This window comes from Cynocephalus volans, chromosome 12 (assembly GCF_027409185.1).
Source record: "Cynocephalus volans isolate mCynVol1 chromosome 12, mCynVol1.pri, whole genome shotgun sequence".
NCBI lineage: Eukaryota > Metazoa > Chordata > Mammalia > Dermoptera > Cynocephalidae > Cynocephalus > Cynocephalus volans.
In genome coordinates, this window is record NC_084471.1 from 55419717 (window position 1) to 55563895 (window position 144179).

General features: G+C 36.3%; 1 protein-coding gene across 2 annotated transcripts; it reads right to left on the reverse strand.

The window, feature by feature from the left end:
• Positions 1-7740: 7740 nt before the first annotated feature.
• LEMD3 (LEM domain containing 3) lies at positions 7741-82754 on the reverse strand. Of its 2 annotated transcripts, XM_063076016.1 has the most exons (14): positions 81242-82754; positions 72854-72874; positions 46271-46308; positions 42502-42568; positions 39903-39970; positions 17034-17113; positions 16801-16946; positions 15839-15940; positions 15625-15727; positions 14450-14628; positions 11959-12040; positions 10323-10428; positions 10126-10204; positions 7741-9894 (listed from the first exon to the last, which is right to left on the reverse strand). In XM_063076016.1, the coding sequence occupies exons 1-14, from the start codon at positions 82752-82754 to the stop codon at positions 9731-9733; spliced, it is 2748 nt and encodes a 915-aa protein (XP_062932086.1). In that variant the 3' UTR covers positions 7741-9730. The 2 variants fall into 2 exon arrangements, with proteins under 2 accessions (XP_062932086.1, XP_062932087.1); XM_063076017.1 differs by lacking the exon at positions 72854-72874.
• Positions 82755-144179: the final 61425 nt, after the last annotated feature.

Below are 144179 nucleotides of genomic sequence, written 5' to 3' on the forward strand. Positions count from 1 at the left end.
AATGGATAAATTCCTAGACACATAGAACTTAACAAAGACTGAACATGAAGAAATAGAAAATGTGTGCAGAGCAATAATGAGTAAGGAGATCGAATCAGTAATAAAAAGTCTCCCATCAAAGAAAAGCCAAGGAGCAGATGGCTTCACTCCTGAATTCTACAAACCATTTAAAAAAGAATACCAATCCTTTTCAAACTCTTCTAAAAAAACTGAAGAGGAGGTAAAACTCCCAAAGTCCTCTTAGAAGGCCACCGTTATCCTGATGACACTATCCCAAGGACACTATAAGAAAATTACAGTTTAGTATCCCTGATGTACATAGATGCAAAAATCCTCAACAAAACACTGACAAACTGAACTCAACAGCACATTAAAATAACCGTTCACCATGACCAAGTGGGATTTATCCCGGGGATGCAAGAATAGTTCAACATACACAAATCAATATATGTGATACACTACATTAGCAGAATGAAGGACAAAAATCATGATCATCTTAATAGATGCAGAAAAAGCATTGGACAAAATTCAACATCCTTTCATGAGAAAAACTGTACAAATTAGGTAAAGAAGGAATGTACTTCAATACTATAAAGATCATATATGACAACACAGCTAAGAGTATATACTCAGTGCTGGTAAATGTTTAACAACCAGCCCTTACGGAAAACAAGGAACCCTAGTTTGTAGTTTTTTCATGTCCGAGATGTAAATACTCCCAATATGATCAATTGCAAGCTCTGATATGACATCTGTGTTTAACATCTAGCTTGCAAAATTTCTAAAAACTTTACAGTCAGCTCTCACAAAAGGGTGTAAGTCAGCTCTAGCAAACCACTCGTCTGGCCCCACATCTTTGAGGGAGAAGGCACTGGAGGAAGAACTGGGTATCTCTGAAACTTGCTTTCTTAGCCCATCAAGTTTTCCTCAACTGATAAAAACTGCCTGTCTACAGCATATGCTATTCTCATTTATTTTCATTTAGTCTTGCAGGCAATTTCTCCCCACTTGAGTCAATAGGATGGTTATCAGCTTTAGTTTCAGGCATTACGACTTTTCATCTTTTTCTGAGTTTCTACAGGTATTTTAGAAAGAGGGTGGTAGACACTAAATCATGAATTGTTAGCCAGACACAAAATCTTGACCTGGAAATAATGCAATAATCGTTATATAATTTTTAAAGCCCTCATAACACTACAGATACTCCCTGTTTAATTTACATTATTCCCTAGGTATAGAGGCTCAGTTAGTGAATGTTAATCCTAGTATGAAGAAACCAAAGTTCTTTTTCCAAAATGATTGGAGACTTCTATTTTCTGTCAAGATGAAGGAGCAGGGATCAGATCTATCCTGTTTGAAATACCCAAAAAACTGGACGAAATATATGAAACAGTGGTTTCACTAGAGCTCAGACAACAAAGAACAGTGATCCCTGAGAAACAAAGCAAACGGGGTGAAATCTATGATTTTCCCAGCTTATTGTCTTGACAGAGTTTCCAGGCCATGAAGCAGGAAGGAAAAAACCCAAGCAGAGTCCAGGGTACTGAGTTCAGGAAACAGAATGGAGAGATTGGGAAGATCAAGGCAGCTCGAGTTCACAGGACAGAATACCAGAGATGAGAAAGCTGCAGAAAGAGAACACCAGAGATCTACAGAGGGTTCCTCTCAAGTTTGCTACAGGGCAACTGATCAACAGATGTGTGAAGAAACAACCAATGGAAAGAACTAATCAAAAGGATTAGAGGTAAGAGTGACTACTGGTTACATTCCAGGAAGTGTGTTTTCACAGCTGAAATAAATCATTTCCAGCAGATCTTCTCTATAAAAAAAAGTTAAGTCCTTTAGGTATAAGTAAAATATTACTGGGTAGAATGTGGATCTGAACAAAGAAATGAAGAGCACTGGAAATGGTAACTATATGAGTAAATACAGGAATTTTACATTATTGAAGTCTGTTTAAAAGATAATTGGGTAAACAAAAATAAAACAATGTGTATAAACTTTATAACATACATACAAATAAATAAATGAAACAATAGAACAAAGAACAAATGGGACAAATAGAAAACAAATAGCAAGATGATAGCCTTAAACCTAACCAAACCAATTATCACATTAAATGTGAATGGTGTATATACCCCAACTAAAAGGCAAAAACTTAGAGATTATCAGACCGGGGGGGGAGGGGGAAGACCAAATTAAATACTGCCTACAAGAAATTTTAAATATACTTTAAATATTAAGACACAAATAGGTTAAATATAAATATGGTACATGTACTATATTTTTTCAGCCTTTTATTTTTTAACCCCTACTTCTATCTTTAACCTTATTTGTGTCTTTCAAAAGAAAGCTGGAGTGGCTAAATTAATATCAAACAAAGTAGAATTCAGAGCAAAGAATTTTACCAGGGATAGAGATTATTTCCATAATGATGAAAGGGTCAAAACATCAAGAGAACATAACAGCCCTACGTGTCTATATTCCTATCAACAGAGCTTCAAAATACATGAAGCAAAACTGTCAGAACTGCAAAAATAGATAAATCCCCATTTATAGAGATTTCAAAACCCCTCTCAGTAATTAACAAGTAGATAGAAAATTATTAAAGACACAGAAGACTTCAACAACACTATCAACCAATATATATCTATAGGACAGCCCACCCGCTAACAGTAGAAAACACATTTCTTCAAGTACACATATATAATTTTTACCAAGAAAGATCATGTTGTGTACCAGGTCTCAAACTTAAATGGATTCAAATCAAACAACGGACTCTAATGAAATAAAATTAGAAATCAAAAGCAGAAAGTTATCTGGAAAATCCCCAGTATTGGGAAATTAAATAACACACTCCTACATAACCCATGGGACAAAGAAATCCAAAGGGAAATCAGGAAGTATTTTGAAGTGAATGCAAATGAAAACACATCAGAGCTATATTTACAGGATTCTGCTAAAGAAGTATTTAAGGAGAAATGAGATTCTCGGAAATTATACTGAACTCTCTAGAATCAAAATATAAACTTACTTTAGATCCAGAGTAACAGGAAAAAAAAGTGTTTTATGAATTGATCCAATAGACACATATACTAAGCACCTAATAAAGCCAGGCACCATTCTGGCCCTAAAAATTGAGTAAACAATTTTTAATTAATACAAATACCCCCGACTCTTATGAGATTCGTATTTAGTAAGGGATACAGACAATAAACACATAAATGAGATACTTTCAGATGTAATAAATTCCATTAAGAAAGTAGAACTTTCAGGAGAACAGAACTATAGTTACTAGAGGTGGGAATGGGAGGGGGGAGGGGAAGGGGGTTAGGAAGAAATTGGGTAATGGACAAAAATAATGGTGTTTTGTAATGAATATGCTAATAATACTGATTTGATCATCACATATTGCACATACTGATAATCAACTCTGTATCCCATAAATATGTATAATCAATTATGTTCTAATAAAAGTAAAAACATATAATTTTTAAAAAGCTGAAATAAGCTTTGTAGGGCAGCAGAAATGGCTAGAGATGAGGCTGGAGATGTAGTCATAACATGTATTGGAGAATTTGGAAACCATCCTAAGGATTCTGATTTTTATCACACAGGTTATTGGAACCCATGGAGGATATAAAACCAAGAAGTAATGTGATCAGATTTAGATTCTTCCTCTTCCTGGCTTATTTTTAGAATAAATCCTGATCGATTCAGGTAATTTAAGCATGCCTCTCATAACCTGGTAGATGAAAGCTAACTCACTTCTCACTTGAATGATCAGAAGTTTAGGGATTAACTTTTTCTGTGCACTCGGTGTACTCTTTCTGTACTAGTCACCTACGCTCTTTTTCCCTACAGTAGATGATTTGGCCTCAATGCCCGCCTCTATTAGGAAGTTTGCTCTATTTACTATCCTTGCTCAACTTCTTGGAGGAATAGAAAGACTAGTGTGGCTGGGAGGAAAGAGGCATGATAGGAGAAATATCCATAAAGGCAGACAGCAATGTCAGTAAATGCAGAATCAAATAAAATTTAGGTGTGTATGATAAAGACAAGCAGTTTAGTTTAGCTGGAGGACAAGTGGCTGGGTGAGGACTGGTATTTGGCTAAAAAGGTATAGGTTGGTCTAGACTGTCAACACGGTAGCTACTGGCTACATGTGACATAGAGCACTTAAACTGTGGCTAGTAAAACGAAGTTTTAATTTGTTTTAAATTTTAAAAAATTAAGTATGTTGGGAAGCATTTAAGTATGTGAATCTGTCTCAATTGTAAATTTTATAAAATCTACATATATAACAAGCATTTCTAATGAAAATGTAACAACTAGATTTATGGGCTGTAAGATGACCAAATGTAGAGCACTTCAGTCACATACGCCAGGGTGTCTCTAGCTTTAAGTGTAATGTATACTCCAGATTTCAAAGCATGAAAAATAGCCCGCTTAATAAAATTTTTGATTAAATGTTGAGACATTCTGTATTAAAATATATTAAAATTAATTTCACCCAGTTTTTACCTTTTTAATGTGGCCATTAGAAAATTTTAAATTACACAAGGCTGACATATTTCTGTTGGACAGCAATGGTCAAGGAAATATAAAAATAAGACTGCCCTTCCAAAGTTGTACTTTCAAATCAACTCAACAAATCACAGCAGGAATGAAGTCGCCAAGAAAAAAAATGGCTTTTAGGCCTATAAGACTTGACCATAATTACACAGGCTATATAATGCAAAGCTTCAAAAAGTTTCTAGTTTTGAATATATGACAAACCATTTAGTTAGCAGTATGAAAGTTGACGAAGGTCATTTTGTATTTATTTCTTCTTTGAGTCATAGGTTTCTAGATCTACCCAACATCTCATTTTTCTACAAATCAAGAAAATTTCTAGTCAATACAGAAGAATCACAGAAAATGCCAGAACATTATATAAACTAATAATTTTATATTTTGGAGGAGATTCTCAAAGACATTCCTCTCTTGCCCCTCCTCCAACTATGTCCTACAACAGAAAAGAGATGTTAGAACAATTACTTTAACTTGCTCAATTCTGTGAAATTTTATCTAACACCATAACTGGCCTCTTGCTGCTTGCCCCTTCCAATAGTCTGTAATTTGGGGAATGTTATCAACATCCAACCAGCTGCCCAAGCCAGAAATGGGATAGTCATATAAGATTTCTACTTCAAACATTCAAAGACCTTTTCAAATCCTATCTTCTAAACTTATTTCAAATTTTCCTCTCTCTCACACTCCATCCTCAACCCCCACCTAAGGGCCACACATCTAAGTATGACAGAATTGGGATTAACCTAAATTTTTCTTTTTTGCATAGTACATTTTTTATTGGTTATCAATATTCAAGAGATACAAAGCTGATTGTCACCACTTGTGCCCAAGATGTGATGGCCAGATCCATACTGGAAGCATGAATTAACCTAAATTTCTATCTCTATATGACTTTGGACTCACTCACTCTGGGTCATCTCACTCACTTTCATGGTTGTAACTCCCAAATTGTACCTCTAGCTCAGATGGTTCTCAAAATATCTTAGAATTGTAAATCTACTCACCTGCTAGAAACACCCACCTAAATCTTCTGTTGGTTTCTCAAACTCAAAAAATATATATATAAAATACCATCTTTCCTCTCCAATTTGTTCCTTACCATCTATTCTCCAAATGTTGGGACTCTAGATTTCTCATAGTAGACAATTAAACATCAATTTCTCTCTCAATATTCAATTAATCAAGTCTTTCCCATTTTATCCTTACTTTTTAAATCCTCTCTATTCTTCATCCCAACAAATCCTCATCATCCATTTATCACCTGAACTCCCTTTAACGGCCAACATCCAAACTTCGTAATGTTACCTACAAAGAATTCCATGATGTGACCATTGCCTACCTTTCCATATACCTCTATTTATTGCTTTAAACTTAGTGATTTGGCCATACAAAACTGCTTGTGTTTATACACGCACTGTGTTGTTTCTCATCAATCTTTGTTCAAGTGCTCCCTATGCCTAGATTGCTCTCTTTCCAATTTCAGGAGCGTGTACAGGTCTTCAAGTCCTCCCATTGGAAGAAAAGGTAAATTCCCTATGCCTAGATTACCCTCTTTCCAATTTCAGGAGCATGTGCAGGTCTTTTCTCCCATGGAAGAAAAGGTAAATCTGGGATTGGCTGGTTAGCTCAGTTGGTTAGAGGGCAGTGTTATAACACCAAGGTCAAGAGTTTGGAACCTCATATCTGCCAGCCACCAAAAACAAAACAAAACCAAAAAAAAGTAAATCTAAGAACACAGACAGGTTCTGCTAGTTTTAAAATCTAAGAATCAGCAAAATGAGTCTATCCTACTGCCCCCTAGAAGAGGTTCTCAAGTGTAGAAACCTACCATCATGATGCATTTCTAGCCATAATGTTCCCTCAATGGGGCTTAAAGGCCAAGAGAATGAACATCCTGGACATTCAGTTTCTCTAAACCACACTTCTGGCTGCTACTCTCACTTCCTAAGTACCTCTTGAGCCCAAAAGAGTGGCTGCCAAAATTCTGCTTTATTTAGCATCTTTTGATGAGCCATCTGGAAGAACTGACTTGCCAAGATAAGTGTAGGAAAAAAAGGGCAAAGAAGCCATGCAGGTCACTAGGACAGGGAGTCAGAACTGCAAGGTAAATCTTACTAAAGGAAAATAAAGGAATTCTGGGCACATGACACATCAAAATGTTGTTCACGTGGAAATCACAAACCATGAATACAAGAAAAATATAAGGAAGTTCAATATCAAGATTTAATATTCACAAGATGTTCAGGAACCTACAAACCAATGAGTATGAGTATGAATTTTGTCATGACACAGGTTCTACACATTTTTTATGAGCTCATCACAGAATAGAAGCTCTCCTGAGAGCTCAAGGGAAAGACTTTTATCATTGTATCTACACTAATTAAGCATGTAAGTGTTAAACTGAATTTAAAAATGGTCAACTGTTACCTCGCCTGCTCTGATGTTCTATTAAGATGCATAAGATGCCTCTCTGTACTATCAGAATTCCCTCTGCCCATTTCTCTCTCACTGTATTTTCTGCATTATCTTTTAATTTATCTGCCCTGTGTTCTTCCTCTAGATTGTGACTACCTCGAAGATTCAGCCATGTGTTTTTCACATTTGTATCCCTAACACATTAACAGTGCCATTTTTTAGCAAGTGATAAGTCTACCTCATGGCTTATCAAGTCTTCTTTTTACTTAATTAAAACATCCAATGCTACTCACAGTAGCTAGCCCATAAACTGTTACTGGTTTATGATGAGAGAGTTTGAGCCAGAATGTGTAAAAGAACTGCCTCTGTTTTTGAGAAAATCTTGCTATGAAAAAGTGTCTAACTAAACTAAATAGTACTTAGCGATGCAGCTGATTTATATTCTTGCCCCACTTTGATTCAAACACTTGAAAGTTGGATGAAGACATTTTCATAAAGAAAATTTAAGATGCTGAGGAATGGATGGTTAAAATTAACTCTAGGACCTTCACCCTTCTTTATAAGCACAAATATATTCACAGATCCCCAAATAAAATAAGATTTAAAATAAAGGCTATTTTCACCAGTAAAAACGACAACAAAACAAATCAAAAAAAGACCACATAAATAAAGACACAGGGCACTTAAAGTTTTTTAAAAGCCAAGACACATTAAAAAAAAACCTAATAAATTTTTAATAGAATTTTTTCCTTTTTTTTTTTTCAACAGGACAAGTAACAGATTACATCAAACTTCAAAACTTCTCAAATATCAAGTTGTTATACACATTCCCATCTGTCTTTGAAGGGAGGGATCTTGGTCGGCTTAACAGTTTCTGATAAAATAAGCTGCATAATAGTATATATTACAATAATAAATGTACAATGTTTACATGAAATATGTTTTAGAAGAAAAAGATGCATCTGCATCAAAAGGTGACCTTTTAAAATGTCACAACTATTTTTTACATTCACTCTTGCAACAGGTTACAAGATGGGGTTACTAAGCTCAGATAAATCACTATGATGCACATAAAATACAGAAAGATTGGTTACTTTATATATTATGTATATTTATATTTTCACACATTAGCATCTGAGAAATAAACTGAGAATTTAAAATTTATTCTCTTCAGATAACGAATCCTTTTTTATTCTTCATAAACATGGTGCCCACAAAAGCACATAGGTAAGGCACAATAGGGCTTTCTGTTACAGAACAGTGTGCATCGTGTTTACTTAACCAGAAAACGTGCATTATCTGTGCAAGTTCATGCTGCAAACCCAACGCATACAATTTAAAAAAAAAGAAATTGAGCTTTGAACAAAATCAAAATTGGTACAATTTCAGCTGTTTCACATATTCAATTGGACTGATAAAGATAGATCAACGGGTTATTTTTAAAAAGCCAATTGTTAGATTACAGGTAAACTTTTCTCAGCAACTATTTTAATTGGAAATCATAAACGGTAATAAAGTAACTTTACTGAAACAAATTAAATACTGAGGCACAGAACAATGGTCACTTGTGTATTTACTATACTGCAATCTTTCATGAACCCAAATTACAAGTATAATTTGTCAAATATGCATTTTGCTACAACAATGTTGCCCTGCTTTTAACTTGACATATAACATGAGCTTTAACATTTCGTTAAATTATAAATAGATTGGGAAAATGACTTATTCCCAATGGTACTATGTCACAGCCCTAATATTTATAATAAATACAGCTTCTCAGAAAATATTTTTCCAATATCTGCCAATTGCTTCGTTATTGCTCACATAAATTTGAATCCATTACAACTGATATCAGAACTTTGACACAAAATCATACTCAGACATTTTTATATAAAACCTATAAAAGATATTTTAAACTTGTACCTAATACTTCCAGGTGTTTGGCTGTTGGATCTATATGATAGTACAGCCATATGTGTATATGTGTGTGTGTGTGTATATATACATATACCTATATATACACATACACAAACATATATACACATACATATATACACACACATTAGGTTATGAATAAAACAGAAAGCTTATTTTACTGCTTTAATGCAGACATCCCCACAAAACAAGACTACTTTCGCCACCACCAGCATTTATACATATATACAAAAGCCAGTTTAAGTACATGTACATCCACTTACACATATATGTAACCACTAAGCCCAAATTAATTTTCCCATATTCCAGCTATAGCAAATAAATCTTTCAGAAGCAACAAAAACCTAAGGTTAAATTGGGAAATTAACAGTTTTATCACATTAGCCTGTAAGGAACTATGCAGGTGACTGTATACAAAAATTCACAACATCAGTTCACAAGAAATTATGGAAATACAAGAAGCCTCTTCACCATGCTTTTGTGTGTTTATCCAAACACTTCTTTGTGCAAAAATACAATCACCATATCTGAAAATGCTTAATAAAGTCAATGTTCCTCATGCAAAACTTTAAATGCACTGGCTGAACTTTGAGCTCCCAAAACTGAATGAAACAATTACTCTACCTATTCAGCATTGCTGCCTCAATGCTAAATCCCTTTGGAAACTTAAGATTTCTGGAACGTTCAGACAGAGTATTCATCAATAAAAATACTACATACAAAAAGCATTTAAAAAGGAAGACAGGAAGCCAAACAGGAATTTTCCTATTGTAAATAACAATCCTAGGAGTGGAAGAAAGTCTTTTCAGGAACCTCCTTGAGAATTGGCTAGGCCAGTCCGAAGACGAAGATGAGACATAGAGTTCATATGTTTATTTGATGGCTTCAGGGGAGTGTTGCAAGTAAGAGCTTGGGGAAAGCGATGGTGATATCTATCTAGTCGTAAATATTTTACTGTAACCAATTTCCCTGTTTAAGATAAAAATAATATTTTAGATCTGTAAAAATGTGTTTAATATCTGCAGAAAATTAAATGTGGTAAGACACATGAACACAAAACACAAATAAAATCACCTAAAATGATTACTTGAAAAATGCTAACCTAAAATTCTTTAATTTAAAATCTAGTATAGTTTAACATTAAACTATACTCAACCATAATTATCTTTTCAAAATGTTTGTAATACTCAAATCTCTTACCATCAAACCAAGAGCCATGCAATGCCTTAAAAGCCTTTCCAGCATATTCTGGAGATAGACATTTAACATACACACAACCCTGTGATATATTTAAAAAAAAAAAAGAAAGAAAGAAAGAAAGGAAAAAAAGAGAAGAAAGTCTTAGTTTAACGGCAATAAATTGAAAACGTGGAATTCAATACTAAAAGTTACTTTACCTCACGTGAATTTTTGTCTACTGCAATGTGAACAATGCCGTCATTATCACTGCATTTTTCTAAAATTGCTTCTTGAATGGCCAAATGCCATTGATCCCCTATTTCCCTAAAAATTAATAACAAACAAAAATCAACAACCATATTCCTACTTAGTAAAAAGTCTTCATTGTCTTTTACAACATATATATCCTACAATCATTAAAATTAGTAGTAATTAAATGCTTATTGACCAGCAGTAGGTGTATTAAAAAATATTAGCAAGCAGAAGTCACAGCCCTTCTCTCACTTTCTAATGAAAGAATGCTGAGAGCTGAGGCAATGGAGTGATTAGCCCACCACAGAAGAACAAATGGGTTGTCATTTGTATATCTAAAATCCTAAGAACTGGCAATGTTTCTTTTTTTCTCTCTAAATAAGCACCTTAAAAAGCACTTTAATTTGTAAAATTGTAAAAGTTGAATATTCTTTTATTTTAATGACATTTTCAAATTCCTAAACTTAAGGAAAACTCTTAGTAAATACTATATTCTGAGCTTCTCTTTTTCAAAATAATGGAAGAGTGATGATACAGGACAAACATTTTGCTCAGTCACCTTACTACGAGAGCTTTAAGACCTCCTGCACATTTGTCTCACTTGTGAGATATAGACAGTTAGGTATGGGGTAAGTGGCTTCACTTTAAATTTAAAATTTTCATCTTAAGAAATAAAATACTAGACTGGCATTGATTAATCCCTAAGGCATGAGGTAAGATTCCCAATAGATGTATTTACCACACTGCTAGTTGTTTCTATCTCTGCAAAACAGAGGGTGGGTGGGTGCGTGTGAGTGTGTGTACTGACAGTGTTTCCCCACATTTCCAATTTTGTAGTTACTTATTTGGAATCTCTTCACATCAATAATTTTTTAAATAAATAAGTTATTAGATGGGACTTTCAGACATAATGCAATTTCCACTGTCATGATTTTTTTTTTTTAAGGTAAAAACCAGGATTTGATCTGTTATATCACTGGACCAATAAGCACTGACCTCTAAGAAGGTAATTCTAAAAATTATTACAGCTTATATGTGAAATATTATGGATTCCAAGGCAGTAACTTTTGACTGTGCTCTCTCTGGATGTGTGTGTTGGTGTTAACTACATGTCAGAAAAGTTCCTCAAATGTTAAACTGACGACGAGTACAGACAGTACTTGTAGAGAGGAAGGTGTGTACATCTTTGGAGGGAATTTTTTACAATTAGAGATTGGAAATTTTTAAAAAGCAGATAGTTTTATGTTTATTGCTTACTGAAGCAAAAATGTTCACACTCATGTATGACATGACTTATACATTTAATAAAGGATACTGATTGTCATTAATTTCCCTCAAGCATTTATTTATCTGTTATGAGGATTCATAGTGAATACAAAGATTTACAAAAGTCTTACAAATCTTTATATAACTGTGTCTTTTGGTCAAACCTTTGCTTGGAGTTTAACAAAAGAGAAGAGGAAAACGTAACATTTCTATAGTTAGAAATTCAGAAGGAAAACATATTTTTAGTTATAGACAAAGCATTTTAAGAATATCATGCATTTTTCAGCCAAATATTCCAAATAAAAATGACATGCACCCCTAGGTCATAATACTTACATAACTGGATCAAACATATTTCGAATCTTTAGACATGGTGTCAAACTATTTGGCGGTGAATTTCTTCTATCTAAGTGAAATGCTACAAAAAACAAATTAGTTTTACTATTTGCTATTGTTCCATTTTGTTGAAAGGTACTCAGTTACTCAGTTCATTCAAAAATATTCATTACATGCTTTTACTATGAGCCAGACCCCTATGTTAGATGTCAAAGTGACCAAGACGGATAATTATTGCTCTCAGAGTTTACAGTTTAGTGTGATAGACAGATGATAAACAGTGTCACCCACAAAGTTATAACTGCGATAAGTCCTAAGAAAAAAGAGTACAGAAAACTGTAGAAGTAACTTAACCTAGTCTGGGAGTATCAGATAAGACTTCCCTAAGGAAATGAAATTTATGGTGGGAACTGAAGAATAAATAAAAATCAGCAGGATGAAGAGAGGTGTAAAGGACATTTCAAGCAGTGGTGATAGCTTATACACAGCAGCTGAGGCAAGGAGCTCATTATATTCAGGTAACTAAAAGCCAGCCAATGTGGCTGGAGTGAGAAAAAAGAAAGATAAACCTGAAAAAGGAGATGTGAGATTATTCGGGACCATGCAGGCCACATTAAAGTATTTGGACATTATTATTAAGAGTAATAGAAAACCACTCAAGTATTTTAAGGAGAGGAATAATATGATGGGATTTATTTATTAAAATTACAAATTTAAAAAATATCGTTATGTGGAGAATCACATAGGTGGGAGCAAAAGTGAATGCAAAGAGACCAGTTAAAAGGTTACTATAGTTATCTAAGAGGGAGATGATAGTGATGTGTATAAGATAGGCACCAGTGTAGATGGAAAGTAGATAGAATCAAGGGGTCTTCAAAAAGTTCTAGGACTCATATCATCTCTTAATTTGATATTTCCAGAAATTTTCTGCAGTACCCTGACGGAGAACTGACACAACCTGCTAAAAGACTGAACAAAGGCGGGTAAAGGAGAGATTAAGGCTGACTCCCAGATTTATGGCATAAACCAACATTTTGGTTTAATTTTTAATTTATAGAATAACCAACTAACTAGACGAGGAACTCAGGAGAGGTGAGTTTGGGAAGAAAAAACATTGAGTTTGTGCACATCTTGAATGCGTGGTACCCATCTCCTACTACAGAAGATAAGTATACAACCAGATACAAAAATCTAAAAACCATAACAGAAGACTTTTAGTTCATCATATAAATTTGAGTTATCAACATATATGGTAAATGAAGTCATAGCATAAGATAATCTAGATGAGAAGAAAAGATGACAATGAGAAACTCCAATACCTAGAGGTCTAGGAAAAGAGAAAAATACAGAAGAGTGAAGAAAAGGTCAGGAGGTAGGAGGAAAACCAAAAGAAAGTGGCATCCCCAAAGCCAAAAGAAGAAAGTTTCAAGGAGGGCTCAATTATCAAACTCTGTTAAGAGGTCGAATAAAATAAGGAATTCTCTGTTTTCAGTGTTACAGGGTCTGTCTGCATGCATCTTTTGTTTGTTTTTGGCAGCTGGCCAGTCCAGGAATCTGAACCCTTGACCTCAGTGTTATGAGCATCACGGTCTCTCAAGTGAGCCAACCAATCAGCCCTGCACGCATCTTTGAAAGGAAATAATTTATTGTTAGTATAATCTTTGGCAATATCAAAGCATCATTTTTATGCTATGATTAAAGAAGCCTATTATTCAAGCTTTTTGAAAGTGAAAATTAATTGGAGGAAAAAAAGGAGTGACAGGATTTTTAAACTGCAACTCCAAAACAATTTACTTACCTTTTCCATAAGTACTATGTTTAGCAAACATTGACAAACATGCTTTTGCAGAAAAAGAATTTACCATTCACAATATTCTGATATTTTGTTTTCTGCTTTCCTGTGTGGTAGAGGTTTGAATGCACATGCAGCCAATATTCTTATTTATATATACCCTATATACTTATATATGCATGTTTTTGAAACTATGCAGGCATTAAAAAAACATGGAAAGATACCCACAAAAGGTACTTGGCAGGGGGGATATGCAGATGGAGGAGTCTTAGAAATAGGAGGAAGGCAAGCAAAAACTGAAAAAAAAGATTAGTGAAAAAGTTATGATTCCAATTATATGTGCAATATATGTGACATATATGTTTATGTTATATATAACAAATTATATGTGTCTTATTTGCATAAAGAAATTAGACAAAAAAAGTGCAGTTAGATCTAGAGTATTAAGGTGCTTTGTTAAGTAAAAAAAGGCAAGATCAAATGGCAAGACAAACCATTTATGCTTGTAGTAGCAAGGACAAGAGTATGGAAGGATACATAAGTTAACACTGATTCCTTTGTAGGATGGAAGTGGAAAGGGAGATCTGCCTTCACATAGTTTCGAATTATATTGTTTCACTTAAACATGGATGATTTTCATTATTTTGAAAAATTAGAAGAAAACTACTTTTTTTTTTTTTTTTGGTTAAAAATACATACCTTGACCTTGCCATACTTTAGAAGGTATTACTAATATTTTGTCACAGGATGCAGAAGGCTGGATCCACCGCCAAACTAGAAAATCTGCACCACCTATTCTTCGTGTTTCCGTGCGAACTCTAGATTCATTAGCGGCAAGAAATTCAACAGCTCTATCCCAGACTTTCTTCATTTTTTTCCTATGAACAAAATGACAAATTTACTATCATCTTGTCATCTTTTTGAAATATTAGTAACTGAAGTAATGGTTGTTAACTCTGGCTATTGTCACTACTCATGGAGTTTGTTCAAAAAAGATTTAGATGCCTGTGCCTCACCTCAGAATCAGAGTTTCAACCTCCACAGTTGGAGCATGAGCAGCTGTATTTTTTTTCCCTCAAAAGCTCCACTGGTGACTACAATGTGTTGTTAGGGTTAAGAATGCTGGTTTAGGATGTGGCATCATCTTTTATTTTCAAAAAGTTATTTTTAGTTTTTATTTTAAAAGCTTCATTAAAACAAAATAAGCATTTAAAAACATTAGTAAAATGCCACTGGCTATGTCTGTCTCTGTTGCTTTATCAAGATGAAATTAAAGGAAATAAGATGGAGACTGATGACAAAGAATCAAGAATGTATACTCAGCCCTGAGTATCCATGAAAGACCGACGCCAGGAACACACCCCCCACACCCCATGCTCAAATCCCGCACATATAAAATGGCATAGTATTTGCATATAACCTATGCACATCCTCCTGTATACTTTAAATAACCTCTAGATTACTTAAAATACCTAATACAATGCCTACACATCACTTCATTCATGTGACTTCAACACAGTACTTGGTACTCAGCAAATTCAAGTTTTGCTTTTTGGAACTTTGTGGAATTTTTTTCCCCCTGAATAATTTCCATCCATGGTTGGTTGAATCCACAGATGCAGAACCCATGGACACAGAGAGAGGACTGATTATATAGAAATGAGAATGATTTAGAAGTCCTGTTATCTATTATGCTACTCAAAATCAGGATAATAGAAGAGAATTTAGAAAGAAAGGAGAGTATAAAGTACAAAAGAAGTCTATACAGTAAAACAGGAATAGCTGAAGAGAGTCACAATTTTCAATACAATTTTCAAGACTGCAGAACACACCTATGTTCTAATTTACTTCCACTTATAATGCTTTGAACACACCTGTCATGAGGCTGTATTAAAGAATCTTGCACATGTGGAATAGGCATGTAAGGCTGTAAATCTTTATTTTCCTGGCAAGCTTCATTATGACTTCGTAAAACATCTGAAAATAAATCAAACAAACTTACAAATGAATCTATCACTTGACATCATACTACAGTTTATCACGCAATGACTATTCTAGAAATAGTTTAGATTTTTACAAATACCATACCTATAATCTTTACCACCATATCATACATCTGCCTTGTTTCTTCCTCCTCTTTTGTCCAGCGATATTTCATGTAACGCAGAACGACACAAACCATCACTACACCTGAAATATTCATATACTTCGTGTTTTCAAAATTGCGGTCAATGGCATTTAATAATATTGCAAAGTTTCTACAGTGATTGTTTTAACTGCCATAATGGAATAATGGAATTAGCCTTAAAACAGAGGGTGGAATTAGTTATGTAATTAAAAATACATAGAAATATTTAATATTAAACATTTTCCACAGTTTCACTTCTCTCTAGAAAAAACACTTCTTTCATTACGTGGAAAACTAAACATTTCAATTCTAACTATTTTTAAAATACAAAATATGTTTCACAAACTTTCTCCTTTGCAGCATTAAACTACTAGAAAAGTGAATCTTAAGAGACTAAACAAACTAAATATTACTTTAAGTAAACTATTTTTAAAGAACTAGCAAAGAAAAAAGGGAAAAAAAGGAATGAATATCTTCTAAATTCCTACTATCAATCATAAAATCTAGTAACCCGAATAAAAATTTTAATTCAAGTAAAGGATATTTTTAAAACTAAAAATAATTTTAATGAGCTTAATTTATAATATCTTGTTATATAAAAAATAAGCTAATTTTTTATATTTTCCATTTTTGTTTTCCAAAGTAGATTTCTATGTATAAACTAAGTATACTTACTTTTTCTGTTTCATTCTAAGGGCAAAGTTTTATTCCTACCTCTCCTTATATTACTATTTACTACGCCCTTAGACTAATACAGACATTATTTTAAAAAACCTCAACTTTATTATATGGATGAAGACTTCCAGATATGATTTATGTGATAACCATCACAGAAGTGAATTCTCAACTCTGGTATTTAGTGAAATACAGACATGAAAATTCTACTCTGCAATGTATTTCCTTTTTCATCTTGTCAACTTACCTAAGCATAACAACAACAACCTGTGGGTTACAGTAATAAAAGCTCGTCGAAAACGACACCAGAAAGACATCTGTGGTCTTGTGGACTGTAAAAACTGCACATCGGATATATTTGTCAATTCTTCCTCAGGGCCATAACCAACACACCTATTTAAAAATAATGAAGGTAGAGTTTAAAGTCAAAATTCACTTCTCACAGTACAAAATGGTCAAAGTAGAAATCAAATCCTTTACCTTATTCCAACATCTTTTCCATTTTCTAAAATCCACTGCAATGAGGTGTTAAATATATCCTCATATTCAGGACCTAAATCCTAACAGGAAAAATAGAAAAAATAACTAACTATTCTTAATAATTCACATTCACTCCACTCTGTGTAAGCTGTTCTGTAAATATACCCTATATAATATTTTTATGTTAACTATGTAACAAACATAATAAAAAATGTATTATTCCTTCCAGAAAAATAAGAGGAGAGAAAGAGGGAGAAAAAAGTCACCATTTTCCCACTACTTTAATGTAGCCACTGTTAATATTTTGCTGTTTTCTTTTTGGTTTTTTTATATTTATGGATTTGGGAAGGTTTTTCTTAATAGTTTGTTTTTTAAGTGTGATGATAAGATTGAATTATCCACCTTTTTTAATGAAACTATTTTCAGATGAACAAATGGCAAACTATTCAGATTTGGAGGTTTTGTAGACCTTTTTTTAACAAGTGAATCCTGTAAGTCCATCAACTTAATAAAAATTGACTGTGTTACCAATGATAAAATTCAAGCGTTAGATGAAAAGCAGAATTTTGAAAAACTTGCATTCATCACTGTGCCTTGACAGCTTCACAGTATTTGAAGACCTTTCCAATGTGATTGCTGTGATATTAACGAACGTGACTTTTTAATATTGGATAATGAAATCTGTCAACAATTGGAAGACCTGCATAACTCAATAAACTAATACTTTTTAAATGACCAATGCATGAGGTTATAAAATCAGGAACAAGTAACAGATCCATTCAAAATGCAAAAGTGACCAAAGGACTTTATGAGACAGAGTACAAAAAGTTCACTAATAGGGTTTCAAATTCCACACTGCAACTAACCTTTAAGAAACTACTACTTGTGGAGGGTTGGTGTAATATCAGAGATAATTTTCATAAAAATACATTACTTACATGTAATTTTAACACATTTATTAAATTTATTACCTTAACGTGTAGTAGGGTTATTATTTTTATTCCAAAAGCTTAAAATTTTTTGTTTTAACTTTTAATATGGCAAATCTGTATTATAAATATGTAATAATTATATGATTTATAATATAGATTTGCCATATTAGAATAACTGTGTAGAATAAACACAGTCATGCACCACTTAACATTTTGGTCAACAAACTCCATTACAATGGTAATTCCGTAAGGTTAAAATGGCTGTACCATATAGCCTGAGTGTCTTGTAGGCTATACCATCTAGGTTGTGTAAGTATATTCTGTGATGTTCACACAACAAAGAAATTGCCTAATGATGCACTGCATTTCTCAGAACATATCCCTGTCATTAAAAGATGCATGACTGTATGTATTTACAACATAAACATGCACTATATATGTATATCTCTCACAAACAAAAGCCACTTAGAAAGTCCTCAGTAACTATAGGAGCTCAAAAAAGCTTAAGAACTGCCATGTATGACTAGGTATGTATTTTTTAAAGCAAAATATTAAAAATAGTATTCATAGTACATACTGTTCTACTTGCTTTTTTTCATGGAACAAAGAAAGTATTATGTCAATCTCAGTACACATGGAAAAACCCCGATTTTTTTCAGAAAATACTGTCTGATTGTATGGTTATTCTACACTTTAATCACCCTGTATTAATAAACATTTAGAGTATATATATTTTTAAAAGCATATTAAATAATACTGTTATAAACATCCTTAAAAATTCTCATTCAACAAATATTTATCGAGGGCTCACTATGTGCCAAATACTATTCTAGGAACTAGAGATACAGTAAACAGTCTGAACAAAACAGTCAAAATTCCTGGAGCTTACAGTCTATTAGAAGGTATGTATTTATGGACTTTCTGAAGTATAAAAAATGAGTTTCTAAAAGCAGAAATAAGAAGTCATTTTTTAAAAGGCTTTTTCAAAAAAAGAATTTTTTAAGAAGTAGCTATTGCATTTTATAAAGAGATTCTTTAACAGCACTGGAAATTACAAGGTTTTCAATAGATCATATTAGGAAGTACAGTTTAGTTACTAATAAACTAATAAGTTATTTTAATATATCAAATTTGCAAATATAATCAAAAGTTTTACAAAGCAAAACTACTCTTGCTAGGCATCATTACTTAATGTGAAACTACTATCAGGACTTTTAAGATGGTGAAGATAACTCTAGGCCATCTGTTTTATTGTTTAAGTGTGATTATTCCTTACAGCATTTATAAACATCAAAAAACCTGCGGACAATGTAAGTATTTAATAATGAAGAAATGGTTTATATATGAGATCATTTTAAAGGGTATTATAAATTCAGAAATGATCATGATAAAAGCTAAACAGCTATCTGCTTAAAAAATAAAACTAAAACATTCAATTTATACATATTTATAATTATAAAAGATATGTATTCATACGAGCAGGAACTAGAAAAGAATGAAAAAAAGTGATTTTTATTTAATATTGCTTTAAAATGCTACGTGACAAAATTATAAAAAAACAATTTCAGGCAATTACTGTTCCAAATGTTATAAATACACTACATGTTGAGCATCCTTATTCAAAATGCTTGGAAACAGAAGTGTCTTGAATTTTGGTTTTTTCCAGGTTCTGAAACATTTTCATATATATAATGAGATATCTTCAGAATGGGACCCAAGTCTAAACACCAAGTTCATTTGTTTCCTATACACCATGTACTCATACACATAACCTGAAGGTAATTTTATACAATATTTTTAATAATTTTGTTCATAAAACTAAGTTTGTGTACACTGAACCATCAGAAAGCAAAGGTGTCACTATCTCAGCCACCCACGTGGACAATTTGAGTTTGTTTGGCATCACCATCATTCCTGACTATTAATTTATATGCTACCAATAAGCAATCATTTTCTTAATACTTATTCACACATAAGTACTTAACAGTAAAAAAAATACGACATACCATTAATACAGTGAAAAAGTCATGTGTTCAGTGTAACTAAGCAGGATGGCAGCATCAACAGAACACCCTTATCAACTGTTAAACAATAGCAACAACAAACAGCAGCAGGCTTTAGATCTACACCTATGTTGCAACATTTGATTAAATGGTTACTGTACACTGTATTTTTTTTTTAGGTGAGAAGAAACATCAGAAGCAGTTGAGGATAGGATAATGGACTGTTAAAAAATTCAGTCCTTGAAAACAGGTATAAGCTTTTACCTATCACAGCAAGTTTACATTTATTCATGCCTGCTGCATTAGCACACCCAGTAGTTATTCCGTCCTTGGCACCCTTCATTCCCATAGGAATTAAGTCTCATCAGCTGTAGTCACTGTCTTTCTGGGGCAATAACACAAAAAAAGTGATGTTTCATCAGCACTATAGACTTGTTCTGGCATCAGATTTTCATCAGCAATGACCTTGGCAAACTCATCAATGAATTTCTCCACTGCTTCATGATGAGCAGCATACTTTCACCACAAATCAGAAATTTAATACTTTGTATTTTCTTAAATTTCTTCAACCAGCCTGTTGAACATTCACCGTTCTCTTCAATTTTCAGTTAATTGTGATAGATCTTTGCTTACTTCATGATCAGCATGCCAGTAAGTGGCATGTTGGTCACTGCAATGCTGACTGATCCACCCTGACAATACAAGACTGAGATCTTCGTTTTTAGCTTTATGCAGTGTTTTTCTATTTTTCATTAACTTCTGTTCCTCACTTTCATCACAGAACTTCAACAGTTTATCTTTCTGTTTTTTCAGGTCACATATGCGGGTCATTCCAACACCATACTCTTCAGTAAAATGTTTCACACACCACTGTCCAGTTTCTCCAACAGCTTGACTTTCAATGGTACAGATAAACATAAATGCTTCCACTTTTTCTTATCACAGTTACCTAGTATATTCAGGCCTTTTTCAATATTTTTAACAATACCTTTACACTACAGAGCAGAGAACAAGCAAAAAAAAAATATTGTGAATAATGCACACAGGTCTTCACCATATGCGGGGGCATTGTGGAGAACCTGTGCTTGATGCATCTAACCCGTATCTGTGATCATTTTATCATCATTTGTGGGCATGCGCAGAAAAGATATGTCACTGCTGAAGGGAGGGTCTTTCTTCCCTTGGGACACTGAATAATCTGCATGTTTTGTACCTACATTTTGACTGCAAGCTGTCACATGAAGTCAGGTGTGAAATTTTCCACTTAAGGCATCATGTTGGTGCTCAAAAACTTTTAGATCTTGAGGCATTTTGAATTTTTGAATCAGGGATAATTCATACTAGAAATCACTTTGTGTACAACCAAAAATCAAACAGAATTCATATTGCCTTTTTCTAAAATTAGAGAAGAAAAAAAAAGCTTTGAACATACAGAGATGAAGGGGCATCCAGAGAACATAGTTCTTGTTACATTGTACAGATCAGGATTAGATAAAACCTAGACATATAGGACTTTTGAAAGAGGAGAAAACATTATTGCATTTATTCTTCTTTGTAATGTAATTCACTAGTATAGTTTTTTATATTCAATTACATCCTTTCAAAGACTTTAACCATCAAAGACATGAAAATTATAAAAATCTTCAAAGACACAGACACTACAGCACCCTTCAAAGACATGGATATTCTAAAAGAAATCAATGAAATATATATGTTGCATTTACTTCTGTTTATATACATGCTTTTCAGCTTATATTACTATAATACGCAGAGTATTAAGACATGCTTTGCATTACTACATTTATTAGTAGACAAGTATATGTCTTTGAAGACTGGGCTATTAATGTTAAGTTTCAGATAATGTAAAAACAAATAAGGGCCGGCCCTGTGGCTCACTCGGGAGAGTGCGGCGCTGGCAGCGCCAAGGCTGCGGGTTCAGATCCTATACAGAGATGGCCAGTGCACTCACTGGCTGAGCATGGTGCAGACGACACTGAGCCGAGGGTTGCGCTCCCCTTACCAATCAAAAAAGAAAAAAAAGAAAAAAAACAAATTCCCAAGTTTAGCAGTTGTAAGTTTTAATAAAAATTTTAGAAGGCTGAAGACATTCTAAATAATGTAACTGTCCTTATTAATTGTCCTTAAAAAATGTACATGATGGTTGAAATTAACAAGGACCTACTACTCTAACAAGCCAAGTACAAGGAAGAACAAAGAGCTTAAAACTTCTAGTTATAAAATAATAAGGGAGATAAAAGTATCTTTTGCTGTTTTTCCCATTTTCTATTTTCCTTTCCCATGTTAATACCACTTGATATCCACTCACTATCTGGAATACAACAGAACAATGAACGTTTATTTTATGGATACAGTGTCAAAAAACAATTGATTATTTAAAACCTCATTAAAGATTTAATAGGGTGCTGAAGTCCTAATTATGACATTACTTCCACAAATATTCTACATAGTATATAGAGCACTACAGTATTATAAAATGGAATGTTGGTAAAATTAAAAATTGAGTATTTTTCTTACTTATGCTAATTAAACAGTTCATAATAATATTGTAGCTTATATAACAACAACGTGATTTTAAGAGTTTAAACTGTTTTGTTATTCACTTTTTGTAGCCACCTAAAAAGCTGTAAAGTAGAGGTATGCCAATTTTTCCTTCTCTTGTAAAGGTCCAGAGGGTAAACATTTAAATTTAAATAAAATACCCAAGAATTAATTAAACCAAGGAGGTGAAAAATCTCTACAAGGAAAACTATAAAACACTGATTAAAGAAATCGAAGAGGACACAAATGGAAAGACATTCCATGTTCATGGATTAGAAGAATTAATATTGTGAAAATGACCATACTACCCAAAGCAATCTACAGATTTAATGCAATCCCTACCAAAATACCAATGACAATCTTGACAGAAATAGAAAAAACAATTCTAACGTTTATATGGAACTGTAAAAGACTCCAAATAACCAAAGCAATCCTGAGCAAAAAGAGCAAAGCTGGAGGCATCACACTACCTGACTTCAAAATACACTACAAAGTTATATTGCAAAACAGCATGGAACTGGTGTAAAAACAGATACACAGTCCAATGGAACAGAAAAGAGAACAACAAATAAAGCCATATAGTTATAGCAAACTGATCTTCAATAAAGGTGCCAGGAGTATTCACTGGAGAAAGGACAGTCTCTTCAATAGATGGTGCTGGGAAAATGGGTAGCTATATGCAGAAGGATGAAACTAGGCTCCTATCCCTCACCATATGCAAAAATGAATTAAAGACTTAAACATAAGACCCGAAACCATGAAACTACTAGAAGAAAACGGGGGGAATGTTTCAGGACATCAAGCTGGGCAAAGACTAGAGGACCTAAAAAGCAGAGAAAAAAAGCAAAAATAGACAAGTGGGATTATACCAAACTTTTTAAAAAAGTTTCTGCACAGCAAAGGAAACAACCAACAGAGTTAAGAGACAACCTGCAGAATGGGAGAAACTATGCATATTTGCAAACTATGCATCTGACAAAGGATTAATATCTAGAATATACAAGTAACTCAAATGACTCAATAGCAAGAAAAGAAATAATCTAATCAAATAATGGGCAAAGGAGTTGGAACAGACATTTCTCAAAAGAAAACATACAAATGACCAACAGGTATATAATAAATGCTCAACATCACTAATCATCAAGGAAATGCAAATCAAAACCACAATGAGATTTCATCTCACTTTAGTCAGAATGACTATTATCAAAAAGACAGACAATAACCAATGCTGGTGAAGATGTGAAGAAAGGGGAATTCATATACACTGTTGTTGGGAATGTAAATTAGTACAACCATTATGAAAAAAACAAGTCTAGAGTGTCCTTAAAAAACCACAAATAGAACTACCAGATGATCTAGCAATCCCACTACGGGGTATATATCCAAAGGAAATCAGTATACTGAAGATTTGCACTCCCATGTTTACTAAAGCACTATTCACAATAGCCAAGATACAGAATCAACCAAAGTGTCCATCAACAGATAAAGAAAACGTGGTGTATATATATACACAATGAAATACTATTCAGCTATAAAAAGAGAATGAAATCCTGCCATTCACAGCAACATGGATAAGCGTGGAAGCTGTTATGTTAAATGAAGTAAGCCAGGAACAGGAAGAGAAATACTGCATGTTCTCACTCTTATATGGAAGCTAAGAAGGTTGATCACATAGAAGTAGAGAGGGAAAGGTGAGGGGGAGGGAGATAGTGAGAGGTTGGTTAATAGATACAAAAGTACAGCTAGACAGGAGGAATAATATCCAGTGTTCTAAACACTGTAGGGTGACTATAATTAACAACTTATTGTATAGTTTCAATTAATTAGGAGAGGATTTTGAATGTTTCTAACACAAAGAAATGATAAACATTTGAGGTAATGGGGAAAAAATCCAGTGGTTTCTAGGGTTTCACGGGAGGAGGGTGGGAAGAAGGAAAGGAGGGATGAAAAGGTGGAGCACAGAGGACTTTTAGGGCAGCAAAATTATACTGTATGACGTAATTCTGAAGACATGATATGCATCAGGCAAAACCCACAGAACTGTGCAAAACAAGGAGGGAACTCTAATGTAAAATTAAGTTAATAATAACACATCAATATTGATTCATAACTGTAACAAATGTACCACACTAATGTAACATGTCAATAATAGGAGAAACTGTATTGTGGGTGGGGGTAGGGTATGGGAACTATCTGTACTTCCTGTTCAATTTTTCTGTAAAACTAAAACTGGTATGAAAATAAAGAAGAAAAAAATCCAAAAATAAATAAATAAACCGCAGCCATACACATTTCTGGTTTTTGTTGTTGTTGTTGTTTGGTTTTTTTTAAAGCAACTTTTAAAAATGTTGTAAAACCACAGCTCACAAGCCATGCAAAGACAGACAGGTTGAGTTTGGCCTATATGTCATAGTTTTCCAACCTATGAGGTAGGGAATTCCAGAATCATAAAACAAACATTTTCAGTAATTAATAATGAAAGTAAGAAGAAACTTTAAGGAGGAAAATTAAGTTTTTAATTTTTAAGGCAAGTCTATTTACTTATATAGGTAACATGTCAGTCAGCATACTACCACTGCTTCATGTAAATCTAAATTCAATGAATGTTTTCTCAAATTTTAAATCTACTTTAACACACTATGTGTATATATAAAGCACACACACACACATATCCATGATCCGCCCCCCTCCAAATGTACCTTATTTTCAAAATAATTGGTGAAAAATGTGTATTTTAAAATCCATTCAGACACTTTGAACTTGGATTAGTTTCAAAGTACAAAAATAATACTGTTTCATCTCATTAAATAAAGCAATAAAACTTTATTAAGGAGGGGAAAAGGCACTAAGGAGAGTCAAGCTAGTATTGAAAACCTAATGAGAATAGTTCAAGAAATGGATAATTTACATGGTAATAATGGCTATGTGGCTTTCCAGGTAGTGAATATTCTGGTTAATTGTGAGAGGATTATACGCTACATAGGAAATGCCACCTTTTAAATAACTAAAATATAACACACAGAAACCACCAGTACATAATATGATTTAAATCTTGTGATTCAGTGAGAAAACGATCTTTCACCTCCAGGAATAATGGAAAAAACCATGGTCTTTAAAATCAAACAGGCCTCAGATCAGACCCTGGCTCCACCACTGACTAGCTGTACAACCTTAAGTGGGGACAAGAGAAAATATGTCATCTAGCAGATGTACCTACTTTGAACACTTCTTCAGCTCCTGACCCTCAACAGTGTCTGTCCCTTGCCTGTTCAACAGTCAGAGCTAGGGCTTATGAACCGAGTTTGTCCATCTAAGAGGCAGAACAGTATAGTGTGAAGATATTCCCAAAATATTTTACCATTTACTTGTACATATTTGTGGGGTACAGTGTGTTGTTTCAATACATGCATATAATGCACAATGATTCACTTAGGGTAGATAGTATTCTTTGTACCGATTAGTCCACCACTTTTCCTCCACCACCTCCCCCCACCCAGTACTTTAGTTCTATTTCTAGTTCCATCACACGTTAGGCTAGATGACCTAGTTATTACACCTTCTAAGCTTTAGTTTCTTTATAAAAAGTGGGTCTGATACCACCTACCTTGCTGGATCATTGTGAAATTAGAGGTAACATACAGAAAACCAAGATAAATTGTACTTGATAAATTATAATTATTATGAAATTTTCCCTTCACTCCACTCTCAGAACACTTATTTTCCCACACAGATACAATTTTATTAACAGTGATTAGCATTCCAAGCTATGCCATAAAAATCTATCCAGTCCCATAATTTGTTACATGTGTAGCTATCTACTTTCCTGTTTTCTTCACAAATCTTAAACATATTCATTGTGTTAAAGGTTAAGGTTTTGAAAGCAATCTAGGAACTTAACTTTTCTATAGAACAATGTGATGAATGGTTATCATTCAACATTCTCACCATTTAACTTAAAAACCAATCATGTATTTTCATGAAAGTATAATGCTATGTATTTCTCAAATGTTCCACCAGAGGGACCTCTTAACTTTTCACAAAACCAATGGATGAAAAAAAGCTCAAGAAAAAAGTGGGAAAGTCAGAAAAAGAGTGTTTAAACTATTTATTAAGTTTATTTTTGTAGGAGCTCTACACATTCTTTGGTACATTTACTCCTGAATCCAAAAACTTAACTATGTTGCTGGTGAAACCATAGTACAATTACCATTAAGTGGAAATGTACAACAGATCTCTCTCTAAAAGCAGAAAGCCTACAATATTCATATTACCATCACTGTTTAATTCCAACTTCGTAGTGAGTTTCTTCCGTACTTATGCCAGAACATTAATATAATAGCCAATTTTGGCTAGATCGTGCTAAAACTGTCATTCCAAATTAGGAAGTAATTTGGCAACATATGTCAAAAGCGTTTTAAAAAGCTCATGTTCTTTGAATAAGTAATTTCCGTTCTGGGATTACTTCCTAAGGAAATATTAGAAAATCAAATACTCTCATACTATAAGCAAAGATTACAGTGTTTTCATAATACTGAAAAACCACAAACCAAAACAATACAATCATATAATAAAATATTATCCAGTGATAAAAGTTTTCAAAAAACTCTTCAATGACAGGAGAAAATGCACATAAGAATTTCCAGGAATAATCATGAATATTTATTATAAGAAATATCTATAATACTTACAATAATACTAATTTTAGGGAAAAAAAATATTTTAAAAGACTAGAGAACAATGGACCAGTGATTATCTTTACATGGTAAATTTGAAACTATGTTTTTTTTCATTTTAACTTCATATGAATCAAATCATGGGCAAGATTTAATTTCATATTTTAAAAAATAAGCATTAAAAATAGTACTTAAAAACTTCTATCTAGACCTTCAAACTACTTTTTAAGAAAAAATGTTTAATGTTGTGTGTGTGTGAGAGTCCAAACTGTATCTATGGTGGTGACAAGCCTTAACAGGTTTCATAGCATTTGAAAACCTGAAAATGGAATTCAAAAAAAAAAAAAAAAAAGTTAACACACATATATAATCTAAATGTATAAGAAAGGTATTAACATTCTACATAAAAAAAACTCCGGTTAACTAATTAAGAAATGGAATTAAATAAATTAATCCAGAATCTTTTGTAAAAAATATACAAAGGAAAATCTACTGAACTAAAAAAACCAAAAATTTGAAACATAAAATAATTCAAGATATGAAAATCATCTAAAGACTGGATATAACAGGCATTTTTCCAACTCCAGCATGGGTAACTTCATCCAGGAACTTCTTTGCGCCTAGTCTTTAGTAGAACTAATCTCTTGCACTCCACTGGTGCCTGGCTTAGACCCTGACTTGTCCCAACTCTAGGTCTATGCCACTTCTTTTTAACTCATCCCATTGCTGACCCAGAGCTGCAATCACATAGTTGGGGGAGAAGAAAGAGAGGAGGTTAATAATCCTTCCACACCTCTGCCTCTTCCTCAGCTCTGCTTAACACTGGTCAGGCCTTATTCTGTTCCCAAACTCTATCCCATTTCTTTAGTCCTTCAAATACAGAACTCAGTAGATTTTAAGAGTCTTGGGGTTCTTCTGAGATGTAAATGAATCTTGCTCCAGGAATTTATGACCAACCATAACACATATCTGTGCCATTACCTAAGAGATTTAACTGGGTAAAAAAGAGAAAGCAGGAAGGCACCACTGGATGGGATCAGATTTTCCTACCGCTAAAAGTAAAAACACGCTCTATTATTTCATAAGGATCAATTTGCTTGCTTTGGATTCTCACATGCTACACCCTTCTTCCTGGAATATTTTATTCTGTGTTCCCATTAGCCTCCTCAATCCAATCCCTTCTTTGCGCCCACCCTGCAATTCTTCCATCTCTTAATACTGAGTCCCATAATCATAACCTTTCTTTAATCAAGATCTTTTTGGATCCTAACTCTTTAGCTACCCAATCTATTAGCTATTATACTACCCATAAATTTGACTGCCAACCATGTTCTTATCTAGGTCAAAATTGAAAAAGGATAAGATAACAAGTTTCACAGACAAACCCTGTAGCATGTTTTTGAGACCTCTCTCTGGAGTGGCACTTAATTAGAAAACACAGAAAAAAAAATATTTCTTGGAAGCTAATATAATCAGCAGGCACTCAGCTACATACATACTTTATATACTCACTCAAGGCTCCCAAACAATGACAGGTTTTAACAGTCCCACTTTCACAAAGAGAAACAGGTTAAGAAAAGTTAAGGGACTATATACCAAGACATCCAGCTTCTTTGTAGCAGTGCCAGAATCTGAATCAAGATATCCATCGTATTACATTTTCTTAGCATCTTTATGGTATCTACATATAAGTCCCTGTATTAGTCCATTTTGTGTTGCTATAACAGAATACCTGAGACCCGGTAATTTATAAAGAAAAGAGGTTTATTTGGCTCACAATTCTGGCACAGCTGCAACAGGTGCGGGTCTCAGGGATGTGTCTACTCATGGCAGAAAGCAGCAGGCAGCCAACAGGTACAAACACGTGATGAGAGGAAGAGAAAGACAGAGGGAAGGTGCCAGGCTCCTACAAACAACCAGTTCTAGCGGGAATTAATAAAGCAAGAACTCACTCACTACCCTCCATCCCCCAGGGAGAGCATTAATCCATTCATGAGGGATCCGCCCCCATAACGCAAACTGCTCTCAACACTGCCACACTGGGGATCAGGATTCCACATGAGTTTTGGGGGGACAACACATCCAAACTCTATCAGTCATGAATTAAGTTAATAAGCCCATATTTTCCTTTGTTGACAAACATCATGAAAGACTGTGAAAAACCTTGCTGAAAGTCTTAGAACATATACCACATACTTAATTTTTAAAAAGGATAGGACTGACAACAGCAAGATGGCAGAATAGGAACTCCCAGACTCTCCTTCCTCCATGGAGACACTGATTCAACAAAAATATATGGACTACTTCCATTTGTAAGAAGTCCAGAAATCAGGGAGGTTTCCAGTCAAGATGGCAGAATAGATAGTCCCTAGCATCACTATCACCCACAAATCAACTAATTTACAACAATTAAAAAGCAACAACATCCAAGCTGGGGTCACTAGAGCTCAGAGGAGGAGAAGGAGGAGAGATCTACAGAGCTCATGAAGGCAGAAGCCATGATGAGAGAAAGGCTCTCTCTGTTGATTGCTCCCACCATTTCAAGCCCAGCCACTTTAAGGCTGGAGCTGGTGAACACATGGAGCAAGACCTGGCAAAAACCACTGCTGTGTACTTCATATGAAGTTGCTTGGAGGCGGCAGGGGAGAAGAGGGCCTTGGCCCCCAGGACAGCAAGACCACTAACAGGGTTCCCGTGGACCCACATAGGAGCAAGGAGCCACAGACAACTAAAAAAGGGAACCACTCAGAAGCTGTTGAGTCATCGCAAGGGACTGGCACGTGGCCCGTCCTATGGGAAGTGTTTGGAGTATGGGCAGTGGGAGAAATGGGCCCACCGGCGTTACACTGGGGCATAGTATGGACAGCTGATCTGCCCTCCTATCAGCACAGGACTACTCAGTGGAGACCAGTCAGGAATATAGTACTGCAGGGGGTGCAATTTGCTGAAAAGACTCAGGCCCAAACCAGAGTTTCCACATAACCCTTGTATGGGACCTCACGAAACACAGAAGTACATACAAGGTCAACCATTAAAACCTGAGCTTCACAAAAAGCCTTCCCCAGGGCATCAGGAGAAATGAAGCAATTTAGCTTATTTCAACTACAGGGCTCAAGTGCTGGTACCCACAGGAAGTTTCACCATTTCAGAAGTAAGCAAAGGACAAGAAAGTAGTTCCAGTGCAGATTTTAAGTGGGGGAAACGGAATAACCCAACACAGAACTAAAAGAAAAAACAAAGTGCCCACAGATCAGAGACAAAGCTTGATAGTAAAGGTCTAACACCACCAAACAACACCTATAAAACCTAGAAGGACCAGAAGCCCCCTGGACTCCCAAGCCACGGATGGGGGAGGACAGAGGGCCTCGGTCATAACCCCTAACATCTGCAACCAGCTCAGCAATGACCACAGAGCCACCACAGAAAGCACCCTGGGCTCCCGAGCAGGAGCGGTAAGGAGGGCCTCAGCCATGCCCTCCGTACATCCACAACCAGCCCAGTGACAACCACCAAGCTGCTGCAGGAAAAACACCAGGCCCCCAAGCCAGAGCAATGGGAGGCCAAGAGCTCCAGCCACACCCCCCTGACATCTGCAACCAGCCAGCAATGACAACCAAGCCACCGCAGGAAGCACACTGGGCCCTCAGGGCAATGGGGGGACTGACAGACTCAGTCACTCCCCCAACATCCACAACCAGCCCAATGATGACCACCAAACTGCTGCAGGAAGTGCCCCAGGGTCCTGAACCAGGGTGGTGGGAACCAAGGGCTTCAGCCACACCACCCTGACATCTACATCCAGCTCACCACTGGAAGCCCCGTGGCCTCCCCTGCCAGAATGATGGGGGCTGGGGGCCCACAGGCCTCAATCATGCTCCCCTTTTCCTCCTCTTCCCACCCTATCTCTCCACCCCCTTCCCTTCTCCTCCTCCCCTGCATCACCTGAACTGCTTGGCAACATCTTAGAATGAGGCATGGAGCTGGGGGAAGCAAAACCTAGCTGCAACTAGAAACGCTGCCAATCAGGGCCCTGACTCATGGAGCCGAGGGAAGCTGAACCCAGCCACAACTAGGCAGGCTGCCGCCATCGCTCTGGGGCCCAGCTGGGGGCCTGAGGTATGGAGCTGGGGTAAGCTAAACCCAGCAGCAACAGGTAAAGAACACACCATAAACACCATTTTCACACAGGTTGCCCTCCATAGCTACCACAATTGCCATGGCTGCTGCAGAAATGGCTAGTCTCTATAGCAGCAGTCACGGCCACCATGCAGATGGCACGCGAGACTCTCAATTGCATTGACACAAGGAGAGACACCAGCGGAGACCAAAAAAAAAGAAAAGAAGTCCTCTCTGTCCACAAAGCACACTTCAGAGTAAAAGAAGCAGCATCTGATTTTATGATAATAAGGGAGGACTTGATATCACACTTGTCTTGGACAGATCATCTAGGCAACAAACCAACAGAGGAACAGTTAACCTATCAGATGGAGAGAACAAATCTATGGTTATCAGAGAAGGGAGAGGGAGGAAAAAGAAGAGGAAGGGGAGAGACTGGATAAGGGGCATAAAGAATAAGCATGGTTTATGATAATGAATATGCTAATACATAAATAAATAAAGGCCACTCCAAGATATTACACTTCATTCAAGCCAAATAGCAACAAACTACACAATGAAATTTGCCTCTGAAGAAAACCACTGTGTATCATTACTTGAACTACATGTATTTAATATTTTTTTTGTTTGTTTTAGTAAATAACCATTTTATATTATTTACAGTATAAAAAGACATAAGAATACAGAAAAAATGACAATCACTCATATTCCTATCATGTAGACTTAACCATTGTTAGTTAACATTTTGACATATTTTTCAAATGTTTTTAAAATATGCCTATACTTTTCAAATCATAAATGTAACAATAAAGTGCCATATTTAATATATATATATATACTGCAAGTAAACCCATAGTGCATGTAAAAAAGAAAAAAAAAGAAAGAAATCCAGAAATCAGTTAAGAGGTTCCTGCACCACAGGTAAGAGCAAAACCAGTTAAATCAAAGCTGGTAGGAAAATTCCTGGCACTCACTTTCCACATACTCCCACCACCCTAAAGAGCAGTGTAATTGGGAGGAAACTCTCAACTCCTGGCTTCTTTCTGAGGAGGAAAAGAGAAAACTAGAACACACATCTAATAGTCAGGGTTTTGTGGCAGCTATAAGAGTGACTGGCTTCTGTCTTGCCTGAATATAACTGCTGACAGGAAACGGAACAAGGCTGGGAGCTGCTGAAAACAAAGACAACATGTTTGAACTACCACACACTATTACTCCTCCCCCCAGCTTAATGTGTAAAGAAAGTGGGAGAAAGCCCCCAACCCCTGGCTTCTCCCTGGGGAGAAAAAGAGTTGGAGCTTACGTACAACATTCTACCTCATGGGGGCTGGGGAATGGAGGAGGCTGCCTGGTTTCTGTCTTACCTGACTCAGAATGCTAACAGGACACAGCATACTCTAGATAACTGTGGGGATACTAAAAACAAAAAAAAGAGCTGGATGGCCTATGGCAGCTCCAGAGAATCTGCAGTACCACAGTCAGACACCAAAGAAAGCAAAAGATTACATGCTCTAAAAAAAATAAACCAGCAAAACCCAACTGGAAATTTACAGGCACAAATCCAGAGAAGGACCCCAGAAACTCTAGCCAATCTTACTGGTGAAGGTCTTTCCCTGTACAAAGTAAATCTGTAGAGACTGAGAGAGGTGGGTGAATGTGTGGATCCTAACACAAAGTAATGAGGCACACAAAGAAACAGGGAAACATCGTCCAATCAAAGAAACAATGTTAACCACAAAAACCTACCCCAGAGCAATGGAAGTGTAAGAATTACCTGACAAAGAACTCAAAAAAACCACCACAGAGATATTCAACAAGATCAGGAAAACAACACATGAACCAAAAGAACTCAAAAAAACCACCACAGAGATATTCAACAAGATCAGGAAAACAACACATGAACCAAAAGAGAAAGAAAATGTTAAAAAGAGCTAGGAACTTTGGAGCCAAAGAAGACAATAACTGAATTGAAAAATTCACTGGAAGGGTTCAAAAGCAGACTTCATCAAGCAGAAGAAAAAATCAGCAAATCCGAAGATTGGTCATTTGATATTATCCAGTCACCAGTCAGAGAGGCAAAAAGAAAAAAGAATGAAGAGTGAAGAAAGTCTAAGGTACTTATGAGACACCATAACACAGAACAATACATGTTATGAAAGTTTCAGAAAGAGAAGAAATGGAGAAATGGGCCAGAAGCTTATTTGAAGATGTAATGGCCCCAAATTCCCCAATCTGAGGAAGAAAATGTGCACTCAATTTCAAAAAGCCCAATGGATCCCACCTAGGATTAATCAAATAAGATCCTATCAAGACACATTATAGTCAAATTTTCAAGTCATAGACAAGAGAGAATTTTGAAAGCAGCAAGAGAAAAGTGACTCATCATGTATAAGGAAGGCCCCCCAAAACTACCAGCAAATTACTTAGCAGAAACCTTGCAAAGCAGAAGGGAGTGCGATGATATATTCAAAGTGCAGAACGAAAAAAACTGCCAACCAAGAAAGAAAAACCATCCCTCAAAAACGAAGGAGAAATACTTTTCCAGATAAAAGCTGAGAGAGTTCATCACAACTAGAACTGCCTTACAAGTTAAAGGAAGTCCTACAAGTTAAATGAAAAAATGCTAGATAGTAACACAAAAGCATATGAAAGTAAAAGCTTCCTGGTAGTAAAGGTAAATATATAGACAAATACATAATACTGCACCACCAAAATGGCTGAGACGTAAATCACGTTTACCTGTGATATACAATTTAAAAGACAAAAGTATAAAAAATAACTATAACTGTAAAATGTTAATGGATACACAATATAAAGATGTAATCTGTGACATCAAAACATAAAAGGGGGTATATAAAAGAGTAGACATTATCTATGCCATTGAAGTTAACATGTTATCAGCTGAAAATATTGTTGTAAATATGAGATGTTTTATGTAAGCTCCCATGGTAACCACAAATTAAATACTATAGAAGATACAAAAAAAGAAAAAGGAATCAAATAACATCATTACAAAAAAGCAAAACACACACACAAAAAACAGCAAGAGGAAAAGAGGAACAAAAAAGCTAGCATACAGAAAAAGAACAATTGACAAAATGGCAATAGTAAGTCCTTTCTGTAGGAACATTGGTCAGAACTTACTCCTCCCTGTGGTCTTTATAACTATGGTTTCAATAGTTAATAATCTTTCTCTTGCACAGGTTACTTAGCAACTGAGGAAGAGAAAGAAACAGAATGCTATGCTAAGATAAGGGGAACAACACAAGCAACCCCAAGGATAAACAACAAGAGGCTACAAGGCACCTGGGAATCTTCCACTTCTGTAGCCTTTCTCTCTTTGGCATAACTCCACTTTGTCTCTAAGTCCCTTTTAAGCTTCAACTCCTCCCCCGCCTCCCAGGTGGTGCAGAAAACACTGTGCAGCAATCAGATCAATACTCCTCCTAATCTCTGTAAATAACTCACCCATTAATAATAATAATAATAATAATAATAATAATAATAATAACAACCACCTCCTTGTAAACCATATGGAGTTGCCTGCTTCATTCTTTGGTCTCAGGATACATTCTCAGTTTGGTGGGCATTATACTGTTAGCTTAAATTCAGATACTTACTTATCAGTAATCACTTTAAATGTAAATGGATTAAACTCCACAATCAAAACACATTAAATGGTTGAAAGAATAAAAAAATAAGTTCCAACTATATTCTGAGAACAATAAACTCACATTAGATTTAAGGACACACATACACAAAAAGTGAAAAAATGGAAAATTATTCTCCATGGAAACAGTAACTAAAAAAAGGGTAGGGAAGGCCATACTTGTATCAGACAAAAATAGACAGTCAAAAACTTTGACATAAGACAAGGACAAACACTATATAACAATAAAAGGGTCAAATTACCTGTAAAATATAACAATTATATATGTACCCCACATCAGAGCACCCAAATATATGAAGCAAACAATGGCAGAACTGAAGGGAGAAAAACTGCAACACAAAAATAGTGCAATATTTCATTACTCCACTTTCAGTAATAGATAGAGCACCCAGATAGAAGGTCAATAAGGAAACAGAGGACTTGAAAAACCTTATTGACCCAACAGACCTAACAGACATATACAGAACATTCCACCCAACAAGAGCAGAATACACATTCTCACCAAGTGCACATGAAGCATTCTCCAGGCTGGATCATGTGTTAGGCCACAAAGCAAATCTTAACACATTCAAGAAGACTGAAATATCAAATATCTTTTTAGAATACAATAAAACTAGAAATCAAGAGTAGAAGGAAAACTAGAAAATTCGCAAATATGTTTAAATTAAAGAACACGCTCCTGAACAACCAAAAGTCAAAGAAATCAAGAGGGAAAACAGAAAATTTCTTGAGACAAATAAAATAAAAAACACAACATAACAAACTTTATGGAATGCAGTAAAAGCAATAGTAAGAAGTAAGTTTACAGTAGTAAAAGTCAACATTAAAAATGAAGAAAGATCTCAAATGAACAAGCTAATTTTAGACCTCAAGGAATTAGAAAAAGAACAAGTTAAGCCCATATTTAGCAGAAGAAAGGAAAAAATAAAGATTATTGTATGAAATAAATGAAATGGAGAGTAGAAAAACAAAAAAACAAAACTAAGAGTTGGTTTTTACCAAAAAAAAAAAAATCAGTGAAATTGACAAACCTCAGCTAGACTAAGGGGAAAAAATCAGATTCTGATTTTATTTATTTTATTAAAAAGTAATTAATGTCAATACTTCTCAAAAGTTTCCAAAAAACTGAAGAGGAGAAAACACTTCTAAATGCATTTTATGAGGCCAGCATTACTTTGTTACCAAAGCCAGACAAAGATACTACAAGAAAACTACAGACAAATATCCCTGATGAATAGAGACACAAAAATCCTTAACAAAATACTAGCAAACCAAATTCAAGGGTACTTCAAAAGGATCATACACCACAACCCTGGACGCGAGAATGGTTCAACATATCAATGTGATTATACCACAATAACAGAACAAAGGATAAAAATCACATGATCATCTCAACGATGTAGAAAAAGTACTTCACAAAATTCAACACACTTTCATAACAAAAACACAACAAACTAGGAATAGAAAAAAATTACTGCAACATAGTAAATAAAAGACACACAGAAAGGCCTCAGCTGACATCATACTTGATGGTGAACAATTGAAAGCTTTTTCTCTAATATCAGGAAGAAGGCAAGGAAGTCCCACCCAAAGCAATTGGGCAAGAAATAAAAGGCATCCAAATAGAAAAGGAAGAAGAAAATTTATCTCTTCACAGATAACATAATCCTTTTCATAGAAAATCCTAAAGATTCCACCAAAAACCTGTTAGAATAAACAAATTCAGCAAAGTTGCAGGATACAAAAATCAGTTGCATTTCTATACACTAACAACAATCTAAAAAGGAAATTAAAAAACAATCCCATTTACAACAGTATCAAAAAGAATAAAATACTTAGCAATAAGTTTAACCAAGAAGGTGGAAGACTTGTACACTGAAAACTACAAAACAATGCTGAAAAAAATGAAAGAGGACACAAAAAAATAGAAACTTATGCTGTGTTCACAAATTGGAAGATTTAATATTGCTAAAATATCTTAACTACCCAATACAGATTCAACACAATCCCTATCAAAATCCCAATGATATTTTTCACAAAAACAGAAAAAAATCCTAAAATTTATAGGGAACCACAAAGGACCCCAAACAGCCAAAACAATCTTGCAAAAGAAGAACAAAGCTGGAGACTTTAAATTTCCTGACTTCAAAACATACAACAAAACTACAATAATCAAAATGGTATGGGACTGGCACAAAGACAAACATATAGACCAACAGAACAGAATGTAGATCCCAGAAATAAACCCACTGATATATAATCAAATGATCTTCAACAAGGGTGCCAAAACTACATAATAAGGAAAGGACACTCTCTTCAATAAATGGTGCTGGGAAAACTGGATTTCCATATGCAAAAGAAATTGAACCCTCATCTTGTGCCATATACAAATATCAACTCAAAATAAACTAAAAATTTAAATTAAGACCTGAAGCTATAAAATTCCTTGAAGAAAATATAGGGAGAGACCTCATGACACTGGTCTTGGAAAACTCAAAAGTTTCTGCACAGCAAAGCAAACAATTGGCATAAGACAACCTACAAACTGAAGAAAATATTTGCAAACCATATATCTGATAAGAGATTAAATATAAATTATATAAGAAACTCCTGCAACTCAATAACAAAACAAAAATCCTGATTAAAAAATGGGCAGAGGATCTGAACAGTATTTCTCCAAGGAAGATATGCAAATGACCAGATGGTACAGTACATGCATATACAGATGTACATGGAATATAAAAATGGTATATGAAAACATGCTCATCATCACTAATCAGGGAAACACAAGTCGAAACTACACTGAGATATCACTTCACACCTGTTAGGGTAGCTATTATCTCAAAAAACCAGAAAATGACAAGTATTGAGTATGTGGAGAAACTGAAACTCTTGTACACTGTTCATGGAAATGTAAAATGGTGCAGCCACTATGGAAAACAGTACGGATAGGTTCCTACAAAAAATTTAAAATAGAATGACCATATAATTCAGCAATCCCACTTCCGGGTATTTATCCAAAAGAATCAAAAGCATTATTCACAGTGGCAAAGAGGCGAAAACAACCTAAAAGTCCATTGACAGATGACTGAATAAAGAAAATGTGTATATACAGTAGACCCTCCATATCTGTGGGTTCCACATCCATGGATTCAACCACTGCAGATGGAAAATATTTTTTAAAAAAAATAAATAACAATACAACAATAATACAAACAAACAATATGGTATAACAACTACCTACATAGCATTTATATCGTATTAGGTATTATAAGTAACCTAGTGATGACTTGAAGTATACGTAGGGATACATGTAGATTACATGCAAATATGCCATTTTATATGAGAGACTTGAGAATCCATGGATTTTGGTTTGGGGTGGGGGCGGGGGGTCCTGGAACCAATCCACTGTGAACACTGAGAAACAATTATACATACAATGGAATATTACTCAATCTTAAAAAAACAGTAATGTCATATGATACAATATGAATAAACCTTGAAGACATTATGCTAGATAAAATAAGCTAGTCACTGAAGAACAAATACTGAATGATTCCACTTATGTAAGGTACAGTAGTACCTCATCTGAGAGGCATATATTCCACGACCCCCAGTAGATGCCCAAAACCATGTATAGTAATGAACCCTATACATACTATGTTTTTTCCTATACATACATACCTATGATAAAGTTTAATTTATAAATTAGACACAGTAAGAGATTAACAAATAATAAAACAATTATAACAATATGCCAGCATCAGTACTCTTGTCCTTTGGGCCATTATTAAGTAACTTGAACACAATCACTACGATACCACAACAGTAGATCTGATAACTGAGATGGCTAACTGACTAAATGGGCAGGTAGCACATACATCATGGACATGCTGGACAAAGGGATGATTCACATCCTGGGAGGGATGGAGCAAGATTTCATCGTGCTACTCAGGAGTGGCACACAATTTAAAACTTATGAGTTGATTATTTCTGAAATATTCCATTTAACATTTTTGGACCACAGTTAACTGCAAGTAAGTGAAACCAAGGACAAGGGGGACTGCTGTATCTAAAGTAGTCCAACTGACAAAAGCAGAAAGTAGAAAGATGGTTGCCAGGGGGTTGGGGGAGGGGAAAATAGGGAGCTGCTGTGCAATGGGTAGAGTTTCAGTCATGCAAGATGAAAAAGTTCTAGAAATCTGCTATACAACAATGCATATATATTTAACAATACTGTACTGTACACTTAAAAATGTGTTAATATAATAGGGTAGATTTCAAGTTATGTGCTTTTTGCCACAATTAAAAAAAAAAAAAAGAGCCAGTGGGGGGATGAAGTTTGCATGACTTGTTCACACTGACACCATGCCAGCCAGCCTCTAGAGATCAACATTTCCATTTCCAAGTACTCACATCTTTATGAAATTATATTTATGGAATGTGACTAACATCAAGCTTTCCAGTATGGCTTTCAAATTCCAATTTTCCCTTTTTATAAACCAGAATGACACTAGTCCATATTTAACCTTCGAGTACCTTTAGGTTTTTCCAAATATTATCTACAGTAGTTTAGAAAATTCATTTGCAAGTTCTCTTAGGACCGTGCAATGAAATTGTTCTGGGGATGCTTAACAGCTTTCTCACATGCTACTCACCTATCTCAATTTCCCTCTTACCAATGTTTTTTGTACTCTTTCCAAATTAATGTGCATTCTCTCCTAGAAAATGTTCTAAAACAAACTAAAACAAAAAATGTTAAGCAATTCCACTTTCTCTTTTCTGCTCACTTACACCAAACAGCAGGTTAACAGTATAACTAAAGTAGTCAAATGCATGGTACTTTTGATACAAGTAGTAACAATTTATCTGCATTTTAGGAATATAGCTATTAAAATTCTAATTTTGCTGCTTACTTTTAAATATGCAGCTGCCTCTTGGACAGAAAGCATTCTTTGAGTAGAACTGCCACATTCATGATCTCCTGGAAAGATTAGCACATTATTAATTTTGAATCAGTATAGAAAAAAACAAATACGATTAATTCAAAATGTTTTACAAATTATGCAACTATAGGTTATGTCAGTATAATCAGTAAAGAAAAATATTACTTACATTTCCTGTAAAAAAAATCCAGTAACTAATATAAACAAACAACTACCCTTAAATAAAACGCAACCTTTAAATGCATTTCAGTCTAGATAGGAACATATCTTCCTCTTATATTCCGAAGAAAATTGTAAGCCAGAGTAGGAACCACGTCACACTGATGCCTACCCATAGATCTTGGCATACAGGAGGCCCACCACAGATATGTATTATTCCCAAAGGGGAAAAAAATCAGCAAATTCATTGTGCTAACTTACACATCCATTCTTATAGCTAATAATTCATGGGTTCAAATAAGTTTGAATTTATTACTGAATTAAAATTATGTCCATTTTCAGAGTATAATTAGGCCTATCTTTAGCAAGGGGTGCGTGTGCCTTAAAAAAATTTTATAATACATCAACAGGGAAATTAGGTAGAAATTTACCTATGATATGGTTTCTACAAAGGGATTTGCTACATACCAAAGTTTGGAAAACTATATTTTTCTTTTCTTGTATTTTTCTGTTTATAAGAAGAGAATTCAAAGCTTCTTCTTTAGGCTATACATAGTTATTAGAGCTAAACTATCCTCATATTGAACTCCAATTCTAAGTTTTTCCTGCCCTATTTCTCTCAAGTAGATTTAAAAAGATACTTAACGTGAAAGTACAATTAAAGCAAAATTCTTGGCAAATTTTTCTATAATAAAAGTAATCATGTTCTCATTTATCAGTTTTATTCATGTAGTCAGATTTTAATGGTAGTAATCAGAGAAAGGGAAGAAATACCTATTAGATGAACAAGTTTTTAAACTTTATAGCGCATCCTCAGAGATTCAGATCTCATAGATCTAGAGCAGAAGTTGGCAAACTACAGACCATGGGCCAAATCTGGTCTTCTGCTGGTTTTTATAAATGAAGTTTTATTGGAATACAGCCAAGCTCACTTGTTTATTTATGGCTGCTTTCATGTTTTAACAGCAGAAGTGAGTAGTTGTGAAAGAGGCAATCTAGCCACAAAGCCTAAAATATTTACTATCTGGCCCTTCACAGAAAAATGCTTGCTGACACCTGCTCTAAAGAAAGGAATCTGTATCTTTAAAAGCACCCCAGATGATATTAATCTAGTGGGCCATGGACCACACTTCATATAACAATGCTGAAAAGATAGTTATAGATGCTTATATTAGCAAGATCAGGAATTTCTAGCTAGAGAATATCTTCTTAACCTTTTCCCGGGTACTAGAGCATATCAAGTAACTGTCATTAGCTTGCAGTATATGAATGACAGTCAATGCAAAGAAGGCTTTTAGCGATATACACAGAATTACAAGCCTAAAAAATAAAAAACTAGCCAGAATAAGGACCCAAAGAAAAAAATAAAGATAAGTGAGAGCATGGGGAACTGTTCAGATCCAAAATACCTCAATTCATCCAGAGAAATTCCACATTTTCCTACTAGGCTTCTATAAATGATCTGGTTTCTACAAAAGAATCTACTACCTAGAAAACTTTGAAAAACTATATCTTTCTTTTTGTGTAAATGCTTATACGAGAACTCAAAGTTTCTTCTTTCAGATATGTAAAATAAGAATAAGTAAAAAAAAAAATTAAAAGGTAATAAACATACAAGCTGCTAATGCAGCTTATAGATGCTAAACTTGATACAAATTCATCTATAATAAATTGTCCTTTTGTTGTTTAAATTATTCTAATTGCAGATGTGTTGATGCCTGAGAGTTCTCAAAGATGTTCTATGTGCAGAATGTGAGAATAATGCAATGAACCAGGAAAGAAAACTTTAGGAGAGTATATTTACTTTCTCTAAGGGAATAATACCTAGACAACCACCAAAAGAAAATCTGCATTTTTATATTTAATCCAAGATTTCAGTTAATTCATTGTTTCTCCAACTGAACTGATATTTAAGCTTTGAGAATTTTTGTTTTTAATACAATAAAAAAATTTGACTTTAAAATTTTATTTTATAATATAAATATCTATTAGATCTAAAACATATGGCAGATAGGAAAAAGGCCTTAATTAAATATATCTATAAAAAACAAAAGACAACCAAGGTCAAGAGTTCAGATCCCCATAATGGCCAGCCATTCCCCCCGCCACAAAAATAATCAAAAACTTCTATCCAGCCCATATAATCATTAGCCAAATAAATCCCTTTTATTTAAAAAAAACAAAAAAAAACTTCTAAAGAAAAATATTCCACAAATACAAAGGGTCTTCAAAAAGTTCATAGAAAGATTTTTCTTATCTTTTAATTCTATTTTTCCATGAACTTCTGAAGTACCCTCACATAACATAATACCAGACTTGGGAAAAACCATTTCTACTGATACAACATGTTACATTAATGCAAATTAATTTTTCAAAACATTTTTTAGACTATGAACGATCAAACAATTACCTGCAAGCTGTGCCAATCGATCATGAAGCTTATATAACGTGCTCATCATAAGATTTTTTTTACTTTCCTAAAATTAAAAGAAGTTATCATGAAATATCCAATTCCAAGAAAAAAATGTGCCAAATAATACTTATTAAAAAATAAAAGTAGTTAATAAGTTTAAATCATAAAAGCTACATAATCTGAAAGATAAATTCATATTTAAACAATAGCCACCCTATTTTAAATAACCTTAATTGAAGTCTAAATTGTCACTCTAATATTTTATTTTCTTGAGGATGATCAAGAAATTGGCACTAAAGTTAGTGCTAAAAAGGTCTCATACACAATAAGCTCCCCCAACCACCAAAGCAATGTTCCCCATCCCCCTCTATACAGTGAATGCTTATATATATATATACTGTTCTTAGGACACTGTTTTCTTCATCAAGGCTGCCCTTCATGTTTTGTTTTAACCTGACTCCGCCACACAAAACTAATGGAAGGTGTACTGGCACTTCAGTTGACACTCATCCTCTCCTAGGCTCCCAAGGTGGCCCTGTACAAATTATATATACACCATTAAAGTGAAACAAACATTCAATGAATATCTACTAGGAGTTAAGATCTGTTCTCTTAGCAATGAGAGAGACCCAGTGAACAGGATGGTTCCTGTTCTCAAGGACAAAAACATATTGTGTTATATTACAGGTGCAAAATATGATGTGAATACAGAAGGGGAAGGTGGAAGGAAGATCCATGAAACAGAATATTTGAGTTGGGTTTCACAGGAAGAAGAGAACTGATCAGCATTCTGGGCAGAAGGAACAGCATAAGCAAAGGCACTGAGGCATGAGAGCATGAGTTATATTTCTTACATAATCAGTAGCCTACTCAGCAAACTAATGGAAAAGTAGTTTGGAATTAACTGCCAGAGAGCCCTTAGATACAAAGGCAAAGAGCTTGACCTCATTCTGAAAATTTAAGAAGAGAGTAAAAGACTTGTGTGTGTCAGGAATATTACCCTGACCAGAACGTACAGGATAGCCTGGAAGCAGAAATAAATGCATGAAAGAAGTCCAGACAGGGAATTATTGCAATGGTACAGTCTAAGCAACCTGCCAAGTAGTCTAAAGCAATGAGACCCCCCAATTTAAAAGCAATCAGAATTAAGAGGGACTGATAAAAACGATGAGGGAGGGTTGGTTAGAAGAGGGGTTAATAACTTATCACAACATCTGAAATAAATCCATGATTAACCAGGGAGCTGTGTCTTTATTATTTCCTTTCTTCCTGAAGTGTCTAATTCATGCAGGATTACCACAAGAATATGAGCAGGAAGCAAATTCTGGCAGGATATAAAAGGCTGGGAAAGTAATATTTATATGTCTAATGACATGCAACCTCATCCATTGGTTTTCATGCTATATGTTCAGGAACAGAAGAGAACAAGTTTGCACACCATGGGTGACATCCTTTCATCAATGCAGCTTTAATCAATGACACTAGGAAAAAGAAAAAAGACTTCCACCATCAGATTCCCTGATTTTATGTCAAATGGTTGATAAAGTGACTTATTCCTTTAGTTGACTACTTGCCTCCCAACACTTGCGCTTTCTTTTTTTTTGCTCAAACTATCTCAACCAGATTCTGAATCAAGCCAGTACTTATCTTCATGTAAGAATAAAAATCCAAACTGCAAAAATTAGACATCAAAAAGTAAGAGTAGAGGCTGAAACCCAGTATTCTGAGAGCTATACAATTGTGATACATTAAACCACAAAATCATTTTTAATAAATACATTCAACACAATAGGATAAGCAGGAGTTCCAATGATAGTGTAGCTTATGGACTTCATACATAAAACAAAGGTGATTCTGATTAAGCTTTAGTATTAAAATATTAAAAATTTTAAGTTTGTTTCTTTTATCTGGAAAAGAATGATTTTGTTTTTGTTTTATAGGTCCTGATCACGCCCACCCCAACTCCACTTTCGAAAACAAAACAAAATCTAAACATTTGGCACCTATCCTCTGTAATTACATCTTTAATGATGATAAGAGACCTGGGAATAAACGTCATCTTTTCATTCATAGATATTAACTCTGGACTAGCTAAGTAGAAGTAGCAGCAAAGCTTAGTCAGATGGAACTGGATCTCATACTGGATAACCTAAATATTGTTACATGCTCATACAAAGAAATTAAGCACCCAAAAAGCTCAATCACAATTTTCAAGATTTTTCCAAAAAAACTTACTCAAAATGACCACTATGAGGGCCTCATGTGCCATCCAAATGACCATCCAAATTATGATCTAAGAAGGTTTTTATGATATATGTTATTAAGCAAACAAATTTTGAGAAAGAAATATAAAGGCTCTGGGTTCAGTTATCTTTAAAACCACTAACACTAACCCAGCAGAAATCTGAAAAGTATGCAAATAATTTTCAAAGTTATTTTCTTACTGATTTATAGTTTTATTACACTATTCTTCCATTCTCACTGCTTTTCAGATTGTCTAACATTTCAGCTTGAAATGAATGTAACTATGGGCTTTCCTTATCAGCCTGCAAACTAGTTAAAGATGTACAAATAAATACAGTTTTAAAGTAAGCTTTCAAGTAATCTTTCACTGAACAAAAATAATTATACCATTTGAATTAGCTACCTTATAACTATAATTAGTACAGTCCAGATTATCATTCGCCAACACGTATTTCCCTCGTTTATCCTTAATTTCTCTCAAGCACATTTTTAACTGTTTGTATCACGTCTTTGATTTAATCATAATGAATTTTAAACACTTAGCATGGTGCCTGGCACAGAGTAAGCACTTAATATAAGTAAACTGCCATTATCTTCATTATCATTATTACAATTACTTAGAGGTTAAGAACTTCAGTTTCCCCCATGGGGAAAATTATACAGAAGAAAATAATCTTGTATTTCCAATGTTCAGTGAGTATACTGTACTAATTTACATTATGATGCTGTAGCAACATTATACTTATTGTTGTAAATGATAAAGTCAACTTTGTTGTAAACAAATATCGTAACGATAGAATACTATTCAATATAATCATCTCAAAGTTCCACTCTAACCATCTAAAATAATAGTCTGTGGATCTGATTACACATTACACATATCCTTCGGTACAACAAATAATGTTTTCTATCCAGGTCCATATAACTGTCAATTCTTCTAATAAAAACATTAACTAAGTGTATATTATACTATAAGCTTAAATATCTTAATCTTTGATGTGCCTGTAACAATGGTACATAAAATATATTTTCATGAAAGTAAAATTTTGGTTAAAATTAATATTACAGTATCCTCTAAAAAGAAAAGCAATCTTAAATAGGTAGCCCAAGGGATACTTTTCCTTTCTCCAACCTTTGTTTTCCTGATGGTTGAATAGGTATGCCAATGTGCAAAAAATCCAGAGTCAAGATGAAGACAAAAAGGACAAAAACTGCAAAGGTATTCAATAATTTAAGACAACAGGCATACTTAAAGTGTACGACCAGATCCACAGATGGCATGCTACTTCCAATTTACTTGGTAGTTGACCTCTACAATAAAGTGATAAACAGTTCAGGTCTTAGGAGAAAATGTGCATCAGATTTACTTATGATATACTTACGAAATAATCAGAATAAGAAAATATATTGTTTCAGATTAAAAGAACCTTAACAATTACTATTTTTTTAGTTGATAGTCATCCTAATACTTTTATCATATAAAACATGACACAAAGTATTAGTATTATGATCTTTTACTTACTTGTATTTTTCCAAATGTTTCATCAAAGGGGCTTTTTACTATCAAGGAAAGAAAAAAAGAGAGAACTGTAAGCATTACTTAAGAATAAGAATCCCCCTTTAAACAAGCCTGCTAAAATGCCAGCATGTACTTTGCTAAAACTGAATGTAAATATGTAAACAAAATCTGAACAAACTAACAATAATACAGGTTGGGGAAGTTATTTTTCTCACATACTATACTTACCATTCTCACTTTGAATTTGTGGTTTCCTACATATTCATTGAGAATAGGTGCTCTGATGTCAAAGGGGCTGAGTTCAAGTCCCAGGTCCTCTACTTATTAGCAATGTTTCCTTGAACTAACATCTACCTAGCCACTATAAGTATAGTTTTTTCTTCTATCCCTCTAAAGAAGGGATAACAATGATACCTGCCTTATGTAGTTGTTGTCAGGATTAAATAAGATGAACCATAAAAAAAGTGTGGAACAGTGTCAAGCACTTAATATGCACTTAATACACACTTCCCATTATTATTACTGTTAATGAGTCTATCATTTGTTTCTACCTTAACTTGGTTTCTCTTCAAAATATAGACTAAAAGCTGTTAACTACTTGAGGAAATCTAAAAGATGATTAAAAACTGAAAAATTCATTTAGAATTTTGACTGTTAATGACTTAAAAAAAAAAAACCCACCTTCCTAACATCTGGAAAAAAGTGGCAAGAAAACAAATATAGATCAAAGAACATAAGAATTAAGACTCAGTATTAAACTTCTCCAAATTTCTAATAAAATATTACTTTATAAGGAAAGGATTCACCATTTTCCATCCATCTTCCCTACACCCCCTCAAAAAAGAAGATACAAACAAGTTTATGAATGAATAAAGCATCTCTCATGTTTATTATTCAGAACCTTCTCCTTATCTCTTTTATCATTACATGCAAAAATATTCAAAGCTTCAGATACCTGAAAAGTTTTATATATTTTATACAGATTATATATCTGCATAATCCAGGTCACAACTAAGACTAACTAACTGATCTTACAAAGTAGTTCAGACTGACCAGGTTTCCTTTCTGAGACGCTTTTCTATTTTTACTTGGGAAAACAGGAAGCCCCATTGGAACCAGGAACTGCCTGATTCTAAGAAAGTTCATAGGAGACCACTTTAACAAGGTACAATAAAAAAGCAAAGAAAATATGTATCTTGTTATCATTAAAAGAGATTTTGCTAATAGTTTTTAGACAACACTTCTCTATACAACAAAAAGGTTTTAATGCTGGGAAAGAAAAATTTCTGAAAGACAGAAAATCATAAGTATTGAAAAGGGAAATAAGGAGAAGAAATAATATAGTTAAAGACTAAAATGCTAAGAATCAGAACATGTGAACGAAAAAGATACTTTTTAAGTAACGTTAACTTTTGGGGAGGGGGGAAGGAGGGCGGCAGAGGGGAGAGGGAGAGATTGAATAACGGGCATAAAGAATAAGTATGATTTGTAACAATATGCTAATAAAAATTTTTTTAAATAAAAAAGTAACATTAACTTTTAATGTAAAATTTGAACAGTTTAAATAAAACTATAATTAGCTCCATATACTAGCAAAAAAATGCCTTGCCAGTCTGCTTACAATAAATTGGCCAAACAATACCAAAAAACAAGCATTTTATTTGCTCTTTATTTGCTCTTTATAAGAACAATTCTTAAAAATATAAACACATGCATTTCTAAAAATAGATGCTAATGTCTACAAAGAAAAGCCATGGTAGCATTACTTTTTTGATTACATACAAAATTACTTTTTGTCAAGAGTACCAAATGGAAAACCAGTACTTACTGTATCTCTACAAAAGCAGAACTGTGAATTGTAGATGTTCTACCACCAGACTGCTCTGATATGAATTCCTCATGTCAGGGACCGTGCATTACTTATGTTTGTATGCCCAGAGCCAAGCACAGTATTGGACATATAGTAGTGCTTGAAAAGTGCTGGCTGTGCTGTCTAGGCTAAATCCAATCTTCTTTATTCTACTTTGTGTATTAACACTGAAGCAAAAGTGTTAAATTATGTAGGAAGGTAGAGAATGGTATGTTCTGAGCAACTGGGACAGGAGACAAATAGGATAACAGGGAAAGCTAGAGGAGAACAACAATTCTGTTGAAAAACAATGTTTGTCCTTTATATCCTTCTAGATTTCAGTTTCTTGTCTAGTAGGCTAAGATACCTAAAAAGCAAAGCGATTGCTTGCCACTCCACACACCATTTGTTAAAATTTTCCCCAAATGCCTGTGACAATTGTCACCTAACAGCAGAAGTAAAATGTAGCCCTGAGGCTAAGTTAGAGATGAAAACTCCATCCCAAAACAGCAACTCCAAGAAACTAAAGGCCCTCAAATTTCTGAAAGAAGTATCTTTACACATCTAACTTTTCTTCCCCCAAATCATTTCAGTATTTCTAACAGTACCCCCCCCCCCATTAGGCAACTGTAGGAAAGAAACCTTATTTCAAAAGCATCCCACAAGCAAAAAATTTGTCACTTCATTTATTATTCAGTCTCTTTCTAGGGATGAACCTGAGAGTGAATTACTATTCGTATTCCTTATCCTAAAGCAATGATAATGCCAAGACAGTACTTCAAAATTTACTCTTCCATCCCCTAAAAGTACAACCTTGAAGCCATGTTTGACCTGATATTGCCTTCCTTTTATACCCTATAACCGGAACAGCTTCTCATGACTGCTTTTTCTCAAATTCTCCTAGTTTGGCCATTTCTTCTTCAATGTTTTTGTTCAGATTATTTCGAACTTCAAATATACTAAACTTCTCTTCATAAATGTCCTCAAGATTTTGACTTTTCTTCCCTTTAAACTCTCCTAATGACAGTAAAATCAAATTCCTAAAATGTTTAATTAAATCCCTCAAAATCTCCCAATGGTTTCCCATCACATTTTGCCCCGAGGAACTAATTCTTATTCTGTGTTACCTTCTTGTAAGATATATATTGATTTTCCTTCTCCAAACCTCTCCCTCCCTCTCTCACTAATTCAAAAAAGTTACTAGCTTTACTGATCCTTTCAAGTGTAAATTTTTTTCCATTCTCTTATGCTGAAATCAAATTTATTAGTGTTTATGAATCCCCAGATTTAAAAGGAAAAAACTGAACACATCTACAGGTTGATATACTTCAAAGTATATACTTGTGTTAACCAAATAAATTGAGGGTCTCTTAGAAAGGCTCCATTTTGGTTACTCAGTGGAGTAAAGGGGAAAAAACTCTATGGTGACCAAAGTTCATGTTTTATAGCTCAGAAGAAAGATAAACTTTATTCATTTAACAAATATTTATTGAGTACTTTGTGCTAGGCACTGAAAATATGGCACTGAATAAAACAAAAAATATCCCTGCCCTCAAGGAACTTACGTTCTAGAGGGGTTAAAAGAGACAATGAACAAATAAATTTTTAAAATACATAGTATTTCAGATGGTTCTAAGTGCTTGGAGGGAAAACAGCTGGAATGGTAGGTAATATGACGGTACTTCAAAAAGTTCATGGAAAGATGTGTATTATCTTTTAATTCTATTTTCCATGAACTTTCTGTAGTACCCCCATATGTGAGGGAGAGAAGCAATTTTAAGTAAGATTGTCAGACAAGGCCATGCTAAGATTGCATCTGAATAGAAACATGAAGGAGCAGAGGGCACAAACAAGCCATGTGGCTATCTGGAGGAAGAGGTTTACAGACAGAACAGCAAGTATAAAGGCTATTATTAGGTGGCAGCATGTCTGGTATATTTCTCCCAGAAATGGAAGAAAGCCAGCTTGGCTGGAGCAGAGTAGATAGGAGGGCAAGTAGCAAGAAACGAAGTCAGACTGTTAAGATAATTTAAGGGAATCAGTACGTACAAGATTATGTAGGGCCTTGAACACTTTATTTAACTCTAAGGGAGAAACCTCAGAAAATTGAGATCATATGTTATATGGCTTAACTTTAAAAGAAACGCACATGTAATGAGGGGTTGCTCAACTCTCTGGCTTAAGCTCAAGAGTCCTAAGCATTCAGACAATAAATGATCTACTCTTTATGACCTAAATAGGAAAACAGGTTAATAGTACATTCAGGGTGCTTTCCTCCATCTTTCTCTGGATCAATACAGTCGGCTTCGATCTGCCTCAACATTTCCCTGTTCTGCATACTTGGAGCTACTGTAAATTACAGTACAAAAAAAAAATTCTTCCAGGAAGACTCTGAGCCTTTGATCTTTCCTGACCTTCTCCAAGCCTGAATGTTTCCCTTCTCCTTCATTCTGCCTTGTAGTCAAGTTTGCAGCTATGCTACAACCGTGAAGGATGCCTAACCACTACAGCTTATTGTGACCTTCCTCTTCTCAGAACCCCTATGTATTTACTCTCAGTATCTTTACTACCTAATATTATCATTTAACTACATGGTGTTTGTTTCCTGCCCCCAACAAGACTGCAAAATCTCTACCAATCTCAAAGCCTTGCAGATATTGGGTGCTAAATATATGATGAACAAATAGAAGCTTGTAGGCACACTGCAGTCTCCCAGAATAACAGCATCATCAATGTCAGAAAGGTACATACCTGATCATTCTATAACCCTCCCCTCTGAAGAAAAAGGAAATTACATTTGTTGAGCTCTTAGCATGTGCCAGCAATAATGCTGCTGCCAAGTACGAAAGAGGTACCTCATTTTATCCTCACAACACCAGTACTTTAGAGGAAGTATCATCCCCATTTTTGTGGCCTGAGATAATGGAGGCATGATGACATAAGATTGCTTCCTTGAGGTAAACACTGTTCAATAAGCTGGGATTCAAAAAGATGAGACTCAAGCCTATCTACGTCTCACTCCAAAGCCTACATTACTCTCATTATAACAACTACAAAAGAAACTACAACTACAGAAAAGAAAACATTTGTTTTATTTGGTTTAAGGAAAGCATTCTTCTCTAGAACTTTCAGATTTTGCATCATTAAACTTTAATCTCCTTATAATACAATGCATCAAAAATGACAAAGATGGAAATAAGGAAAAATACTGCTGTTGGAGAACACACAGTTGTCCCTCAGACGAGGAAAATCTTCTCTTTAAAATAAGTTCTCTAATTGTAGTCTGGGAAAAGATTTTCCATGATATATCAAAATATGAAGTGTCCTGTGACTACCATGGGCAGAATTTAATCACTCTCCTTCTCTCTGCTGCAATGGAACACTGTTTATTTTTTTATTTTTATTTTTATTTTTATTTTTATATTTTTTGCCTTTTTCGTGACCGGCCATTCCTATATAGGATCCGAACCCACAGCCGGAGCGTCGCTGCGCTCCCAGCGCTGCACTCTCCCGAGTGCGCCAAGGGCTCGGCCCGGCACACTGTTTATATGACTGTCATAGAACTTGACCACATGGCATCACTTGTTAAAAAACATAATTTCTGATTTAATACTACACTACATCTAAACAACATTTTCATTTGGCTTCATAAATATCCAAAAACATATAAAAAGTGCTTACTATGTGCCAGCATTATGACAATTGCAGATTAAAAAATGTATATAAACCCTGTCCTCAGAAAGTTCAGTCTGGAGGGCAGCATCTCTCCACACATGGGCTTTCAAGAAAAGCCAGTGTCTTATAATTTTAAAACTTCATGACCTTAAGGCTAGGTTTTAGTCTTAGGAAAATTCAAATTATCTAGGCAGTGAAACTGAACTACCTGAAGTTATTGCTATCGGTTGCACTTTTTTGTAAACAGATATTCAAATTCTCAAATCCCATCTTCTAGCATTAATATTTTAAACAGAGCATAATATATAAGAAGACAGGAAGTAGAGGATGGGGAATGTTTTCAACAACTACAGAACACTACACTTGTGTGGCAAACACTTCTGCATTTTACCACCATTTTATGATCTAAAAATGGACAGGGTGAACGAGGCAGGGCATTTTATTGCTACACACCATTTGGCCCACTGTTCTCTGAAAGTTCTCCAATTGTTTCATGACTTTATTAAATATATGGTCATTCTACAAGACAGTAACATTCACTTAATATATACTCACAAATTACTGTGAATATTGAGATTAAATCAGCAATCAAAATAAAGTTTGATGGACAAAAGTTATATATTATTGTCTACACTAAAACTTGCCTAAGGCAAACTCTTACACCACCTTTGTTCTACTCATGAAAACCTTTCAATTGTGATCCCACATGTCTATCTGGATTTACAGAAGTACAAACATAGATGGGGATGAGTGAAAGAAGAGGAGGGCAGAAACTCAAAAGCTTCTCCACTTCTCATATCCTATGGGACTGCCCTGTTTTAAGAGATAAAACAATCCCATGCTACTAATAAGCTACTCTTGAAAAACAACAGAACATGCACACTAATTTTATAAAATTAAAATAAAAAGGACTGTAAATGTGTATATCAAAGTACTAAGAATTTAAAGAATATTCAAAACAATGTGTCCAAGAAAATAAAAAGTCAAAACTCAGAATCAAATTTGCCAATAGCCTAATTACTTGGTTGGTTCTTATTCTTTATCTCTATATATGATAATGAACATTATGGTCTCTTTCAACCTTCTGATCATTTGAAAGTCTCATATTTGCTCACACTAAAAATGAAAATTCCCCAGGGGGGAGAAAATTGGTATCAGACTACAATTAAAATTATTTATCTTTACTCAAGCACTAACTGCACATAACAATTGTACCCAAAGTTGGGGATCTCTGTAACAAAAGCCTTTTAACCACAGGCTGTTCAACAAGTGTTTATGAAGCATATTCTATACACCATGTTCTGAGAACATGCTGCTTTTGGAATAGTGCAGGTGGAGATAAACAAGTAACTATGAGATATAAAGTGATCAGTACCACCAATACAATTCTATGGTGAAAAGAATCAGAAAAGTGATGGAGTACTCCTCACTGGGCATGACGGAACTTTTGCAGGTGAAGGTAATGTTCTACACTGCAGGGATTTAAGTTACACAGCTGTATGCATTTGTCAAAATTCATCTAATGGTACACTGAGTATCTGTATCTCACTATATGCAAATTTTACCACAAAATAAAAAACTTACTCGAGTTCATAATATGCATAAAGTATATAAAGTATCCTAATGCCTTCAACTTACTTTGAAATACATTTTCTTAAAAAAGGAAAAAATGATAGATAAGATACACAATAAAGCAAATACAGAAAATTTCAACTGTAGAATCTAGATAATGGGAATATGAGTACTGATAGCACAATTCTTTCAACTATTTGAAGTTTTTCATAAGATGTTAGTAGAGGAAAAGTAAAAAATAAAACAAGAAATGGTGGTGGTGCTGAAAGCTGAAATCGTATCATACGTTCTGGTTTTCAGTCTAGTATGTGAGCTGTTTTTGTTTTGCAGTGTTACCGCTGTCCAGTATGGGGATCCAAATGCTTGACCTTTGTGTTATAACACTGCGCTTTAACCAACTGAGCTAAGTAGCCAGCCCAAGAGCAAAGGTAAGGCTGTTGGGCTTTATTTACTTATTTACTTATTTCCAGTTCAGTATGTGAGAAACTTGGAAGTCACCACTTTGTCGCAACAAGAAGTTGGACACACTGAAAAATCAACAACTATTCTTAGATCCATAAGAGAAGTGAGGTCACAGGGCAAAGGGCTACCTCCAAAATCGGAGAGACCAATAGGCAAGTACAGAGAAACACCACTTACTTGAATAGAAACCCATGAGTAGCTAGCTCTCAGGGAACCAATGCCAAGGTAGGAAAACCTAAATCTTAATCAACAAACTGCTGGAGGGTCAGTGTGGACAACTTTTCAGAGTTAAACACTCCAGTGGGATTCAGTCATAGGGGGACCCCACACTTCCAAGAGTTTAACCAAGTCCTCACAGTGAATATCAGAGAAAAATCTCCATGTATTTCACTCCACTATCTTCTTACATGCATGGTTTCTGAGGAGAAGTTGGATGTAATACTTACCTCTGTTTCTCTATAGGTAACATGTTTCGTTCCCCCACTCTGGCTTCTTTTGTAATTTATTCTTTATCTTTGATTTCCTGTAGCTTGAAAGTGATATGCCAAGGTATAGTTTTTTGGCATTTATCTTGTTTTGGTGTTCTCTGAGCTTCCTGGATCTGTGGCTTGGTGTCTGACATTAATTTGGGGAAATTTCCTGCCACTATTGCTTGAAACATTGCTTCTTTTTTGGTCTTCTGATATTCTCATTATGCCTGTGTTATAGCTTTTATCATTGTCCCACATTTTTTGGATCTTCTGGGTTTGGTTTTTTTTCAGTCATTTTTTTTTTCTTTGCTTTTTAGTTTTATAGGTTTCATTAAGAGATCCTCAAACTCAGAGATTCTTTTCTCAGCCCTGTTCAGTTTATTCAAGAGCCCATCAAAGGTATTCTTTTCATTTCTGATAACAGCATTTTTTGCCTCTAGCATTTCTTTTTGGTTCTTAGAATTTCCATCTCTCTGCTTGTTTTGCCCATCTGTTCTTGCGTGTTGTCCACTTCATCTATTAGAATGCTTAGCTTATTAATCATAGTTATTTTAAATTCCTAGTTTGATAATTACAACATCCTTGCCATATCTAAGTCTGGTTTAAAACTGTATTTTTGTCTTTTAGTATATCTTTTAATTTTTTCTTGATTGCCAGACATGCATGATGATCTGTACAAAAGAAATTGCTTTACAGGATGTGACTTTTGTAATGTGGTGGTAAATTGTGTTGTGAGGGAGAGCATTCTATAATCCTATGATAAGGACTCAGTCTTTTCATAAGTCTGTATCTTTGGATTATGAACTACACATGTGCTGTCATCCTCCCAACTCCCCCAGTAATTCACCCCTTAGGTGAGACAGGATGGCTAGAGTGGGCTGGAATTGGGTTTTTGCCCTTCATCCATATGGAAGAGTAGAGACGGCTGGCGTCAGGTCGTTCTCCTCCCCAGGTCATTTGGGCTCTGATAAAACTCCAACAGGCTAGGCTTTGGAAAATAGTTTCTCCTTGGGGCAGACTTTGTTAAGAAGAACAGAATTCACTGGCATATTTCAAAACGGTTCCTTTGCTCCTCCCCCTACCAGAAATACGTGAGGATTTTTCTCTGATATTCACTGTGAAGTCTATATCCTGCAAAATAATCCTTCAAGTGAAGGAAATATAAAAACTGCTCAGAAAAACAAAAATTGAGGCAATTTATTGCTGGTAGGCCCATCTTGCAAGCAATGTTTTTTTTAAAAAAGTTATTTAGAGAGAAGGAAAAATAATATAGGTCAGAAACTCAGATCTACATAAAGAAAAAAAGGAAGAACAGAGAAGAAATAAGCAAAGGTAAAATAAAAACCTTAATTTTTCTTATTCTTACTGATCTAAAGAGTTCATTCAAATAATAATAGGAATAATATACCTGAATACGTATGCTTATGTATATACACACATATATATGCTTTTGTATTCTTTTGAATAAGTAAAATTAATGACAGCAATGATACAAGGGAGGGAGGAAGGAATGAGAAATATTTCGTTATTATAAGAACTCTATCTGTGAATCAGTATAGTTATACTGTTATTTGAAAGTGGACTTGGATTAGCTGTAAATGTATATTGCAAATTCTAGAGCAAGCAAAAAGAGTACAACTGATATGCTAAGAAAACAGGAAATGGAAACATAAAATGCTCAATAAAAACCACAGAAGGTGGAAAAAAAGTGGAAGACAAAAATAGAAACAAAGAACAAGGTCAATGAACAGAAAAGAGTAACAGATATGACAGATATTAATTCAACTATATTGATAATCACTTTGGACATTAATAGTCTAAATGCAGTAAATAAACATCAGACCAAGTATTGAAAGATCAGATCAATGAAAAACAAAGACCCAAGTATATGTTGTCTACAAGAAACCCCCTTTAATTATAAAGACACATGTAAAGTGAAAGTAAAAAGATGAAGAAAGATGTACCATATTAACACTAATTACAAGAAAGTGGAGAGAAGCTGTAGATGACCCACTCTGCTCCTCAGATTCTTGTGTTGGATTTTTGAAACTCTGAAGGTGGGTGTGAAAGTTAAAGAAGCTATGCTGCCAGAGTGCTCTATGTGTTTCCAAGACCAACAAAAGATAAATATTTAGTTAATTTAACATCTTCAAAACCCAGACAGCCACACCTGCAGCCCTGCCCACACAGAAGGCAGGAACCCATGATGCCACCATCAGGGAGGCCCCAGGCAGGCAGAAAACACAGCCAGCTGCTCCTCCCACCCTGCCCCATCCTTGAAGAAGATAAGACCCCACTTCACTGCCATCAGAGAGGCCTTAAACAGCTTCCACAGAGGTGGTCCACAACCACCACCACCACAGCATCTACTGCTATTAAGGATGACATGCTGCCACAGTAAAATCCACGAACACTGTGCAGATGGCCCACTTGACTTCACTGACACAGGAGAGTCACTTGAGGAGCCTAGAAAAAGAAGTCTTTCTCCTAAAATGCAACTCCAGAGTAAAAGAAGCAACAGATGATATACCAGATGACCAGAAATCAATGAATGTACAGATACCAGAAATAAGAAAAAACCAGAAAATATGACACTGCCAAAGGAAGTTAGTAATTCTAAAGTACCAGACCATACAAAACATGAAACCCTTGAAATGACTAAAAAGGAATTCCAAATTATCTTAAGGAAACTCAATGAAACAAAAAAGGACTCAGTTAGACAACACAATGAAACAAATGAACAAAAAATCCAAGATATAAAGGAGGAAATTTACAAAGAGATCAATACATTAAAAAAGAATGTAGAAGAACTTCTGGAACTGAAAGACACATTCAATGAAATAAAAAACAAAAACAAGAGCTTAAGCAGCAGATTACAGCAAGCAGAAGAAAGAATTTCTGAACTCAAAGGTGCACTTTATGAAATAAGCCAAGCAGACAAAAAAAAAAAAGAAAAAAAAGAATTTGAAACAAAGTCTGAAAGGTAGCAGACATCAAATGCACCAACACCCAAATCATGCATTTTCCAGAAGGGAAATAAAAAAGTAAAGGCTCTGAAAATCCATTCAATGAAATAATAACAGAAAACTTCCAGATACAGGGAGAGACACAGACCTTCATATCAAGCAGTCTAAAAGATCCCCAAACAGATTTAACCCAAAAAGATCCTCTACAAGACACCCTAGAGTCAAACTGGCAAAGCTCAAAACAAAGAGAGAATCTTAAAAGAAGAATAACTGTCAAGTCACCTATAAAGAAGCCCCTGTCAGACTAACAACAGACTTCTCAACAGAAACTCTACAGGCCTGAAGAAAATAGGATGATATATTTGAAATACTAAAAGAAAAAAACTGCCAGCCCAGAGAACTATACCCAGCAAGGTTATAAGAGAGAAATAGTGTATGCTCCAGACAAACAAAAAATGTGGAAGTTCGTCACCACATGACCAGCCCTGCAAGCAATTCTCAAGGGAGTCCTGCATCTGGAATCCAAAAAATAATAATCACTACTACAAATACACAAGAAAGAACAACATCCACTGGTAAAACACATATTCAAATGAGAAAGAAAAAAGAAACTAAATATTACCACCCAAAAGAACCCAATAAACATTGAAGGTGAATAATAAAAGGGGAAGAAAGGAACAAAAAATATTTAAAACAAACAAGAAGTGACAAAACGCTAGGAATAAGAAAATACCTCTTAATAACAACACTAAATATAAATACTTTAAATTCACCACTCAAAAGACACAGACAGAGTAGATCAAAAAGCTACACCCCACTATATGCTATCTTTAAGAGACTCACTTCACCTGTAAAGATGCGTATAGACTAAGAGAGGGATGGAAAAAGATATACCATGGAAATGGAAATCAAAAACAAGCAGCCGTAGCTATTCTTATATTGGATAAAACAGACTTAAAACCAAAAAACCATAAAAAGAGACAAAGAAGGTCACTATATAATAATAAAGGGATCTATCCAGCAACAAGAAATAACAATTACAAAAATATACGCACTCAACACTGAGCACCTAGATATATAAAGCAAACACTATCAAACACTAAAGAAAGAGTTATACTCCGATATGATAATAGTGGAGGACCTAAACACCCCTCTCTTATCATTGAGCAGGTCGTCGAGGCAACAAATCAAAAGAGAAACACAGGATTTAAACTATACCAATTACACCTAGCAGATATCTACAGAACTTTTCACTCAACAACTACAGAATATACATTGTTCTCATCAGCACAGGGAACATTGTCCAGGATAGACTACATGTTAGATTACAAATTAAGTCTCAATAACTCTAAAAAAATCAAAATCATTTCAAGTTATCTTTTCAGAACACAACAGATTAAAACTAGAAATTAATAACAAGCAAAACTCAGGACTCTATACAAATACACGGAAATTAAACAACAGGCTCATGAATGACCTAAGGGTCCAAGAAGAAATTAAACAGGAAATCAAAAAATTTCCAGAGGCCAATGAAAATAAAGACACATCAAAACATGTGGGATACTGCTGAAGCAATACCAAGAGGGAAGTTTATAGCACTAAATGCTTACATCAAAAAATAGAAAAATTTCAAGCAAACAACCTAATGCTACACCTCAAAGAACTAGAAAAACAAAAACAATCCAATCCCAAAATTAGTAAATGAGAAGATTAAGATCAGAGCAGAACTAAATAAATAAGAGTCCCAAAAAACAATACAAAAGATCAATAAACAAAAAGCTGGTTTGGGGAGAAGAAAAAAAAAAAATAGATAAACCATCGGCTAGGTTAAACCACCAACCCTGCCCCCAAAAAAGAAAAGAGAGAGACAGAGAAGACCTAAATTACAATAATCAAGTGGAGACATTACAACTGACACCACAGAAATACAAAAAATCTTTAGAGACTATTGCAAACAACTATATGCCAACAAATTTGAAAATGTGGAAGAAAGGATACATTTCTGGACACACACAAACTACCAAGGCTGAACCAAGAAAAACAAGAAAACCTGAACAGACCAATAACAAGCAACAAGACTGAAGCAGTAACAGCAGTCTCCCAATAAAGAAAAGCCTGGGAAAGGATGGTTTTACTGCTTAATTCTACCAGACCTTTAAAGAGGAGTTAAATCCAACTCTCTTCAACCTATTCCAAAAAATGAAAACAGAGGCCATTCTCCCAAACTCATTCTATGAGGCCAGTGTCACTTTGATACCAAAACCAAAGATACAACAACAAAAAGAAAACTACAGGCCAATATCTCTGATGAAGATACATGCAAAAATTCTCCACAAAATATCAGCAATCAGATGTAGCAACACATCAAAAAAATTATACACCATCATCAAGTGGGATTCATCCCAGGGATGTGAGGATGGTTCAACATATCCAAGTCAATAAATGTGATACACCACATCAACAAAATCGAGAACAAAAACTATATGATTATCTCAATAAATGCAGAAAGAGCACTTGACAAAATTCAGCATCCTTTCATGATAAAGACTCTCAGCAAGTTAGGTACAGAAAGAAAGTATTTCAACACAATAAAAGCCATATCTGACAAACCCACTGCTGATATCACCCTGAATGGGAAAAAGTTGAAAACTTTCCCTTAACAATGGGAACAAGGAAAGACTCTCACCACTCATATTTAACACAGTACTGAAAGTACCAGCCAGAGCAATCAGGCAAGAGAAAGAAATAAAGGGCATCCAAACAGGAAAAGATGAAGTCAAAGTGTCCCGAAATGCACATGACATGACCCTATATGCAGAAAAATCTAAAGACTGTACAAAAAACTCTTAGAACTGAATAATAATTTCAGTAATGTTGCAGCACGTAAAATCAACACCCAAAAATCATTTGTGTTTATATTCTACAATAAAGAATTAACAGAAAGAGAAATCAATAAAGTAAGCCCATTTACAATAGTCACCAAAAAAATAAAATACCTCAGAATCAATTTAACCAAGGAGTGAAATACCTGTACAGTGAGAACTACAAATCACTACTGAAAGAAATTTAAGACAACACAAAAAGATGGAAAGACATTCTATGCTCTTGGATTGGAAGAATTAACTTTGTGAAAATGTCCATATTGCCGAATGCAATCTACAGATTCAATGCAATCCCTATCAAAATGCCAATGACATTCATCACAGAAACAGAAAAAACAATCCTAACATTCATGTGGAACAATAAAAGACCCCCAATAGCCAAAGCAATCCTGAGCAAAAAAAATAAAGCCAGAAGCATAACACTACCTGACTTTGAATTACACTACAAAGATATAGTAAGCAAAACAGGATGGTACTGGCATAGAAACAGGCACTCGGATCAATGAAACATAGTAGAGAACCCAGAAATCAACTCAGAGACTTACAATCAACTGATCTTTGACAAAGGCAACAAGAACAAACATTAGGGAAAAGGCTGCCTCTTCAATAACTGGTGCTCAGAAAATTGAATATCCACATACAGAAGAATGAAACTAGATCTGCATCTCTCACCGTATACCAAAATCAACTCAAAATAGATTAAAGACTTAAGCATAAGACCTGCAACTATAAAACTACTAATGGAAAACATAAGGGAAATACTTCACAAAGCAGGACTTGGCAAAGACTTTATGAATAAGAACTCAAAAACACAGGCAACAAAAGAAAAAATAAACAAATGGGATTACATCAAACTAAAAAGTTTCTGCACAGCAAAGGAAACAATCAACAGAGTGAAACGCCAACCTACAAAATAGGAGAAAATATTTGCAAACTATACATCCAACAAGGGATTAATACTCCAAAATATACAAGGAACTCAACTACAGAGTAAAAAAAACCAATAACGCAATTTTAAAAAATGGAGCTGAACAGACATTTTTCAAAGGGAGACATAGAAATGGCCAGCAGGTACTTAAAAAAATGCTCTACGTCACTAATCATCAGGGAAATGCAAATTAAATCCACACTGAGACATCATCTCACCCCAGTTAAACTTGCTATAATCCAAAAGACCAAGAATAACAAATGCTGGTGAGGACATGGAGAGAGGGGAACTCACCTACGCTGTTGGTGCGACTGAAAATTAGTGTAGCCACTATGGAAACAGTATGAAAGTTTCTCAAACAACTACAGATAGATCTGCCATACGATCCAGCAATCCCACTTTTAGGTATATACCCAAAGGAATGAAAATCATCATGTCAAAGGGACAGATGCATTCCCATGTTCATCACAGCTCGATTTACAATAGCCAAGATATGGAACCAACCTAAATGTCCATCGTTGGACAACTAGATAAGGAAATGTGGTATATATACACTATGGAACACTACTCAGCCATAAAAAAGAAATTCTGCCATTTGCAGCAACGTGGATGAACTTGGAGAAAATTATGTTAAGTGAAACAAGCCAGGCACAGAGGGAAAAATACCACATGTCCTCACTCTTAAGTGCTAAGAGAGAAAGAAGGAAGGAAGGAAAGACCACGGTAGTATGTTAGACTTGCAGAAAGAGAGAACACACCTAGGTTTGCTGAGGGTGGAGAGGGGGAAGGGAAGGGAGTTTGGGCAGGGACGTGGAATAACTGCAATTTTTGGTAATGGGCATGCTGATAGTATTGATCTAATTATCACATCTTGGGCACAGGTGGTAACAGTCTGCTTTGTACCTTATGAATATGCATAACTGATTTTTCCAAAAAAGAAAATGGAATTAGCTGCATTAATTTCAGATACAGCAGACTTCTGAGCAAGGAAAATTATCAGGGATAAAGAGGGGCATTACATAACGATAAAGGAGTCAATTCTCCAAGAAGATATAACAATCTTTAATGTGCATGCCCTTAACAACAAAGTGTCAAAGTATGTGAAACAAAAACTAATAGAACTGCAAAGAGAAAGAGATGAATTCAATATTATAGTTGGAGACATCAACTCCTCTGTCAGAAATGGACAGATCCAGAAGGCAGAAAATCAGTAAGGACACAGAAGTCAACAACACCAACCAAATGGGTAAAATAGATATCTATATACTACTTCACCCAACAACAGAATATTTAGTCTTCTCAGGCTCCCATGGAAAATTCACCAAGGCAGACCACATTTTGGGCCATAAAACACCATAACAAATATTTAAAAATAGCAATCATATAATGTCTGCTCTCAGACCACAAATGAATTAAACTAGAAATCAACAACAGAAAGACAGCTGGAAAATCCCAAAATACTTGGAGATTAAACAACACTTCTAGATAATACTTTGGTCAAAGAAGAAATCACTAGTGAAATTCAAAAATATTTTGAACCAAAATAAAAATGAAAACACAACTTAAAATTTGTGAGATACAGCAAAAGCAGTGCTTAGAGAGAAATCAGTAATTGATATGTTAAAAAAGATCTAAAACCAATCACAGGCTTCCATCTTAGAAAATTAGTAAAAGAGCAAATGAAACCCAAAGTAAGAAGAAAAGAAATAAGTCTTAAAGCAGAAATCAATGAAATTAAAAGCAGAAAATCTACAGAAAAAAAAAATCAAACAACAAGCTGGTTCTTTGAAAACTTATTTCAGTGAAATCAATAAGCCTTTAGAAAGGCTAAGATAAAAAAAAGAGGACACAAATTACTAATAGAAACAAGGGGCTGGTCAGTTAGCTCAATCAGTTAGAGCACTCTGTTATAACACCAAGGTCAAGGATTTGGATTCCTTTATTGGCCAGCCACCAAAAAAAAAAAATGATGAGAAAGGAAAAGAAATGAAAGAGGACATCACTGCAGATTCCCTTTAATCACTGTTTTAATCTTCATCACTTTAATGAAGATTAAAACAATATAAAGTAATACTATGAAGAACTCTATGCCCACACAAATTTGATGGCCTAGATGAAATAGACCAATTCCTTGAAAGACACAATCTGTCAAAACTCACAAACCTCAACAGGCCCATATCTATCAAAGAAACTGAACTGATAATTAGTTAGCTTCCAAAACAGAAAGCACCAGGCCCAGAGAGGTTCACTGGTAAATTCTATCAAAAATTTATGGAAGAATTTATATCAATTTTCTAAAATATCTTTCAGAAGACAGAAGCAGAGGGAATGCTTCCTAACTCATTCTATTAGACCAACATTACCCTAATAGCAAAATGAGACAAATATAAGAAAACTACTGATGTCTCATGAACACAGATGCAAAAATCTTCAACAAAATAGAAAACTGAATCTAACAACATATAAAAAGAATACATCACAACCAAGTGAGATTTATCCCAGGTATGCGAGGCTGGTTCACCACTTGAAAATTAATGTAGTCATGTAGTCCACCACATTGACGGGCTAAGGAAGAAAAATCACATGATCTTATCAATAAATGCAGAAAAAGCACTTGGCAAAAACCCAACATCCATTCACAATATTAAAAAAAAAAAAAAAAACTCTCAGTAAACTAGAATAGAGGGAAACATCCTCAACTTGATAAAGAATATCTACCAAAAAAACCCTACAGCTAAGAACATACTTAATGGTGAGAAACTCAAAGCCTTCCCAATAAGATCAGAAAGGAAGCAATGATGTCCCCTTCCACCACTGCTTTGCAACATCATACTGGAAGTCCTACCTAATGCAATAAGAAAGAAAAGAAAAGGTACAGAGACTGGAAGAAGAAATAAAACTCTGCTCTCAGATGACCTTATCACTTATATAGAAAATCAAAAGAATAGACAAAGAACTCCTGGAACAAAGGTGAAGGACTGACAGTACCTGACTTCAAGGCTTACTACAAAGCTACGATAGTCAAGACAGTGTACTGGTGAAACAGAAAAATGGAACAATGGAACACAACAGAGCGCCCAGAAATAGACCTGCATAAATATGGCAAACAGGTCTTAGACAAAGGAGCAAACAATACAGTGGAGCAAAGTTAGTCTTATTGCTAGAGCAACTTGGACACCCACATGCAAAAAAATTAATCTAGACACAGACCTTACAACTTTCACAAAAATTAACTCAAAATGGATGGCAAACCTAAATGGAAAAACACAATCAGGCAATGGTAATGACTTGGTAATGACTTTTTAGACATAACACCAAAGGCATGATCCAGGAAAGAACTGAGAATTTCTGCTCTGCAAAAGACACCGTCAAGAGAATAAAAAGAGAAGCCACAGACAGTCAGAAAATATTTTCAGAAAATATATCTGGTAAATGACTATTATCCAAAATATACAAAGAATTCTTAAAACTTAAAAAAAAAAAAAAAAAAAAACCCATATAGCCCTATTTAAAAATGGGCCAAAAAACTTAACAGACATATTTCTTTTTTTTTTTTCTTTTTTCTTTTTTCTTTTTCGTGACCGGCACTCAGCCAGTGAGTGCACCGGCCATTCCTATATAGGATCCGAACCCGCGGCCGCTGGGAGCGTCGCCGCGCTCCCAGCGCCGCACCCTCCCGAGTGCGCCACAGGCTCGGCCCTTAACAGACATATTTCAAAGAAGGTGTGCAGAAAGATGCTCCACATCATATTGTCATCAGGTACACATAAATTAAAACAATGAGATACCACTACACATGTATCAAAATTGCCAAAATCCAGAACACTGTCATCACCAGATGCTGGGAAGGATGTGGAACAACAGGAACTCTCATTCATTGCTGGTGGGAAGGCAAAATGGTACAGTCACTTGGTTAGTGGTTTCTTACAAAAACAAACATACTCTCCCCATACGATCCAGCAGGAAAATGTATGTCCACACAGAACCCTGCACATGGATATTTACAGCAGATTCATTCACAACTGCCAAAAGCTGGAAGCAACCAAGATGTCCTTCACTGGGTAAACAGAAAAACAAACTGTGGTACACCTAGACAATGGAATATTTATTCAGTGCTAAAAAGAAATGAGCTACAACGCCATGAGAAAACATGGAAGAACCATAAATACATACTAAGTGAAAGCACCAATCTGAAAAGGCTACATACTATACAATTACAAATATATGACACCTAGAAAAGGCAAAACAATGGAGACAGTAAAAAGATCAGTGGTTATGAAGGGTTAAGATGTGAGAGGGATGAATATGTGCAACATAGAGGATAGGGCACTGAAACTACCGTGTATAATATAATGGTAGATACATGTCATTATAAATTTGTCCAAACCCATGGAATACAGAATATACGTCATCAAGAATAGATGGTGGACCAAATGATGTGTGAGTGGAGGTTCATTAACTATAAAAACTACACCACTCTGGTGGGGCATGTGATAATGAGGGACGCCATGCATGTTAGGGGTAGGAGTATATGGGAAATCTCTATACCTTCTTTCTGCTCAATTTTGCTGTGAACCTAAAAGTGCTCTAAAAAATAAAATTTATTAAAATTTTAAAAATCTCAGAGAACTTACAAAATATCATTTCTTTACCTAGATACACAAACTGAAAACCCCAATTTTAAAAGCTGCAGCTCATTTTACAGGAAAAACATTTTCTTTCTTCCAATTTAAACTAAATTCTTTATAAACTGAAAACTTAAAAAGAAACGTTCCTGGTCTTTTGCGAAGAACTAGAAGAGTTATTGTAATGCAAGGGGTTTTTGTTTTGTTTTTCAAAGACTTGGCTAATATAGTCTTATTTTTAAAAATCATATAATTACAAGTAAGATTTTAAGTTAATCGTTTTACTAAAAGAATTGAAAGATAACATGAATCTTTCCGTGAATTTTTTAAGTGCCCTTGTACAATGTCAGAAATATTAATATTGAAAATAATATTGAAAACTAGCTAAAATATATGACCGTGTGCCTAGTAACTTTTAAAAAGTAAATGTTCACAAATATTCAGTTTTTTAAAAATGCTTAACACATTGAGTTGGAGGTGATTCACCTACCAATAATTTCATGACTGGTTTCATCTGTCTAAATAAAAAATTACTAAATTAGGAAGGTAGATCATTAGCAAATCAAGAAAATAACAAAAATATTACACATCTAAAAGACTTTAATGACAGTCTATTCCTTCCAAAAATGAACTCTGATATCTTAATGGAGCATCTACAACTCAAAGAATATTTACAAGAACTACTGAATTCTGAATGACATAATTAAAATTTGAAGTTCCCATTCAAACAGATGTTTATTCTAAAAGAAGACTTTCAGACTTCAAGAAAATATCAACAATTTACTCTAAAATAAAATATAAAGTTAATAATGAATTCCCTACCCATTCACCCAACAAAGACATGTCTCTCAGTGGCTCCAAACTCCAGAGGGAAACAATTAGGTTGCTGCCTCCATATAATTTTGCCAACTAAGACAACCCTGTAGTTTATCCCAATGTTGGAATGAAAGGTAATACTAGGATCACATTCAAATAAAAACAAGGCAATATGTCTGCTTAAATTACGGCAACTTTATCTTACAGCACTGCTCAAGGTCCAAAAGTTTCAGTGATCTGACTTTCAGTACTTTCAACAGATATCTTCTTGAAAACTATTTTTGTACATACACCAGTTAAAGAATTATGCTACCACCTCACAAGAAAATAGAAAAATAAAAGCAACTCAACCCACAAAGGTTCAATACAAACCTATAAATAACACCAAGCATCTGTGCAACAGCCAACTTGGTGTCCCAAAAAATTTATGCTAATGAAATACTGTAACTCATTAAACATGTTGACAGCTCACTGTACTAAGACATTGAAATCTTACATCAGAAACTGACTATAACACTTTGTCAAGGTTTAGATTACAAGAATACAGGCAAAACTCTATTATAACAAGGTCTGTTCTGAAAGAATATTGCTAAATGAGATTTTGGAGATACCAAAAGAGATCTGTGATACACTGTACAGCCTATCTCCAGTGCAATGCAATAAAGCAACATGAATTTCCCGTACAATTAAATAGGCCTTCTATTTAGTAACATTCTTTACAGTCTAAACTATAGTACATGTGTTTAAATAACATCTCAAGTGACTATCACCAATTTAGTTTTGTGGCACAAAAACAATATGCAAATAAGAAAACTGGAGACAGAAAATCTGCAGAGGAATGAAGAGGTGAACCACCGTAGGTCCCTCTTGGATACAAGCTCCACAACTTGTGTCAAGTTCTCTGAGTTTAGCTGAGCATTTTTGATCCAGACTGAGTCCAGCAGTCTCACAAATGAAACTGGACTGGGTCCAGTAAGGGGTCTCTGGTTAGGTATGGTGACTGGAAGACAGGGAATCATGGGTTCATCTCAATGCAAGGAGTCTAGAACTCCTCCATCTGGAACTCCACCCAATTTCATGTATAAGGATTATGGACCCAGAAACTGATTTTCTAGAGAAATGAGCAAACCTTACCAAAGGTAACTCAGAGTTACAGTGGCCATACTAAGGAAGTTTTAACCTAGATCAAACTGTTCATTTGCAAGGCACAATAGAAGAGACTCAAATGCCTCAGAAACAATGGAATGTTGAAAGCAGAGGCTTCTAAATGACTAAATAAATCAAAACTTGTCTCTCTCAAAGCCTCATTACAAAAGGCAAATAAAAAGCTTAAGCAAGTAATTGATGATTTAAAACAAAAGTATATACTGACGGACTTAACTCCAAGTGCAACTTCTCTCTTTCCCTCTATCCTCCTCTACCTACTCTGAATCCACTAACCTTTTAGTTCTGTTTCCTTCCCCTACCCAAAAGATGAAAAGGAAGCTAGACAAATGCCTTACAAAGTTATGACCTATGATCAATCACATCTGTTTTTTTATGTCTTGGTCAAAATCTTGAGCTCAGAGTAAGTGAAATGTTCCCCTGTCCCAAAGAAAAATCCCCCAAAACTTGCTAAGTATTTAGAATTCTCATTAATACATGAGATCCAGCCTCCAAATATGGCTTTCTGTTATAAGAACTATTTTCAGCCAACTAATTTTGTTTTGTAAGAGAAATTTACATCTATAAAGGAAATCTCCATTTGTAAGGGTGTCTCCTTGACACAAGAGGAGGACTAAATCACTAGAAACTCTTAGAATGAAGAAAGCAGAGGCTTAAATCTGCATAACAAGCCTTACTTTTGCTGAAGACGCTTTTCCTGTCCATTTTGTCTTAACCATACCTTTACTTACATCCTTCTTTCCTTGTTTCAGCAAATGATGGTATTTAAGTATGAAGTCTAAGCTCTGTACCTTTGAGATGTAAATGTTCTATGCTGTTTCACCTAAGAGCCATCTGTTTGGAAATGCAAATTTAGGGGGGAGGACTCATAAGAAGAAAACAAGGGAGGGGAAACAGTGTGTAAAATGGCAAATGAAAAAAATCTTAAAAGTCTTTTTCACCAATGTCAGTAAGAAGTCTAGCCATCTGGGTGATTAATCCTGTCTCATTTGCCACAATTTGAATCTAGCTATTCTTTTATAAACTAGTGATTTTTCTATCTGTACCTGGCACATAGCTAAAATTTTTAAATGAAACTATATGGGCTAGCCTGTTAGCTCAGTTAGTTAGAGCGTGGTGTTGATAATGCCAAGGTCAAGGGTTTGGTAACCCTTACCTTTACCTCTGCAAAAAAAAAAAACAAAAAACTATGATCTCTATTTGCATCTGCCTACATAATTATGTATGTCTATGTATGTTATATATGTATGGTTGTTTTTTTTTTTTACCTCTGGATGGCATAAAAAGAGCTCTATTTAATTGGCTTAAAGAAAAATAAACAGTTATACAAATTAATATTCCTTAAACTCTAAGACAGGAACTAACCCCAAATATTTTTCAAGTTCATGTGACTTGGGTAAGTAAGACTAGACTAATATTGTTGGTTTAATAAACACAGTTGTGTCTTGTTATCAGCTTTAAGTACAACATTAAATAAAAATTATAGGAGGCCACTGTTTTGGACTAAGTTTCTGCACTAGGCCCCAAAAGACCAGACTAAAAATCAAAATGGAGTCACCCCATTTCAATTCACATCACTAAACTCAAACTAAATTGCTGTCTGACCTTCTGAGAAATCAGGAAAGAAAGATAATAACCAATTTCCCAATCATGGTAGTTTAAATCTTCAATAGGCATGATAATGAAGTTCGCTCTGCTTTAATCATTATACAAAATGGATAGCCTGAAGTAACCTGATGTTTAATAGTCAGTTCTTTTTCTATTGTTTTGTCCCCCTGTCCCCACCTTACAAGGAAAGGATTACTTTGAAATGACCAATCTACTTTTTGTTCTTTGTTTCTGCTTTCTTTAGCCCTTTTTCCATCAAGTCAACCTCTTTTGCTCTGCTCATTAGAACACTTATTCTAATTTATCAAAGTGTTGCCCAATTCTAGAAATGCAATATAGCCAATTGAGATCTTTAAAGTCTTGCAATTTTGTCCTTTGACAATAATATGAGCCTAACATTTTTATTTTAGCTGCTTTTACTAGTCAAATAAGTCTGTTATCTTTCCTAGATGTTAAAGATTACAGAACTATGAGTTCAACCTAAGGACAAATATGCAAGTGGAAGTGCAGTATCCATTACTTCATGTATATCAAGGACAACAGTAAAGCAAAAAAAAAAAATCCCATGCATTTAACTTTTTTAGGATTATTGTTTTCATGATAACCGCCTAGCATGAACATGCTGTAAAAATAGCTAATAGGGAAATAACTTGATGATGGCTGGCTTTGTTTTGTGTTATAATACGTCTTCTTAAAAAGAATTTCCAAAATCTTTTTGGTAACTTACACCCTTGGAGTTTTGCTAAGTTGAATTAAATGACAGATACTCATTAACTACGTAGATCATTTTCAAGTAAGGTATAATACTGAAACATTAACTGCTGAACAAAAGTTATCCACTTCTGGCTTCTTATTCCAGAACTAAAAATATTTGGGTCTGTTAGCAAACATGTCCTGTGTCACATTCAAAAATTGTACTATGAGGAAGCACATGCTTCTAAAAAATCAAAGTTACTAAAAGTTACAAATCCTAATATACAGTAATTAAAACTAGAAATGAGGGAAATACTCTGTGCAAGGAAAGTAGTATGTGTTTTTGGTAAAGAAATCTGTAAGGTATAAAGGCTGTACACTTGTTAGGGAAGAAGAGTAATTTCTGTCATCAAGTAGAATGACTGGTTGTTCCACTATGGGAAAGAGGAAGAATACAGGACAAAACTGAATGAATTTAAGAAAAGTATAGGCTTGGGGAAGAGGAATCTTGAAAAAGGAATTTTATGTGTGGTCAAGCTGACTAATATTTGAATGAATTTATTTACAAGTTATTAAAAAAAATGATAAGCCTTAGTATCCATCAAAAGTACATTGGTACAAAGTTTCCTTGGAGTATTGGTCTGTTCCTGCTTTATTAGGTCTCTGATTTATCCTCTGACTTCAAAAATTCTATTTCAGGGCCAGCCCCGTGGCGCACTCGGGAGAGTGCAGCGCTTGGGAGCGCAGCAGCGCTCCCGCTGCGGGTTCGGATCCTATATAGGGATGGCCGGTGCGCTCACTGGCTGAGCGCGGTGTGGACGACACCAAGCCAAGGGTTGCGATCCCCTTACCGGTCATGAAAAAAGACAAAAAAAAAAAATTCTATTTCATAAAAGTATTATACACCAATGCTTTAAATTTGAACCTGTCAGTAATGAAACAGTTTTCTAAACCAAGTTTTTAAGTTTCTAAACCTTTTTAAGAAAACATTCAAGGCATCTTAAAATCCTAGATTAGGACTAATTTCAAGCTTATCTCCCTACATAATATCTCTATTTGTTAAATTCTGTTCAACAAATATTTATTGAGTAACCAAAAACTAAGTGCTAGGGAATTCAAAGATGAAAACTCATAGAACCTTCCCTAGAGCAGCTGATAATGCAGTGATTCTCACTACTTTAGAAGGTTCCAGATCCTTTTGAGAATTTTATAAAATATATGAACCCTTTCCCCAGAAAAATACATACTTTTTCAAAAATTTGCATACAATTTCCAGGCGTTACCTTCACCTGGAGTCCATTTATCACTTCCTTAAAACTCATGGACCATTGCTTAAGAGCTCCTGGTCTAGTAAAATTAGACTTTTTCTTAGAAAGGGGAAGGTGGGAATAATTCCAAAGAAAACCCAAAAAACCAATATATGAGATGACACAAAATCACATAGATTGGACAGTATAAAGACAAATATCCCACGATGAGTCAGATTATCTGTACTCAAATCTTGGTTCTGCCACTTACTGACTTTGGACAAGTTCCTTACCTCCCTAAGCCTTAGTTTCCTCATCTAAAGAATGGGAAAGGTGATAATACCTGGCTCTTAAGGTTGTTTTAATAATTAAATAAAATAAGGCAAGCAAAAGATAGCACAGTACTCAGAGACAGAGGCACAAGCACAGACCTAGAGTCCCTTGAATCAATTCCTTGTTTTTACAGCTGGAATCCACATACATCCTCACAATAAACCCTAAGTTTCTTACAAAAGAGCCCAACTAAAACATTATCTTCTCTCAAATCCCACCATTGCCTAAAGTAGCTAATGACTTCAAAAACTCTTTTAAACCCTAAGATAATCTTAGGTGGCAAAAATAGTGATATTAAGTTTACCTGCTTTTATTTATTCAGTGTAACATCCCTTCCTCCAGAACCAGATTTATTAGAAAAATAGATGAATAGTATGGCAGCAACTCTGCATTAAATTGGCAGAGCTGACTGCGTAAGAACATATGTAAAAAGCTTTTAAATTAAAGCATAAGATAACTTATTTATTTATATTCATTTTATGTCTGCTCTACCTAGCAGTCTTGCCAGAATTTTGGTTTACCACTTTAAGCTGTTTATTTATTTTTTTTCCAAATTACACACCTACTATAGCATATGTAATCTTGCTTTGTAAAAATCAAAACCCATATACCATGCTTACGTATTTTTACTTATTTAACTCTAGTAGTTGTACTATGGTTCTTCATCAATAAGTAGTTACTGATGAACTTCAATATCTCTTATTATTTTAAACCATACAGAATTTATTAATCAAAAAGAATTTTAAAGAAGACTGGGCACCTCTGCTTTAAAAAAAAAAAAACCATCTAAACTAATGCAATAGAATGTTATACCCCTATTTTAAAAAATTCACTTGGACTGATCCTCTGTCCAAAACAAAATTAGGCAAACACACTAAATCACTCTAGTTTCTTTCATTTTCTAACCTAAATATTACAGAATTTTCAAAAAGGTATTACATATTTTCAAAGTAATTGGATAATATTTTTACACTTTTTCCTTCTTGGATGAGATACTGTTAATATAATTTACAGCTATCTTGTATTAACTGTAATCTAACACAGTTTTTAAATTTAAATTTTGAAAATGTAAATAAAACACAAATATTCTTCTAAATAATGCTTCCTCCTGAAGTTATATCATTTATATGAACAAAAGTATCTCTTCCAACTAAAAAGCAATAAGATAAAATCAAAATTTATGACCTATGATCTTAGGCAAGTAACCCTCTCTGGGACTCTAGTTACATAACATAAAAGAGGATGCTTTATGATTGTGCACAGCAATATGAAAGGGGGAAGATTAATATATCTTACCTTTTTCTTCTTTTCCCACTCCTAGAATGAAATAAAAAATAGACAGCACTCAGTTTATAAAAAACACAATATACCACCTTTCCGTCCCTCATCTGTCCCTGCCGTACAGCTACGGAGAAGAAATGATAGAAAGGGAAGACTCCAAGGCAAGGCTTCCAACCAAAGTCTTTTATAATGCCTGAGTTTTTCACTTACTGTCCAAAATTTTACCAATCACAGATAGTACATGAGTTAATAAATCTCGTCTTTAAAGCACAATCACTTCTGAGAAGATTAAAGGGCTTTTACCAGTTGGTAGGTCAGTCAGTCAGTCGTTTTAACATTATAACTGTTTCCCTTACATTCACTATATAAATTACTTGAAAACAAATTCTAAAATATAACCAGCACATATAAATTATATATGTCCTTGTAAAATGCTTTTAGGCAATGGTTCTCCACTTTTTAGGTAAAAGAACCTCTTCATTTACAGTAAAATTTTCAGATCCCCACAACAGTACTTTTGATATTCACTTACTAAGAAAATATGACAAAAATCTACTGTGAATACAACAGTTCACTGTATTTTACTCATAGTAGTATTGATATATAGTTGAAAAATAACAGCACTATATGAGACAGGCATACCATTTACTAGGCACTTAGACCATACTAAAAATGAAAAATAGGAGCAGTTCCCAAAATGTTCTCAGTCCACAGTTGAAAAGTACTGATATAAACTCTAACAGAAAAATGCAGGCAACCTAGCTACTATACGTGTAGGATAAAGAATGATTTAGAGAGGCAGGGCTAAACTCTAAATCCATATTGGTTCAATCCTCATGAAAGACAATCACATTATTAAATCTTATAAAATCATACAATTTTTATTAACAGAGCTTTACAATACTGTAAATTAATTCAATCAAATGGTTTTCCCTAACATTTAGTTAAAAGTAGTTGAATTAAGGGAATAAGAGGAGTTGGCATTTGGTCAAGTAGGAAAGGAGAGGAGGGCAATATAGTACAATGGCCTTTCAAGTCATATTGCTGAAGTTGACCCAACAACATAACCCAGTAACTTCCCTCTCTACCCTATAACCTTGAACATAATCATCAGATTCCTCATTTGTAAAATGATGTGATAAGCATCTACCTCATAAAACGCCTAAGAAGACCAAATAAGATAATGCACATAAAATGTTTACACTTGCCAAACTCTCATTACAGAAAATCATATCTATTACAGAAAATTTTGAAGTATTGAGCACTTAGATGTTTGGCCAAGATTATAGTAAAGCAGGAAGCTTAGGGTAGTATGAATCGGAGAATAGGAATTAAGAGATGGAAGAATATAGGAAAACCTAAGAAGCCACAAATAATCTTTCTTCCTCTTCTTCTCACTCCCAGAGAATATGATCCACTGCTAAGGATCCAAAACTTAAACTAGTAATATATTAGGACTAAAGTTTTAAACAGACTTCTGTAGGCTTGCCTGAGAACTTAAAAACAGTATAGTAAAACATGTTCCAAGTTCAAAAACTGTTTTACACGTGATCTGGAAGACAATCTATTCAAAAATTAGGGACTATTTTTCCTTTTGGAATTAAACAGCTTGTCTTTGTGAGCAAGTATTTGCTAAGAATCCAAATGTAATTCAAACAAATTATTCCGGGCCGGCCCCGTGGCGCACTCGGGAGAGTGCGGCGCTTGGGCACGCAGCGGTGCTCCCACTGCAGGTTCAGATCCTATATAGGAATGGCCGGTGCACTCACTGGCTGAGCGCGGTGCGGACGACACCAAGCCAAGGGTTGCAATCTCCTTATCGGTCCCAAAAAGACAAAAGACAAAAAAAAAAAAAAAAAAACAAATTATTCAAATTAATTATGAAATGCTACTAAGTATAAATCTACCATATAATAACAGCCTAAAAATGAATTGAGATAATATTATAATTCAAAGACCATAATGAATGAGAGCTTCCCAAAATCATTCTCATGGTAAGATACTGAAACGCTTACAATTTCTTTACTCTCAAAAAAGTTTTACTAGTTAGTAGTTCTCACTTTTTCCAACTGACTCTGACTTTTCCTTTATCTCCTGCTACAGTCATGTGCCAGACTCAAAAGGCTATCTCACCCTTCTACAAGTCTAGTTTGAAGAGCTGTAGAAAGCAGTTTACAAAGTGAGATGGTGAAGCAAGTATAAAGGAACACTTCCAATGACGAATGAATGAGGACATAGGGAGGTACCAATTCTGCTTTAAGCAAAAAACCCTTTGTGCCTTAAATAAGTAGTAATTAAACTCTAAGTCACAGGAGTGAATCAAAAATGCTGAGCAGTGGTTGAATAAATCTCACTCACCTACCTGCCCTAGCCCTAAGTGGCTGTGCTTTAAAACAGTGCAATATAGGTGAACAGGACAAAGGTTTCAGGGTCAGATTTAGTTTTAAATCCTGTTCGACTACAGACTGTTTAACCTTAGACAAATCAATATCTCCATACCTCATTGTTATATCAGTAAAATAACAATAAAACCTACATCATGGAGATATTATAAAGATTTATTGAAAATAAAGAGAACACAATGCATGGCATATTGTAAGCACTCAAAAATTAGTAGCCATTATATCTCAAGCCAACAATGTAACTCCACATCTAAGGGTGGTCTAGACCTGTGCTGTCCAACAGGGTATCCACAAGCCACATGTGGCTACTGGGCACTTAAAACTCAATTCAACACAGAAAAGTCTGAATTGAGATACACTGCAAGTGAAAAGTACACATTGGATTGTGAAGCCTTAATACAAAAAATAAGACAAAACATAAAACAGCTCATCAATAACTTTACAGTGATCATATGTCAAAATAATACTCTAGCTATACTGGATTAAATAAAATCTACTATTAAAATTGATTTCACCTGTTTCTTTTTATGTTTTAATGTGGCTACTATAAAAATTAAAATTGCATATGTAACCTGTATTTTATCTTTATTGGACAGCTCTGGTCTGAACAAATCACAGTTTCAAATGCAAAATGGGATAAAAATTTCATTAAGTGCTTCATATGAATTATCTAGAAGACTGTAGATCCTAATGCACTTTAAATTTCTTCTAATTGAACTAGTATAGTTTTAATATCCTGTTTATCAAATTCATTTTATTATTTTATACCTCCCATTCTCTTGATTATCCCCATTCAATCTACTGCCTATTCACGAGGACACAACTCATCTTCCCACTCTGGTAACAACAGTACTCATGATATCTTACAAACTAGCTGAAGAACATCATGTGACAAGCCATCCTTTTCAACCTACCGCATGCACTGTCTGTTCTTCAGATAATATTAACAAAAGCTTACTTTAAGACCCATCTACATTCTTAGGAAATGTTTTTCTGCCATAAACTCAGTATTTTATTTTGGATTAAAGCAATGTATCCCATTTCTGACTTTCCTATCAGAAAATCTACCTTCTGGTGGTAAGCAAGGCTAAAATCTAGTTTCAAGTTGGGCTACTTATTAAATTAATATAGCTGCAAAAAGAAAAACATTCTTTTTCAGTCCTAGAGAAAAGGAAAGCACTAATTAAGCAATGTGAAAAGTTAACTCCCTTTTATCTGCTAGGACAGCTTGAGAGAAAGGTTTAGAAATACTGACAAAGACTATAAATTTAACCAACTCTTCTATTACTTATTAACAGTATTGACAGGACATGTCATTGTGCTGAACACATGCTGCTTAAATTAGACTACTATAGCTGGGGAATCCTAACTTACAGTATTAAAAGTATAGAGTTACATATCACTTCAAATTTCTCCAAAGCATTTCTATAGACATTACCATGTTAGTTCCCTACAAACATCACTGGCTGGAAGTAAAGCTGATATACTTTCCCCTCTTTGACATGCAAAAACCAAGGCCCAGAGGTTACAAATAACTTAACTTGCCCAAATAAAGCTAAGAATAAGATTAAACATAAAAAATTCTATTGCTGCTAGTGGTTAAGACTGTGGACTCTAAAGTCAGATTGTGAATTCAAATACTGCCTCCAACACTTAGTACGTGTGACCTTGGACAACCATTTGTAACCTTATTCCCTCTGTTTCAGTTTTCTCACAGGGATAATTTTAGTAGTTACCCTCATGAAAATTAATATAAAGTGTTCACATCTAGAAAATTCTCAATAAATGTTTGCTATTATCATTTAAGGCTACAGAATATGAAAAAAGGAACATATGGAGATGACATTTTTTAAAAACAAAACTTTCTGTCATACGCATATTTCTAGAACATTCTGAACCACAATCATAAATGTTCAGATTTATAACATGCACATTTTTGGCAAATTCATTCTTCATGTCTCTTCCTTTTTTTAATTGCTTCTAGAAACGTGCAAGAAATGAAATCTAAATTAAAATTGTGATTTTTTCTTAAAGGAGGACTTCCCAATCGAGAAAATGGTGAAAGGAATGTTCAACACACTACTACTTAGTATTGGTATTACCCAACTATTTCTTTTGCATAGAGTATACTTTGTGGTAAGTTTTACCAGAGGGCATTTTCAAATTTGTAGTGGCTAATTTTTAAAGTTATGTTTCCCAAGTCATGATATATAAATCTGAAACTCTGTTGCATGGTAACCAAATCCCAATTCTGAAGGCTAGCTAGCACATACATATTTAGGAAAAAAAAGAGAATGTCAGGGTCAGGGGGATAATGTGTCTCAGGGAGTATCAATCATACAGCTCAACAAAGTCTATACTGATCCTCTAGTACTACTTGGCACATGGTAGGTGCTCAAATAATCTAAGTAAGCTAAAACATGCATAAATGAATAGGAGAAACTTAATAAGTGTTTCTTCAAGTGAACTAAATCAAACAAGAAAGCATATGATCCCAAAAGTTACTAGCATTACCTTGTTTTAGCAACCACCACTAAGTGAAATTATCTGCTTACTTGTTCATCTCTCATCCCACTACATCCCCCACCCCCCCAGGAATATAAGCTCCATAAGAGAGATTTCCTGTTCCACATATTTACAAATTGTTCACCACATTCTCCTGTTACTTAAAATAGTTCTTGGCACATGGTAAGCACTCTATCGTTGAATGAAAATCTCCATACACATACACACACATGTATTTACATGAAAAACATCAAAAAAGTTCTGAAAGGATATAATGGTTGAACCTATTTATACTAGGAGGGAGCATGAGACCAGGAAGAGAGGCATACAATAACTACTCATTTTTTGCTTTAACTCTATTCAAGTTTTCTACAAGCATATCTTTTGTAACTGAAAAACAATTTTAAAATATGATCATGTAAGTCTAAGGTAGTCAATCTACTCTGCTTCTCTATCTTCTTTGTGGGTTGTCATGATCTAATCACCTGCGTGACAAGGGAGTAATATGAAGGCGGATCCTTGAGTTGGTTTTGTAGGGAAACTCAAAGTTAGAATCTTAAACTTTGGAGCTGGAAAGAGTTTAGAGATCATGAAATCCAACCCCTAATTTTACAAACGAGGAAGCAGAGACAGAGTAACTTAATAAAAGTAACTTAACTAATAAAAATAGGGTATTGGTGAAAAATTTTCAAAAACTAAATCATGAAGAACTATTTAAAAGACTAACTTATTATATGTTATCCATAACAAATGATAACCCATAAAAGCTTACTAAAGCTTACTCTCACATATAAACTACAATCTTCTGGTGAAATTATTACTCAAAGGAAAACTATTTCCTTAAGCAAACTATTTAACCAACGAACCCTATGGTTAAGCATCATAATATAACAAAGGATTCACAATACATAAACACAGGGAGTGAAAATTATTCACTCTTGAAACCCTGACACCGTTAGGTGTGCAGACTAACTGAACCAGTAGGCCCTTCTTCTCACCAGGGTATAAAATGTCAAGTATATCATACATTTAAGAATTTATTATACTTTGATTCAAATTTCTGCATCAATTTCTCCAACGTGTATTTAATGGAATTAATGAAAATTAAATATTAAATAGGCATGAAATGAACTAAATATCACTTACAGAAATGATTTAACTATTTCTCCTTACACATACACTGTAGTTCACCAGGAATACAAAAAATTCTAACTTCTGAATAATACCACCTTATGTTTAACAAACTATCTCATTTGATCCTTGCAAAAACCCCATAGACATTAGTAGATATAACCACTCTCATTTAGTACATAAGAAAGAATGAGGCTCAGAAGTTAAGAAGCTTGACCAGGGTCATTCAGACAAGTCCTAGGACTCGGATCCTCTACCTCTTAGCCACTGTTCTTTCCATCACCCAGGCTACCTCACCTTTACCATTTACTGAAATGCAAAACACCTTACAATTTTTTTCTTTCCATACAGGTGGAGGTGAGACTACCAAAACCCTAGCATCCCTACCCTATTTGAAATTTTAACACATAGAAAACATTAGTTATTCATCTTAATGGGATAAGAAAGATATGAAAGTCACCTTAATTGAGAATTGCGCTCATCAGTAATCTTTATGAAATCCTACCAACTATTCAATTATCTTCTTAATGATAATAAAAGTACTCTCTTATTTAGAAAGCTCTCTACAAATGATATCCAAAGGTGTTAAGAAAATGGGCTTTATCATTGAAAATAAAATCTGAAACCAAAAGTGTTACCATTCATTTATTGTTCAACTATGGGTACATTTAACTTACATGAGTCTCATCATCCTCATCTATAAAATGAGGATAACACCATCTGCCTCTGAGTTGTTGAGAAGACTAAATGAGACAATATGTGTAAAGTACTTATCCCTTAAAAAATGACCAGATCATATATTGTTGTTAGAGAAACAAACAGATGCTGATAGGTATTGCTGATAGGTAGTGTCATTTAATTAATATGTACTTTACTAGCTTAACTGCCAGTGAGCCCTTCGTTTTTTCTCCCAAATATTTGGGGCAGGACACAATACATCACTCTTGCTCCCCGGGAACCAATTAAAGTGAGAGATGGACTTCACTCTTCTTCTGACCCCTGTTAATTAAGCCATATAGTAGTAATCTCTTAGTTGACTATCTCAGAATTGGTTATATCTAAATCAAAGCTTACACTATTTTGACTCCTATTCTTTCTCTGAATTGGCTAGCTGCATCTTTCACTCTATTTTGAAATCAAACTAATAAGCCAATTTTATAAATACAAATCATGATACAGTGAATTAATGTTGCATGAAAAGAGTAGGAAATCTTCAAGGGAAGTGAGAGGGACCTAACAAAGAAATTATATTAAGCAGACCATTATGCACTAGTTTACTTTCTCTCCTTTAACTTTCGCAAGCATCATTCTAGTCAATATTAGCATCACTTTATAGACTGGAAAAAGTGCTCACTCTTCTCACTCTTGCTCTCTCCCACCTTGCTCAAGGTGCTCTAACCACTCTTACCTACAGGAAGCCTCTTAACTCCAGGACTTTCCTCTTCTTGTAATCTCTGCCCAGAACGCTCTCCTGTCTCTCTACAAGGCTATCTCCTTCTGCTTCAGTTCTCACCTCAAATAGTACCTCCTCTAACCATCATATCTATAATACAGCACGTCAATTACTCCATCCTTATTTCCTTCACAGAACACAAAATGGCCTGCTTCCGTCTTTGTGTTTAAGGGCGGGAATACTTTGACTTATTACTGCTGTGTCCTGGTTGCTCAGCATACAGGAAGATGCTGGTTTAATGAATGAATGAACACACCTGCCTGCAGTCATTTAGCAAATAAATATAGCATGGCCTGGAAATCAAGTAAATCTAACTGCAAGTTCCTGCACAGCCCTACCACTACTTTTTTCACAGGTGGGAGGGGAGGTGGGCTGGGAAATCAATTTGGCGGCGTGCCTTGCTTTTTTATATTCATTCACTTTAAAGAAATTACAGAGCTACCTACATAAATAGTTAATACTACAAAATATTTAACCCGAACTTCACAAGATATTACACTGCCTTTTAGAATCACAACTCAATTTGAAAAACCAGTGCATTTATGACGCCCCTTAACAATCATAATACTTTGAAACTGTTAAGTAACTGGCATCTGCACAGTTTTTTAAGGTTAAAAGAAAATTAAGTCACACACATATGTATTTTACTAACAGGCTTGTAATATTTTGTTGTTTTATAAGTTGCTTTTAATTTGACAATAAAAATTTAAAAACCAGCCACAGGATGTCATTCTGATAATGGTGATACTGTTCTTTCTTTTAAAAAAAGATGACCCCATACTCTGTTGCGTTTCACTGTTAAACCCACGTTCTTGCAGGTAAAAGACACCTCATATAAAATGCTAAATGCGGTTAAAGCAGACCACCAGCAACATTCCCTTTGTTACCTTACCAGTAGGGTTTAATACTTACTGCTGAGTCCTTCATCCACGGATACTCCTGTCCCTCTCATTCCTAAGTAAGTCAGTCCCAATATTAGGAAAAATAAGCAGGCAGCAGTTAAGAGAAACATCGACAAGTAGTGGGCACTGAAACTCCCTGTTGGGGACACCTCCTCCCGTTTAAATTGCTGGAGAAGTTCCTCTTCAGGTTCGGAAAGCTTCGGCTTATTGTATGTGTTTTTCAGGTAAGTATGATTGGAGCCTGTGTGATTGGCGTGATTGATCCTGAGTGAACTAGAGGCGGTCACCGGCGAATTGGGAAGGAGGCTGTTGGAATAAATCCTTGGGGAGTCCACACTGAAGGGCCCACCGCCGATATGATTATTGGTTTTAAAAAGGGAGCCTGTCGATGAATCCAAGGTTGAGTCCGTGTCGGTAAGTGGCGGGGACAGGAGAGGGGCCAGTTTTTTAGCGTTAACACGGTATCTAGGAACGGGGCCGGAGTCCACTTGATCACACCCTCCTCCCTGCTCTGCCGCTTCTTCGAGGTTTCGGCTTCTATCTAGACTCCCAGCAGCCGCCACCCTGTCATTCATCCCAAGTCCTCCCCCTCCATGAACCGAAGTCTCCAGCCGGCTGCCGGCAGATTTAGTAGTTAGCGGGGAGAGAGACTTACTATGACTCCGTCTGGGCCGATGCCGGGAAAGGGAGTCCTCCTTTAATACCTGTCTGGTGGAAGCCACATCGTCGTCGTCCTCTTCCTCCGAGTCCGAGTAGTTTTCCCGGCAACTGTAGGAGAGAAGACGGCTGCCATTCACGGTCCGGGTCGCCCAAAGCGGCTCCTCGGCCTCCGGGTTCCTCTCCACAGCGTCTTCTCCCTGCTCTTCCTCGTCCCCCACTGCTCCATCTTTCCTCGACGGGGTCTGCAGCTCGGGGCAGGCCGGCCTCCTGGCCCCCCACCACGAGTGGGGCTTCCGTCGCTCGGCCGAGTTGCTGTTAGTCACCTCACTGGCGGCCAGGGGCGCCGGCGGCGCTTTGAGCCCGCGGTACTGAAGAGAAGCCCGGTCTTTCCTCCCGCCGCCGCCGGCCTGGTCCCGGGGACTGGCCTCCACATCCGACTCGTCCGAGCTAAAGCCCAGCAGCACTTTGCTGCCAGCCGCGGGGGCAGCCGAGGCGCCCCCGGGCCCTCCCAGGGGGCTCTCTCGGCCCGAGGCCGAGATTCGGCCCAAGCCCCCAGGGGTCCGTAAGTAGGAGAGGTCGCTCGAGACCAGCCGGACCCCAATCCCCACGGCCGCCGGTGGTCCTGCGGCTGCGACCGCTGTGCCCGCCGTGTTATTGTTATTACTGTTCCGCGTCTTGCTGCCGCGGCCCCCCGACCGGTGCTGCTGCTGCTGCTCTTCCTCTCGAAGTTTCTTCAGCCTCTTGAGGTAGACCGGACGGGTGCTCTCCGTCACCGGACCCGGAGACAGGCCGTAACTGCGGAGCTGAGAGAAAAGCTCCTCGTCCGAGAGCTGCTGAGGCGCCGAAGCCGCCGCCGCCGCCATTTTCTCTCCAGGGTGTTTTACAAGCTCCGCGCTACCGGAAGTGACGCGCCGCCCTAGACCCTGAACTAGACCGGGCTGCGTCGCCCTCCTAGCGCCACGGGAGCCGCGGCCAATGGGAGGCGCAGGAGCAGCTCACCTGAGCGGGAAAGGACCACCTGAGCGGCGAGCGGCTCCCGCGGCAGAGAATGTTTCCACACTCTCACCTTGGGGTGCCGGCGCGTTGTCCCCCTCCTTTTTGTCCCCTCCTGCTGTTCTCAGCCCTCCCCTTCCACGTGCCGTTCCGGGGAGCTGTCTCTTACTAAACCACACCTTGACTTCTTCCCAGATTCCTGCCACCGGGCAGTAATAATTGAAAGGAAATCTGTCTTGAAGTTCATGGCATTAGTTTTCTTTTCATCCTGATTCCTGCTGCTGAGGGAGCCTAAAGAGACTGAAAGAAATCCTGGGTGCCAGACGAGATGGGCAATTTTCCTGACTCCAGGTTCTCTCTTTTCAGTTTGTCTTTCCGCTTGACTCTCTCTCTCTCACACACACACACAAAAAGTGACTTTCCCTCACTGGTAGGTCATCATTTTTGGAAATGAAAGAGCCTGTCATCAGCTTCATTTTATAACTCTGAAAGAAAGACATAACAGATCATCCTATTTATTTCCTTCTAAGCACCTTTTCTACCATAGTTACTTGTTTGTTGATAAATATTGCTTGTTTATTTAAAAATTATTTCATTTATGATCATATCTCTTTGAACTGTAAGCTCCATGTGCAAAGAAACTTTGCTTCTCTTATTAACGACACTAGTAGAATCTCAGTAAACATTTGCTGAATGAATTAATGAATTGCAAAGCTATGATGGCATGAGATGAATATGGGAATAGTGCCAGGTGAGACGGAGAAACCTTCATACGCAGTCAAAAAAGAAAACACAGTTAAGACCTGGAAATCCAACCCTCTCATTTACAGAAAGAAAATGAATCCCAGAGAGGTAAAATTTGCTCAATTTGGTAAAGACCTCTTCCCATTTGTTCAAACCCTGGAAGAACTGGCATTTCCTGGACACCTAAACCCTAGCAGCCATATGGCAGCACCTCGCACAATATCTGACACACCAAAAAATTTTTGGTAAAGTGAGTTATATCCTATTACATTACACACATCTGTACAGAAAAATGTGTTAATCAAAAGCAGAGGTACTAGCTTTTCAGCATCCCAATCCAACAGCAGAATAATGCTTAGTAACCTTAATTTTTGACTTCTCCTAATAAAAGCTTGGCATCTCCTCCAAAAAAGCTTTTATGTGGAAGGATACTTCCTTGTTCTTTATCCCCGAGACTTTAAAATTTACAATTGCTCCTGAATCTATGATCATTAAACAACTTACGAGAGTGTTTGGCACAATAAACTATAGTGGCTATGATGATGACCTAAAATTTATTACCATAATTTTCTGGGTGGGGAGTCAAATTATTACAAACTTACCAGACCTATGTCTCATTGTAGCAGAATGGTTAGGCTGTGAGTTTTGGAATTAAATAAAACTGGACATGAACTCAGCCCCATCTTTTACTTTTATTCGTAGTTCAACATTTGTTTCACACCCTTCTGGCTCTTCGGGTAGAAATCATAGAAACCTGTTCAGCCTCTGATTTTCATAAACTATTAAATGTCCTCTTAAAAGGACTGTAGGACCATTTATATTTCCACATGTGACTTTAGTCCAGTTACTTAATCTTTCTGAGACTTAGTTGCTGTATACACAATGGAGGGATGATAAACCTTCCTCAGAAGTCTATTTGAAGTATTAATGGAGATATTTCTGCATAATGCTTAGCACCATTTCTTACACATAGTGTGCACTCAATAAATATTAGTTAATAATGTAAAGTCAAGCATTGTGTGCATCCATTTCGGTAGCATGGCTCCTGAGAACTCCATGTAACAGCAATTAAAGAAAATGCTACTGCACAGGCAGAAATAGAAATGGTCAAACTTTGCCCAAGTCACTAAATAATCACTTGTAAGAATTAATGAAGATTGACTGCTTTGGTAAACATAGTTCTTTGTCATTTCAGTCCTTGGTTGAAGCTAAGTTTGGAATGAACTAGGAATCAAAGGTCTCCAGTCTCCAAGCTATGTGACTAAGGGCAAATCTCAGACACTCAAAACCTCAACTTATTCTTTTTTAAAATATTGAAATTATTGCTTACCCTACTTGGTAAACAATTAATATTCAATGAACATTTGCTGAGAATGATAAATGAACACTGCATGTGAAAATGTTGTTCAAATATGTTGTTTATATGTTAAGTATTACCACCAGATATTAATAACAATCACAGCTACTGCGAATTGATATACAACTTCACACTTCACAAAAATCTTTCATATACATGGTCTTTTTTATTCTACAAGAAATCTCTCCTCTCTCAAGATACTGAGAGCATGATTTATTGCACAGAACTGTATGGAGTTATAATTGCCCTTTGGGTACTTGTGCATACCCAACACTTTCTCAGGAGAACCCTCACTGCTTCAGCACTGTCACATTCACTTCTGATGTTCTCATTTGCCAATGGGTCTTACTTCTGCTTCCAAATTGGCTAACTTTTAAAGCATGAGGTTTGCTGTGAATTGAATGCCCCCTGCCCCCTGCCTGCAAAACTGACTGAAACTTAATCTCCATTATAACAGTGGGAAATTAAGAGGGTTGGAAATTCAATTATGGTCATTAAAAGATGGAGCCTTTAAGAGGTGATTAGATTGTGAGGACTGTACCCTCATGAATGGATTAATCCATTGATGGTTTAATGGGTGGTCATGTTGTGGTTATGATGGCCTCATAAGGAGAGCGAATGAGAAGCTTAGCTCTCTCTTGCTCAGCCATTTTCTTGCTATGTCATAAGCTGCATAGGAGAAGGCCCTCACCAGATGTGTTCACTGAACTTTGGACTTTTCTGCCTCCAAAACTGTAAGAAATAAATTCTATTTCTTTATAAATTACCTGGTTTCAGGTATTCTGTTATAAGTGACAGAAATGGACTGATACAAGGTTCTGTTGTTAACTGCAGCCAGATACTTGGGATTGCAATCTCAAACTCACTCCTGCTCCGTAGCTTCCAAAAATTTGACTGAGGGAAACATTTATGATGGATTCCGGAAAGACAGGCAGTCCATCTATTCCTCTAGATGTTTTAAATTTTATCTCTGCCTTAAGCCTGGTAATCAAAAACCAATGAAGCTTGGACCACATTACCAACACCCAACCACCCTACCCACTTCCCCCCAGTTCCCAGTAGAACACCCTTCACCATGTTGCCCTTTACAACCATGATATTAGCTTATATTGAAGGACCTTCTAAAGAATGATATGAAACCCAGTATTATGTTCAAATAGATACTGCTGAGGGTTCATTTCCTTAAAGAATGTTCTTTCTGGTTTCCGTATTAGAAATAGTTGCATTTTCCAGAGCAACTCGTTTGTTTTGTTTTCTTTTTATTGAAGTGAAATTCACTTAACATAAAATGGACCTTTTTTTTTTTTTGTCTTTTTCGTGACCGGTGCTCAGCCAGTGAGTGCACCGGCCATTCCTATATAGGATCCGAACCCGTGGCGGGAGCGTCGCCGCGCTCCCAGCGCCGCACTCTCCCAAGTGCGCCACGGTCTTGGCCCAAAATGGACCATTTTAAAGTGTACAATTAGTGGCATTTAGTACATTCACAATGTTGTGCAACCATCACATCCTTCTAGTTCCAAAACATTTTCATCACCCCAAAAGATACCCCATACCCATTAATCAGTCATTCCCTATCTCCCTCCAGCCCCTGGCAACCACTAATCTACTTCTTGTCTCTATGGATTTAACTATTAATGGATTATATGATCCATTATATCTGGCTCCTTTCACTTAGCATAATGTTTTTGAGGTTCATCCACGTTGTAGCATGTATCAGTACTTCATTTCTTTTTATGGCTGAATAATATTTCACTATATGACTATACCACATTTTATTTATCCATTTATTCATTGATGGACATTTTGGTTGTTTCCACCTTTGGTTATTGTGAATAATGCTACTATGAACATTGATGTACACGTGCAGGCAGTCCCTGATTTACGGCAGTTCCACCTACGATTTTTTGACTTTACAATGGTACAAAAGTAGAAACCATTCTTTGAGTACCCATAGAACCATTCTGTTTTTCACTTTCAGTACAGTATTCAATAAATTACATGAGATATTCAACACTTTATTATAAAATAGTCTTTGTGTTAGATGACTTTGCCCAACTGTAGGCTAATATAAGTGTTCTGAACATGTTTAAGATAGACCGGGCTAAGCTATGATGTTTGGTATGTTAGGTGTATTAAATGCATTTTTGACATATGATATTTTCAATCTATGATGGCTTTATTGGGATGTAATCCCATCGTAAATTGAGGGGTAATCCCATCGTAAACTGAGTTCTCTTTGAAGACCTGTTTTCAATTATTTTGGTATGTACTTTGCGGTGGAATTGAAGATCACGTGGTAATTCTATGTTGAACTTTTTCAGGAATCACAGAAGTACTCATTTGTTTCTAACCTTGTGAATGTGTTAAAGCAGATAAGAAGGAAGATATTAGCCTGAGTTGGTCCCTGCACCTAGAGTTCTTATGTAAGCAAATTAAATTAAATTAAAACTTAACTTGGAGGCATTTCTTATAACTGACTTATTAAAAAAAGACCAGCCTCAGCCAATCACAAACAGCCAACCAGCTGATTGGTTATACAGCTAGGGTCCTCCTATCAGACCATATCCAAATAAGGCAAAGTCTTAACTGTAGCCAAAAAAGTAATTTCTTTACTTTGCTTTCATGTTCAGCCTATAAAAGTGAGTGGAGCCTATGACCTTTTTATAGTTTTGATACTTCCCAATTAATTAAGTGTTCCTTTCCTCAAATAAACTCTGTTAAATTTATTTAGTTTTAACAGATGGATACTGTTGGTTTGGTAACTTACCATGTTTTTCCCTTTGAGATGACAGCTAAGAAGTTAAGACTCAAATTTGTGGCCCAGACATAGCAAGTGTGTAGGGCTACATAGCATATATTTCATAAATTAACCCCATTGCTAAATCCATCTAAATTTCCTAACTTTATTTCATGTGCCTCATTTTTAAAAAATATTTTATTTTTATTTTATCTTCCTAATAGGATATACATCTTTTTCGCTGCCTTAAATTATTTGGGGAATACCATGTAATTCCTCCGGCAACCTAACTGGTAGGTTTTACTAGTCTTCATCTTTTACAGATGAAGAAACTGAAGGCTAGAAAAGTTACCTGACTCAAATCTCACAGTAGTCAAATGGGAAACTGACACCTAGGACCTCTGAGTTCAAATTCCATTCCATGTTTTTCCACTATACCATACCAAATCTTGAATATCTTACTTAAATCATACAGTAATATATGTAAAAATAAACTTAGTTCCTTCCTTTCTCACCCACCCTAAAGAGGAAGGAGTCTGTAATGGGGTGAGGAAGAGGACAAAAATTTTTTCAGTTAGCCTGTTTCTTAGCTTTGTTGCTACATGCAACAACCGGAAAGAAAACTCCGAAATATATCACTTAACTTTTCAGCAGATCAAAGAAGTAACATAATATTATCTTGATGTTATCACTTTACTTCTTTTAAAGCACCTCAAGGATGTGTTCCTCTACAAAGTTCCTGATGTTTATTTTTCTTTTTAATTGCTCAACTTCTATTCACCACTAACACTACTTCTAAGGAAGAAACCAGAATAAACAGGCTGAAAATACAACATGGTATTGAGAAATATTGGACAAAATTCTTACCCTCTATTACTATGAGAATTGGCCAAGAAAGTTTTGTAGCAAAAGCATCTGTTTTATTTTTCTATATATAACTCATACAGGTGAAGAACAGGCATAGGATTCAAGTAAACAATATACCTATGCCGTGATTGTTAATTACATTGTATTCTAACTATGCAAGTGAGTGAATTGCCTAAATCATATACTAAAAGTCATGGAGAACATTTCACATTAATACATGATGGACAAGGGTCTCAAAGATAGGAGGTTTGTATTCTATTCCTAGCTCTGTAGTTAATTAATTGTAGTAATATTTTACATTTTATATTGCCTCATAGTTTTCAGAACCTTTTTATTATCTCATTTGATCTTTACACCAACTCTAACAGACAGGTGTTATTATTCCTGTTCTATAAATAAAAAACTAAGGCTCAAGAAGGTTCTATCATTTGTCCTTTGTAAGAGCTACTAAGGGCTGCAATTCAAAACCACACCTAGGTTGTGTGACCCTAAATTTATTGTTCCTTCTAGCTTACCATGCTGTCTCATGTGAGTAGATCGTGCTGCATAGAACTAGTCATTTAACATTTTGTCTTTCAGTTTCTCTATCTGTAAAATAAGGAAGTAAAGCTACTTCACCATTCATCCAAAAAAAATTTTTCTTGGAAATTAGCAGGATAGAAAGGAGAAAAGGTCTGAGAATTGATCCCTGAAGTATTTCAAAATTTAAAGATAGGGAAGAAAAGAAGGAACCTGCAAAGGAAAGTAAAATCTAGCTAGTGGAGAGATAGAGAAAAACTAAGAGAATGATGTCTTAGAAGCTGCTAAGCCAAATTTCAGAAGAATCTCCAGTAATGTACCTGCAGATAATGGTCACTTCCTATGAAGGCCTGCAGGTGATGATTCCCAAAAAGTTAAGGTACTCAAACATATACCTTTAAATTAAAAAGTGACCAACAAAAATAAAGAAAAAAAAGTTGCATTACTGTAGTGGGGTTATGAATAATACAATATTTATTCTAATTGTCTTAATTATTTAATCATGCTTTCAATGAAAATAAGATTCATAAAAAGAATTTGAATTAATGTCCTGACCTGCTATTCTTTTCTATTGCTCATATTAAGTTTGGTTCTGTTAGTATTTTGATTTTTTTGCATAAAAATCTAAGTGGTACATTTTTCCCAAAGTAAAGAAGAAATAACTGATTGCTATTGCCTGCATCCTTAAAACTTCATATAAAAAGATTAACTTTTTTTATTTAAGCAATATGCATCATCATTAGGAAAGTCTTTAATACCCACAGATTTTGGGTAGGGATCTGAGCTACAAAACTTACATTTAATAAGTAGACAATTCTTTCTAGTTTAGCTCAAGTGGTTGTTTGAATTACTTGAACTAAACCTTGTTGGTTTCAGTTTGGTGTTTTAGGACTCCTTTAAAGACCTTTTAGCTCATAAAGGGAGTGAACCTCTGCTCCTATTTGAAATGCAACATAAATATTTGACTCATAAAAATCACCAGACATGTACTCTGATGAAGACAAATATGCAAATAAGATTTGTGTTACTGTTGAGCGTGGGCAAGCATAACAGATTTTTAAAAATTGAAAGAGCTGAGAGGCATCTTAGAAGGTATGTAGGTAAATCCTACTTTTTTTAGGTTAAGGAAATAAAGCCTATCAGTTTATATTATTTGTTCAAAGTCACTCAACTAGTTAGTGAGAAAATTAGGGTTAGAACCTACGTATCCTAACTTGCAGACCAGTTCTCATACTACGGAGCTGTACTTTAAAGAAAAGAAGTAGCAGAATAAGAGAAGCCAGTCTGATTGTAACTCTATTTAGGGTCCCTGGCCATTTTCTTGTTTTATATCAATAACTCTTTGGCACTTCCATGATCTCACTGAAGTTTAAAATAACTCTATTGAATAGCAGGTTCAAGTTATCATCATTTTCATTTCATACAGGTGATAAAATGGAGAAATAGAGTTAATCTACTTCTCCAAGACTAAATATGGGATGATACCCAGGCCTTCTGAATCCTCTTTAACTTTTCTCTCTACAATTAGTCATATTAGGAGAAATTCTCAAGTGATCTATCAAAATAGCCTCAGCTAAAGATTAAAAAAGGAAATTTTTGTGTTATACACCAGTTGGAAAGGGGACAAGTTGATGGGAAATATAATGGCTGAAAAAATAGTAACGACTAAGAGTGTTGCCATAGTAGCAAAGCTGAGCAATTAAGAGTATTGATACAAATTCCTGTGAACAAAAATAATCGAATTCTATGAAAGAAGATAATTTTTGGTCAGTTCTGACATAGCTTCAAAACACCAACTGCATAAGTGCAAGGATGGGTAGATTTGAATTAACATCAGTTTCTGGGTGAAGTTGTGGAAATTTTCATTAACTGAAAACAGAATGTGATCCAATGTTATAATACCGCTGCCAAAATAGCTAATGCAATCCTAGGCTGCAGTGATAGAAGGATGTTTGGAGTAAACTTCACTGGTTATACAAAAGTTGGAGTGTTATGATCACATCTTGGTGCCACATTTTAAGGACACCAAAAAACTAAAATTCATGTAGAAGAGGATGACCAGAATGGAAGTCTGGAAACCACTTCCTCAGAGGAACTTTTGATAAACTAGGGTACAGATTTGAGAATAAGGAGAAGGAATAATTTGTCTGTTGCAGCTGGCTGCTAAGGGGATCTGAACCCATGACGGTGTTAAAAGGCTGCATTCTAACAAACTGAACTAACCAGCCAGCCTGTTTTTAAAATTTAGTCATTTACTCAATTAAGCAATTAATTGAGTGCTTATTATATGCCAGAGTGGATAGGGCCTTTTAGGTGATTGTAAAGACTTGTGGAAGATTTTGGGTAGACAAGGGACTGTATCTCATGTATTTTCAAGGCATCATTCTGGCAGTTATGTTGAGAATAGGCTGTCGGGGTGGGCAAGCGTGGAAGTGTGGAGACAAGTCAGGAGATTATTGCAATAATCAGGCAACAGCTGATAATTGCTTTAACCAGGGTGATAGGAGTGGAGGAAAAGAGATGTGTCTGGATTTTGGATATATTTTGAATTTGGGATACATTTCATATAAGTGATCAACAGACTTGTTTGAGGGAAAAAAAAAAAGGCTAAACATAACCTAAATCTCTGTGGCTCCAAAGGGCAGCACCAGGACCCATGCATAGTGTTGAGAGAAGTAATGAACACCGGAGGAGGGAATTTGCCACAGCTGAAAATCTTTCAATGGCAGAGAGAAGAGGAAAATGATTGTCCTGTGGGTAGGGGTTGGGCACAACAGGAACATGCCCCTCTCCCTCCAATGTCATAACATTTTGACTCAGTGTCATGGAAGAAGACAAGGCTCATAATTGCCAGAAATGTTATAGAATTTCAAAACGTTCATGAAATAGCAATATAAATTGCAAAACATAAAACTGCTATTATATTTGTTCTGTGAGTAGTGTAAAAATAACAATATTTTACAAAATAGAAAAGGAAAACAAAGACTATGACCTACCTCCTTCTTGAGGAGTCATTTAGAATTACTACTAACAAGTTATTTGCATGACCACAATCACTTCACATTTCCATTCGTCTTTTTTTCCATGTAGAATATTCTTTTATTGCATTTTTTTAGTTTTTTCTATTTACAAAAATCATATCAAACAATTTATCTTTTTGAAACTTTCCTTTTTGCACATCATTTAAAATTTTTATTATTATTATTTTTAATTGAAATATAATAATTGTACATGTTTATGGGGTACTGTGTGATATTTCCATACATGTATGCAATGTGTGATCCCATCCATCTTATAATAATTTTTTTCATTCTACAACTATGAAACATAATAGAAGTTACTAATAGAAAATGAACAGCAAGGCTAAATATAGACAAATACTCTTACCTCAAAATGGTCTGATAGGAGAGTAAGTGAAATTGGACTCATTTAAGACATATAGGTTATACCTATGCCATTTGAAGAAGAATTGGAATGTGGGCTAAAAGCAAGGCTAACATGAAAGCAAAGGAGAACTCTAGCTATTAAAAGTATCCCAATAATGTGCTGATTTTTGACACATTATAACTATTCTTAGTAACTGATAGAAATAATTTGGTATTATAATATAATCATGAGATATAATACAATCAACAATTGTAAGTTAAGCTTCATCCCTGTTGTTATACGTTTGTATATAATCAGAATTATGTTGTTGATGTAAAAGATAGCTTATTCATTCTTCAATGCAAGCTTCATCCCTGTTATTATACATTTGTATATAATCAGAATTATGTTGTTGATGTAAAAGACAGTTTATTCATTCTTCAATGCATTTATTTACAGATGTCTTCTATGTGCCAAGCAATGTGTCAGTGATATAATCCTGAACAAAACAAACACGGTTCCCTGCCCTCCAGTACTTTATAGTCTGTTTCAATGGTTCTCAAATGTTAATGTACTTGAGATTCACCTAGAGAATATGTTAAAAACGCAGATACCCAGCTCCTTTCACTCCTTCGGGCCCCTGCAGAAATGCTGATTCAGTAGATCTGGAATGAATCCCAGGAATCTCTCTCCACTCTAAACAACCTTCTTAGGAGATTCTAATGCAGGTGGTCCACAGACATCACTTCCAGAAATCCTGGAATGTTGGCAGAGAGCCACTGAGGAAAGATGATAGACTTCTACAAACCTCTCAGAAGGAATGACTGGTAAGTAGAATCAGGATGAGTATTTACAAATTAACAGTTATCGGTTGGTGAGAAGGATTATTCTTAGCAAGTACGAAATCTTGGGTGATTCTCAGAAGAGGATGACTGCTGATTCCCAGGCTACAATTTTTCAAACTATCTGGCCTTGTGGACGTCATTTACAAGAGCATACTGCACCAGTCAATTTGACAGTACTCCCAACTTTACCTTCTACCTTTATCTGCCCCACCTATTTATATGTAGTGTTTTGGTTAGAGTTTTGAATTGCAAGCAACAGCGACCAACTCTAAGAAATTTAAACCATTGGAAGGCTGTCTGGGGTGCTTAGAATTGAGATTAGAGGACTAGGTCCTGAAACAGGCAGTAGGTAAGGTAATACAAGTTGATTTGGAAGCAGAAAGTATAGCCACTGTCTTGCACATGGAAAGTGTGTGGTTTGCACACGACCTCTGCTCTGAATGACCTCTGACTATCCCTTCTATTTGTGTCACATTCTTTCAAGATTAAAAATCTCAAAAAATTTGTGTAACTGGCCAAACCTAGGTCACATAAATATGCCTGGCTTTATGGGTGCAAGGAAAGGAAGCATTTTGCCCTTTGTTTCTTAGTAAGAGGCAGCCACACCGGTCTCCTCTGAAAACCATGCATAACGAAGAGATATAATTTCCTACAAGGAAACTGGGGTATTTTATGAGTGGAAATAGGTATGAGATACTTTGAAATAGATATTAGTGTCAAGAGACCATGTGCTTACCCTCAGACAGAAAAAATTACAGAGAGATAATTTGGTATTCAACATAAAAAATAATTTTCTGGTGATTAGAGAAATGGAGAAGCCAGGTATGTAAAATAATGAACCTTGTCATTCCAACTATTCAAGCAGGAGTTGAATAACCATTAGGGAGTAACAGTGAGGGTATTTCTAAATTGAATGACAAATGGGCTAGAAGACTTGTCTGGTTCCTTACAGTTCTTAATTGTAAATGGGGAAAAAAATACATTTAAAGATGTTGTATCTATTTCACATCTTGGGGTAATGAGTACCATATATCTACTAAGCACTTTATGAAGCAGCTTTGCCTTTTATTCACCTTAAAATTATTCTTTAAAACTTTATACTTTCCTGCTTATTTCTCTGTCTCTGCATCCCTCTAATCGTCCTTGCTGAGATAGCCTCACCTTGAGCGAAAGGTGTAATCTTGCCTTGTGCTTTGGGACCAAATTTATTCCTAGGCATAGGGAACAAGAGGTTCCCCAAGAGCCCCAAGATAGAGAAATACCAATTCACACAGGCTGTGTTGCAGCACTGCCTGTTTTGCAGTTGGTATTCTGGTTCTCTGATAACTAGGATAGAGCCTGGTTTTCTTTTGATGGAGACTCTGGCACACCTGTCTCCCCAAGAACTTACTGACTATTCATCTCCACCTCTGCTGATTACTGGCTACTTAGGCCTTAGCTGAATGTCTGTTCTGACCATGCGTATCAGGCAGGGTTCAATGTCGGAAAGAGAAACAATTTGGAGGATTTTAAACAGAGTTAATACAAAGAATTAGAACATTACAAAATCACTGTAAGGGCTAGAAGACTGGGTTATAAGCTGAGATCCAGAAATCACTCCCTGAACACCATGAAACTGACCTCCCAGAGGAGTTGCTTTCCCTGCCATAATCAGGAAGGTAGGGAATCAGGAATCTGCCACTAGAATTATTAAATGAAAAACAAAACAAAACAACAAACAAAACACTGTACCTGTAAACCAGAGATCAGGAAGCTGCTGCTGCCACCACTGCAATTCTCTCTTTGATGGCCATGAAGCTGGAGACTGGATGCTGCAGAAAACCCCTGCTATTCTACAACCACGTTTGCCATCAGTAAACATCCAAAAGCAGCTGTAAGAGGGCCTCCAGTTTAGCACCACTTTTCCAAAGATGTGTAGGTCCATCTAACTGATAGAATCTAATCCTGGTGGTGTAGAAATTTACTTCAGTACAGAAAATCACACTAGAATAAATGAGGATAAATGCCGAATGTCATATCCAACACATCATGCTCACATTGTAGTGGAAATCGTAGCCTGTGTAGTAAAGCAAGAAATAGAAATAAAAGGTATACAGGTCAGAAAGGAAAAAATAACAAGATTTTGTACCTGAAAAATCATCAAGAACCTTCCTATACTTATTTAATACTTCCAGTATTTTTTTTTTGAAAACCTGAAATACTCAGGAATGTATTTTATGACACGTATGTAAGATGTGTACACTGAAGACTACAAAACATTGCTAAGAGAATTGAAAGAAGACCTAATTAAATGTAGAGTTATATTATGTTCATGAATTGAAATATATAATATTACCAAAATGTCCATCCTCCCCAAATTGACCTTTAAATTGAATGCAAGCCCAGTCAAAATCCCAGAAGATTTTTAAAAAATAGGTGTTAATAATCTGATTCTAAAATTTATACAAAAATGCAAAGGACCTGGAGTAGACAAAATAACATTAAAAGAAGCCTCACAAAGTTAGATGTCTTACACTATGTGAGTTCAAGACACACTCTAAAGTTACAGTACTCAATACAGTCTGGTATTGGTATAAGAATGGAGATACGGATCAGGGGAACAGAACAGTGGTTCCAGAAATAGACCATACATACTTGGTCAATTCATTCTCCAGAAAAGTGTCAAGGTAATTCAGTGGGGAAAGGATAGTATTTCAAACCATGCAGGAATGACCAGCTATCCATAGGAAGGAAAATGAACTTTAATCCTTCCTCACACCATATACAAAAATCAACTCAAGTGAATCACAGACCCAAAAGTAAAAACTAAAATATAACACTTCTAGAAGAAAACAGGAAAATATATTTGGGAATTTGGAATACACAAAGATTTCTTAGATAAAACACTGCATAGATTTTAATATTCAGAGGGCTTTGGAGTCAGGTATACTCTAGCTCTGCCACTGATGATATATATGCCTTTATTCTAATCACTTTATTACTCTAAATTTCAGTTTCTTATGTAAGGCTTTTTGTAAGGATTAAATGAAACAGTAAATATGAAGTATTTAGCAAACTGCTTATTGCATAGCATATACCTACTAAGTGACAGCTATTAATGTAAACAAAAGTGGCTGTCACATTCTTGTTTTTTATAAGATTTGCCTGGACTCTAGCCCAATTCTACAATTTTCAAGCATCCCAAATGAAGAACAGACAAGTAGTAAACTGAAACTGAGGCTTGCATTTTCTTACATGTAGAGTCCTTAAGCTCTGCCTATTAAAAAACAAAGTTAAAAATTGTATGTAATTAAAACCAAAAACTTCTGTTCTTTGAAAAACACCTTTAATAAAATGAAAAAGCAAATCACAGACAGGGATAATATGTTCACAGTACATATATCTAATAAATAACTTATACCTCAAACTCTTAGAATTCAATAATTATAAGGCAAACAACCCAATATAAATAATGGGCAAAGTACCCAAACAGACACATCTCACAAGAAGATATACAAATGGGCAATAAAAACATGATAGTATCGTCAACATCACTAGTTATTAGAGTAATACAAAATAAAACACAATTAAATATCACTGCACACCTACGAGAATGGCTAAAATTTTAAGTGGCCATACTACGTATTGGGGCGTGGAGCAGTCAGTACTTGCATACACTGCTGGTGGGGATGCAAAATATACACTCACCTTGGGTAACACATTTTGGATGTTTCTTGTAAATTTAAAATACAGTCACCATATAACCTAGCAATTCCACTTTTGGGTATCTGCCCAGGAGAAATGAAAACATATATCTACACAAAGATTTAAATATGAATGCTTATAATATCTTTATTTATTACAGGCAAAACCTGGAAACAGCATCTATCAATGGGTGAGTGTATAAACAAATTGTAGTGGAACTACTAAAACTGAAAGTACATTTGAACTACTCAGGAATAATAAGAAATGGCATACTGATACACACCAATTTGGATACATTTCAAAAGCTTTTTTTAGTTACAAAAGCTAGACACAAAATAGTATACACTATATGATTCTATTTATGTAAAATTTTGAAAGAGGAAAGATTAATCCATAGTGACAAAAGGCAGAATGTTTGCCTTTGGTGGGAAATAAAGAGGGATTGACAGCAAAGAGACGTGAGTGAACTCTTTGGAGTGATTAAAATTTTCTTCATCTTGATTGGGGTAGTGGTTACATAGGGTACACTTTTGCCAAAATTCACCTAACAGCACACTTCAATGGATGTATTTTTTTACGTGTAAATTATATTCTAGTCAAGTTTATTTAAACTGTAAAAATCCAAACAATTTTGTACATGTGCCTCTGATCATAAAACAAATTCCCAATTTATACTCCCCCCAGGAACATAAAACCATATCTCTTTTTTTCCTACACTGATAACACCGGAAATGATAAATCCTTCAAAATTCTTTTCCTTTTTGCTATGCAGAAAGAGGTATCTAGTTGACTTTCATTGCCCAGATATTGTGAATTGTCTGAAGTACTAACTTTGAAAGGGGCAAAGGAAGAGACACTGATTTATAAGACTGAGAAGGAACAATGAGAGAGGTAAGAAGAAAACCTCTTTTCACAGGAGTAAAGGGAATGACCTTTCCAAGTCCTTTTGGGTCTCTCTGTCTCTCTTCATAGTATTGCTACATATCTCCTCTCCCTGCACCAAAATTTTAGGAGCTACTTTTGGCTTCTTCTTTACTCCATCATAATTATTTACAGGTCAGTTGCTAAGTCCTTTGTAATAGTTCTTGCATCAGCATCATTTCCCTCCTTTCCCATTATTTCTACCACTTTAGTTTATTTGACCGCTTCCTACTCTAAGTACGTATGCTAGATCCTTACCACTAGGTTCTCTTCCCAATCCATCCTACTCCCTGCTGTATGGTTAATTTTCTTGAAGCACATTTCTATGATCATGCTCACAGGACCAAAAACAAACAACAAAATTACAATGGACTGCTTACTAAATAAAATCCCAATATCAGTATTCAAAGTACTTCAAAATTGGGTTCCAATTTGCATTCCTAAACTTATACTCTATTATTTTCTTATACCTACTCAACTGTACAGTGCAGTAGTTGAAAGCTGTTATTATTATTTCTGTATTAACAAAGTCAACACAGAAAGCCAACTATTTCTAAATAATTGTATGCAACGGGGCAACCTCTGTCATTTCATCAAATATTCAGAAAGACTTTTATTCATATGCCACAGCTGTTTCTGTGGTCTGGTTTTCTTGCAAAGTATGTTTTTCCTACAGTCCTACCACCATAGAAATGGTGGATGCCTTCTCCTGTTATTCAGATACATACGACTATTTAGATAGTCCATTTTCCAAGCCATCTTGTACTCAAGTTTTAATTTTGCATAGTCTGTTTCAGGAACCTTGGTTTTGCTTTCAGAATGATGTCTTTTTCAGCTTTATTGAGATGTGATTGACAAGTAAAAAGTGTATATACAGTCATGTGCTGCATAAGAACGTTTTGATCAACAATGGACGGCAAATACCATGATGGTCCCATAAGATTATAATGGAGTTGAAAAATTCCTATTGTCTAGTTGACGTTGTAGCCATCATGACATCATAACACAACATATTTCTCACATAGAAGCAATACACTATACCATATAGTCTACGTATGTAGTAGGCTATACCACCTAAGTTTGTGCAAGTACACTCTATGGTATTCACACAACAGCAAAATCACCTAACAACACATTTCTCAGAAGGTATCACTGTTGTTAAGGAACACACGACTATATTTAAGGTGTGCAAGTTGATGTTTTGATATACGTATACATTGTGAAATGATTACCACAGTCAAGCAAATTAACATATCAATCTCTTCACATAGTTAGCATTTTTTCCTTTCCTTTTTTTATGTGCTGAGAACACTTAAGAATACCCTCTTAGCAAATTTCAGTTGTACAATAAGATTGTTAACTAGAGTCACATTGCTGTACATTAGATCTCCAGAACTTATTCAGCTTGCACAACTAAAACTTTGGACCCTTTGATCCAAGTCTCCCCATTTCTGCCACCCCCAATCCCTGGTAACTACCATTGTACTCTCTGCCTCTATGAGTTCCACTTTTTTAGATTTCACATATAAGTGAGCTCATGCAGTATTTGTCTTTCTCTGCCTGACTTATTTCATTTACATAATGTCCTCCAGAATCATTTATGTTGTCACAAATGGCAGAATTTCCTTCTTTGTAAGGCTGAATAATATTCCATTGTGCATATGTACATATATGTATACACACACCACATTTTTTTATCCATTCGTGCATCAATGGACATTTAGGTTGTTTCCATATCTTGGCTGTTGTAGATAATGTTGCAATGAATCTAGGAGTGCATGTATGTCTTTGAATTACTGATTTCATTTCCTTTGGATATATACCCAGAAGTGGAATTGCTGGGCCACATGGTAGTTCTATTTTTAATTTTTTCAGGAACCTCCACATTGTCTTCCATATGGCTGTACCACTTTACGTTCCCACCAGTAGTGTACAGGGGTTTCCTTTTCTCCACATCCTTGCCAACACTTACCTTTTGTCTTTTTGACAATTTGAAATGCATTTCCCTGAAGATTAGTGACGTTAAGGATTTTTTCTTATGCCATTCGTATGTCTTCTTTTGAAAAGTGTCTATGCAAGTCCTTTACCTGTTTTTAAATAGTTATTTGTTTCTTTGCTATTGAGTTCCTTATATATTTTAGATATTAGCCCCTTATCAGATATTTGGTTGGCAAATATTTTCTCCCATTCCACAGGTTCTCTTTTCACTCTGTTGATTGTTTGCTGTGAAGAAGTTTTAGTTTGAGGAGGAAAACTAGGAGCCTAACTCCATACTAAATGAAAAATACATCAAAAGGAGACAGTCATAAAGAGGAAGGTTAATAGGAGCAGCATTTTCTTTCACAGAGTTTAGCAATACAGTAAAATTAAAGGAGAAGGAAGAAGGCAAACATTAACTGAGCACCTACATGATATAGGCATTGGGCTCAACTATCATGCTGAGGGATGTGGGCAAGTTAAGAGGAGCAGCAAAGATACTTGCAAGGTTTCCAGATCAGAGAAAGGGTAGAATGCTTGTTCTGTTAACAGAAATTAGGAAGTTAGGAGATGGTTTAATTTGGATGTGTTGAGCTTGATGTTCTGATGGAACATTTAAGTGGTGATTTATAATAGAAATTGAAAATAAAACAAGGATACCCAGGAGCAGTGTCTAGGTAGGTACTGTATGTCTGGAAATCATCCAGGCAGAAGTGGTAGTAAAAGCTGAAGATAAGATTACCAAAAAACAGCTTGTATAGAGAGAAAAAGGGCCCTGTGCAGAATGATAATAATATTGGTAATCCTCTTCATCATCATTGTAAACACTATTGAGCGATCAATATGTGACAGGCATCATGGCAAACACTTTACATGTGTTATTTATCACAATAAAGGACTCTGCAAAAGTTATAATTATGACTAATTAATTATTAATACACAATTTAAAGAACTAATTTTCCAGAAATAAAATCCCAGATTATTTCAAGAAGGGAATTAATGAAGAGCTAGCCATAGAAGGGATATGGAAAGAGCAGTAAAGTTTAATGTCTTCTTGAGAGAATGTTGGTTCAAGTCAGCTATTGATTATTAAAATAGAAATTCAATGTGTGTCAAAAAATTTTGAAGGGATATACTATGTCCTTTAACCACTGGAAGGAAAAAAGTGGAAGGAAAAAAGCAAATGATAAAAACAAGTTATTAATCTTTCTAGTCTAACAACATGGTTTTTACATATATATTTTTTAAACTGTTAGAAATACAAAAGTACTTACAAATCAAGAATCTTAATTTTTTTTTAATTTTATTTTATTTTGTCAATATACACTGTGGTTGATTATTGTGGTCCATTACTGAAAACGCCTTCCCCCCTCCCTCACCCCCTTCGCTCCCAACAAACTCATATCTGTCCACTTGTCGTATCAACTTCAAGGAATTGTAATTGTTGTGTCTTCTGGCCTCCCTCCCCCCCCCGGTTTATTGTGTATTTATTTATTTTTAGCTCCCACAAATAAGTGAGAACATGTGATATTTCTCTTTCTGTGCCTGACTCATTTCACTTAATATAATTCTCTCTAGGTCCATCCATGTTGTTGCAAATGGCAGTATTTCATTCCTTTTTATAGCAGAGTAGTATTCCATTGTGTAGATATACCACATTTTCCATATCCACTCATCCGATGATGGACATTTGGGATAGATCCAACTATTAGCTATTGTAAATAGTGCTGCAATGAACATTGGAGAGCAGGTATACCTTCGACTTGATGATTTCCATTCCTCTGGGTATATTCCCAGCAGTGGGATAGCTGGGTCACATGGTAGATCTATCTGCAATTGTTTGAGAAACCTCCATACCATTTTCCATAGAGGCTGCACCATTTTTCAGTCCCACCAACAATGTATGAGAGTTCCTTTTTCTCTGCAACCTCGCCAGCATTTATCATTCACAGTCCTTTGGATATTAGCCATCCTAACTGGTGTGAGATGGTATCTCAGTGTGGTTTTGATTTGAATTTCCCAAATGCCAAGTGATATTGAGCATTTTTTCATGTGTCTATTGGCCATTTGTATATCTTCCTTTGAGAAATGCCTATTTAGCTCTTTTGCCCATTTTTTAATTGGGTTACTTGTTTTTTTGCTGTAAAGTTGTTTCAGTTCCTTTTATATTCTGGATATTAATCCTTTGTCAGATGTATATTTTGCAAATATTTTCTCCCACTCTGTTGGTTCTCTTTTAATTGTGTTAATTGTTTCTTTGGCTGTGCAGAAGCTTTTTGGTTTGATATAATCCTATTTGTTTTTCCTTTGGGTGCCCATGCTTTTGTGGTTGTATTCATGAAGTCTGTGCCCAGTCCTACTTCCTGAAGTGTTTCTCCTATGTTTTCTTTAAGAAGTTTTATTGTTTCAGGGTATATATTTAATTGTTTAATCCATTTTGAGTTGATTTTAGTATATAGTGAGAGGTATGGGTCTAGTTTCATTCTCCTGCATATGGATATCCAGCTATCACAGCACTATTTGCTGAAGAGGCAGTCTCTTCCCCAGTATATAGGCTTGGTGCCTTTGTCAAAGATCAGATGGCTGTAGGTGTGTGGGTTGATTTCTGGATTCTCTATTCTATTCCATTGATCAGTGTGTCTGTTTTTATGCCAGTACCATTCTATTTTGGTTATTATAGCTTTCTAGTATTGTTTAAAGTCAGGTAGTGTTATGCCTCCAACTTTTTTTTTTTTGGCTCAGCATAGCTTTGGCTATGTGTGGTCTTTTGTTATTCCGTATAAATATCTGGATAGTTTTTTCCATTTCTGAGAAAAATGTCATTGGAATTTTGATGGGGATTGCATTGAATTTGTATATCACTTTGGGTAGTATGGACATTTTCATGATGTTGATTCTTCTAACCCAAGAGCATGGGATATCTTTCCATCTTCTTGTGTCCTCTTTAATTTCTCTCAACAGTGGTTTGTAGTTCTTGTTGTAGAGATTTTTCACATCCTTGGTTAACTCAATTCCTAAGTATTTTATTTTTTTGGTGGCTATTGTAAATGGGCAGGCTTTCTTGATTTCTCTTTCTGCATGTTCACTGTTGGAGAAAAGAAATGCTACTGATTTTTGTGTGTTGATTTTGTATCCTGCTACTGTGCTGAAATCATTTATCAACTCCAAGAGTTGTTTTGTGGAGGCTATAGGCTGTTTGATATATAAGATCATGTCATCTGCAAACAGGGAGAGTTTGACTTCATCTTTTCCAATCTGAATGCCCTTTACTTCCTTCTCTTCTCTGATTGCTCTGGCTAGTACTTCCAACACTATATTGAATAGGAGTGGTGAGAGTGGGCATCCTTGTCTAGTTCCTGTTCTTAAGGGGAAAGCTTTCAGCTTTTTCCCATTCGGGATGATTTTGGCAGTGGGTTTATCATATATGGCTTTAATTATGTTTAGATACTTTCCATCTATACCTAACTTGTAGAGAGTCTTTCTCATGAATGAGTGTTGAATTTTATCAAATGCTTTTTCAGCATCTATAGAGATGATCATATGGTTGTTGTGTTTGATTTTATTGATATGGTGTATCACATTTATTGATTTGCATATGTTGAACCAAAGTTGTATCCCTGGGATGAATCCCACTTGATCATGTTGTATAATTTTGTGTATGTGCTGCTGTATTCTGTTAGCTAGTATTTTACTGAGGATTTTTGCATCTATATTCATCAAGGATATTGGCCTGTAGTTTTCTTTTTTAGTTGTATCTTTACTTGGTTTGGATATCAGGGTGATGTTTGCCTCATAGAATGAGTTTGGGAGAATTGCCTCTGTTTCAAACTTTTGGAATAATTTGTAAAGAATTAGTGTCAATTCCTCTTTGAATGTTTGGTAGAATTCTTCAGTGAACCCATCTGGTCCTGGGCTTTTCTTTGCTGGAAGCCTTCTGATAACAGCTTCAATCTCTTTTATTGTTATTGGTCTGTTCAGATTTTCTACATCATCTTGGCTCAGTTTTGGTAGTTTGTGTGTGTCCAGAAATTAATCCATTTCCTCCAGATTTTCAAATTTGTTGGCATATAGTTGTTTATAGTAGTCTCTAATGATTCCTTGTGCTTCAGAGGTATCCATTGTAATATCACCTTTGTCATTTCTAATTTTTGTTACTTCGGTCTTCTTTCTTCTTTTTTTAGTTAGCTGTGCTAAAGGTTTGCCAATTTTATTTATCTTTTAAAAAACCAACTTTATGATTCATTGATCTTTTGTATCATTTTGGGGGTTTCAATTTCATTAAGTTCTTCTCTGATCTTAATGATTTCTTTCCATCTGCTAACTTGGGGTTTGGATTGTTCTTGTTTTTCTAGTTCTTTAAGGTGAAGTGTGAGGTTGTTCATTTGCCATCTTTCCATTCTTCTGAAGTAAGCATTTAATGCAATGAATTTCCCCTTTAGTACTGCTTTGCAGTATCCCACAGGTTTTGCTATGATGTATTATTGTTTTCATTAGTTTCAATAAATTTTTTGATTTCCTGTTTGATTTCTTCTTGGGCCCATATGTCATTAAGTAGAATGCTGCTTAATTTCCATGTGTTTGTATAGTTTCCAGAATTTCGTTTGTTATTGATTTCTAATTTTAATCCATTGTAGTCTGAAAAAATACATGGGATAATTCCAATTTTTTTGAATTTGTTGAGACTTGATTTGTGACCTAATATGTGATCTATCCTGGAAAATGATCCATGTGCTGATGAGAAGAATGAATATTCTGAGGTTGTTGGATGGAATGTTCTGTAGATATCTGCCAATTCCAATTGGTCTAGAGTCTTGTTTAGATCTTGTGTTTCTCTACTGATTCTTTGCCTAGATGATCTGTCCAATATTGATAGTGGGGTGTTCAGGTCCCCTGCTGTTATGGTATTAGTGTCTATTTCCTTCTTTAGGTCTAATAGAGTTTGTTTTATAAATCTGGCTGCTCCAACATTGGGTACGTACATATTTATGATTGTAATGTCTTCCTGATGGATCAATACTTTTATCATTATGTAGTGGCTCTCATTATCTCTTTTTATGGTTTTTAGTTTAAAGTCTGTTTTATCAGATATAAGAATCACTACTCCAGCTCGTTTTTCATTTCTGTTTGCATGGTAAATCTTTTTCCATCCTTTCACTCTTAGTCTATGTGAGTCTTTATAGGTGAGGTAGATCTCTTGAAGGCAGCATATAGTTCGGTCCTCCTTTTCAATCCAGTCAGTTTGTGTCTTTTGATTGGGGAATTTAATCCTTTTACATTAAGAGTTGTTATTGAAAAGTATTGACTTACTCCTAGGATTTTACTGATTTTTGTTTGAATGTCTTAAGTGTCTTTTGTTCCTTTCTTTCTGATTTACTGTTTGTCTTCTGTATTTGTTGGTTTCTTGGGTTGTAGATAAACTTTTTTTTCTCTTCATTCACGCATTTTTATTTTACTAGTGGGTTTTGATTTTTCTTGAATTTTTATGGCAGTGGTAGTTATTTTTCAGGTACCAAACCCAGTACTCCCTTGAGAATTTCTTGTAAGGGTGGTTGTGTGGTACTGAACTCCAACAGTTTTTGTTTGTCTGAGAAATATTCTATTTGCCCTTCATTTTGGAAGTATAGCCTTGCGGGATAAAGTATTCTTGGCTGGCAATCTCTGTATTTTAGTATTTTGTATACATCATCCCATTCCTTTCTGGCTTTTAGGGTTTGTGATGAAAAGTCTGATGTTAGTCTGATTGGGGCTCCCTTATAGGTGATTTGACACTTCTCTCTTGCAGCTTTTAAGATTCTCTCTTTGTCTTTGAGTTTTGCCAGTTCGACTATAACATGTCTTGGAGAAGACCTTTTTGAGTTGAATACATTTGGGGATCTTTGAGCTTCCTGAATCTTAAGATGTGTGTCTTTTCCTATACCTGGGAAGTTTTCTGCCACTATTTTGTTGAATATGTTTTCAATGCAATCTCCTTTTTCCTCCTCTTCTGGAATACCCATGACTCGGATATTTGAGCACTTAAGTTTGTCTGACATCTCTCTTAGATTTTCTTCAATGTCTTAAATTCTTTTTTCTTTTTTTTTGTCTGCCTGTGTTATTTCAAACAGCCCATCTTCAAGGTCAGAAGTTCTCTCTTCTGCTTAAACTTTCTGTTGTGTTTTTTATTTTGTTGAATGAATTCTTCAGCTTGACAAGCTCTGCTACATTCGTTTACGGGGCATTGATTTCCTTGTAGATTTCTTCTTTCAGGTCCTGTATGCTTTTCCTCATTTCATCATGTTGTCTAGCTGAGTTTTCTTGCATCTCATTTAGTTTCCTTAGAATTATCACTCAAAATTCCTTGTCAGGCATTTCAAAGGCTTCTTGTTCTACGGGATCTTGAGCTTGAGAGTTATTACCCATTGGTGGTGTACTTTCTTGATTTTTCGTGTTTCTGGTATCTTTTCTTTGATGTTTAGTCATTGAAGCAAGGGATTTCAGGGTCCACTGGTTTGACACTATTGTTTGGCAAGGATCCTGCCAGGGTTGCCAATTTGGCACCACTGCCTCAGTGCCTGCTTGGGCCTCTCCAGAGGGCACCTCTCTGGTCAGCATGCACTCAGCCAGGCTGGGGTTTGGGGCCAGCCGTGGTGAGGCCCACCTGCTCAGTCGTGCGCTGGTGCCAGGGGGCCTGTGGACACCACGGGTCTCGAGCCTCTGGGGGGCAGTGCCTCTCTGGTCGGCATGCACTCAGCTGGGCTGGGGATGGGGTCTGGTGGCAGCAAGGCCTACGTGCTCAGTTGTGCATTGGCACCACAGGGCATGTGGTCTCAGCAGGACTTGGGCCTCTCTGGGGGGTGGTTGGCACACACTCAGCTGGGCTGGGCCCTCAGCTTGAATTCTAACCGGTCATTTTATAGCTGAAAGGATAAACTAAACTTTGTTGAGTGACTGCTCTGTTGGTACTTCATACTGCAAGCTATGCTGAGAGCCCTGAAATCCCAAATCTATAATCATAGTGGAAGCCTCATAAATTTACATATCAAGTAAACAAAAATAAAGCAGGATTTAAATAACATGATTTAAAAGCATGCACATATGTATATACAGACACATACATGATTGTAGATAAGCATTGTTTTCAAATGTCTATGGGATGGGCTGGCCCCATGTCTCACTCGGGAGAGTGTGCTGCTGATAACACCAAAGCCATGGGTTTGGATCCTATATAGGGATGGTGGGTACGCTTCTCGCTGAGTGTGGTGCAGACAGCACCAAGACGAGGGTTGAGATCCCCTTACCAGTCACCTTTAAAAAACAAAAAATAAAAAAAGCAAACAAAAAACCCAAATGTCTATGGGATATTATCAAATAAATGGATTTTGGATCAGAAAACAAAGATGATTTATTTCAACGAAATCCAAACAACAAAACTCATAAACTCACACTTTCTAATCATGTTATAATAAAAATAGAGTACAACAAAAGGATAAGCAAATTTTTAAAATAACTTTTGATTAAAGAGGAAATTTAAACTGAAATTATAGGCAACACTCCCCAAATTGGTCTGCATATTCAATGCAATTCTTATCAAAATCCCAGCAGCTTTTTTGCAAAAAATAGCTGGTCACTTTCACATTTCTTTGGTAAAATTACAAATTATTTAGTAAAATCTTGTTGGAAAGTAATTTGACAGTATGTATCTGGATCCTGCAAAGTCTTTATATCCTATCCAGCTATTAGTGAAGAAATGCATCTTCCACACTTTTCTGGTTTTCATGAGAAAGATTTTTCCTAAACACTCTTCTGCCTCTTTGTACAGCTCCTGGTTTCAAACTTCCTCAAGGAAAGTAGAGTGACTTGTCTGCTTAGTGAATTTAAGATAAGAAATGGGCATACATAGTTCAGTTGTCTCTTTTCTTCTCTTTACAGGAAACAGACATTTTGGTCTGTTCCACTCGCATAGGCATTTTGTAGCACCAGGTCCATTGTGTGGAGACCTTGGTTATCCAGATGCCCCTGTGATAGGTGGGTAATTATGCCTACTTCTGGGTCTCAGGTTGCCATACCCATAAGCTGCTTCCTCCAACCCATACTTTATCAACAATTAAAAAGATATTTAGAATTAGCTTGTCAAGTTCTATAAAGAAATATTAGGATTTTGATTGATTGCACTGGTACCCTATGTCTAATTTTTTGAAGAACTGACAAACTTTTTCAAAATGACTCTACCATTTTACATTCCCACAAGCACTGTGTGTATATGTATATATACAATATGTGTATATAAATGTGTATATATGTGTGTGTATATATATCCTTAGCAGATACATAATTTGTAAATATTTCCTCCCATTCTGTGGGCTATCGTTTCACTTTCTTGATAGTATCCTGTGAAACATGAAAGTTTTAATTTCGATTAAGTCCAAGCTATTTTTTTTCTCTTGTTTATGCTTTTGATGTAATACATAAGAACACATTGTCTATCTAAGGTCATGAAGATTTACACCTTTGATTTCTTATAGGAGTTTTATATTCTAGGTCTTACATTTATATTCTAGGTCTTTACATCTTTGATCCATCTGGAGTTAATTTTTTTGTATATATGGTGAGATAGGGATCCAACTTCATTCTCTTGCATGTGGATATACAGTTGGCCCAGAATTATGATTTGGGGGTGGCAATGTACCCTGCATATAAATTCTCAGCCTCCCTTGCAACTAGGGATGGCTATGTGATACACTTCTTACCCGTGAGATGTGAAACAGAAGTCTGCCAGTGATTCCTAGAAAGTTTTACTTTCTTAACTGCCATCCCTTCTGCTTTGTTTCTCCCTTCCTTTTCCTGCCTGGAACACAGAAGTGATGTCTGAAGCAAAAGCATCCATCTTAAAACCAGAAGAATGATAGCTATGTGCCAAAGATGGTGAAACAGAAATATGAAAGTTCCTTGAAAACATTCTTGCACAACTGCATCAGCCTTGCTATGTCTTTTCTATGGACCATGCTATTCATCCACACAAAGGGACAGTCTTTTTTCTACTTAAATGCTTTCAGCTTTGAATTATATTTGTCATATATACCTATCTGGTTTGTATTTGCAAATTGTTTTATTTTAATCTTTTTCTAAACTTTTATCTTAGATGCCTTTCTTTTAAATAACCAGATTTTCTTTTCCATTCTGATCTGAGTCTTTGACTTTTTACTAAGAGAATTAGGCTCATTTACATTTATAATAATAATTTTTGCATTTATGTATTTGGTTGCAAGATGTAGACATTTATCTTAAATTAGTTTAAGCAAAATGGAAAATCACTGGCTCCTGCCAGAGTGCAGCTGGAGACTCACTGAACCAGAAACTTAACACCACCAGGACTTGTTTGTTCCGCCTCCATTTTTTGCTTTTCTCTGACTAGTTTTCTCCACATACACTACTCTACCTACAGTACTTTTGGAGATAAAGCTGGGAGATGCACACTTGTTTTTGTGTGCATCTCCCAGCTGTATCTCCAAAGAGAAAAAACCCTTCTCAGCAGATCCTGTTGAACAAACCCTAGAAAGAGTGTGATATTCACAACTTGTCAGATGTCTATGGGACTATGTGCTGGAGCAGTCTACAGGTCTGTGTGGTGAGTGGGTAAGGATGATGAGGTTCTATGATTGACCCAGCTTAAGTCAGATCCTCACTTCTAAATAATCTAGACCAGGTAGGTAAGGTCACCTAAAAACAATGTTATCTCCATTTGGAGTCTATGGTTAGAATGGGGATGGGAATGTGGGGTGCTTTTCCCAGAAAAATGCAGGGGTACTTAGCAGAAAAGGCGGCAAATGACCATCTTAATTATTACAGAAATAAAATGTCTTATTTTATACTTCCTGTGTCTTAATCCCTTTCCTCTTCTTAGATATGGACTATTAATTTGCTCTTTTTTCTGCAATAATTGAGAAGGAAAATATCCTGTTTCAATTAAACTATTCTTAGACCTTTACCATCTAATCATTAAAATTGAGAGGAACTTAAGAACTTTACTTCCCTTTATGAAGGATGTGATACCCAGGGCTTTGGCTTCCTTTGGCAAAGTTTCTCGTCTCTCTTCTGGATTTCGGTTTTTGGTTTTTCTTTTTCATTTAGAATATAGTCATAAACTCAGGCGGATCCTAAGATGGCGGTGGCTGCGGTGGTTGGCGCAAAGTAGCTGAGGTGGAAAAGATGGCCACTGGGCCTTAGGCCGCCGGGAAACTTGTGGACCTTCCTCTTGCCGTCTCTTAAGGGAGGACCGCTGCTGGTGGCTGGTCGTGGGGGCTGACCACCACTTTGCCCTTGGCAGGAGAGGCTGCCTCATTTACCGGCAACAGCTTTGAAGTATGGAACAGGAAAAGAACTGTTTCTTAGCTACAAAAGCGAGTCTCTAAACAGGGAACATGGCGCCGGGGCTGCTGTTGACGCTGCCAGGATCCTGGAGGCCGGGGCCGCGCTAAAGGCAGCCAGCCGCCCTATTCAGGATTCGAGGTTTCAGGCCAGCATAAAAGAAGATTCCTGGGAGCACCCGAGCCGTGCCATGGGACCGAGTGAGCAGCCCGAGGCGGCGGCAGCCGAGAACGGGGACGGTGATGACGCAGAGGCAGAGAGGGAGCTGCCCGACCCGGCACAGCCCTGTGAGTGACCCCCAGGCCGGCCCTGCTCGGGGGACAGACGCCCACCTGGCTTCCACCTGCCCCACTGGGCCACTCACCAGCCCTGGGGCTGCCTCCATTTTCTCAGGTGGTGGCAACTCCGGCCCAGGTCAGCCAAGCCTGTCCTCCTCGTCCGGCTCGGCTCCTCACTGAGCCTTCCCACTTGCTTGTCCTGGTGCAGGGCTTCCCGGGGCCTGCGGGCCGGCCTCCCCTCCCACTCCTTCCATTGTTCTCTGGAGGGGCTGTTGGCGTGGGGCATCCCCGGCCAGCATCGGGAAGGCAAGGAAGTACAGGCTGGGCTGACTGTCACTCCACCACACCCTGGGATCCAGCCCCGGGTAAACATCCTGTTACCAGGAGACAAATACCATCTCTGCAGCCACCAGATCGGAAAAACGCCTAACGGATTTCTGGTTAGGAATAGTGTGGTTGGAGAGTTCCCGAGTTTGCTTGAACCTGCTGGAGAGCCGACTGCAGGCAGGCACTGGACTCGGTCTGTAACGGGGGGATTCAAAGGTGAACCATGTGCTGCAGGCTCCTCCCCCAAGGAGCTCACGCTCTGGGGTGGGAGATAAGACAAGTACACAAATAACTGCAATACCAGAAGGAAGGTGATAAGTTCCAAAAAAAATCTACACAGTGCTACAAAGGCACCCAGAGCCACCGGTTGTCTGCGCCTAGCAGAAACCTGGTAGACTTCCTAGGCGAGGCGGTGCAGAGCAGGGTCTTGAAGGCCCAGCTGATAGACGAGGGCTGGAGAAGACATGTCCCAGCCCAGCCCAGTGCACACAGAGTGGGGAGACGTCCGGCTAGGGAGGCGGAGACTTGACAGAAACCACACACACTGTGGGGTCGCCCCTGTGTGATCCAACAGCCCGGGCCAGAGCACACGGAACAGGGAGAAGTCCTGCACGGGAAGTGGAAGCTCAGCAGAGACCACACATCCTACGGTACTGCCCCGTGTTCCAGCAGCCCAGAAGACTCCAAGCTGACCAGAGGCGTGGCTCCCCAAAGAGGCCCAGACCCGAGGCAACCATACACACAAGGCACTAGAGGCGAACTGAGCAGTCACAGAGGTAGCCATACGAAATTGGCAACCACAGCAACATCTTAGTTAGTCAATAGTCTCAAACCAGTGGACTGTGAAACCCCCTGCCACAATGAATAAATATCAAAAAAAAGATACCAGAAATACAAAAAATCAAGAAAGTACACCACCAAAAGTTAATAAATCTCAAACTCTAGATCCTATACAACAAGAAGCCCTTGAAATGACTGACAAGGAATTTCAAGTGATAATTCTAAGGAAACTGAATGAGATACAAGAAAACTCAGCTAGACATCATGATGAAATGAGGAAAAGCATACAGGACCTGAAAGAGGAAATGTACAAGGAAATCAATGTCCTGAAAAAAAATGTAGCAGAACTTGCTGAACTGAAGAAATTATTCAGTGAAATAAAAAACACAATGGAGAGTTTAACCAGCAGGCTTGTCGAAGTTAAAGAGAGAACCTCTGAACTTGAAGATGGGCTGTTTGAAATAACACAAGCAGACAAAAAGAAAGAAAAGAGAATCAAGGACATTGAAGAAAATCTGAGAAAGATATCAGACAAACTTAAGCACTCAAATATCCGAGTCATGGGTATCCCAGAAGGGGAGGAAAATCGAGATTGCATTGAAAATATATTCAACAAAATAGTGGCAGAAAACTTCCCAGGTATAGGAAAAATCACAGATCTTCAGATCTAGGAAGCTCAATGATCTCCAAACGTATTCAACCCAAAAAGGTCCTCTCCAAGACATGTTATAGTCAAATTGGCAAAACTCAGAGACAAAGAGAGAATCTTAAAAGCTGCAAGAGAGAAGCGTCAAATCACCTATAAGGGAGCCCCAATCAGGCTAACATCAGAAACCCTAAAAGCTAGAAAGGAATGGGATGATATATTCAAAATACTAAAAGACAAAGATTGCCAGCCAAGAATACTATACCCTGCAAGGCTATCCTTCCAAAATGAAGGGCAAATAGTATATTTCTCAGACAAAAACTGTGGGAGTTCACTACCACAGGACCACCCTTACAAGAAATCCTCAAGGGAGTACTGGGTTTGGTACCTGAAAAATAACTACCACTGCCACGAAAACCCAAGAAAAATCAAAACCCACTAGTATAATAAAAAGGGCATTCATGAAGAGAAAACAAACAAACAAACATGCTATCTACAACCTAAGGAACCAACAAACACAGAAACCAAACAGTAAATCAGAAAGCAAGGAACAAAAGACACCTAAGACAACCAAACAACCAATAAAATGCTAGGAATAAATCAACACCTTTCAATAACAACTCTTATTGTAAAAGGCTTAAATTCCCCAATCAAAAGACACAGACTGGCTGACTGGATTAAAAAAGGAGGACCCAACTATATGCTGCCTACAAGAGACCCCCCTCACCCATAAAGATTTACATAGACTAAGAGTGAAAGGATGGAAAAAGATTTACCATGCAAACAGAAATGAAAAACGAGCTGGAGTAGCTAATCTTATAACGGACAAAATAGACTTTAAACTAAAAACCATAAAAAGAGACAATGATAAAAGGACTGATCCATCAAGAAGACATAACAATCATAAATATGTACGCACCCAATGTTGGAGCAGCCAGATTTATAAAACAAACTCTATTAGACCTAAAGAAGGAAATAGACACTAATACCATAATAGCAGGGGACCTGAACACCCCACTGTCAATATTAGACAGATCATCTAGGCAAAGAATCAGTAGAGAAACACAAGATCTAAACAAGACTCTAGACCAATTGGAATTGGCAGATATCTACAGAACATTCCATCCAACAACCTCAGAATATTCATTCTTCTCATCAGCACATGGATCATTTTCCAGGATAGATCACATATTAGGTCACAAATCAAGTCTCAACAAATTCAAAAAAATTGGAATTATCCCATGTATTTTTTCAGACTACAATGGATTAAAATTAGAAATCAATAACAAATGAAATTCTGGAAACTATACAAACACATGGAAATTAAGCAGCATTCTACTTAATGACATATGGGTCCAAGAAGAAATCAAACAGGAAATCAAAAATTTATTGAAACTAATGAAAATAATGATACATCATACCAAAACCTGTGGGATGCTGCAAAAGCAGTATTAAGGGGGAAATCTATTGCATTAAATGCTCACCTCAGAAGAATGGAAAGACGGCAAGTGAACAACCTAACACTTCACCTTTAAAGAACTAGAAAAACAAGAACAATCCAAACCTGAAGTTAGCAGATGGAAAGAAATCGTTAAGATCAGAGCAGAACTGAATGAAATTGAAACCCAAAAAACAATTCAAAAGATCAATGAATCAAAAAGTTGGTTTTTTAAAAGATAAATAAAATTGACAAACCATTAGCATGGCTAACAAAATAAAGAAGAGAGAAGACTCAAATAACCAAAATTAGAAATGAAAAAGGCGATATTACAACTGATTCATCTGAAATACAAGGAATCATTCGAGACTACTATAAACAACTATACGCCAACAAGTTTGAAAATCTGGAGGAAATGGACACACACAAGCTCCCAAAACTGAACCATGAAGATGTAGAAAATTTGAACAGACCAATAGCAATAAAGGAGATTGAAGCTGTTATCAGAAGGCTCCCAACAAAGAAAAGCCCAGGACCAGATGGATTCACAGCAGAATTTTACCAAACATTCAAAGAGGAATTGACACCGATTCTTTACAAACTATTCCAAAAGATTGAAACGGACGCAAATCTCCCAAACTCATTCTATGAAGCAAACATCATCCTGATACCAAAACCAGGTAAAGATATAACCAAAAAAGAAAACTACAGGCCGATATCCTTGATCAATATAGATGCAAAAATCCTCACTAAAATACTAGCAAACAGAATACAGCAACACATACGTAAAATTATTCACCACGATCAAGTGGGATTCATCCCAGGGATGCAAGGTTGGTTCAACATACACAAATCAATAAATGTGATACACCATATTAATAAAGTCAAACACAACACCCATATGATCATCTCTATAGATGCTGAAAAAGCATTTGATAAAGTTCAGCACTCATTCATGACAAAGAACCTCTATAAGTTAGGTATAGACGGAAAGTATCTCAACATAATTAAAGCCATATATGCCAAACCCACCGCCAATATCATCCTGAATGGGGAAAAGCTGAAAGCTTTTCCTTTAAGAACAGGAACTAGACAAGGGTGCCCACTCTCACCACTCCTATTCAACATAGTGTTGGAAGTACTAGCCAGAGCAATCAGAGAAGAGAAGGAAATAAAGGGCATCCAGATTGGAAAAGATGAAGTCCAACTGTCCCTGTTTGCAGATGACATGATCCTATATATCGAACAGCCTAAAACCTCTACAAAAAAAACTCTTGGAATTGATAAATGATTTCAGCACAGTAGCAGGATACAAAATCAACACACAAAAATCAGTAGCATTTCTTTTCTCCAATAGTGAACATGCAGAAGGAGAAATCAAGAAAGCCTGCCCATTTACAATAGCCACCAAAAAAATAAAATACTTAGGAATTGAGTTAACCAAGGATGTGAAAAATCTCTATAATGTGAACTACAAACCACTGCTGAGAGAAATTAGAGAGGATACAAGAAGATGGAAAGATATCCCATGCTCTTGGATTGGAAGAATCAACATAGTGAAAATGTCCATACTACCCAAAGTGATATACAAATTCATTGCAATCCCCATCAAAATTCCAAAGACATTTTTCTCAGAAATGGAAAGAACTATCCAGACATTTATATGGAATAATTAAAGACCACGCGTAGCGAAAGCAATGCTGAGCAAAAAAAATAAAGCTGGAGGCATAACACTACCCAACTTTAAGCTATACTACAAAGCTATAATAACCAAAACAGTATGGTACTGGCATAAAAACAGACACACTGACCAATGGAATAGAATAGAGAATCGAGAAATCAACCCACACACTTACTGCCATCTGATCTTTGACAAAGGCACCAAGCCTATTCACTGGGGAAGGGACTGCCTCTTCAGCAAATGGTGCTGGAATAACTGGATATCCATATGCAGGAGAATGAAACTAGACCCATACCTCTCACCATATACTAAAATGAACTCAAAATGGATTAAGGATTTAAATATACACCCTGAAACAATAAAACTTCTTAAAGAAAGCATAGGAGAAACACTTCAGGAAATAGGACTGGGCACAGACTTCATGAATACGACCCCAAAAGCACGGGCAACCAAAGGAAAAATAAACAAATGGGATTATATCAAACTAAAAAGCTTCTGCACAGCAAAAGAAACAATTAACAGAGTTAAAAGACAACCAACAGAGTGGGAGAAAATATTTGCAAAATATACATCTGACAAAGGATTAATATCCAGAATATATAAGGAACTCAAACAACTTTACAAGAAAAAAACAAGCAACCCAATTAAAAAATGGGCAAAAGAGTTAAGTAGGCATTTCTCTAAGGAAGATATACAAATGGCCAACAGACATATGAAAAAATGCTCAACATCACTCAGCATCCGGGAAATGCAAATCAAAACCACACTGAGATACCATCTCACACCAGTTAGGATGGCTAAAATCCAAAAGACTCTGAACGATAAATGCTGGCGAGGTTGCAGAGAAAAAGGAACTCTCATACATTGTTCATGGGACTGCAAAATGGTGCAGCCTCTATGGAAAATGGTACGGAGGTTCCTCAAACAATTGCAGATAGATCTACCATATGACCCAGCTATCCTACTGCTGGGAATATACCCAGAGGAATGGAAATCATCAAGTCGAAGGTATACCTGTTCCCCAGTGTTCATTGCAGCACTCTTTACAATAGCCAAGAGGTGGAACCAGCCCAGATGTCCATCATCGGATGAGTGGATATGGAAAATGTGGTACATCTACACAGTGGAATACTACTCAGCTATAAAAACGAATGAAATACTGCCATTTGCAACAACATGGATGGACCTTGAGAGAATTATATTAAGTGAAACGAGTCAGGCACATAAAGAGAAATACCACATGTTCTCACTTATTGGTGGGAGCTAAAAATTAATATATAAATTCACACACACACACACAAAAGGAAAACCCGGGGGGGGGGGGAGAAGATATAACAACCACAATTACTTGAAGTTGATACGACAAGCAAACAGAAAGGACATTATTGCGGGGGAGGGAGGAGAGGGAGGAGGGAGGGATGTTTTGGTAAGGGGCAACAATAATCAACCACAATGTATATCGACAAAATAAAAGTTAAAAAACAAACAAACAAAAAAAAAAACTAAAGTCTAAGAAAGACCTGAGAGGAAGGGAAAGAAATAAATATCTAATCCTTAAGTATGTATTTGCACAGTGTGATTTTCGCAACATGATAGATGATTTTACAAGCCTGATTTCTTTTCTGATATTAAATAACATCTTCCCCCCCAAAAAAGAATATAGTCATAAACTGCATCATTGTCTCTGTGTTAAATAGTATAAATAATCTGTTCCAAGTAACTTTATTTCAAATATATAGACCATATGTATAAATTCAATTTATTTCTCTATATTTAACTTGTCTTATTGATCACCCCAATCTCCTGATTACCCCAGCCTCTGTTTGATCAGCCCAGCCTCTGTTTTTCTTTTCTTGAATATAAATTTTGATTACTATATTGGATTTCTGAACTGGGCCTTCAGGACATTTATTTAGGAAGACAATCTGGCTTCTGAGTCCTTGGATACCTGAAAATGTCATTCTATTGTTTCCCTACCTGATAATAAGTGAACTAATTAACTAAGAATGCATAGAACCTTGATGACTTCAGTTACTGAGTCATGATTACCTTGGCAGTGAGTAATGTTCAAGAAGCAAGGTTGTTATATTTCAACCCTACTTCACAGGTATGTAAGAAGGACTATTTTGTTTCTTAACAGAATCTGACTATATCTTTTATTTTGCCATAGACTAATAGAAGATGTTCCTCATTTAATAAATTTTCCTTCTTAATCAGGAGGGAATTTGGAAGAGAATTTTTATTGTATCCCTTATTACCATTTTAGGCAGAAGTTGAGATTAGTTCAGATTGTGCAACCAGGTGAGCAACGAAAATAGATATTAGGGGTTTCCTATGCTTGAGGTCTGGCAAACAGGCTATGATACAAGGTCATGTACTGCTCAGAGTTCAGTCTAGTGTTCAAACAAGGACACTACTGGCAAGGCTGGCCATGGAGTCATGCTGGGTAAGAAGGTAAATGAAGTTGCAATAGGAGATATTCTGAAAGAACAGGGAAATATAAAGAATTAGAATTTATTTTTTAGGCAAATAGTTGGTTCAGTAGGAGTGAAAGAAAATAAAACTTGGAATATCAGGATGCCATGATCAGATGTCAGAACTAGAACTCTCATTGCATTTTAATGGCTCATATCCCTCAATTTGATGTTTCAGTTTTATCCTACATTCAAATTTTATTTGAATCCCTTAGTCAATATCACTTTGATGCCATTATTGTGTCATCCTTCTATTGTATAATTTTTATTTATCATTTTTATCTCTGGCTCATAGCAATGCTGTATTGCAGACTTTCCATAAGCTAGACTCCTAAGTAGCCTTTCCAGTCTTCTTTATGGAATCCTACCCTAATTAAGAGTCAGAGACAGAATACCCATTTTCCCTTCTAAGAATAATGCCACCTCTGTTTTAATAATCAGCTCTGGTTTTTGAATATTTATTCTCAATGTAACCAATATGCCAAAACTTTTGTAATTGTGCATATGCAGTAAGAACAATGTGTATATCTGTTCTGAATTGAAGAAGAATTAAAAGGACAGACTAATGTTAACTTTGACTTGGTAAACACATACTTGCTATTACGTGTGCCACAGAGCATTCAGACTCTGATGAGAAAGCTTCTCCTGATTCCTTGATTACATAATTGAGCTTTGTAAATTATATTCTACTACAGCTCCTGCAACAGATTTCATGGACTGCTTAATTGTGGTTATGACATAGTCCAGACTCAAACTCTGGTTGGGTTATAATCCCAAATTGTATTCTTTCTACTATTCTGCATTGCATGTTTGTATCTTATTGTACCCTCCCAGAGTGTAAATTCCTTGAAGGCAGATAATCAGTAAATATTTTTGGATTAAATTTGTCTGAGTCCAAGTGTTTAAAAGAAGTTGTATAGAAAAGGGTTGTGATGAAGAATTAATTCCATTGCTAGAATATAATTCTGATTCTGTTTGGGTTTTTTTTTTTTTTTTTTTTGGCATCTAGCCAGCACAAGGATTCAAACGCTTGACGTTGGTGTTATCAGCACCCTGAGTGACCTAATCGGCCAGCCCTTGATTCTTTCATATTTAAGCATATTTACATTTTATATTAAATATGACATTAATACTGAAACCAACTGGAAATAAAGGAGGAAAAAGCTAAATTGGAATTACGCCTGTGGCTCAAAACATTCAATCAGCAAAATACAAATATACCGGCAAATCAAGTCCTCCTCCAACAAACTGTATATGTATGTAGTCATTCTCACTTAAACTACTCTTTTTCCAATTTCACCTCAATTTGAACCTTAAACAAGCATGTCTACACATAATTACAAAACTGGTAACATTCTCTAAGTATAATTTTATATCTTATTCTCATTTAAACATTTTATCATGAGCAATACCCAGGTTAGTCAATATAGTTATGCAGTTTGTCATTCATAATTGCATAATATTCCATCTTTCCCCTATTGTTGAACATATATCTTGATTCTGATATTTTTGCTATTGTAAATTACACTGCAAAGAACATTCTTGTACATAAGTCTGTGTCTGCATCTTTATTTCCCTAGGATAAATCCCTACATCAGTCAGGATTTTGGCAGGAAACTGATAGCACGTTCAAAGTGTTTAGTTTAAGAGACTTTAACGAAGGGACTGATTTCAAGATGTGTGGTGGGTTTATGGGAATCGGCAAGGAATGGTGAAAGACTCATAGATTGTCAAAGAAGCCCTTACCATGCCGAGACCTGAAGGAGAAAGGAGAGGCTACAATGTTACTGGAACACGGAGAGAGCCTCAGCTGAAGAATAGGGACTGCCCCACCGGGAACTGTGGCCTTAAAGCTGTGATTATCCAAGTGTAGTCCTCGGACTAGCAGCATCAAAAACACCTGGAACCTGTTAGAAATGCAAATTGTTGAGCTCTACGGCATCTTACTGAATCAGAAAAAAGGCCTGCAGATGGTTCTTATGTGCTAATGTTTGAGAACTTTAGAGGAACAAAGCCACTCAGAAAACCATGGCTGCGGGGAGGGGGGGCGGGGCATAAATAACCCCAAATCTCCCTTCTTTCCCCTGAGCTCTTTTAAGTGCCTTCACTGGTTGAACCCAAGTAGCAGCTAGAGAGCCAAGAATCTAATCCATAGAGACACAGAGTAGGACGGAGAGGGGTGGAATAGCCATATGGAAGAGCAAAGAACAACCAGCAAATCCCAAAATGTAGAATTACTGGATCCAACAATGAAAACATTTTAAAACCTTTTAATACATATTAGTAAATTGTTTTTTATAAAGAACTCATGAATAAACACCAGCAGTGAACAATACTGCCAGTCTGGTGGAATTCTTGCTAATTTTGAATACGATTTTCTTTTTTAAAAAATGTCTGTTCCTGTTTTGTAAATTAAACATGTTATCTGTCTTGTTTTAATTTGCATTTCTTTATTTAAAAAGAGATTATTTTAAAACATGTTCTTATTACCATTTGCGTTCTTCCTGGGTATTATTTATTTATGTCCTTTGCCAACTTTGCCACTGAATTACTATTTTTTTCTAATTTAAAGTGCTCTTTATAAATAATATCTCTTCTCTCTCTGTCATATTTATTACTGCTATTTTTCTCAGTTTCTCATTTGTCTTTTATTTTGTATATATGGAAATTTTACATAGTCAAATGTGGTAATCTTATTCTTTGTGATGTATTCTTTTGCTTGTTCAGCCTTTTCCTTTTTAAAAACTATTTCTTTGGATTGTATCAGTTTCCTATTGCTCTTGTAACAAATTGCCATACAATTGGTATCTTAACACAAATCCTTTATCATATAGTTCTGGAGGTCAGAAGTCCAAAAATGGGTCTCACAGGGTTCAAATCAAAGTGAGGGCAGGGCTGCATTCCACCTGAAGGCTCTAAAGGAGAAACTGATTCCTTGCTTGTTCCAGCTTCTAGACACCACCTGCATTCCTTGGCTTCTGGTTCTTTCCTCCATCTTCAAAACACATTATCCCAATCTCTGCTTCTGTTGTCACATCTCCATCTCTAACTCTGACTTTCCTGCTGTCCTCTTTCACTTGTAAGTACCTTTGTGATTTCATTGGTTCCACCAGGATAATCTCACCATCTCAATACCCTTAAGATAATCACAGCCACAAAGACCCTTTTGCCATATAAAATAGTATATCCATAGGCTCCCTAGATTAGAATTTGGACATATTTGGGGACCATTATTCTGCCTACTGCAGCTCCTACCACCCCATCCTAGCCTCCTGCCCAGCATGGACTAGTGTAGAAACCCACACAGGTGTACTGCCCTTACTACCCACCACATGATATTTGGTTGACACTCTTTTCCAGGTTGACATTACCCTGTATTCAGGACCCTTTCATCATCACCTTTTTTTTAAAAATCACCCACAAAATCTTAAACTATCTTGATGACTATAATAATTTTCTCCATAGTCCAGAAAGCAGTTTCTTCAACCAAATCCCCCATTTTAACAGCCTGTTTTACTTCAGACTTACCATTTGGCTAAATCCCGTGAACTATTTTGAATTTCTATAGCTAATTTATCTGAAAAGCTAAATATCTTCCAAATATCATACTATCTCTTCTGCTTATGGTAACTTCCGGTATGCATCACATTTAATGCATAAAACAGGGGTTGGCTAGTTGGCTTAGTTAGTTAGAGTGTAGTGTTATAACACCAGGGTCTAGGGTTCAGCTCCTCGTACCAGACAGCCACCAAAAAAAAAAAAAAAAAGCATAAAATTTCATTTTTAGAGTCATCAATCATATTTCAAAGTTCATGATTTAAGAGGTAAATCCCTATTCATGCTAATGAATACTTTGCTCTTTCACTCACCAACACCATGCTTAGTGATGGAGATGTAAAGAAAAATCAAACATCATTGCCCTCAAGATCAAGAGGAAAACATGGTTCTAATCATCTTTGTTATATATTTTTAAATCAAAAATAAAACCTGAAGTTCATGTGTTCATCTTATTTCTTAACATGTAAGCTCACTGAGAACTTGGATTCCATGTGTTGTGTATGTTGTGAATGTGTATGTTTATATATGCACTACATGTTCTGAAAAGAAAATGTGATATAGTAAGAAGACATGGGTTCACATCTTGGCTCTACCATCTATTTGCTCCTTGACCTTCTATGAGTAATTTAACTTCTGTGAGCCTTAGTTTCCACATTTGTAAAATGTGGGTGATAGTACCCATCTCAACAAAACTTTGTAAGGATGAGAGAACATGTGTACTATGGTCTGTATGTCCCCCCAAATTCATGTGTTGAAACTTAATTACAAATGTCACAGCTAAAGAGGTGGGGCCTTTAGAAGGTGATTAGGTCATGAGGGTTGTGCCCTCATGAATGGATTAATGACCTTATAAAGGGGCTCCAAGGATCTAGCTAGCTCCCTTTTGCCCTTTTTACCCTTCTGCCAGATGAGGACACAGTCTTTAAGGTGCCATCTTAGAAGCAGAGAGCAGCCCTCACCAGACACTACATCTGCTGGTGTCTTGATCTTGGATTTCCCAGCCTCCAGAACTTTGAGAAATAAATTTCTGTTCTTTATAAATTACCCAGTCTCAAGTATTTTGTTACACCAGCAGGAATGGACTAATACAATTTATAAAGCAATTTGGAATAGTCTGGCATATAATAAATCCTCAAGTGTGAGATCAAAATTTAAAGTAATTATGGATTGTTTATATTACAGTGTGACTAAGAAGAGCACATTCTAGAGCTGGAGTATTCAGTTTAAAATCTCAGCTCTATCATTTACTAGCTGTGTGACCTTGAATGTAAAATGAGGGTAATAATAATAATTCTCTCCTCTTAGACTTGTTACAAAGGTTTATGAGTTATATACTCTAACACAATTAGAATGCTTAGAAGATTGTGTGTCTCCTGGTCAATGCTATATAATTGTTGGCTATAATTATATATCTCCTTAAATTTATAGTTCCTCAAAATAGGGCATTATAGTTACATTAGTTTTATTAACTAATATATTTAAATTAACTAAACTTATATTTCTCAACATATTTTAGCTTCTATTACAGTGTGATATAGTGAAAAGACCAGTGTCCTGGGTTAACCCACATTTATAAGTAAGGCTGAAGAAGGTGCTGGACACTGGATGTCCCCCCATCCCCAAAGATTAATCCCCACTATAACTGCTGAGGGTGGGAGATCCTATTACGGTAATTGAAAGGTGGGGCCTTGAAGAGATGATTAGATTGTAGGACCACGCCATAGTGAATAGGTTAAAAATGGCAGTCAGGGGCATGGTTTGGACGGCTTTAAAAGGAGAGTAAATGAAGAGGTTACTTTCTCTCTGATCTCTCTGCTCCACCATTTTCTGTCATGTGAGATCCTGCATTGCTGTAAAGACAACCAAAGAAGACTCACCAGATGTGTTCCCTGGACTTTGGACTTCCTAGCCTCTGAAATTTAAGCAATAAATTTCATTTTCTTTATAAATCACCCAGTTCAAGGTATTTTGTTATAAGCAACAGAAATGGACTAATACAGAAAATTGGTACCAGAAAAGTGGGTGTTGCTTATAAGAAATACTTGAAAATATGGAAATTGCTTTGGAACTGGGTGTTGAGGAGAGGCTGGAGGAATTTGAAGGAACAAGCTAGAAAAAGCCTAGATGCTGGTGAAAGTTTAGAAGGCAAGAAAACCAGGGTAAGTTTGGAATGCTTAAAGACTGGTTAAATGGTAGTGACCAGAACACTTATGGAAATATGGACTGTAAAGACTATTCTAAGGAGGTCTCAGATAGAAATAAGAAGGAGTTTGTTTGGAAACTGGGGCCGAGATCAACATTGCTATGAACTGGCAAGGAACTCAGCTGGATCGTGTTCATGCCCTAGGACTTTGTGGAAGATTGAACTTAAGAGTTGTGAACCAGAGAATTTGGCAGAAGAAATTTCTAAGCACCAAAGCACTAAGGAAGCTGGATAGCTACTTGAAACAGCCTATGCTGAGTTATGGGGCAAAGGGACGACATAAAGCCAGAATTTAAAAGGGAAGCAGAGGTAAAGATTTGGAAAATTTGCAGCCTGGCCATGTGGTAGAGAAGCAGAGAGCAGTTTCAGAAGAAGAATGCAATGGTGTTAAGAAGATTAGTACAAAGGAAAGGGATTATCAAGAGAATGGGGAAAAGGCCCTAAATTGCAGAAGCCTCTGGGACCAACTCTTCCATCTCAGGCCAAAAGGCCTAAGGAGACAAAATGGTCTTGGGGAACAGGCCTGAGGCACCCTCCACAGGCTCGCTGCCCAGGGCCACCTCAGGAAGCTGCTTCTAGCACCAGCATCCCAGCTGCTTTGACTGCTCCAGCCGTTGCTAAATTGGCCCCAGGTGTGGCTGGACCCACAGCTTTGGAAAATACAAGCCAGAAGGCTTGGCAGTGTCCGCATGGTGTTAAATTTTCAGACTCACAGAATGCCAGAGCTGGGAAGGCTTGGGAACCTCCTCCTCTGTTTCAAAGAGTGTACGGAAAAGTCTGGGGGCCCAGGAAAAGATCTTGCAGGGGTGGAGTCACCACAGACAGCCTTCTCTAGAGCAATGTTGAGTGAAAACACGGGGTCGGAGTTGCAGCAGAGAAATCCCATCAGCATCATGCCTAGTGGGGAGCTGTGAGAGCAGGACTGCCATGGAGACCCCAGAGTTGTGGAGCTACCAGAGTGGAACACAAGCCTGGTAGAGCTGAAGTGTGGTTTGAGACCAGGAAAGCCATAGGAGCGGAGCTGCCTGAGGACTTGAGGACCCAACCCCCCACACCAGCACGCAGAGGATGTAGAATATGGAGTCAAGGTACATGATTTGCCAGCTTTTAGATTTAACGCCTGCCCCGCTGGGTTTTGGACTTGTTTGGGACCTGTCACCCACTTCTTTTGGCCTATTTCTCCCTTTTTGAATGGGAATATACAGCCTTCGTTTGTCCCACCATTGTATCTTGGAAGTAGATAACTTGTTTTTGATTTCACAGATGGGACTTTGACCTTTGGATTTTTGTGTTGAAACAAGTTAAGACTTTGGGGATGAAATGAATGTATTTGTATGTGAAAAGGACATGAGTTTGGGGGATCAGGGGCAGAATGCTATGGATGCCCCCACCCCCACTGGAGATTAAATCCCCACTGTAACTGTTGAGGGAGGGAAATCCTATTAAGGTAATTTAAAGGTGGGGCCTTGAAGGGGTGATTAGATTGTAGGACCATGCCATAGTGAATAGGTTAAAAACGGTGGTCAGGGGCGTGAAGGGGAGTAAATGAGGGGGTTACTCTCTGCTCCACCATCTTCTGCCATGTGAGACCCCTGCATAGCTGTAAAGCCACCACCAAAGAAGACTCATCACTTGCTTTCCCTGGATTTTGGACTTCCTAGCCTCTGAAACTGTAAGCAGCAAATTTTGTTTTATTTATAAGTCCCCCAGTTCCAGGTATTTTGTTATAAGCAACAGAAACAGACTAATACACAAGGTGAGTTGGTATCATCCTCTGTGTAGTGTCAACACTAATCCCCGACTAACCCAGGTATTACTTATCATGGATACATTAAGAAATACAGGCATCACAGATAATCTAGGTTTAAATTCTGATTACTAGATATTTCACCCTTTGGAAGTCATTTAACTTCTTTTTTTTCCCTTTTTTTTTTTTTTAGTTTCACTGAAGTTTTTTTTTTCTTCTTTTTCTTTTTTATAATAAGTACATTCTTAGATGTTGTTGAGGAGGAACTGGGAAGAGGGAGGTGGCCCAAGGTTGGATCCATTGTTGGCCTCGTTGTGCTTGGGGGTGGGGTGGGGCTGAGGCTCTTGGCCCCCTGCCTCAGGACCCTGGGGAATTCTAGTTCTGTTGCTGGCCTGGTTGCAGTAGGTGGTGGGTGGGTCTGACTATCTCAGGACCTCTCTCTTTACCTTCTTTGTACATTATTTTTTTAAATGGAGAAAAATTATTTCTATAGCTGGCACTATTATTTCTTCTTAAGCTGGGGGAGAGTTGTTTTTATTTTGGATGGTATCTTAACAAAGAGTTGGAAATGCAAGTAGGGCCTAAGACCATGTATTAGAAAAAGAAAAATTTATCTAAAGAGATAGCTAAACAGTGTTTTTGAGGAAATAAACAAATATTAGGGATGAGGGAGAAACTGGGAAAGGGAACAGTGAAAACACAAGGTGAGTGAATGTGACAGGGGCTGGAGCCTTCAGGGAAAGACAGCCAGTGGAAAATTTAGGGTAAACCAGTAACAAACTTTTAGGAAAAGGGATGTCTAATATTCAAGTCTACTTTTGCTTTTCTTTGACGTAAACCCCTTTTCCCTCCCCAAGACTTCACTGAATTCTGATGTATATACTTACACGCATGAGGTGAGTGGGGAATCCAAAGCCAGCAACGGGAAGTGTGGTCAACCGCACATTCACTTCTTCCTGACACTTATGTGGAACTAAGACCATCATAAGAATGACCATAGATTTTAAATTGCAGGTAGTGATGAGCAGCAAACTTCATGGTTGTCCAGAAAAGTATATTTTCTGTATTAGAGGGAGGTGATGTTAGGAGGGAGGTGACCTTAGAAGGAAGGGGGCTGGGGACAAAAATTAAACATCTATTTCCTAGTGTTGTGGTAAAGATTATTGCAAAATAGCTCATGCTATTTTCCTATATAGGGTTTTGTTGTTGTTGTTCTTAATTGATTCAGCAAATATGCATTGAGTGTCAAATAAGTGCCGGGCACTGTCCCAGGTCCTACGCACATAGCAGTAAACAGAACAGACAAAAAGCCCTGCTTATAGAACTCAATTTGGGGGAGTAGAGAGATAGAGAGATTACAGAGAGAGAGAGAGAGAGAGAGAGAAATAAATGCATAAATAAAAAAATCATATTGTTATATATCATATTATTATAAAAATATATTATATTGTTAATATATCATTATCATATGGTAAATGCTACTGATCAAATTAAAGTAGGAAAAAAATTTTTAAATAAAAAGATCAAGCAGGAGAGGGAGCTAGGGAATAACAGAGCAGGGTGGGAGGAGGGTATAGTTAAAATAGAGGCGGGAAGGGAACCGTAACTGCAAAGATGAATCTGAGCAAACACCTGAAGGAGGCAAGGGACAAGATTTGTGACTGTATGGGAGAAGAATATTGTAGGTGGCAGGAAGAGTAAATGCAAAGGCGCTGAGCTGGGAGTGTGCCCGTGTGTTGGGAGATCAGTGAGGAGCCAGTGTGTCTGGAGTGAAATGAGCTGTGGGGACAGTTGTGAGAGAACAGGGTTCAAGGGATTGGGGAGGGGGATGGGTAGAGGTGTATGTGTTGGGGAAAGTCTGGTGGTACAGGGTAGAGGTTATGAACTCTGACCCCTGGAGAGCCCCAGCTTGATGCATCCAACTCTGATTTAATTGGGCTGGAATCAAATCTGAGCATAGGTAGGTTTTCAAAGAGCCCCAGGTAATTACTTTTTTCTTTTCATTTTTCTAGCTGTTTTAGTTTTATAGAGAATTTGAGTAGAGAGTACAGATGTTCTCATACCCTCCCCCACCTGCATATACAGTTATTCCCATGTTACATTCGTGTGGTACCTTTGTTAACATGAATCAGTATTGATATATTATTGTTAACTAAATTTTATATTAGGGCTCCTTCTTTGTATTGTATAGTCCTGTGGGTTTTGCCTAATGCATAATGCCATGTCTTCACCATTACAGTATCATACAGAATATTTTGCTGTCCTGAAGGTCCTCTGTGCTCCACCTTTCATCCCTCCCTCCACTCCTCCCTCCTTCATCCCCTGAAATCTTGCCTACCACTGTTTTTTTTCCCATTACCTCAAATATTGATCATTTCTCTGTGTTGGACACATTCAAAAATCCTCTCTTCTAGCTAATTGAAACTATACAATAAGTTGTTAATTATATTCACTCTGCAGTGTCATAGAACACGAGATATTATTCCTCTTGTCTAGCTGTACATTTGTGTCCATTAACCAGCCTCTCACTAACCCTTCTCCCTCCCCTTCCCAGCCTCTGGTAACCGCCATCGCACTCTCTACTTCTATGTGATCAACTTTCTTCACTTCTGCATGGGAGTGAGAACATGCGATATTTCTCTTTGTGTTCCTGGCTTACTTTACTTAACATAATGTCTCCACGCTCATCTGTATTGCTGTGAAAAACAGGATTTTCTTATTTTTTATGGCTGAATAATTTTTCATTGTGTATATATACCACATTTTCTTTATCCATTCATCTGTTGATGGACACAGGTTGACTCCATATCTTGGCTTTGTGAATAGTGCTGCAATAAACATGGTAGTGCATATATGTGTGTGTGTGTGTGTGTGTGTGTGTGTGTGTGTGTGTGTGTGTGTGTGTGTGTGCGCGCGCGTGCGTGCTGATTTCCGTTCCTTTGGATATATACCCAGTAGTGGAATTGCCGGATCATATGGTAGTTCTAATGTAGCTTTTTGAGGAACCTACAGACTTTTCCATAATGGTTGTACTAATTTACATTCACACCAACAGAGCATAAGAGTTCCCCTTTCTCTGCATCCTCACCAGCGTTTGTTATTTTCTGCCTTTTTGATAATAGCTATTCTAACTGGAGTAAGATGGTACCTCATTGTCATTTTGATTTTCCTTTCCCTGATGCTTAATGATGTTGAGCATTTTTTTTGTATACTTGTTGGTCATTTGTCTTCTTTTGAGAAATGTCTGTTCAGCTAATTCGCCCATTTCTTAATCTGTTATTTATTTTCTTCCTATTGAATTGAATTCCTTGTATATTCTATATATTAATTCCTTGTCAGATGCACAGTTTGCAAATATTTTCTCCCATGCTGCAGGTGGTCTCTTTGCTTTGTTGATTGTTTCCTTTGTTGTGCAGAAGCTTTTAGTTTGATATAATCCCATTTGTCTATTTTTGGTTTTGCTGCTTGTGTTTAGAGCCCCAGTTGCTTCTAACAAGCAGCCAGAGTTGAGAACCACCAATGTGAACAATGTAAGCAATTGAAAAGCTTTTTACTGAGAGGGAATGGAAGCCCTCAGAGGGTTTTGAGCAGAGGAGCGAGTGATATGTTCTTAAACATTAAGAGGATCCCTGCCTTGAAAATTTATGCAATTCAGTTATATTCAATGAATCTTTAAAAAAAAAAAAAAAACTTCATAATCTCAGTTGAAACAAGTCAATGTATAAATTAAAACAAATAAAAGTGTGTTAGTGTTCATGAAAGTGCCTGGCACATCATACTCGCTAAATAAATGTTATTGTATTGCCATGTGAAAATGCTTTGTATGGTTTCATAAAAATGTAAGATATTAAAATTATTAAAAAAATGCTGTGTTTAAGGCAGTATATCTGGTAAAAATTTGGCTAATATTATCCTTTAGTTTCTGATGGAAACTTACTGAGTGATATTTAGTGAATTAGGAAAGAATATGCATAGACATATTGTGTTTCTGGCTTCTGAACATAAAAATATGAGAATTCTTATCTAGAAAACCTTGTCTGAAATAGGAAATAGCATCTATCTGTGATAAATTTTATGAAATTCTTCTATGGATGATAAATAACAATGAACAGCAAGGAGGTTAAATAATCAAATCTTTTCCATACTGAGCTAAATGCCATTTATAGCAATTTTCTTGAAGTGTTTTATTGTAATGTAAATTATATGCCAGTTTTTCAAATTGCTTCTCTTTTTTGCAAAAGAAAAGAAAAATATTGTATTAATAATGAAAAACATTCTTTTCTGTTCTGAAGTACTTGAAAAAATAGTTATAAAATGTGTATTGCAAACAGTGTTTCAGTATATAGTTACTCTGGGAAATCTATAAAATTGAAATCTACCCACAGCATTCCAGAACCTCATATTCATTTTCACCAGGAGACTTATTTTTTCCCTCTTTCTAATTTATTTATTTTTTATTATTATTATTTTATATCGTAAGATGTTGCGGAGCAGTTGGTGGGGGAGGGGAGAGGAGATAGGGTGAGAAGAGGAGGGAGGATGGAGCCTGGTTGAGGCCTGTGGCACTCCTCTCATTCTGGCAGGTAAGCCCAGAGGGCTTCCAGCAGCAGCCCAGTGGTTGTAGCTGGGCTGAATGTGAACATCAGGGCTGTGTGGCTGACACACTCGGTTCCCCGCTACCTCAGCACGGGAGCCTGGAGTGCTTCTGACAGTGGCCAGGTAGTTGTTGCTGGGCTGGACATGGATGTTGGAGGGGCGTGGCTGAGGCCCTAGGTGTCCCCACCCTAGCTGGGGAGCTCTGGGTGTTTCCAGAGGCGGTCTGATGGTCGTCTCTGGGCTGGATGTAGATGTTGAGGGAAATGGCTGATGCCCTCAGCCATTCCTACCCATCTCAAGAGCCCAGGGTGCTTCCAGCAGTGGCTTGGTGGTTGTCACTGGGCTGGATGCAGATATCAGTGGGGAGGGTGGCTGAGGACCTTGGCCCTCTCCCTACTGCAGCTTGGGAGCCCCAGGGGCTTCCAGTCCTTCTAGATTTTATAGATGTTCTTTGGTGGTGTTAGACCTTTATTGGTTAATATCATAATTTTGTCTCTAATCTATGGATTTTTTTGTTTTTTTCTTTCAATTCTGTGTTGGATTATTAGCTACCCCCGTCACTTAAAGTCTGAACTGGAACTAATTTGTTATCCTTTGCTTACTTCTAAAATGGGGGAACTTCCCGTGGGGACCAGCATATGAGCCCTGTGGTGGAACTAAATTGCTGCTTTGCTGCTGATTCTCTGGGGAAGGCTTTTTGTGAAGCTTGGGTTTTAATTGTTGACCTTATAAGCACTTCTGGGTCTTGTGAGGTCTGGTGCACCTGAGTTATGTGGAAACTTTGGGCCTGAGTCTTTTCAGCAAACTGCAGCCCCTACAGTTCTATATTCCTGACCAGTCTCTACTGAGTGATCCTGCACTGATTGGAGGGCAGATCTGCTATCCATGCTGTGACCCAGTGTTCCCACTGCTGTACTCCAAACACTTCCCATGGGAAGGGCCATGCACTGGTCCCTTGTGATGACTCACTGGCCTCTGAGTGGCTCCTTTTTTCAGTTGTCTATGGCTCCTTGCTCCTATGTGGGTCTGCAGGAACCCTGTTAGTGGTCTAGCTGGCCTGGGGGCCATCAAGGCCCTCTTCTTGCCTGCAGCCACCAAGCAACTTCATATGAAGGGCACAGCTGTGGCTTTTGCCAGCTGTTGCTCTATGTGCTTACCAGGGCCAGCCATGAAGTAGCTGAGACTCAAAATAGTTGGAGCAGTCCTTTCTTTTTCTCATCACAGCTTCTTTCTTCTTCATGAACTGCATAGGTCTCTCCTCCTCTTCCCCTGAGCTCTAGCAGCCCCAGCTTGACAGTCATTGCTTTTTCAGAGTTGTAAATTGGTTGATCATGGGACAGAGTGATGCTAGGTACTGTCTATTCTGCCATCTTGACTGGATGTCTCCTTTGCCCATTTTTTAATCAAATTATTTAGTGTTTTAAATTTTATCATTATGCAATGTAAACATTTTTTGTGTCCCTTTACCAGTTTCTCCCTAACCCCTCCCTCCTCCCACTTTCCCACTTCTGGTGGTCTCAGTTTCATTCTCTCCTTTGGAAAGTTCAAGGAATTACTGTAATTGTTGTATCTTCCTTTCTCTTTTCTTTCTTTTTTTCATCTCCCACTTGTAAATGCAGTTTTTATCTTTCTGTACCTGGCTTATTTCTTTTTCTTTTTTTTTTTTTTTCTGGCTTATTTCACTTAACATAATTTTCTCTAAGTTCATCCATGTTGCTGCAAATGGCAGACTTTCATTTCTTTTTATGGCACAGTAGTATTCCATTGTGTATATGTACCACATTTTCCTTATCCAGTCATCTGATGACTGGACATTTAGGTTGGTTCCAACTCTTGGCTGTTGTAAATAGAGCTGCTATAAACCTGGGAGTGCAGGCATCCCTTTGACATGATGATTTCCATTCTTTTGGTTATACACCCAGAAGTGGGATTGCTGGATTGTATGGTTGTTCTATCTGTAGTTCTTTGAGGAACCTCCATACTGTTTTCCATAATAGCTGCACTAATTTACAGTCCCACTAACTGTGTAGAAGGGTTCCCCTTTCTCTGCATCCTTGCCAGCATTGGTTATTTTCTGTCTTTTTGATAATGGCCAATCTATCTAGCCAGATATGATATCTCATTGTGGGACTTGCATTTCCCTGGTGGTCAGTGATGTTGAGCATATTTTCATGTGTCATTTGGCCATTTGTATATCTTCTTTTGAGAAATGCCTATCCAATCCCTTTGCCCATATTTTAATTGGGTTACTTATTTTCTTATTGTTCAGTTGTTTATTCTGGATAGTAATTCCTTGTCAGATGCATAGTTTGTGAATATTTTCTCCCATCCTGTAGGTTGTCTTTTCACTCTGTTAACTGCTTCTTTTGCTGTACAGAAGCTTTTTAGTTTGATATAATCCCATTTGTTTATTATTATTATTATTATTATTATTATTATTATTATTTGTCTATTATAAACAACTATACACCAACAACTTCAAAAACCTGGAGGAAATGGATAAATTTTTGGACACAAACAAACTACCAAGACTGAACAAAGAAGAAACAGAAAACCTGAACAGACAAATAACAAGCAACAAGATTGAAGCAGTAACAGCAGTCTCTCAACAAAGGAAAGCCTGGGACAGGATGGCTTTACTGCTGAATTCTACCAGACTTTTAAAGAGGAATTAATCCAATTCTCTTCAAACTATTCAAAACAAAAAGGAAAACAGAGGCCATTCTCCCAAACTCATTCTATGAGGCCAGTGTCACTCTGATACCAAAACCAGATGAAGATACAACAAAAAAAAGAAGACTACAGGCCAATATGCAAAATTTGTCCACAAAATACTAGCAATCAGATGTAGCAACACATCAAAAAAATTATACCCTGTGATTAAGTGGGATTCATTCCAGGGACATAAGGTTGGTTCGACATATGCAAGTCAATAAGTGTGATATGCCACATCAACAAAATCAAGGACAAAAACCGTATGATTATCTCAATAAATGCAGAAAAGGCATTTGACAAAATTCAGCATCCTTTCATGATAAAGACTCTCAGCAAGTTGGGTATAGAAGGAAAGTATTTCAACACAATAAAAGCCATATATGACAACCTCACTGCTGATATCATCCGGAATGGGAACAAGACAAGGATGCCACGCTCACCATTCCTATTTAATGTAGTATTGAGAGTACTAGCCAGAGCAATCAGGCAAGAGAAAGAAAAGCATCCAGATTGGAAAAGATGAAGCCAAACTGTCCCTGTCTGCACCTGAAATGATCTTATCCATAGAAAAACCTAAAGACTCTACCAAAATACTCTTAGAGTTAATAAACAATTTCAGTAAAGTTGATTTCAACTTGCAAAAATCAGCATTTTTATACTCCAGTAATGAACTAGCAGAAAAAGAAAAAAAAAGCAATCTCATTTACAATAATCATCCCCAAAATAAAATTCCTAGCAATCAATTTAACCAAGAAGGTGAATGAGCTCTACAATGAGAACTATAAATCACTGTTGAAAGAAATTAAAGAGGACACAAAAAGATGGAAAGATATTCTATGCTCTTGGATTGGAAGAATTAACTTTGTGAAAATGTTCATACTACCCAAAGCAATCTACAGATTCAGTGCAATCCCCATCAAATACCAATGACATTCTTTACAGAAATAGAAACAGCAATCCTAACATTCATATAGAACAACAGAAGACCCCAAATAGCCAAAGCGATTGTGAGCAAAAAAAATAAAGCCAGAGGCATTACACTACCTGACTTCATATTATACTACAAAGCTATAGTAACTAAAACAGCATGTACTGGCATAAAAACAGACACTCGGACAAATGGAAGAGAATAGAGAACCCAGAAATCAACCCCATACTTACAGACAACTGATATTTGACAAGGGCAACAGGAGCATATATTAGGGAAAGTACTGCCTGCTCAGTAAGTGGTGCTGGGAAAACTGGACATCTATATGTAGAAAAATGAAACTAGACCTGTACCTCTTGCCGTATACCAAAATCAACTCAAAATGGATTAAAGACTAATATATAAGAACAGAAACTATAAAAGTTGTAAAAGAAAACACAAGAAGTAAAGGCAAAGACTTTATGAACATGACCCCAACTTGGAACTATTTCAGACATTCTTTTTTGAAATATATTTTTCTACCTTCCTGCCCTCCCTTTTTCTGGAACTCCAATCATATATGAATGTCTGCATTGTTCCACAGATCACTTAACCTTATTTTTTTTTTTTAAGTCTTTTCTTTCTTTCTGTGCTTCAGTTTGGATAATTTCTAATGCTAAATCTTCAAGTTCATTGATATTTTCTTCTGTAATGTCTGACCTACTCTTAGGCCCATTCAATTAATTTTTTATTTCATGTATTTCATTTTTCACTGTAAAAGTTCCAATTTATTCTTTTTATATCTGCCATCTCTCTCCTCACTAATGTCCTCCTTTAAATCCTTGAGAGTATTTAAAGTAAGTTTTTGAAAGTGAATTCTATTTGGGAATTCTTATCTGTAAATTCTATCATTCCTGTCACTTCTTGGTCTTTTTCTATTGATTTATTTTCCATCTAGCTTATGTAATACTTCTCCTGTTTCTTTATGCCTAATATTTTTTTATTGTATGCTGAATATTATGAATTTTAGTGTTTAAATGTCTGGATTTAAAATTTTTTCTTTGAAGTATTTGAATCTTGTTCTGAAGGGAGTTAACTTACTTGCAGATTAGTTTGATCCTTTTGAATCTTATTTTTAAATTTTGTTAGGGTGAGTCTAGGGTAGCCTTTACTCTAGAGATAGTTTAACACTACCATCAATGGATTATCTATCTGGAGTGTTTGCAAAGTGCCTCAAGTGTTCAAGGAGTTCTCTTCACTTTGGTTGGTTGGAACTCAAATGTCTCCTAGCTCTGTGGGAGCTCTGGAAAATTTTCAGCTTATAGCTTCCTAGCAGTTCTTTACCTAGCCTTACGAAGTTTCTCCCTATGGATTTTCAGCTTAATGTTTAGAAATAGATGTAAGAAGTCTTCTATGCAGACTTCCTGAGCAGCTCCTCCTCCTCCTTTCTTCTTTCCTTTCTCTTTCTTCTCCTTTTTCTCCTCCTCCTCTGCCTCCTTCTTTACAGAGCTCTCCAATCCAAGTCCTTTGCTTCACATATTCTAGCTGCCTCAGCCTCCCCAATCTTGGTCTCCTCAGAGACTGCTTGGATTTGCCCTCCCCGCTCTATGGTCAGGAAAGTGGTTCAAAAAAAAAAAAAAAAAAAAAAAAGAGCCAGGATCATCGTTGCACTTAAATAATTTGTTTTTGTTTTCTTTCTTTCAGAGTTTACTGTCTTACTCCACCTACTGTCCATTGTCTTAAAACAAATATTTCTTATATTTTGTCCAGTTTTCCAGTTGTTTTCAATGGGAGGACAAGTCCAGTACCAGTTACTTCATCATAGCTAGCAGAGAAAGTTTCAGCTTCAATAATTATTTTATTAATTATTTAAGGTCAGTCTTATTTCATCTGTACCTCCACCTCACTGCTACCCCTCCTAGATATATCATAGAAACTACCAATTTTAAATTGATGGTGGACAAGATGATTGCAAACTCAATTATGAGTGACTGAAATATGAATACCACTGGAAGGTTGATCGTGTGCCACAGATGCTAAGTGCGCACTGTGGGTGTGAGTAATTTGGATCTTGCCTTCAAGTCCATGGTTCAGTTTACAATCAATAAAGACACATTTTGTTTTTTATTTTTAAATTATTTGAATTCACACTGATTCCAATGTCAATTACTGTGAAGCACATTTATTAAACTGATATTTATTTGGTTCTTCTTTTATAAAGCCAAGCATATTGGGTTTGAATTACAGGTTCTTAGCACAGGTATCAATTAATGATGATCTAAATGTTATATTTTTGCTACTTATTCATGTGGCTTAGTTGAATAGCTATTTGGTAAGAAAATTTTTAAAACTATTAATTTGTCATTTTGACACCTATTATTTGGATATTATCCAAATTAACACATTTTATTAGTCAATGTTTCCCCCTTAAGTATTTTAATTGCCTGCAATAAGTGAACTAAATATTTATACATTTTAAATTTTCCTGAAGCAGTTTCAGAAGGCTATAGAATATACTGTAAATAACAAAAAGCCTTTAACACCCCAGCCAAAACGCTGATCTATTGTAAACACCTTATAAAAACACAAGAGACTTGTATTTTCTGTCAGCAGAAGTAACCTTACAGTACACTTTTCTTCTAGGAATCTGAATGTTGATGTGATTAAGAAAACTGCCTTTTTATTTTATTTTACTTTAGAGGTGCAATGCCAGCAATGAACGGAGAAACTTAAGAATTCACAGTATTCTTCAACTGTAGCACAAAACTAGTGAGGCGGTATGGTGTAGTAAAAAGATCACTAGAATTAAGTGACTTGGGTTTTAATTCTAACTGCCAATAACTCGCGGGCTTTGGTTGGAATATTGTTCATTCATCATTATGAATTCAACGAAAATGAATTATTTTCTGACACTATTCACAGGAGAATGAAATTATATTTGATGGGAATGAGTAGTTCAGGCACTAAAGATGTGAAGTGTATTCTAGGGACAGAAATGTCATAACGGGTTTCTATGGCCAAGTTCAGTGGTTCTTAACACTGAGACTCAACACCACCATTTTGGTTGTTTTATTTTCTGGGTTTTATGTGTGCTTATTCTCCGGTTTTTAAAATTATTTAAATTTATTTTTAAATTCATATACAGTAAAATTCACATTTTTGTTGGTGTACAAATCTATTAGGTTTAACAAATGCTTCAAGTCATGTAATCACCACCACAATCAAAATTCAGAAGTTAACACTGATCTCCCAAAATTCCCTCATGCTGCGCCTTTGTAATCAAACCTTCTCCCAAATCTCTAGCCCCTGGCAATTGTTGATGTCTTCACTGTTCTACTATGATTTTTCCAGAATGTCACATAAAAAGAATCACAGAGTATACAGCCTTTACATACGGACCCAAAGCTGCCTTTTTATAATAGATATTCAGCTATTTCCCCTCTACAATCCTCAAATAGAATCCATAGATAATATCATGTTCTTTGACATGTATAATTTCAAAATAATCAGCATAGTGTTCTAACATATATAAGAGAAGCAAAAAAAATCAATTTATAATAAAATATGTATTCAAAATAAAAACACAACTATTCTGGACGTAATGAAATAATCAGATGCTTACATCTGCTTTAATGAAAAAGTTTGGTTTTAAGGGAAGTAAGGTCAGAAGCTAAGAGAGTACTTTGAAAAGTTCATGGAAAAATAGAATCAAAAGATAAAACTAATCTTTCCATGAACTTTTTGAAGTACCCTGGTATTCTGTATAAAAAGTACAGGAAAAAAAGCAGAGGTGTGATGATAAGATTTTTCTTAAATATAAACAATTCTTGGTAAAGAATCTCAACAAAACCAAGTACAATCTTATTTTCTTATTTTTCATAGAATCTTACTGTTCACAATAGTTGTATTTCTGGAAAATTAACTGTATATTAAATACAGTGGGGTTTTTTTATGTAAAAGGTAGTTCAGTTTCTAGGTGGAAATAATTATAAACAGTTTTTTCATCTATGTTAATTTACAGTGGGGTAATCATAAAAAGAGTATACTTGGGACAATCCATAGGTGGTCCTATCTTACACGTAGCAGGACATTTACCATTTCTGGCCTATATCCTGTAAGAACACAAAGCACCCTCCTGTAATAACCAAAAATACCTCTACAAATTGCTAAAACGCCTCCTAGTGGGCTGCAGTTGCGACCCACTGGCCAAGAGGAAGTATCTCTCATGCCATTCAATAATCTCATCCTAGATCAATGTTCACTAATCTGATTACCACTTGAATTTCTCAGATACTTTCACACTAGGAAAAGAATGTCATGAAGTGCTACTTTTGTGTTCTAGTTTCCAGAAATATAATTCCCATATTGGAGATTGCATTGTTTATATTTTTATTTTCTGTAAATTTTGATGTTTTGACATCTAAAAAACCTTTCTGGCTGGAGAGAGACTGCCCATCCTGGAGCTAGCCAGTTCCATTAATAAATTATCCTTTTTGTTCTTCCCAGTTCTGTTCTGAGTTGGCAGTCTGAAATAGTCCCTGAAAACCTGATCAACTTGGAAGTAACAAAATTGAGATTTGCCTGAACAAAACTAACTTATTTTGTGTTAACTCTGCCATAGTATTGTCCTCTCAATGGGTTCGCTTTCACAATGAACTGAACTCTCTTGAAGTTTTAACAGTATCCTTCAAAAAATTCTTTAAAAAATTCTTGATTGCATATTTGTGTGTGTATGTGTGTGTTTTATCATTTTTACTTTTCCTGTTTGTGTGTGTGTGGCTGGCTGGAATAGGGATCCAAACTTTGACCTTGTCATGATTGCATATTTTTTAAGGGGGAGGTTACTACTGGAACAAGTGCTCTTCAGTAGAATGAAGCCAGTCACAGCATCTACTATTGTTTGATTTCAGTTTTTCCTGTGAGTTTTTAAGAGTCACATTGCTTTCTTTGAGTTGTTGCTACTAGGGCTGCATGATTGATGAAGCTAGACCTGTATCCCCATTGTTTATTAATGGTAAACTTTCTATTGCAATATTTTGAATAAGTTAAGTGGGTCCATACAAATCAGTGACAAATATCCAAGACATTTATGTCATTAGAACAGCCTGAGTTACAAGTAAATTTCACAGACTGCCTGTAGTAATTTGGAAGAAACTAGTAGCTTACAAGAGGGAAATAACCATAGATATTTTAATCCCAACATTTCATGGGATTCGACCATTTCATTTCATTCTTTTGATGTATGTTTAGCAGACACTGCTGAAGTACCTATTATAGTTCAGGCACTTTGAAGCCAAAAATATTTCTTAAACTGAACTTGAACTAAAGTAGCTCATCAAAGAGTCCTCAGATACACACTCAATTGGGAGCTAAAAGGTGACATTTAGGAATACTTAGGAATAAACTGAGGAGATGAAAAACTTGTATGCTGAAAATTACAAACATTAATAAAAGAAATTAAAGGACACACAAATACATGGAAAGAGATTCTGTGTTAATGGATTGGAAGTCTTAATATTGTCAAAATGTGCATACTACCCCAAATGATCTACAGATTCAATGCTATCCCCATCAAAATCCTACTGTCCTTTTTTTAGAGAAATAGATAAAAACAACCTAAATTCATGTAACCACAAAAGACCCAGAACAATCAAAAAGATCTTGAGAAAGAAGAACAAAACTGAAGGCATCATACGTCCTGATTTTAAAATATATGACAAAGCTATAGTAAATAAAACAGTATGGCACCAGCATAAAGACAGACATATAAACCAATGGAACTGAATAGAGAGCCCAAAAATAAACCTATGCATGTATGGTCAACTGATCTTCAACAAGGATGCCATAAAATATACTATGGGGAAAGAATAGTCTTTTCAATAAATGGTATTGGGAAAACTGGATATCCACATGCAAAATAATTAAATTGGACCCCTACTTTATATCGTACACAAAAATCAATTCAAAATGGGTTAAACATAAACTTAAATATAAGACCTGAAACTGTAAAACTCCTAGAAGAAAATATAAGGAAAAACCTTCTTAACATTTGTCCTGGCAATGATTTCTTGGATATGATGCCAAAAGCACAGGTAACAAAAGCAAAAATAAACAAATAGGATTGCATCAAGATAAAAACCTGCACAGCAAAGGAAGCAACAGAGTAAAAAGACAACTTACAGTATGGGAGAAAATATTTGCAGACCATGAGTTTTATAAGGGTCAATAGCTAAAATATGTAAGGAACTCATACAACTCAATAACAAAAAACCAAATAACCTGATTTTAGAAATGGATGAAGGATTTGAAAAGACATTTCTAAAAAGAAGATGTACAAATGGCCAACAGATATATGAAAAGATGCTCAATATCACTAATCATCAGGGAAATGCAAATCACAACTACAAGGAGAGCATCCGGTTAAGATGGTGGAATAGACGGTCCCCAGTGTCACTCTCTTCCACAATCAACCAATTTATAACTATTAAAAAGCATCAACAGCCAAGCTGGGGCTGCTAGCACTCAGGGGAAGAGGAGGAGAGACCTTCGGAGTTCATGAAGGCAGGAGAAGCCATGATGAGAGAAAGAAAGGATTGCTCACACCATTTCAAGCCCCAGCTGTAGAGAGCACTAACATTAATAAAGCAAATGTATTTCACAGGGCCCAGCTCCAAAGCCCTGTAGTTTCAGGTTTAGCCTAACTTTTAAAAATTACACATAGAAATGTTAAGCTTGCAAAAGACAGGAAAATTTCCCCGGGCTTAAGTATCCATTGTAGATAAGGAATTGTAACACAGCAAAATTGCTGGCTCCGTGGGCAGATATCCTTGGTGCAACTAAACCTAATGACTGTTGCCATGACAGTTATCTTACTGTTCTTTTTGTAACCACCTATGTTCCTTTTCTGTAATTTTCTGGCCTGGAGAATAAATACTGAGAGAAGACTCCAGTTCACTGTTAATTTTCCAAGGAATGCCTGTCTCTTGAGGGTTCATGGAAATTAACCCCTTTGGGGCTTCTCACTGCTCAGAAGAAATGGGCTTTGAGTGATCTTTTTTGCATCTCCATCACCCTGGGGGAGAGGTGACACCAGCTGCTTTAAGGCTGGAGCTGGCAAAAACCATAGCTGTACCCTTTGTATGAAGTTGCTTGGAGGCTGCAGGCAAGAAGGGGGCCTTGGTGTTCCCCAGGTCAGCAGGACCACTAACAGGCTTTCCGTGGACCCACATAGGAGCAAGGAGCCATAGACAACTGAAAAAAGGAGCCACTCAGAGGCCGGTGAGTCATCACAAGGGACTGGCACATGGCCCGTCCCATGGGAAGTGTTTGGAGTGTGGGCAGTGGGGGAGATGGGCCCACCAGGGGACCATTTGGGCACAGCATGGACAGCTGATCTGCCCTCCAATCAGTACAGGACCACTCAGTGAAGACTAGTCAGGAATACAGAACTGCAGGGGGAGCAGTTTGCTGAAAAGACTTAGGCCCAGACCAGAGTTTCCACTTAACTCAGGTGTATTGGACCTTACAAGACCCAGAAGTGCTTACATGGTCAACAATTGAAACCTGAGCTTCACAAAAAGCCTTCCCCAGAGAATCAGCAGCAAAGCAGCAATTTAGCTCAACCACAGGGCTCAAGTCCTGGTTCCCTTAGATGCCCCCCATTTTAAAAGAAAGCAAAGGACAACGAATTAGTTCCAGTGCAGATTTTAAGTGGTGGGTAAAGCAAATAAATCAACACAGAACTGAAAGAAAAAATAAAATACCTACAGATCAGAGACAAAATTATGATATTAACCAGTAAAGGTCTAAAGCCACCAAAGAACATGTATAAAACCTAGAAGGACCAGAAGCCCCTTGGGCTCTTAAGCCAGGGAGGGGGAGGGCCAAGGGCCTTAGCCACATCCTCAGAATCTACAACCAGACCAGTGACGACCACCAAACTGCCACCTCTGGAAGCATTATGGACTCCCAAGCTGGGGTGGTGGGGGGATGAGGGCCTCAGTCACACCCTGCCAACATTCACAACCAGCCCAGTGACAACCACCGAGCTGCCACCAGAAGCACCCTGGGCTCTGGAGCTGGGGCAGCGGTGGTCCAAGGGCCTCAGCTACACCCTACTGACATCAGCAACCAGCCCAGCAATGACCAAGCTGCCGCTGGAAGTCCCCTGGTCTCCTCTGCCAGAATGAAGGTTGTACCACAGGCCTCAACCACACCCCCCTCCTACCTCCTCCTCCCACCCTATTTTCCTTCTGTTTTGCCTCTCCCCCTTCCCCCTCAACTTCTCTGCAACAACATCTTGGAACGAGGAGTGGAGCCAGGAGAAGCTGAACCCAGCCATAACTAGGCAAGTTGCCACCACCACCCCAGGGCCCCACCATGGTCCTGAGGTATGGAGCTTGAGGAAGCCAAACCCAGCCACAACCAGGTAAAGAGCACACTACAAACACCATTTCCACGTGGGTAGCCCACCATAGCCACCACAATTGCCATGGCTGCCACAAAAGCAGCTAGTCTCTATAGCAGCAGTGACAACCACCGTGCAGATGGCACACCAGACTCTCAACTGCATTGTCACAAAAAGAGGCACCAGAGGAGAACAAAAAAAAAAAAAAAAAGGGTCCTCTCTCTCCATAAAGCACACTCCAGAGTAATAGAAGAAGCATCTGATTTATAATAATAGGGGAGGACTTGATCACACCTGTCTCAGTATTGGACAGATCCTCTAGGCAACAAACAAACAGAAGAACAGTTAATCTATCAGATGGAGAGAACAAATCTGTGGTTATTAGAGGAGGGAGAAGGAGGTGGGATGGGGAAGGGGGAGGGAGAAGGGGAAAAGGGGAGAAATTGAATAAGGGGCATAAAGAATAAGTAGGATTTGTAATAATGAATATGCAAATAAAAATAAATTTTAAAAAAGATATAAAAAAAACATTCAAATTTAACACCAAAAATAATAATAATAATAAAACCACAATGAGATATCGCTTCACGCCTTTTAGGATGGCTAGTATCAAAATAATAAAAGATAACAAGTGTTGTCATGGATGGGAGAAATTGGAACCCAGGTATACTGTTGGTGGGAATGTAAAATGGTGTAGCCACTATGGAAAACTGGACTTTCCTCAAAATATTAGAAATAGAAATACCATGTCATCCAATAATCTCACTTCTAGATATATCTCCAAAAGAATTGAAGACAGAATCTTTTTTTTTAAAATATCTGTACTCCCTTGTTCATTGTAGCATTATTTACAATAGCCAAGATGTGGAAACAACACAAGTGCCCATTGGCAGATGAATGGATAAAGAAAACATGATTGTGTGTGTGTGTGTGTATGTATATATATATATATATATATATATATATATATATATATATGAATATATGTATATATATATTGGAATATTATTCAGCCTTAAAAAAGAAGGGAATCCCCATTAGAAATAACATGGATGAACCTGGAGGACGTTATGCTACGTTAAGCCAATCACAGAAGGTCAAATACTGCATGATTCCACTTATATGAGGTGTCTATTATAGTCAAACTCATAGAAGCAGAAGATAAAATAATGGTTTCCAGTGGCTGGGGGGTAGAGGAAATGGAAGTTGTTGTTCAACAGGTATAAAGTTTCAGTTATGCTAAATGAATAAGTTCTAGACATCTGCTATACGACATACTGCCTCTAGTTAAAATATAGTATTATGTACTTCTAAATTTAAGAGGGTATATTTCATGTTAAGTGTGCTTAACACACACATACACGCATGCACACATGCACACACACACCCCAAAAACAAAAGCAAAGGGTCACGAGACTTGGGAGGCGTTGGGTATGTCTGTTCCTTGATTGTGGTGATGATATCATGGTTGTTTGCACATGTCCAAACTCATCAAATTGTACACAGAAATTTGTATAGTAACATACTTCAATAAAGCTGTTTAAAAAGGAAATTTAATGTTAAAAAAAGCTGATCCCTGTTAACATAAGTAGTGTTCATATATACACCAAATACATTAACATACAGACATATTTTAATCCATACTGTGATTATACTGTTGATTATACTGAGATCATCCATGATGTTTTGTATCTTCTTTTTCCATTTAAAATAATAAAGACTTCCAGGCTGGCTGATTAGCTCAGCTGGTTAGAGCATGATACTGATAACACCAAGGTCCACGGTTCATCCCCCTACAGGCCAGTTGCCAAAAAAAAGTTAAAAAATAAATAAAAAATAAGTTAAAAAATAAAAATAATAAGTACCTCTTTTTATGTCAACAAATTCAACTAGACTCCATTTTAACTTGCAACATGGCATTCCATTTTATAAGTTGTTCAATCTTGGTGAGCATTGTTTCTAATTTTTTTCCAAGAACATTCTTGTTCATGTGTTTTATGGATACCTACTTATTTCATAAATTCTTAGAAGATAAAATTCTCATACTGGCCAGCCGCCAAAAAAAAAAAAAAAAAATTCTCACTAAAGAGTATACCCATCTTTTTTTGGGTGGCTGGCCCTTGACATTGGTGTTATAACACCATGCTCTAACCAACTGAGCTAACCCACCACCCCTA

What these genes read in the sequence shown, in the direction of transcription:
- LEMD3 (XM_063076016.1), bottom strand. Translation starts at nt 82,754, where the DNA reads ATGGCGGCGGCGGCGGCTTCGGCGCCTCAGCAGCTCTCGGACGAGGAG. An exon ending in AGTGGGAAAAGAAGAAAAAG is followed by an intron (nt 46,309 to 72,853) that starts GTAAGATATATT and finishes TTTCCTTGATAG; the next exon opens with TAAAAAGCCCCTTTGATGAA. An exon ending in TATGGTGGTAAAGATTATAG is followed by an intron (nt 15,728 to 15,838) that starts GTATGGTATTTG and finishes ATTTATTTTCAG; the next exon opens with ATGTTTTACGAAGTCATAAT.